The following is a 127,265-nucleotide window of genomic DNA, read 5'->3' on the forward strand; positions in this document are numbered from 1 at the left end:
AGACAGCTGCTTTCAGAGGACGTAATGCATGCTCTTTCATGGTTCTCTTGGTGATAAAGCATAATCTCAGATTGTATACCCTGATAAAGTTCCTCCTGCACACCCCAGTGGAAACACTGGGGGGATGTTTGAAGTGAAGACACCGGGGATATAGCAGTCCCCTGTTACTCTGGGCATCAGAGAGACAGAGAAAAATCTAGTCTGGTCCCAACTCTCCTGAACATTCATAAATAAAATATCAAGGAACTGAGACCCTAAGACAATCCCCACAATGCCACAGTAGCAAGAGCAACAAGCATGGCTGGTCCTAGAGAGGGCAGGCAGGGGAGGTTTCAAATCCAGCGGTGTTAGATGGGTACTCTAAATGAATTGGGAGCAAGAGCAGTTTTGGTGAATCCCTGCGTCCCAGGTTGGCCCCCACTCGACCAGACCCAGGCTTCAGAGAAAGGTGCTCCGTCTAATCTGGCCTCATTTTATGCCTCTTTAACCATGACCAATGTATTTAAATGGCTGTTTCTTTGACAGATGCTCAGTTCAAATTATTCCTAACTGGAAATTTGTAGGAGTGATATTAAATATCCTTCAGGCCAGGCTGCCTAAAGAGAATGTTGGAACATCAAAAGGCCAAACACTTCAAAAACTAAAACTAATGATCCTAGCCCACCTCCAGGGAGCAAAGGGGGGCTCCAACTTTGTCCAACATCCCCCTGGCCACAAGAAACATCACTCCTTTAAATGGAGATTTGACCATTCCTACAACCCCACTACTGCATTTAAAAATGATTTAACATGAGATACATAATGTACATCGCCCCATCACTGAATCCACAGGGGAACACTTTGAGTGAATATGTACCGTGTTATCTGACACATCAAGCCCTATCTGCCCAAAATAAAAACCAACAATATAACCCCACAATCAAAGACGCCGCAGGATTTCCCTTCTTTGAAGTGAGCCTGTACTGCAGTGTACTGCACCTTCGTGTCTACATCTTCAAAGAGTTTAATAACCTGTTTGTTGGCTCCACATACAGTAAAGTACTCACCGAGGAAGGAGCTTCACCACCACCATGAGGCCACTGCATGTGGAGCATGTCTGACAGGTAGAGAGGGACAGAGAAACAGAGAGCGAGAGAGTGAGAAATAAAGAGAGCAGAGAAAGAACAGCTGGCAACATTCATCCTGAGCTCTGATGGGATCCGACGGCAGCGATTAAGTCATAAAACTATCCAACCTCCAGTCTTGAGTGGGGTTAGTGAACAGGCACACCTGGTCAGAGGGGGCAAAGGTGAGACGGGTGAAACGGGTAAGAGGCAAAGAGGGCAATTGTGACACATGCCTCCTGTCCTATATGCGGGACTGGGCATTGTAACTAATATAAGGTGAAGGGTAGACACCTAAATTATACATGTAAGCGCTTTAGATTAGGCACCTATGAACCTGAAAATCTTTTTTTTTTTTTATTAATTTTCTTGCCTTTTAATAAACTGAAATCTAAATTGTTCATGGAGGATGGCACATTCAGTAAACATAAATACTGAAAAGAAAAAGGGAAATACATATGAATGGCATCAGCTCTGTTCAGTTGGTTTAACTCTATTGAGTGCTACAGTAGCCTGTTCCAGTGAGACTATATGGCAAAAATAAAAAATAAAAAAATAAAAAATGTTATTTAATAAGATTTTTAAAACGATGTATATTTTTCTGTCTATTCTACTCCATTCACATTCAATCAGAATCCATTCATTTTTGTGCTTTAAGAACTATAAAAACATGGCACTGATAAAAGCAATTTCACAAATACTACCAAAAAAGTATAAACACTGCATTTTTCATTGGTCCCAGGCAGTCTATGGTTTCCCTCATCTCTGTTCACTTTTGACTGCCTTGAAAATGAGACCAAGAGGCTGTGCTAACATGTATAGATTATTTTCTGTGATGGGTTCCAAGAACATGCCATATAGTGCTCAGACAGGAAAACTCAAGCAATGCTGTAAAGAACAACCTATGGACATTAGTGACATTTTGAAATATTAACAGTGAAATGAATGGGCACCGTATGGTAGGCTGACCTTTTTTTTCTAATGAAGTGCTTTCTCTCTGTAACAGTGAAAAGCAGTATTTTGTTTCTGCAGGCTGTGGGGTTAAACAAAAAGCAAATGTTAAACTTCATTTCTCTGAAGTTGTGCCTGCCTTTGAAAAACAAAACCTACACTCTCCGGGCTAGAATCACCCACTGCTTCATGAGTCAGAATGAATAACTACACAGATTAGTGCAAATAATTTATAACACGGCTATTTTAAATACTACTGGTATGTTTTTGTTGCAGCAGCCAAGGAGCAGGGAGAAGCAGAGGGTCTGACACTAAAATTTCAGGCAGCTATTTGGAATAAACAGAATACGGTTGTTTCAAGGCAGGCTGGTGAAAGAACCAGCTCACTCAGGCTGCCCAGCCAGTGTGCTAATATTTAGTTTAGAGATGCCATAGACAGGCAGACTTAACACAATGCATTCCACCGGATAACATCCACCCATTCCATTTCTTACACATACCTTATTGTGGTACTTCCAAAGGCTACATATGTGAATAAACTAGAGGATGTATAGTTGCATGACATTTCATGCTCTTACACCATACAAAGGAAGAATCTATTGGAGCTCTTGCGACAATGTAAAATAACACTGGAAAATCGCACACAGATTTCAAAACACAATAGTTATATTGCCAATGAATGAGGTTCTTGGCTATTTCAAATTCTTTCTTTTCCACTAAGAATCCGCATAATGTCCGCAGGGTATGAGAAAGTATGGGTTTTACAGTGAAATATTACAGCGCTATTAATTATAGAGGAACAACTCAGAATGTATCTGCCTTATGATACATTCCTCAAAGCCGACCTCTTTAAGACCGTGCTGTGGTATTTTAGACCTCACAGGACAGAGAAAATCTACCTGGCGCTGGCATTGTGTGTGACTAAAAACTTACCAAGACCCAGCTGAGGGCACATACAAAGCCACAAGAGAACAAGGTCCTGCTGCCAATCATCTTCAAGAATTTTCAGCAATTTAAAGTACTCAGATTTGGCACTCAGGGGCTAAAATATTTCAGGGCCATGACTGAAAGAGTTTGAGCTCTCTGGGGCCACAGGTCTACAAGAGTTTGGTTTCAGCCAGCTATTTAAAGCCAATCAATTCAATAGCCAATTGTATTGTGTTGCAGACTTTTGACTCCTGGCTAATTTCAAGGAATTAGACTTGATATGTGTACTGCTGCACGCAACAGTAGCAGGCCATAGATACACACCAAAACTAAAGTCAGTTTCCCCTGAAGGAAATGCATAAAAAAAATCTCAGTAATGCTTGGCTGGATGTAAACCTGTAAGTATTAACCCGGAACAGCTGTCCTCTGGCCCTCGAGAACTCTGGGGTCCACCATCAGAAGAATAAGCCCACAGTCCTGTTAGCCACATGCCGCATGTATTTAATTTTCACCATCTGCTGGCTTCATGCTTCTACGCTTTCCATTCCCACTGCACATTCTTCACAAATTCAGTAGCTTCCTTCTTCTACATTTGTAAATGTTGTTGATCGTGGAAAGCGTCCATGTTTACTTTGAATCCCTGGCCATTCCTGGACCCATTCTAATTACATACAGCTGTTCACTTTGCTGCTTTCTTTGGCCATACCCTTCAAACACAGGGTTACTATTTTCAATGTAAATTCTAGATTTGTAACAGACTAAATAAAAAAGTCTGATTGTTAAAGGCACTCAGCAATGAGCAACATGGTTCACCATAGTCATGATATTCTGATTATTTTTCATGACAATTATCACCTCTCTTGGCACTCATCCACAAATATAAAAACCATTTGGTAAGTGAAAGATTTCTATGGTTTTATTTTTGCACACAGTTGAAGACGCTCTTTTGACCTCTCTCTCAGTCTGAAATCAGTATAATGAGTGATTGAGTTAACACAGTGTCAGATTCAGTGTACACATACTCTCACTGTCTGCCAACAACATCACTGCTTTATACAGCGTACTGTATACTGATATCTACCCTCGAGACACCACCTTCACAAAACCCCATTCTGTATTTATCTGTGATTGTAGGACACTTGAATAACGTGTTTATTTACCCTCTCATGTCGGAGGCTCGGTGTCTGACTGCAAAGAGGGGAGAGAGAGAAAGAAAGAGCGAGAGAGGGAGAAAGTGAGACTCTTAAACAGCAGTCAGCTGCTCTTTGCCTGAGGACCTTGTCTGCTCTCACCTGCTCTGTTTGGCAGCAGTGTAACAGCAAATTTTACACCGTCTGGGACACAAATTGGCATTCTGAACTCTGGATATTCCTCCAGTATAATCTAATTAAAGGACAGTGCCAGTGGGGTAGAAATCAGAGCATTATAAAGTTTGATAGACATAGACACATAAAAGTGTCTGCAATCTCACAACATACTGGGCAGCAGTTTAAAACTTCAGAGCCTTGGCTGGAAGAGGTTTGGACTAACTGAATTAGCCCAACTACACGCTTTGTGGTGACTATAAGCACACAATGTTAGGAACTGCAATATGAATTATTGTGTTTGCTTTGAAGTCTAGTCATATGACGCTATAGAAGAACAAGTGAACTGGGTGTCCTAGGATGTTTTCATTTTATTTATAGTTAAGTAAGAGGTGTTTTGGTCAGTTCCCAATGAGGTTAGGCGTTAAATTGATCACTTCAGATTTATGTTATGTTATACATAAAAGCAGTGTCCCACTAAAATTCCCATCAGTTAGTAGTTGTAGTTAGTGAAAAACAAGAAAAATCTAGATTAAGATTGTAAATCATGGAAGGTTTGAAAAAAAAAAATCAAGATATTATTTTTTGCACAAATGAAAATAAATGCAGAAATGCATGAACATGAAAACATCACACTGAAGCTAAGAAAACTTCAATCAGGACAGAGAAATTGCAACAGTCCCTTCAAATTTGCTTTAGGTGATACAAACTTTTATTAATTTGAAAGTATTTTCCCGATACACATTTATTCATTCATTCACTGCAGTTATCTGCACACTCCTATTCAGGGTTGCAGGCAGCTGGGGCCTATCCCAACATGCACTGAGCAAAAAGCAGGGGGACAACCTAGGCAGGATGCCCGACTGTGAGAGGCATACAGAGATACACAGACACATACACATATGGATGTTTAGAATAGCCAATCCACCTTGACCAGTAGGGTAGTAAAAGTAGTAAGGAACCGGGGCACCCAGAGGAAACCTACACAAACACAGGGAGAACATGCAATCTGCACACAGGAATTAAAGGTCAGGAATTAAACTTGGGCCCTTCTTGCTGTAAAGCAACACTGTTAAGCCCTGAGCCACAGTGACGCCCAACACAAGACAATATATGGCAATTTATTAGCATTTCTACATACATAATACAACTATCAGTTCTAAATGGGAAAATACACTTTTATAAACTCAAAAATTCACTCTGATGACTATTACTCCTGTTCACTCTCTGTTAAATTGTACAGGGGGATAAATATGGGACAAACTGTCTTGTTTGTGGTCTAGGAGGAATGTTCTCTAACATACACTGCACTTTCCTATGAGACAGAACAATATACCCAGTGCAGAATTTTAGCGTGTTCCTCTTTTACACAAATCCTCTGGAAAAAAGATTGATTTCAGCAATGCAGCAAACAAACTCTCAAACTGTTAAGCCTACTTGTTTCCTGCCTGTGCAAACCCTGTATTCAATCCCATCTTATTCCACTCACATGTATGTCCATTCACTCAGTGAATGACTGAGTGAATCTGAGTTGAATTAGGATCAACCTCAAATGTGGCAGGCTGGCAGCTCTGCGGTGTCCAATCACAACCATGAGGAGTCCGCCGGCAAAAAGTAAAGCATCCACTGACCACAATAAAATTTTCATCAAGCAGGATCATAAATGTGTCTATAACTCTCCAGCAGGCATAGCTCAACTTTATTAGTAGTCATTATTATTAAATTAAAAGAATTTTGAAGAGTAGCTTATAAATCTACTTCAGAAACTTCAGTTCACAAATGATTTTTGGGATGGCAGATGAAGGCTGAGACACAAATTTGTCATACCAATCAACAAGCTCAGTGCTTAAAATATTTCATTTTTCCTCATATTGATTCAGCAATACATTAAACCTTAAGCTGTGTTGCAGATACTGGCCTTATACAGACCACATATTAAGATACCAGAGAACAAGCACTTTAGCAGACAAAAATATTTAAAAGCCCCTCCATACTTCAGACTCAGCTCTACAAAAAATAAACAAAGGTTAGAGTTTTTTGTTTCATTTCTTATTTATTTTTTTATTTTGTAACCAGGCAACCTTCACATTTAAACAAAACAATCACTTTCAAGACACCAAACAGAAACACTTGTACGTTCTGATGACAATCAATGGAATCAGTGTTTTAATTATAGTTATACTATGTGACACATGGTTGTGCACAGAAATCTATGAAATGTGTTTGTAAGACTGCCCTCTGTCTTTTCCCTTGCCCTCTGAAAACCACTAACCTTCAAAAACATGAGTGATTAATAACTTGTCTGACTGGAGGATATAAATATGTCTTTCAAGGACAGATAGTTTGATAGGGCCTTCATCCTGTTTTTTTCCCCTTCTTTTCTGCATCCCAGCAGGGTGCTTTCATTCAACCGCTGTATACTAATTCAAACAAGACTCCAGCTCTGCCACAGTTTCAACCAAGCCACCCCAGAGACACTCCTGGCCCAGCACCCCTTATTTGGCTCACATTTCTCCTATCACTCACATTGTGGATTGAAATATAATGCTGGATTTCCAATCTGAATAACTGTTTCTCCATCCAACGCGGCGTCCGTAGTTGTGCCAAGATCAATTTGGGGGTAGTTGTGAAACCATGGTAACAACAAAAGGCCTACAGACTCTTACCCAGTCAGCTCTGATCAACAGGGAAATAGTTAAACGTTTCTAGTGTTGGAGATGGGCACCACTAAGCTGTCCTACTGAGATATCACAAGCACCTCAAAGCCACCCAAATCTCCACCCAATATAACCAAGCAGCTACATGACCACCGCCCATCAAACAAAGTGCCTCTGAGACAGAGGCGTGTCAAACAGAGGTTCCTCTATTGGAGGTATTCATGGCCAGTGCAAATCAGAGTAATATGTAGAGAGGGTTACCATGGTACATATTCACTTTCAAGACAGCTGAATGGGATATCTACCCTGAAAAACCACAGGGGATTTTTTTTTTCCTTAAGCTGCTGCCTATCAGTTAAATCTCAGAATTAAGTTAAAAACACATGGCTACACGGCAGCCCTCCAAATGAGACAACAGAAGGGACACTGCAACAATAGCCCACTGCACAATGTTGGACCTTTTAAGAGACTATAAATAACCATAAGACTCTCCAAAATGTCAAGGACAGCTTTGTGAAATGTTAAAGGCAATATTAAAACAAGGCATATAGGCTGCAGACATTTCCTTCTAGTGGAGAAACACAAAACAACCAAGTAAGGGAGATGCTTCACAGGATATAATAAATCCCTCTTCAGGGGAAAACATGAGACAAAATCTGTCAACATAAAGGGGAAATACCCATCTCATATTCTGCCACAGAAGACAAACACGACCCCTGTGAATCCCCCAACAATGGCAATATATCATTGCTCCAATTAGTCATATCACATGCTGAATTAAGCCTTTCACATGTAATAAGAACACCAAAAACCACTGAGGCCATTTCCCACTCACTCTAAGGAACTTTCTGTCACATTACAAGCAATACAACACATTTCTAAAATGCTTTCAGATACAACTCCCTGAATTAGAATTTGACATGTATTCAATAACAAGGCGTTAAGCTGCTATTGCCAGCGTTGCAGGATAATCACACTTGACCTGCATGCTCAGCACAGCTATTCCCTTAGGCCTGGTTAAAGACGGGGAAACCTGTCCGTGTTGGTGCAGGGTAAAGCATGACCAAAATGAAGAGGGATGGTGGCTTTGCACTGGCAACTTTTCTTATAATTTATTTGATCAATTATCTCATAGAATTGAATTTTTTTAATCACTTGAGGGACGTGCTAACTCTGTCTTATTTGCAAAAAAAAAAAAAAAAAAAAATTAAAAGATGGCTTTTGGATAATTAAGAATGTTCTCACAACTTCACATAAAAATATCTCCTTGGTCATAATCGACTGTATGTATTATGGTTGTGTGATTATTTGAATATCTGATGGCTACATGCACAAGTCTGGTTGTCTACTGTGAACTAACTTCAATTTTCCTTATGATACGTATATATTTCAGAATGTGCTTTAACATAGCTACATGAAGCTTACTTATCAGTGTCGTGTATCTTAATATTATCTCCAGCTGTATTACGAGTTTCAACAGTTTTCAAAACCGTGCCATGGACTTTTACATAAACCTACCAAGGGGCTACAGATAAAAATGAGCCCATAGGCAAAATATGGCACATTTAAATGGATTTGAAATATTTGTTAGTATGCATCATCTAAATTAACTTGACAAATCACACATCTCAGTCTCAATTACTGTGCTACAAGAAAGCAATTCTGAATGACCACCTCCACGCAAAGACATGTTTCTAGCCCAATACAATACCCCAATGACACTCCTATACACAAGATATCACGGTAGTCAGCTCTAAGAAGAGCATGTTAATGATACTGACAAGTCAATGACTTCACTATAATCAGATAAAATCCCACTGGAGTATTTCAGAGAAATTATGGATTGATGTCTGGGGAATGCAGATGATTACTGATGGACTGGACAGTTATACAGGACGGTGGATCCAGACTAATGTAGAACACAGTCTGGTGGCATCTCTTCACAACACCAGACCAACACATCATTTCAAGAGAGATATCTTGCATATCATTTGACTACCAAATCTGGGGTGTTTTTGATCACAATGCACCGAGATAATGCAAAGCATGCTCCAGTCCCTCTTTAAAAGAGTTACCCCAAAGATGGATTGAGAGCTGAAAGCTGGTTTCTTTTGTGATGGACAACAAATGAATTTCAAGATTGAAACGCAGAGGAAACCTCTGTTACATAAGGTATGCTTTTTTGCATACCTTGTCTTTTAAATTGTTGCATGTGCTTAATGGTGTGGTAAAGGTAGGGTCAAAAAGTTAGTCAGTCGAAACAATTAATCAAATCATGGTTTATAAAATCGAATAGTCAAAAAAAAAATAAAATTCTTGCATCGAATCGCCCTCTTGTGAATTATGAATCGAATCGTTGTCTAGCGAAAGATTCACACACCTGGTACCAACACATGTCAAGATCTGGCCACTATGACTGCTTTCATGCCCAATGGGCAAGATGGACCCTCTTCTGCCAAGCTACTTCCCTAATCCATTACACTGCTTCCATTTCTCCTTCTTCTACCATGTGTCAGCCACTTCAGTGCAAGAGGACAGACACAATGATAAAAGCTTTACCCTGTTTTCCCATTTGCCTATCTTCTACATCATTATTTCTTTTATTTTAGTTGCTTGTTACAGGTGTATTGATGCCCTGCTGTGATTTGAGTCTTCTGATGTTTAGACATCCTCATGTGAAGTTATGTTGCCTACTGCACTTTGATGCAATGTGCCTATGGATAATGGATGCAATAGTGAATTACAGTCACCAGTTCTATGCACTCTTTTCTTACTGGAAAAGAAAATGTTCTTGCTATTGGCAAAATTATATTCTATTGTACTGTAATTTGCTTTCCGTTTTATTTTTATTTTTTGTAAAAGTAGGCCAGTCACACACAAAAAAAGCCTATCCCTAAAACCTGCCACTGTTGTCCAGGTGTGAGTGCTGAAGAGCAAGAAAGTAATTGAAACTCTCAGACCATTTGAGTTTGGCTGCAGGATCCACCCTAATGTGATCAGATCTCCTATGGCATGGCAGCCATAGTACAGTAGGGATGTTTTAATTTCCAGATTCTATGTATACTGTACATGAATATAACTGAGGAAAATTGAATGTAACTGTGTTTCCTTTTTATGATATAGCAATATCTTGAAGAAATTCTGTTCCATTCCTCTCTTTATACTTCTGCGTGGTAAATTTACTGAGACCTTAATGAGAAAGAATGAAACTAGAGCCAAGCATGAAAATGGCCGCTGGGTTTCTCTTCTTCCTATTCTCCTCAGCCAGAGTTAGCTGAGGGTTTTTATTAATTTTATTTAATTATCCAACAAAGCTCTTTTTACACTGGGCCATCTTTGCCTGTGTCCTACTCCCACTGTGTGAGCTTTGTAATTTAATAAAGCCTCATTTAAGAGAGAAGTTGATTAAAAAATTAAGCTCCAGTGATCACCCCAGCCTCTGCCCTCCCCATCTCATGACAAGATCCAATATTTCATATTATGAACATGTCGGGCAGAAATTATCACCGCAGGACAAATTAATGCTTTCCATACAATCACGACAATGACAGCAAACCCCACTATGGAGACTGATATATGTGTTTCAAAACCACAGCTAAGAAGGAGAATTAGAGGACTCAAAACACCTTTGCTCCTAATAGGTCACTTTTCTTTTTTTGCCATTTTTTCCCTGCTGTCTGCCTATCATCCATGTCTTCTTTTTCACTCATAACTCATATTTTCTTACCTTTTCTGACAGTAGCTGGGTGGCCACACTTGGTTAAAACGGTTGTGATGACAATTTTTGATATTTCCACCTCTTTAGGGTAAATGATGACACTGTGCAGCAAGCTTGAATGAACTGCCCGCTGTTTGGTTTCACTGGGGAAAAAAATGTACCAATGGTCTAATTATTTACACACAGCATAGTGACTCTTTGAAATAAAAATCTCCCCGAGTCATCCTATCTATGCAGCAAACTGTACATAGGTACACAAACTCACTGATACTGAAAATGTGCAAGATGTCAATTCCTATTTTGTAAAAGAAAAAAAAAATCAGTAGTAAAAGCAATATCTGCACTGCAGCTTAAAGTTAAATACCTTCTCACTGCAGGAGAAACATAATCCACACAATTAATGCTTGAAAATTATAGCCTGGATCTAGTGGCAGTTTTGAACCATAAGTTATTGATTTGGAAATGAAAACCTGTACTCTTCAAGGTTAAATCCAGTCCACCCTCATTACTGCTCTGTCCTTGAGAGGCCCGCATTAGGGCTGCTGCAAGGAGTAGAGAGGACTGCTTTAATGAAGGTGAATTTAATGGGATTTAATGTAGCTGGGGGCAATGGAGCAGCAGAGATATGATTTTAACAAAGAGCAAGGGACCAAGGGTACAGCCCAGAGAGCAGCCATTTTCCTTTCTTTTTATTTATTTCACATTTGGTCGACCAGAGTAAAAGCACACCACCTTTTAGTTGTGAGTGAGCCTCATGAGTCAGTGGTTACACTTATGCACTCAGGACGGAGCAGGGCCTCTAGCATTTTACCTTACTATTCTCACTGATATTGTATGGCATGGCATTTTGAAAAGGACAGAAAAAAATCTACCCCATTTTTTAACTTGTTTGAGTACTGTTGGAGTTGCATCTCTTGCTTTCAGCAGCATTATAATACACACAAAAACTACTGAAGAAAATCTAATTATGGCAAAATGATATTATACATTATGCTTAAAACATCTTGACTGACGCTCACTGTAAAAACTGTAGATATTCACTAATGACGAAAACCGTGTTGGGCCTCTCTCCCTATTACAGTAGCACATTACTGACACAGTGGATGAGTCAGGTCTATTCTTTCTGGGCTCTAACTGAGCAGTGAATGGATGGACCAGTCTATTGCATCATATCACAGCTCTCCAGTTGGGGTTTGTGCGGGTGCCTTGGGCTGCTTCACACAAAGCTTCAGGACAAGCACTGTTCCACATTTTTATGTTTGTAACCTGGTTCCATTATTAATTTTGTGGAGCTCTCACAAACGCTGAACCCAATTTGCTTTGTGCAGCTTGGCCCTGTAGCTGCAAGGTCACGGCTCACATGGCTGTGCCTTCAGCTTTTGTAAGCCTGATGCGAACAATGTGTGCTTTCTGCAAATAACATTAAACAGCCCACTCCTACAGTAATGCCCCATAAATATGCCGAAATCTTGAAAAGCAAAAAAATTACTTTCATACCTGGTTTTGAACTCCTTTACGCAGAGTCATTTCTCTTCTTTCTTTTTTCTCCTCTCTCTTCCCTCTGTGCAAATCTGCAGGGGAACTGACAGGCTCCTAATTCACAAACAGAGAGAGAAGGGGAAAGGCAAAGATATGATTACAAATGCCAATGTTGGGATACACTTCACACACTGTGTGTTATCAGTGGCAATTCTTAATAATCACACTGGGCCAGCAACCAAACTCATTAGTGATTGTTGCTTTTCCTTCCTCAAACGCTGGATACAGTATAAAAACAAACTGCTGTTCGATTCTTCACTTCTTCCACTCTTTTTTGAAGGAAGCACTAAAGAATAATGTTTTACCCCCTGCTTTTGTTGAATAATACACTTCACTGCATTTTAAAGGCCAAATCTCACTGCTGATGCATCACTTTGTGTATTTATATGAATCTCAGTATGACTTACATATATATATATATATACACACACACACACACACACACACATATATATATATATACACTTCAGAAAAGAAACATCTCCAAAAGGTCAAACATCGGACACATAATTAAAGACATATACCTAAGGTAGCACTGGGCCTGTGCACCACCTAATTAATGTACGGGCATGCCTTTCAAATTCACTGATCCTTTGCCAAGTCCAGCATGTGTGGATATGATGTTTCAGATGAGGGCACAAGGAAATGGAGGGAGGGGTAGAGGCAATCCAGTCTGCCCTCACGTCTGTCCTGAGACATTTGGGGAAGAATCCAGGAGGCCTGCGTGACAAGGATAATAACCCTGGGCCAAGGGTCACTCACAATTCACAATGCATATAGACAGGCCACAGTATGTTAAACCCGATAGCAGGACCGTCGGAAGCATGCATGCAGACCATATGAAAGTTATTCACTGCCCATATGATGCAATTAAAGCACTGCTTAGCACTTCTGCCTTTTATGTGCCTGCGCCTGTTGACTTGAATTAAGGCAAAATTGTAAACATCCCGGTACATAAGCGTTTTCAGCACGGGCACATTCAGCAAAGATCAGCTTTAAGAGCATGATCATGGTGTTTCTTCATAAAAAGTGACATTTTGTATACATTCTGTTTCCACTTACACTGTTTCATAATCAGTGGTCACAAGTGTGGCTAGATGGAAAACAATGTCATGCTTCATTATGCCTGAAGTTCCCACAAAATCACACTGGAACGACACTGATCAGTTAATAGCGCAACATGGAGAAGGTGGACCTTTTTAAGACATCTTTTTAGAACTCTTCCAGCTCACCTGTTGAGGTGCAAACATGGCAACTTCTGCAACAAATTTTGTTTTTTGTTTTTTTTTTCCTCTAAGAAATGCAATCTTTATATGAAAGTGGAATTTGGAGAATTTGTCAGTGCAGGTAAATTTCCCATAATTTCTAAACAGCTGTGATGGCAATAAAATGAGACACAGTCTTCACACATCTGCATTTTCCATTTAATCTTTGACTTTCATTGGTACTGTCTGTAATCCCTCAAACATGACTAATGGGAAACATTAAGAACAAGTTTGGGAACAAGTGGTTTTAATTAAAATGCTGGTTCACAGAGGACCTTGGACAGGGGGAGTTTTTTCTTCTTTTTTTTTAAATCATTCCTCAGATTACCCTGCATGTGTTTTCCCTTTTATTAGTAATTGTGCAGACACTCAGATCTCAAAAAGGTGTACATTTTCACAAGCAAGAGGAAAACAAGAACAATGAGTGCAGAGTACAGTATTCAAATTACATTTTTTCCACTGACCCATTAGAGACAGGAAAAATGCTACAGTAACATTTCAAAATGAGAGCTATTATCCCATGATAATGAAGCTGAAACACTAAACTTTCAAAGTGCTTAGGTTGGGTTTCTTGTTGACACAACAAAAGAATTACTTAAAACAGATGAGCAATATATGAAAAAGTATCTTCAAAAGGCTACATAAGACATAATTTAACAAGTGTGACAGGGAAAAAGCTGGAAGGGGATCTCCACATAAGTTGTTAATGACAGCTGGCAGCTGGCCATTGCACCTCCATGCAATGAGCTCAACTTTTTAAGACTAAACAGCAGTTGAAGACATTTTAGCATGTCTGTGACACAATGACCCTGCAGGAATATTATATAAGAGCCTAAACACCAGAACAGATCTGGCCACAGACTCTGAGCCACTATGTGTGTGTGAGGGTGGGAGGGGTGAAAGTTGTAATCCTTCACATTCAGTATTTTCCACATTTTGGACTGATAATCATGTTGGCAAGAATATCTATTCTACATGCTTAAATCACTTATTTTGGTGAATTTCCAGTAGTGTGCAGGAGTGCACAGACAATAAGACAACAAAATGGTCACACTATCCATAATTTTTTACCCAGCTCACCAAAATGACTGAGATAGTAGCTGTTTACCATCACATACAAGGAAGGAATCACTATGCTATGCTCAAAACAGGTAGTGCAAAGTTAAATGACCCTTATATTAAGGTGCATCAGTTTTGTTTGCAATGAGCTTCAGTCGCACCCATTATTTGTAATATTATGATTTTTTAAATGTACTCATTTATTTTTGTCTTTTTTGTCGTTACATTAACTATACTGTCACTAGTGAAATTCTTCTGGAAATACTCTTTAAGTCACATTTTAGGAAGGACAATGGAAATCCACCATAAACCCTATAACATCCAAAATTTACTGGCAAACAATGTTGCCGGTCAGTTCAACGTTGACATAAGCCTTGTATGTATAAACATGCTGAGAGTGACAAAGACACCCAGCACTGAAATGTTAATTACGTCGGAGTCACTGCGACAAACGAAATTTAGAAAATAAATGAATAAATAAAAAGTAGGGGCGGTGCTGTGGACTGTGGCACCGCCTGCCTGTATGACAGTTTGAGCTAACTTCAGTGGCTCGGAGGGCAGAGAGCTGTACTTTCTCACAAATGAAGGTTAAATAATATCACTGTTGACTTGTTGTCCACACAGCACTTAGAAACTACAACAGATACATGCTGCACTCATGTCTCCTGTGAAAATTATTACTGACAGGACTACTTGAACTTGGCACTGGAAACTAACAAGAAGCTAGCTAACTGACTTAGCTAGCTCAAAGCTCAAATAAGTTGATACTGCTGAATAAATGGACTATTTATCCATTACACTGTCGTACAACTTTAACTGAACAACATATAATATCATATAAAGAATACCTGTGTGTAAAATGGTAAGTGCCATAAGCAGAGGTAGTTTTCAACACAGCAATATAACTGTGCTCTGTGTCATCTTACCAACAGAAGACTACGTGGAGCCATATTTCCAGAGAGGGGAGGCGCCATTTTTCTTTAATCAAGCTGCCCCTGACCTGTGAGAGTAGTTTCCTGTTCTCAGTGTTATAAGAGAAGTGGTATGACTCACTGACAGTCGGAGCAGCACTGGTAACTGAAACTGATGTGAGAACTAAATTTTAAATTCAAAATATTGTTACTGTCCAAGTGTGCAACTTGTATAGGGATATAAATCAGAGCACCTATTTTGACAAGCTATTAGTAACACCTGTGTTTACCCTGCTATTTCATCTCAAAATGGCTGCCATGAAGAGTCTTTTGTGATAGTTTTAGTGCAATTACTGTAAACAAATAAGAGTAGAGGTGGGTAGGACAATTGATTGCCTCTGACTCACACCATTGGTATGAATAGTGTTGGTGTTTTTCAAAGTAAAGGCCCATCTTCCCATAAAAACTTTACTGTATGAAAGAGCATGTTTTTCTGAAACTTCTTCATTCCTCCCACCATCCTTGGTTGTGAGGAAAGCTTTACTGTAGCAAATTAACTTTATGTGGCAAAGCAGTCCAGCAGATTTTGAATCCAACCCACAGGCACATAGGGTAAAATGCAGTGTAAAGGCTGTTGATCCTCTTCGTGATGGTTTCATTAATTCTCAGCAATTATATGAAGTCTCAAAATTAACCCTTTGGCGCATAGCGATCACTACAGTGGACAGCTGTTTTAAAGTCATTTCTCCTAAATGCAATGGTTTTTATGGTGGAATTGCATATCAGCTGTTAGAATGCTCTCTGCTGCTCCACCCCCACTGCCCCCCCCACCCAAATGGGGTTTATGCAGAGACTGTCAATTCTTGTTGCTGAAAACATATTAATACTAGTATCATGACATGGTAATACCAGTCCTGCATCCTTAAAGAAGTATGTAGACTCACAAAAGTGTTCATGCCCTAAGAAGAGTAAAAACACATAAGAAAAAAAATCTTGACTCAGGCTTTCATATTTCATGCATCAAAGGGTTAATGAACTGGTAATAACTGATGTTAATTTATGTTGCTGCAAATGCAATATATGGAATAACCACTTATTAAAAGCAGCAGTCACTCTTGATATGTGTATCTATGGTGTAGGGCACCATAGACAGTACAACATAAGTTGTACTACATGAACTGGCGAATGTTCACTCTGGCTGCAATTAGACTTTAATAACTTTTTAGGAAATCAAATGCACTTTTCATGACCTTTCTTTCCTCTTCATATGTTTTATTTTGTTTTGTTTTGTTTTGTTTTTATGTTTCTTCCCCCAGTGTGGATGCTGCTGTCACACAGATTTCTCTTCAGGCATAATAAAGACAAACCTGACATGATTTGACTTTTTTTTGTTCATGTAAACAAATATTCACAAGAGAGACAGTTATTCTTTCTTTCTCTAGAAGGCTCACAGACACAAAAAAAATGTTAAGGCTAAAGCAACATCTTCCAGGTCATCTGTCTCCGAGTCTTCAACCTGCATCATACTGTCATCATCATAAAACCTTTTTTTTGTTTGTTTGTTTAATGAAATATTAGGCTTGTTTAGCTCGTCAATCCTATAATTTTCTAGCATATGGAATTCATGTGGAAGCTTGATAACCTGCACATCAGATCTGGACATGCCTCTTTCTTTATCAGAGATGAATAACTCTGGAAAAAAAAAAAATCCATCATCCTAAATGTTCTTGAAAAATATTGTGGATGTGATTTTTCCTACTGTTGTTGCATGCAATATTTTTTGTACTTGAAAGGTTTTTAACAGTTATTTCAAGGCAATAGACCTTTTTCACAGCAGTTATTTTGCCATGAAATAGCAGGGAAACACAGGTGTTACTGTAATGACATTAATTAATGTTCTGTTCCATTTAGCTCTGACAGAGTCTGGGTCCTGCTGTTGTTCATGTGGGTGCACTGGAAAGACTCTGGGACGCTTAGATGGGACTGAACCTTAATTAATGCCATTAGTAACACCTGTATTTACCTGCTTTTTCGTGTCAAAATGGCTGCTGTGAAAAAGGTCCATTGTTTATCAAATACAGTGCAGGTGGTATTTATTCTGTGTTTTACAAGAGCACTTTGACTAATAATTGGCTGAAGATACGATTTGGCGTAACTACCCCAATTACCCTTGTTTATGCTTTTATGTCTCTCTTTCTCTCTCCCTCTCTCTCTCTTTCAAACTTATTTATTGGTTATTAATTATGTTGCCTAGACTGGCATTACTAATATACAGTATAAAGAGTACTGAGTTTATCCCATAAAACAATAGTTAACTTTTCCCAAGTAAAACTGTAGGTAATGTACATTGTGGGGATGATTCTGTTGAAGCCTACATGCTTCCTCAGTATCTTGTTGTCTAGCACAATGGATTGTGACTGTGATGGAAGACAAATGTGGGTCCTGATGCAAAACCTTTAGCAAGTCACTGTTGAGAGTTTCCATCACATTCCCTCATATTGGTGCAGTGTAATCTAGAATTACTAGAAGAAGGCTTTATAATTATGTAAATATATATATACATATATATATATATATATATATATATATATATATATATATATATATATATATATGTATATATGTATATGTATATGTATATGTATATATATATATGTATATGTATATATATGTATATGTATATATAGCCCTCACTAGGGAGCCTTGCTCAGTGTGCAGTTTGCTTTACAGTTAACAGCATGCAACTCTCAGTATCTCCGTGACAGTGGACTTCCACGGCTAAAGACAAAGCTCTCCTCACCAGTGCACGGTCTGTCTGTGTCCATCTGGAAAAGGCATTGCACCAAACAGGTTCTGGGGGCAACTGGAGGCTCTCTTGGAGCCTGCCTTCGAAATGCCTCCCAGACCTGGTGGTGTCTGTGACAGGCCCTCTCCCGGTGAGCTAGCCTCTATGATGAATGGCCACCTTTCCACTCTTTATCGCTCTACTAAATCATACGCTTACCATGCTTTTATGACCGATTTTTGCTGCTTTGTTTTACTTTTACCCCCTATTTTTGAATAAAGCTCCGAAGGCTGTGCTTTTGGTTATTTTTTTCCCACTGTACAACATGCTAATGCCGGAGGTTATATCATTGCACTGGTATTCAGATGGAGAAAGCCACATTAATCAGATGCACTGAGACAAATGTCTGAGACTTTGTTTGGACCTGAGAAATGCTCTTTATTGAAAGATGAAATATGTCCAGAATATTTCATTCATGTAGTCTCTCCATTTAAACCAAAATTTGTTTTAACTAGAGGCAGGAATGTGTCCATTGTAATTCCAGAATAACATTAATTATTAATGTGAGCGATGGGTCAGGCTTGGTGCTGGTCAGAGCACAGAGATTGACAGGCAGACAGCGTGGCATGTCAGAGTGATAAGGTAGGGGGAGAAGGTCTGAGAAGAGACGGGAGTATTTTTCTCCCAAGGTGTAATAAATGACTAGAGAATGGAGTGGCTCAGTGTTTATGAATGCCAGAGTCTTCATGTGCACCTGCTCCCATCTCTCTCAGTAGCCGGGAACTCCTGCTAACACAGATGGATTTTAGTACACGTCTTTTGTGTGCTTCTGTACACATCAAAGCAATATTATACTTTGGGTGACATATTTTCTTTCTTTCTTTTTTTTTCTTTTTTTTTTTTTTTTTTTACCATGCAATATATCCCCATATGAGTTAATGAACAGTCACGATTCTTCCAAATATCCCATATCCACTTGTTTGTGTTTTGAAAATCCATGACTACCTATGCTTTTTTTTTTTCAAGAATGCGCTCTTAGAAAAAAAAAAAAAAAAAAAAAAACATTCTACCAAGGTGAAAAATTATTTTAAGCTGTTGAATGTTAATACCCACTGAGTATCAAACAAAAGTGAGACTACATTATATAACATCTCTTCAGCCTCCAGTTCTGGCAGTGAATTATTTTATATTTGTCAGTTTTGGCACTAATATCTCCCGCCGCTCTTCAAAAATGACTTGCCTTGTGCTGAGCAGGGCCAGCCAAGTCTGACCAGCAGGACAAAAACAAATTCATTAAACTTTTTCTTGGGTGGGTTATCAAAACTGACCATGTCTCACCCATTTTACTAGAATTTAAGGTTGTTTTTTTTTTACTCTTAAGTCTTGTGATCTGCAATTCCTTTGAATGTTACGGTGTATGTGCATTTTACATACAGAAATAAATCTAATTTGACCACTCCTGGTGCACTCTTCACTATCCTCCAAAATCACAGCATTTTTCCAAATCACAAAATACTTACAATGCTGAAATACTTAAGATTAGTCCTCATCCATCAGAGCTTTCTCCAGACAGGCAGGAAAAAGTACTGCACCTCTACAATACAGAACAAACAGGAGCCCAACAGGACACTTGGAACAAGGAAGTTTCAAACCATAAGCCTTGACAATGTGCAATTCACTCTAAATGACCTTTTAAAAATTTCCCAGAAAAAAGTAATTGGCCAGAAAAAGGTCTTATATTGTATTTATACAGTTAGCGTGCTACTGTGGCAAGCTGTTAATGTTTCATAGTGCCTCTCAGGCTCTTGTTTAGTCTGTCCTAGACACCGTTTCGCTTGATATGGTGTACTCTGTCTCTCCCTAGTGGGCAGAAAAAAATTCTGAGTTGTTCATTATTGTCTGAAATTGTGTTCATCAACAGAACTGTTTTCCTCATCTCATGTAAATTTATTAATACTTATTGACTTTTGGACAGCTCTGGATGCACTAATTTTTATTAGTATTATTATTTTATTAGTAGTAGTAGTAGAAGTAGTAGTTGTTGTGGGCATTATTCATGTTAAATTCACTTGTGTATAGAGTGCATGTGTATAGACATGTAATACCAGTAAGAGACCTTTCTCAGTTTATAGCCTCAATTTATTTTTCATGTTGAAGGCACTGCTTTTAGATGCACAGGCACGACAATCAAAATTCATAGGTCATTTTTAATCCTTCTCTGATATAATCTCACGGGGCAGAGGAGCCCGTTCTGCAGGCCTGGTATGACTTACAGGTTTTCATGATCTATCAATCACCTAAACAAAGCTTGAGTGTGAGAGCCACTGCCAGGGGAGGTCTGACCTGCGGCCTAGCGTGACATTCAAGGAAGGAGTGCTACTCACCCAGGAAATCCCATTACACCAAAGTATGATGGATATCAGTTCTGGGAAAGCTCATATGTGGTCTGACATATAATTTGTTATAATTTGTAAAAAATGGTATGGCCACATTCACCTTTATCCCTGTCTTTCAGTTTTTCAGAACTCCTGTCCCTGTACACACAATGACTCACATACGTGACCCAAGATCTACCACACTGTGTTCATCGGTCCACTCCTAGAGCTGTGGAAAAATAGCCTCTGTGCAATATGTTTGTATAGGACATGTCAAGTGCCTTATAGCCCGCTGAGTTTGGGAACTTACCATCATTACAGAATAAAATATTAAAATTTTTGATTGCACAGCTGACAGTGCTGAATGCTTGGAATCACAAATTTGACATACAATATTTTTTTCTGCCTAAACTTTTATGGATGCCATGTAATTCTGCTTCTTTGAGATGAAGAACTTTAATATAAGTTAAATGTCAATTCTTCCTCAAATAAATGATGGTCTTTAAGAGAAGAGAAGAGAATCATTCTGGTTTTCTGAAGGATCCTTTTTTCACTATATTCTTACACCAGCCACATCGCTTTTTGAAGCTATATAATGATATTCATGAAGCTTTAACAGTGAATGTAAATTTCAACAGGCGGTGAAGCTACATTGCATGCCTGTGCTATCTGCATCAAAGGGGCCTAAATAGACTATAATTTACAAACACACACTGTTACTCCATTGCTAATCAATAACACCAAACAGTTGATGGCGTACTTGGAGAGGACAAAGGTGAACAATGGAGTGAAGCTCCTCCCCATTATGAAAGATTATCAAGATTGTGCAGATGAGAACAGCCGTACAATTTAATCAGATGCCACCTTTGCCTCATGTGATGAGGAGCTGTACTGTAAAATAAAAAAAAAACATTTTTCTTTAAGCCCATAACCAATGTTAATCGGCCACAGTAGTCATCACACAAATCTATCTGTGCTTGTTTTGTGTTTTGGTTTGTGTAACTCCCACTTCTGCCATATTGATTATCTACAGCCCTGAAACACCATGCAATTTTTCATCCAACATATCATAAATACCAGGAGACTTCAGGCTTTATAGTGACCTTTGTACTTATCTTATATGTCACTGACTTTTTTTTTTTTTTTTTTTACTTTATTTCCTTAAAAAAATAAATCATGGATATATCACAGCACATTAGTCTCCAGTCTTTCTCACTGACTGTGTGAGTTGTTTTTGTTCCTTGTAGTGAGTCATGTTTATTTGTCACCCGGCCCTCCCCTTTATTATGTGTCACCCTGATAAGAAACTAGCAAACAGACGGCCGGCCAAATTTCAGCTGCTCTCCCCTTCTTTCACTCCATCACAGTCCTCTGGGGGATAGTTTAGGCTTGTGTGTGTCTAGACAATAAGTCACATGAGTGGACCAAAGGATCCTCTATCAATCCAACACTGTAGCGACACAGAGATGATGGGATGGAGAACATAAGATTTTGACACCAAGAGCTGATCAAGAGGATTAAAAAAAAAAAGAAGAACAAAAGCTGTCAAAAACAGTGTGAAGAAGAAGACGAAGCAGGGTTATGCCCCAGACTTCGAGGTGTGTGACAAAGAGGAAGTGAACTGAATGTACGATGTGGAAGTCACTGTGAATGTCATCAGAGTTTGGCGTATATCAACCAGTCTCTAAACTCTGGTTGTTGAAGGCTAAAAAGCATTCAGCAGAGCCAAAGTTAACTGGAGCAATGCTACAGGTGGAGTCAAACTGTTACAGGACCACTGCTGACCCCTCCTGCACCATGGCAGAGCTGGACAATGTGAGGACAGTACCAGTGGAAACAAATGCAACAGGTATGATCATAACTACTGTTCACTGTGATGCATCTGACTCTGCACCAACACAATCAAGTGAAGTTTGATAATAAAGTTCACTTCACAAATCATGTCTGAATGTCTGACTGTAACAAATAAAATGCAAATTGCAGCAGGAAAAAAGAAAAAAGTCCCCATCGATTGTTGTGCCCCAGGAGTAACTGTGGCACCTGTGATTTACACTAAAATTCTCAGCTATATGCAAATAAAAAAATGTCAATACTCTTTAACTACTTTAGTTAATTGCGTATACATGTGACTTTTCTATACAGAGGTCAAAGGTCAAAACATGAACTGTTCCAGCACTCCAGAATGTGCATTTCAGCACTCATTCTGTATTTTCCTTTCCTTCATTATTTTATCAATTTAACTGATTCATCACAGATCAAATACTGACATGCAGATAGATTACTCTAATGTGTTTTTATTTTTACTTATTTTTTTTAACATGCATGCTGAAACACTGTAATGCAAGAGGGAAACCTTCAAAATGCAAGCAAAACAATGCTTAAATGATTACACATCTCCTGTGTGTTTGAAAAGGCTTGGTGTTCTCTCAGGTCCTGTGCAGCCAAACAGTGTTTGCATATGACTCTCCCAGACACAGTCATTTATTAGGGCATATTTGATATTGTAATGACATGTGCAATTGCAAAGACTTCAGCCCTCACCTCATAAATACACTGAGGAAGTAGCAGTCATTACTTTCGGTGCTTGGAATACCTTGCTTTCGCGCCTGATCTACTTCCCTTCATAATCTTATTTTCAGCTATTGTTATAATTATGCCTCTGTTGTGCTGAATCAGGGCTTCTCCTTGGCACTTTTAAGGGAGATGCTGCACCAGGAGCCTGCTTTTTTCAAATGATATCTGTGAGGCAGATATTGTAATCTCTTAATTCAATCTAACCGATCTTTGACCACAAAAAAGCATTCTCCTTGTTAAATTGTAATCCCTGGCTGCTCCATGTCCCAAAACTGAGTATGCAATTTGCATACATTATAGCCCAGGCCCATGTCCGTGCAAGCGTCTGTGCAGGAACACTACACCCACAGAGTGTGTTTGACGGTCAGCGGTTTCAAGAGAGACAGTCCTGCAGCAATCAAACACTGACAGGATGCAATTTAGAGCAACACGGAGGGAGATTGAATTTAAACAGAGCTCCCAATGTAAAATTAGTCAGAAGACGGGTTGTGGACTTTGGCTTGCCACTGACCTCTAACTGCTTTAATTAAATGGGGAGTTTCCGCTTCCTCTGAGTAATAAGTAGCGGTGCTCCTCAGAGGCCTATGACTCTGGCAGTCACAGAGAGCGGTGATATCTCTACCTATAACCCTGCTTTTATTATCACCAGCAGTACTGTTCTTGCCTGACAATGTGAAATGGTACCCTGGTGATTCCTGTAAAGCATAAGTTCACAATCAACACATTCCTGGAGAGGTTTTGCACCTGTGCAAGGTTATTTCTCTTCACAGAGGTGGACCATGATTTGTTATTCACCTCATTTGATGACGGGGGTCATAAATGATTGTCTCTGTCAAGGTGCCTATATGCTGTTACACAACGCTGATATTCTCCCAGCTAAGTGATCTGTCTCACATACTTGTGGGGCTTGTTAGTTCAGCCTCAGAGATGTTTATTTATTCATTGGCAGCCAAACAAAAGGGGGCCCGTGTCTTTAAAGTCACACGGTGTCCCATCCAAGTACAATATTTCTGTATATTTCTTGTCTCCAATTCAAAGTTGTCTAATGTTTTCCTCGGGCGATGAACACTGTGTACACAGCACTGGATTTTATTATACCTCTGGAGTTTTGATATGCCTATTATCTTTTAATTGACAGAGTCAATAGTGTCTGAGCCCACCTCTCCACTCTCACAGCCTGATGGGAGAAGGAGTTTGTGTTCCATATGTGCAGACAGGGCCACAGGTAAACATTATGGGGCATCTAGCTGTGACAGCTGCAAGGGCTTTTTCAGAAGGAGTGTCCGCAGCAGCTACGCCTACACCTGCAGGTGAGATGCGGCATCTGACCACAAGACCTGGCAGCACCACAGGTCGCTTATTAGACTCTCATTCATTTTATATCCTATCAGCATATTACAATAACACCATGGTGATAGAAAACTGTGACCAAGGGCATTGACAGTTGAGTTTCAAAAGGGCCCTGCTCGAGTTAAAGTGAACGATAACTCCATGGCAGTAAAGCTATCACCTATTATAGGGTGAGATATGGAAGAAGCTTTACCTAGAAAAGAAAAAACAATAGAAAAGCTACAGGGATCTGTCCAGGCATGGGAGCAATAACCTCTTAGCAATGGTGAGATATAGCTGTGGAGTCTTACATTCCTATGTCAGAAGTTGATATAGCCATGGTCTGCGGATTATAGTGTTGAAAAGGGCGTCAGAGTGTAATGCAAGGTGATTAGAAATCTTGTCTATACATGTAAATGCTCAAGAACAACACATCTGACTATACATCGTGAACCTGAGAATGTTCAACATGTTGTGCGAATGTGTCTTCATCCTTCAAGTAGCAAATTCTTATCTGACAGCATCTATAAAGGGATTTATGTGTGTCTGTACTTATGTGCATTTTTCTGTCAGGTTCGGCCGGCGGTGTGTTGTGGACAAAAACAAAAGGAACCAGTGTCGTCACTGCAGGCTACAAAAGTGTTTCAGAGCTGGAATGAGAAAAAAAGGTGAGATGCATGATGCTGTTTTTCATCAACCATACTGTACATGTAGATTTTTTTTCATTGCATACCGTACACTTAAAATGTAATTGCACCACAAAACCTGCTTAAATATCACTGGTGTATGTAGAAAATAGGGCAGGCTGGTGTGTCTAGGAAGCTTTCTACAGTACAGGGAAAAGCTCATTTTGTTTCTTTTTCTTCAGTGAGTGAGTGAGTGAGCTAGTGTGTGCGCTCATGCATATGTGCACCCTGTATCGTTGGTCTTATCTTCCAGTGACTGCCACAGATAACCAGGGAGAAGAAATGGGATTAGAAGATCCATGAATAGTCTCTTCACATGAATAATTAACATGGCTGAGTGTGGGCAAATATTTGCTCTTCAGTTTTCAGGAGGGATGAGCTGTCCTGCGGAATGTTACATAAAATAGAAAATCTGAAGCTGTCACTCGCTAAAGTGAAGGTCAAGACCCCTAATTCCAATGATTACCTTACTAATTTGTCTGGTGTCTTACATAACATGCAGCAGTTTCTCTTGAATTATGTTTGAAGCGCAATGGAACACAAAAGCAAACAGTTAAACAAACTGCCTCAGGCAGCCAGTCCCTTCATACTGTTCCCTGTGAGCGGTCTCCCTCTGACTGTCTGCAGTCACACGGCTCCAATCTATCACTTAACTGATGTTCCATAGAAGACTCATTTGTGACATTGTCACACAGGGCCATGTCAGTGAAGCAGGGAGAGAGAGAGAGCCTCTCGCTCTTTCTCCTCCTCTAGTTTGATTAATAGGCTGCTGATTGGTTGCTGAGAGGACAGCGCTGATGACTGATTGCTCCGAGACTCTGTCTTGTTGTCTGACTTTGTGAGTGCATATTAGAATCAGGCCGAGGCCATCCAGATTGCCCTGTTTCTAATGACTCTCGCGTAGGGGTCATCAACATGTGATTGTCTCCCCAGCTGAACATAATCCATATCATCACGATACCACCAACACGCGCACCCACATCTTATTTTCACTGGTACGGTTAAGAAGCTGTCATCACCATCAGAATATCAAATCGAGATACAGCTCATGGTAACTTTTGATGTAGCTGTACACAAGAGGATTACAGTACTCCCCCTCGAAAAAATATTGTGTTCTTTGATATTACATACTTTGATATAGCCTTTTCGGTTTCTTTCATGTATGGTGAAGCATGGAGCAGCAGAGAACAAGAGGGTGTATTCCAAAAGTTCTTCCCCTCCTTCACTGGTGTTCATCTCTAATCAGGGAGAAACATTGTCAAGATGTATGAAAGAAAAGATAGAGGAGGAGAAAAGTAAATGGAAGGGAAAATTATTACAGATTCTGGGTATCAGCACTGTAAATGAGACATCACTTGATGATGACCTCACATTGACAGATATCCATTAAACACAGCTTTTCGGTCACAACTTATTTGGCTTCATGCTAAAAGCAATATGCCATGTAAAATATGAGACATGTTTAGATATTTCTATTGAAACAATAAACAGAATGAGACTTCAGGATTGTTTTAAGCATCTTATCTCATTTGTTGGACAGTTGGGAGGTGGGCGACATGGTGCCGTTAAAAGCAAAGTAATCAAAGAGAATAAAAAGACCTGGTGGAAGAGAAAAATCCTTTTTTGGGGGGAGAGGGAAGGGAGGGGGGTTCATCCTCAAGGAGACAGAGGAAAGAAAGGGAGGGGGGGCTGTGATACTTGGAGTTTTGCAGGACACCAAGAATATTTCCTGATGGTTCTCTCCTCTCTTTTATCCCCAGCTGTTCAGAGTGAGCGATGCCACAGCAACCACAGAGTCGAGGGACAGGGGGCGGGCACTCTATCCATCAGTGTGCTGCTACAGGCAGAAGCCACTGTGCATCGGGTACCAGATTGCTGCTTAGAAATGATTGCCTGCCTATTCACAGACACAAAGTCATGTGCTGGAAATGTAGATTTCCATTTCCCACACAGCCCAGGCAGGACAGCCCTTATCTGTTTCTGAGAATCATGCAGATAAAGGCCAGAGATGGAGAGGATATAGGCTGCAGTTCAGACAGGCAGCCATTAAATTCCATGGAGACTCGCTGAAGGCTGGATTCAGTTACTTCTTAGAAAAGACAAAATTGCCCAGGGACCCCCATCTAATCATGGACTATTTAATTGCACCACTAGATCTGGGATTGTGTGTCAATGTTCAATTACCTTCAAATGCATATAACAACCAGATATCCAATTTTGCATGTGGAGGGAATGCACAGAAATGGGTGGGCTTTTTTCCATCTTGATCATCATGTGTGTCTCCTGATGTGATCACCATCCAGCAGTGTTTACCTTTAGTTCACACAAAATGTACCCAATAAGGCTGTGCAATAATTGAAATATCATCAAAACTGCACTATGGCCAAGTGCAACATCCAAATCTTAGGAGCTGCAATTTTTGATTAAAGGTAAAATGTGGGACAAAAACATTGCAAATAAAATGCCCTGGCCTACAAATTGTACTCTCCAGATATAAGAAAACATGTTTGCTTCAGATAGACTCCAGCAAAAATCACATCATCACTAATTTAATAGTTTTTTTTTTTTTTAGGTGAAAATGATGCAAAAATTATTGTTCTTGGTAATTCTCAGTTGCAATAGCTGTCAGAATAATTGCAATATCATTTTGTTCCATATTGTTCAGCCCTGCTACTCTACTTGCCTTATCTTGCACTATCCTCACAAACCTAGAAACATAATTACTATCACCTTCCACATGCACATCATGACCCCCTCCCCCGCACACACACTCACATCCTATACACTTCATTCCCACATTACAGTATCACCTAAACCTGACTGTGAACTCCCATTATCCTTTGCCACTCTCAGTTCCCAACCCCAGTCTCGCCTGTGAGCTGTGACATCAGCACCAAGAAGACGGCCTGTGTGGGAGACGTGTTCGAGTCCATGAAGCAGCAGCTCCTCCTGCTGGTGGAATGGGCAAAGCTCATCCCCGAGTTTTGCAGCCTTCCACTAGATGACAGGGTATGAGGGGGACTGACAAGCCAGCAGCTGACTTACACCTGTCCACGCAGACTACAGTGGCAGCAGCTGCCTTTATGTTCTGGCTCACTGGGTGTTTTCATTTTTCAGCTGTAGCTGTCATTAAGCCCGTCTCTGGCTGTGTGCAGGTAGCCCTGTTACGAGCACATTCTGCAGAACACCTGATCCTTGGGGCGGCGAGACGCTCTCTAGCTTACAACAATCTCATTCTTTAAAACAGATGAAGCTTGCTGGTTAATAGTTAGTATGGTTAGTATGATGCTTACACAGCCAAATATCTCTGAAATGAATGGCCTTATTTATGATTGTGGACCAGGCAATGACTTTGTGATCCCACTGAGAGGTGCAGAGATCGAGATGTCCAGAGTAGCTTTCCAAATCCAGGACGAGCTGGTCAAACCTCTTAGGGAGATGGACATCACAAACAAAGAGTTTGTCTGCCTCAGAGCCATTGTCTTCTTCGCTCCAGGTCAGGCAGTCTGTAAGAGCGTCACCTTTAATAAGCTTTTATTTTTGTTTTCCCCCTGTTCTTCATCCATGATCCCAGACAAAAACAGAACCTCGCCAGGATTTTTTAATTTCATGTTTCTCTCTTGGGCCTCTCTCTTTGTTCTCCTTGGCACCTGTATGTTAGTCTGGGTGGTCTGGTGAAGCTTCACCATATTTCAATGAAGCCCCCTAATAATATCATGGTGTGGTACAATCCTGGCAGCCAGAGAGAAGTGTCCACCTGCTGAACTTCATGGCCAGTTCACCTGTTGCTTTAGCAGAAGAGCTGGGCTGGAGGGCCAAAGGACCTGAGGACTCAACAACAGAGTCCCAGAGCCAGACAAAGACAGACTCCATGTAGAAATAAACATGTATCCAGGTCCTTTACTCAAGCATTTATGTCCCCTCACTGAATAGTTACACCATGTTTTTGTTGCAATTTGAGAAGACAATACTAAATAATGTTTACTCTACTATTAAACCTTTTCTCTGCATTTCATTACCCTCTCTGAGAGGTGTGTAATACTTTTATCAACATTGATCCTGCCTTTCTTTTAACCTTTGTTAATGATAATTTACTAAAACAGGCTAACCTTCAGCACCCTTCCGTACAGTTCACCCTCTCTTCCTCAGTACACATCTCTTTGTCTTACGTGTCTCAGACTATCCAGGACTGGGGAATCCTCAGATGGTGAGGCACCTGCGTTTCCAGGCCCAGGTGTTGCTAGATGAGGCAACCTGTGAGCAGCGGGGGCGGTTTGGGGAGCACCTGCTGAGGCTGTCACCTCTTCAGCGGGTGGCCTGGCAGATGGTGGAGACTTCGCACCTGGCTCAGCTGCTAGGGGAAGCCAGGGTGGACAGCCTGCTGCAGGAGATGCTGCTGGGGGAGGACACCAAAGCAGGACAAGCACCATGCATGGGTAAGAGTGACTGCTAGCTGTTGTACGACAGCCTACACTTCCCTCAACAGCAAATGCTACTGAATTCTGCATTGTCTGAAGACTACTAACAAGCCTGAATTGGTGTGAAAATTGAAAAAAGAAACTACAAATTGTCTGAGTATGTCTATTTACCCTGACTCTAATTAGGATCTGTCCCAGATTTCCTCCTTCAGACAATAGCCTGACTGGAGACCAGCTAGGTGAACGTGGAGGTTTGCCTAGCAACATCACCTCTGTTGACCTTCCTGTTCCCACATGTGAACACCCCTCAGATCAAAGTCATATAGAAATAATTCATTCATTCTCACCATGACCGAAAAGTTGACCCTTACCTCAACAAAACTCTTTTAGTTTTCTATAATGTTTGTTAGCCAAACTCGTTCATTTTCCTGACTTAACCTGAACCTGAACCTGAACCTTAATCGTAAACAACATTACAGAAAGTGTAACTGTGTGAAAGGAGATTGAATCGAAACCATTTAGACTGAGTCAAAACTGATCTGTGCTGAAACGTTTGACTTGTGTGTGTGCAATGCAACATACTGAATCCTCATGTGTGAAATGCCAATGCTGTCTGTCTGTCTGTCTGTCTGTCTGTCTCACACAGCTCTTCCAAGTGACTCTGTGCCCACACAGACTGACACTGAGGTGTACAGACATGGTGAGGGTGCCAGTGCACCCACAGCATCTGCCCACAGCATACCGGTGGCACCTGTCCATCCCTGCCTCCGAGAAACACCTGAACAAGCGGCGACCATTTAACCAGAGTGGAGGAGTTCTATGAGCCGAAGACAGAGCAAACACACACACAAACACACACACACACACAAATATAGCACCGGTGCCATTCAAAAAGATTATTATTATTTGTGAATATCTCTTCAGGGTTATTTGGTTAGCCCATATAGTTTCAAGTTTCAAGATGATGATGTGGCATGAGGTTGCATAGAATGTATATTCTGAAAGCAAAAATTTTGTGTTATATTGGAAAAATACTATGCCACTGACATGCAAGAGCTGACAAATGAAAATAAGTAAATATCGCTATTCTTTGTGTGCTGTGTGTATGAATGAAGGACAAAAGAGAAAGAGAGAAAAGTTGTATATAAGGCAGTTAGGAAGATGGACAGAAGGAGTAGAGGGATGAAGCATGGGAATATGCAAAGCATAATGCATGCAACAATTCAGTTTCATGTTCACTGTTATGTCTATGTCATGTCTAGCTTGTACATAGAATTGATGTATTTTCCTGTAAAACTGTAACATCTATGCCCAAGATTTGTCAGCAGAGGGCGTACAAAGCCTGTTTATAAACTCCATTCTTGCCCCATGGAGGTGAGCTTTTCTTTGTAAATGGCAACTCAACCTACAACATGTAGGTTGAGTTGAGAAATTACACAGCATGGCCACATGAGCAAGGGTCAGCTTTTAATATTTATATAATTGAATTTTTTTATGAAACAGAGGGGAATTAAATATAAGTAAGCTTTACACACACTTGTCTGCACCTGTTGTTGAATCCATGCTAATAAAGACCATCAGTAGCACCTGCCAAGCACTCTTTACCCTGATACAAGAGATGAATATGGTGTCTGCTTTAATTCCTATTCTGTGCACTCTAGAGTGGGTCTGAATGGCAGAGGGCAGTCAAAATTTACAAGTCCTCATGTGAGGGGGGTATACAGGAGAGAGACTCTGAGGGGTCACTACAGCTCACCAGGACTCGGCGGGACAAGGAGGGCTCTGCATAATAAAAAGGCTTCTGTCCACCCCATGTGTTTATTTTCACACCCAAAATACCGAATCCATACAAAAACAGAGAAACCAATTCATCCTTTATTCCCCCCCGACGGTGATGGCAACTATATCCACAGCAGCCGACATAATCTAAACAATACATTGGGTTGTTAATCCCTCTGTTCTGAGGACTGAGCCCTCACACTTTGTTAAAAAATGCTCTTACATACGGGAGTTCAGGTTAACTACGTAGTGATGTGCTCTCCTCCCATCAGAGACTGGAGAAGGGTGAGTAACATCAGCCATTAGTCTGTACCCAGTCACCGAGGGAATCACTGACATTGTCAGAGGTTATATAACATTATATAATCACTTCAAGTTAAGTGGCACAGTTTAATGGGAAACAAAAGAGCTGTGACCTCACAGAGGATGGCGGTCCTCACAGAGTTTACATGTCCCTGACAGCATATAGTGTATGTGCTTGGTTTGCTCTCTTGTCAGCCATATACATGAGAACAAAGAGATGTAGCCTGAGTCCTTGTTCTAAACAGTCACAGAGGACATTGTGTTATCACAGCATGGAGTACAATGGGGAAAGATGCTTCGTGAAACTGTTTGTCAACAGTTTATATGGCTGCATAATAAGGTTGCATTAAGTTTTGTAAAGAAGTGCAGTAACTCAGTGGTTAGCGTTGTTTCAAAGCAAGAAGATCCTGGGTCTGATTCACATCCTTACTCTCTCTGAGTGGAATTTGCATGTTCTCCCCATCCGTTCATGGGTGCGTAGATGCCCTCTGTGTTATACAGTTTGCTCCTACAGGGGTGAACCTTATTCCACCTACAACTTGTTATGGTTAGACCAGTCACTAAATAATTAACCGACACCTTATTCCCACAGCATCTTTTTTTTTTATTATTTTATGTTTAAATTGTTTAAAGGTTCTTTTTTTAAACATCAAACTTAAAATTAAAAGGAAAAGGAAATAAAGTGAATTTTGTGAAGACGGTGAAATCACTTTCAAAATTAAGACCTGCCCACAGGCTCCTGGGTTTCAAAGGGTTAACATACACAATAACAATGACTCAAAGCTGTTGTTTGTTTTTATGTAAAAAGAATTTTGGAATGATGGCTGCACCCCTGAATGTTACCAGTCTCTGTCTACTGTGTCACTGAATCACTGAATGACACATTTGCAGAAATGTGAATGTATCAGCCTTACAGAAATAGTTTGTCAGTCAAAAGAATATATTCTTTTTTAACTTAACTGATATTGAAGGAAATGGCCATATTTTCCATCATGGTTGAATGCTGAGAAGACTATTATTACCTTTCATTAGTAACTTTTATTTTCCAATATAGTGAGAGAGTGCACTCTCCGCTACTAATTACCTTAGCCTATTTCAAGCACTGTAACCTCCCTGCTCAGTGTACCACAGCTGGGCCTTGCCACGTCATGTCACCTTTGTCCTTTCCATGACTGGTAAAATCAAAGGGAATTTGCATCAAAACGTGTGGCCCTCATAGCAGAAAACTCAATCCTCCAGCTTGCCTGTCACTCTCTGTGATGCCCAGCCAGCTTTTGCGGTTGTGCCGTAGCCCTGTCTGCACCTTCAGACAGCGCCACACTTGGCCCTGGGCTCTGTCTGAGATTTAGGTTAAGAGATTTGTGTTGACCTGCAGGAGGGAGGATTGACAAGTGAAATCGCCTCAGTATTTCCTCCTGCAGAAGGAAACTTGGAAACAGCAGCATGACTGGTGGGAGGCGTGCATTATGGGCATTCCAGCTGTAAACAAATTTATGCTCCATGTAATCCCTCTTTTTCACAGAGGACGACAAAACACAGCATGATATGTAATATAAAGTCATGCATCCAAGTTAGCTGAATTATTTGACAGGACAGTGCCCTTTGAAATAGGTACCAATGTCAGTGGTACTCCCTAGATAGATAGATAGATAGATAGATAGATAGATAGATAGATAGATAGATAGATAGATAGATAGATAGATAGATAAATAGATTTAGACCAGTGTTGGAGATAATTAGATTACTTTTACTCAGTGTACTATAATTAGATTACTTTTCCCAGTAATACGGTAATGACAGAGATCACATTTTAATTTTTAGTAATCACATTATAGTTACTGTTCGGATAAAATTCTCATTATGTCTGTTACCTGAGCATGGGATTTCATGAAGGATACTGATCCTCAGTGGGGAGAAAACAGGCCTAATATGACGTGAGCTGAGATGCTGGCCTAAGCCTTCTCTTTCTGATAAGAGATGGGCTTCAAGTAACACAAAAGTAAACTAATTGGTAATCGAATTACTTGTTAGAGAGCATAATTAGTAAAGTAAATTACAATGTGTAGACGGTTGAATAACTTGCCCAACACTGATTTGGACCATACTTTACTGTCAATGTAGTATCAAGGTTGCTACGTGAGAATACTTTCTTCAAGAACATGAGGGAAATTTTACCAACTCTCCCCCCACTCACTCACCCAGTCTCTTACTCAAACTATTAAGAGGGCTTTTAAAGTGGGAACATGAGATAGTTGATAATGGGCTCCTTCACATTCTTAGGTTTCATTGTTTGTCAGAGTTAAAAGGTTTGACGGTGACATTGCTGCTGTGATGGCTGCTTTCCTTCCCAGGGGCCTGTTGTGCTGGCAGTCTATTGATCTGTCAAGCCCAGTAGAGAGCACTGTGATCTGTGTGGAAAAAGTGAACGCTCAATCTCGGCTGTCGTCCTCCACATCTTAAGTGAGAGGAGACCAGAGCCAGGGGCCTCTATCTGTTGCAGGGGCTATGGCGGCCTCATTCTTTTGCACTTCACTCTACAACCTCTTCATATTTTTTCCTCTTTCCACAGCGCAGACCAGCTGTCTGTTGTGAGTGTTTGGCCCAGGGGACTGCCAAACATTTTGAAGCTACTTGGCCATCTACGGGTGCATAAACATACCATTGCATAATCTTTAAATGCTGAACAGTCAGACCTACTTGTCTTGGATTGCTCTGCTGAAGGACATGATGTATCCAAATCTGCTATGCTGCAGTATCATGTGATAATGTTAGCGTGGAAAAGGCAGCGGGAAAATACGAGCCACGTCACCAAGGCTGAATGATTTCTACTTACCATAAAACACTGACATCATCACATCAGAGGTGGTTAAAATCAAACACAAAATGCTCAAAGTTATAAAGTCATTGTCTAGCTACTTTTCATCACAGGAGCAAGACGCTCTGATCGTCGTGTTTTACCACTAAATCAACCTGAAATATCAAGTAATTAGCATACAGTGCAGATTATTTGAAATCCATTTTGAGAATGAAAAACTTATATTATGGTTAGTCTCATTTTCCAATTGGCAGGGTATTACAGCACACAATAACAAGAGTAAACATTTCACAGACAGCAATATTGCGTAATTGTTATCCAACTATATAGCTCTGGCAAGAGAAAAGAAAGAGTCGGAGATGTTGATGACGCCAGGAAGAAAAGAGAAATGATGTGTCAGCTATTTGCATCCAGAGGACTGGAAACCCCTGGAGCCAAGATGAAGTTCAGTGAGATAACTTGCTGTCACTGCTCCTCTCTAGTGCTTTTAAAGGCAGGAAACATGGATTACAGGATCTTCAGCTGGAGAATGGGACGTAACGTTGCTGACTCCAGATCAGCAATTCCACACAGCTCCTGTCTCGTATAACCAGGGATTTTCCACAGTGGCCCCCACACTAATCCTTGCACTGCCCGGACTGCATCTGACTATTAAAACTGTGAGAAAATGACTCAAGATGATGATACAACTGCTGAACATAAACTGACTGATATATGCATGTCTAGCTCGTTGTTGCAATACCACAACTACTATTACACTAATAATTTAGCAGCATTACTGTGGCACCATTGGTTTCTGGATGGAATTTGCCATCATCACCGGTATCTTTTCATATCATCCCATGATAGGAAGAGAGGAAGTAAACTTTTGTTAAACATGGATATTAATCGCATAAGAAACACCTTTGTCAGCCAGCAAAGATAGACAGTACATGTCTTTCTCTCCGGCCAGGCCAGTGCAGCCCATCATCCAGATGTTTTCACTACTCTCTCAGGTAGCTGGGACCGACAGCAGTCTTCTTTGTGTTATGGATTTATGACAGGAAACCACTCTACCTAAATATAGCCGTGCAGAGAGCTGCTTTCTCCGTGGCCTGAATTTCAATCAGGGACCCTGTAAAGAGAGGCAACCACAGGTAACACTTGAAGGTTGAACAGGCAGTTTAACCTTGGACAAATTGGTTTAATTATTTCAGGCAGAAAGAAAAATTAAAAAGGTTAATGCGACTTTTTTGAAGCAGTTGCTTCAATTTTGATTAGGTAGTAGAAAGGATAGATTCCACAAATTTTTGAGAGTGTGGTTTTGTATCCCTCTGACAGTGAAGAAGAACCAAGGAAAGGGCCATTCAACCATAAAATCGGTTCAAACTGTGCAGACTTGCAGACATATTCAGGAACAAGAAGAATGTCTGGTTCTAGTCCTCAGAAAAGAAAAAAAAATCAAGTGTTCTGTCCTGTACTTTCCAGTAACTTTACACTATTTAAGTGACAGAGACAGACAGAGACTAAAAAGCGGGATGCTCGAGCAAATCTTGGCTACAATAGCCACTCCTTACTTCGGTCAGTGAACTGTAAACTACAGCTTCGTGATCCAAATGCAATTTATAAAATGGCCTCAAAGACCCTGTTATCTAAGAACGCTTTTATGGACCCTTTTATGAGTGGTCCAGGTCTCTAATTTGGGCATATAAAGTTACACGAGTCTGTTATAATCCTAAAGGTCTTGACAGGTCAGTTTGTACAAAAAAAGGTTCCTCAAGTTTCAGTGACGTTGAACACCAAAATACACAAGCTCACTTGAGCTCTTTGGGAGGCAAAGGATCTCAGGTATCTAACCAGACTGTGCCATGGACTTTGTGGTCCACAGCATGGATTTAAAAAACAAAATACGGAATACCCCAAAACATCTTCCACCCATGCCAACAAGTTTATAAAAAATGATATAAGATTTCAAGATGACTCATTTGAGCTGTGATTTATGTGGCTGTGATGCCCCGAGACTGATAACACCAGCTCTTGTTATGGTCTTGTGGTTCCTGACCTGTAACCTCTTAGATTATCCTTCAAGGCTAGATCACGTTGAGACTGTCACAATCTCCTGTTCCCAACTGAGAAAATAAAACAGCTGCCTGTGTTCATGGTTATTAAAATGCTATTAACAAAGGTAAACTAAATGTCTCTATGATTCATATGATCATCGACACCATCCAGTGATGGAGCTGGAATAAATGATGGTGACATTTTGCATTTGGAATCTGGGTTTCCATGCTTAGTCAAACATAATTTTCCAGAATTGCACATCATCCTTGTGCAGCTGCGGATCGTGATTCACTTTCTCAGTGTTTAGAAAATAGACATAAGCAACTGAAAATGACTTTTGCAGCATTAAAAAATCTGAAGGTGTTTTCTTTTTTTCATAATCTTTATTAAAACTGGGCCAACAGTAGATGTCTGTGGCCCATTTTCATATTGCTTATGTCACACAGCACTATCATACCATGCACATATTGGCAAAAATTGGGGGAAAAAAATAATTATTATATTTTCAAGTAAAAATGTCATTATATTTACTTTGTGAAAAATAAAACATCTTTCCTTAACTGTGTACAAGAAGTCCTTGTCCTTCCTGTCAAATTAAATCGAGTTTCTCTCCAATACCGATATCCCATTGGCTGGTTGAGCCCTCCCTGCATTAGGCCCTGCCCCAATATCCTGTTTCAACAGGAAATACATAACATTAAGCAAGCGAGATGCTCTCAAAATACTATTTTAATGGCAGTAAATCCTTCTCTGTACAGATCTAATCCCTGCCAGAAGCATATTTGGGGAAGACATCAATCATCAGAGCTGCCTCTGAACTCTAAACTCGCAGAATCAACTGAGCACTTTTGTTATGCTGACCTGTATGATTTGTTTGGTCAGGGGAATTCTGAGGAAAAGTAGCATAGTGAGGTTGAGACAGAGAGAGGTGATTTAGGGACACAGGAGCAGCTGTGTTTGCTAGAACAAGGCAGAGACGGGTGTTGAGCCTCTTCCTTATTTACTTTTCAGCAAGTCCACAATGGACAGTTTTAGCCAGGCCAGTTACTCCACTCGTGAATGAGTTGCACATCCAAAAGAGAGTGGACAATCTCTCTCTCTCTCTCTCTCTCTCTCTCTCTCTCTCTCTCTCTCTCTCTCTCTCTCTATTTATCTATTTATCTCCCTCTCTGACACACACACACACACACACACACACACACACACACACCTGTGGATAACCCCTGGGGTTGTGCGATGCATTAAGAGGGTGGACGAGAGGAAACAGACTTGTGCAAAAGTTGTTTCCTTGCGTATGTAGTAAAGCAGTCCTCAGAGCAGCTGCTTACACAGACACAGAGACACTCCAGTGGGACAAAACCTCAGCAAAATCCCTCACAGCACGGCTTTTTCCACTGCAGGAACACACACTGTGAAAAGCACCTGTAAGGAGCACCTGTAGAAAGCACTTTTTGCACCATAAATTGAGAAATTACAGACAGGATATATCCTTATTTTTTTCATGGGATATACTGTTGTGTGCCTTTTCGTGCGTAAAGTCTTCCAATATGAGCATTATTTTCCCTAAATCAATGCAACATGTAAATTTATATCATGGTTTCAGAGGCATTCCAGTTTTGGTCACTGGCGCTGGGTTTCTTGAATGTCTAATACGACGGAGTTAGCATTAAAATGCTGTGGTCTGGGCTCAGTGGGAGTGCAGCTGTAGAGCAGACATGGAGTCTCCCGAGTGGAGAGGTCGGTCTTTTCCTCACACTCTGAAACTGTGAATTGAAAAATCTCCGGAGAGTCAAATAAAGTATGAATGGTTTTCTCTGTGTGCCATTTGGAGGTCAGTGCTCCTCAGTCCTTCTTTGGTAGTGAAGTTAAAGAAGATCATGTATGAATATCAGATTTACAGTCCACGTTCAACAACAAACAGCTGTGTGGCAATTTTAATTGATTTAAATTTTGAACTCTGGTTTTCCTTAAAAGATGGTAAACCCGGATAAAAACGGGGATTTTCTTATTAAGTGCTAGTCTTGAGTACAGTCTTTATAATTTACCAAACTTTGACACTTTCTTAAAGTCAATAACTGTTATAAAATATTATAAAAGTTTTTGGGGCTGCATTTTCTTCAGTAATACCAGAGATAGTGAACAGTGGTCAATGGGACTTTTCCATAAAATCAGCTCTCTAAATTATTATTATTATTTTTAACTTTGCATTGGTGAAAATGACCAGACGTGACATTTTTATGTGCTTAGATGAATGATATCTTGAAGTCAGCACCACATAGCCTAAAATGACATGTGGTGGCTTCATGCTCAATTTTCTGAAATTGCCACAATGTCATGTCAGCTTATAATTCTGTCTTCATTTTAAAAATTGTGTGACAATGACGGTAATGGTGGTGCCCTGGTGGCTTTTTGGTGGATAAGAGTGCGTGCCACTTGTTAAGGCTGAGTCCTTACCGCAGTGGTCTTGGTTTGAGTCTGACCTCAGGCCATTTGCTGCATGTCATCCCCTCTCTCTCCCCTGCCTTTCTTGTGTCTCTCCACTGTGACTGTCACATGAGGCAGAAATGCCAAGAAAAAACCTTTAAAAACAATGGCAATAATAGTCTGGTAAATAAGCTGGTAAATAATTGGAAACAAATGTAGTGATCATTTTCTAGCCTTTATTCCCATTGACCTCCATATATTCCACCCTGCTTGGCAAGTGTTCAGCACTGCCCCCGATGGACAAAAAACTGTACTGCACTCCTTTTCTCTGTCTCTCAGCAGTCAATGGCTGTGGTTTGGCTCCATAGGCTTTGGCAACACATTACCAGCAGGACTGGGTGGGCTGTAGTTCCCCTTGAGAGGTAAAGATGTTGTCACTACCCTGGTTAGACAGACCAACTGTAGTTAAATATCCCGTTCACTGGAACTTAAATAGCTGTATGTCTTACTAGTGCCACAATGCCACAAAAACGTACATTTTCGAGGCTATTAGTTGTAAAGCTGATGTGAGAAAATCCACATTGGATGCCATCAACAGCTAAAACTGAAGAACATACTGAAGCACTTTGTTAGGTAGAGTAGGGGTGGGTCTTCCCAGCCAGCACATCGGGTATGCAGGGCCAGCAAGTCGATTTAGTGTCTTCCTTCTTCTGATACATTATATTGGTAATGTAATCCTCTGTAAAATGGTAGTTTTTTTTTTTTTTTTTAAACCACAAAATTGTGTGCTGTGCTAATGAGCGTAAAGTTTGTTTTACTCATGCTTGTTTAGGTGTAGGTGCAGTTGAAAAGTCAAGAAGGAATCCGTGGTGTGTTTGTTGGCAACACGTGCACCACCGTCTCATTGCTTTTGTCTTTCCTTGTGGTTCAATGCCAAGCAAGGGATCTGTGAGTTCTCCAAGTCTGTCAGTTTTGACAGAGAAAATGCAAGCCTCTTGTTTTTTTTTTCCTCTCCTCTCTTTACAGTTCATTTTATTACAAGTTTGGGACTCAGTAAGCTTATTACCTCCACCACCAAAGGCAGATGGAGGTTATGTGTTAAGCTCTGTTTGTTTGTCTGTCTGTAAACAATATATCTCAAAAACTAATGGAGAGATTTGGATGAAACTTTGTGAATGGACTGGAATGTGTCAATAAGTTGATTATGTTTTGGAGCATCTACGTCTAAGGTCAAGATTAAGATCTCCCAAAGGTCAAAATTCACATTTGGGGCAAGATCTCTAGAACGAAGCATTGCAAAAAGTACATCATGTTGATGTTGGGGATGTTGGGGATTGTGCCGGGTGGCTGAATGCTCTTGTTTCGTTGGTATCCACATTAGCTTGTATGTTTGCGATGAAGTCGAGCAACCAGCAATACAAAAACAACAGTGAGGATGCATGAATGAGACGTATAAGGTGGATTAAAAACTGAGGTTGTATTCTCAGCAAAATTGTTTGACTCACACACAATCAACTAAGCAGCCTCTCTCTGCATAGAAAGCTCTGCAGATACTCTCAGTTTCATGTTTTCTACTCTGAGTGATGACAATAACAACGCAATGAAGCTGCAACGCATCATTGAAGTTATATAACGCTTATATTGGGTGGAATATTCAAAGCCAAGAAGCGTTTTTCCATGGCTGCACCATTACATCAATTAATATAAAAAATATATAGACGTCTTGTACATCGTTTGACATACAACTCTGGGTGATTCAGCAGGACATATCTGGCACCTGTGGAAACCTTGGAATATCTGCTAGAATTTAAAATGAAGCTCTGTGGGTCTGAACAAAGCACAGCCTTGCAGCATGCATTTCTAATGATGAGCCCATCGATCAGCAGAGTTGAGGAGGTTACAGATAATTTTAGATTTCACAGCCAGCAGTCTCAAAGGTAAAGGAAAACTCATTCAGTGTCAGGACTTGGCTTATCACATGGAACTCCATTCCTCTTTATGAATAAAGATGATTAAGCTATAGCACAGGACAAATTAAATCCTCTTGCATTTTTTTTTTTTTTTTTGAAAGTTGGAGCTAAAAAGAGAAAAAGAGTCTTATCATATTTACAAGAGCTAATATACTGTAAGACTGTCATTGGGGACAATGTTAAGATCTACAGGATCAAATGGATGATATTGTGATACTGTGTTTAGACTGCTTTCATAAAACGAGGAAAATGTCTTTTCTGTGCATCATCTGTCTTTCTTTTTTGAGATGTCTCAAAGAGAAAGAGGGGCACATTTTATTTGAATGACAAACTTTGACTTGTCATTCGGTCTCCAGTGTAAAGCAAATCTTTCCATGAAGTTAATCAGGGATTTTGCCATCTGGGCCTCAAAGCAACCAGAACGTCCAGGATCTTAGGCTGTCAAAGTTAAAGTCATCTTGTGTGTCACATATTCAACACATTTTCTAAACATGTTTTTGTGTGGTTGGTTTCAATTTTGTCTGTTTGATTTCTGGTTGACTCCTTTCTAATTTTGTTTTCATTCATGTCAGTCTTTTACTGTCAGTTTGTCAGATTGTCCTTGAATTTGTCATTGCTTTTATTTTCTTAAGTTCCCTCTAAGTTTCCACAGTAGTAGTCATGGTAATAGTAGAAGTAGTAGTATCGGAGGTATAGTAATAGTAGTAGATACATAGTAGTAGCACGAATGCCACCGCAAGACAACACAACACAACACACAAACAGGCATTATCACTCAATTTATTCCTGGCAGAAAATGAAAGAAATTTCTGGAGGAAGATTAGGCAATATGTTAGCTGGATGGAATACAGACACTAAGCCGTCTGCTGCCTTCGCTGCCTGTTACACAATCACTTCAGAGACTCATTAATTCAGAGGAGGGAATGATAGACGATGCAAGGATAGAACATATCCAGGACAGCAAAATCCACAAAAGCACTGAAGCTGCCAATGCTAAATAAAAATTATGTTATTTTTCCTTGGAAGGGCGCATGGCTTTGGAGCAGTGGAAAGAAGAAAATAGCGAGAGGATAACAGACATTAAAAAACAGAGACATAGTAGGATGACATGAGGATAATAGAAAGATGTGGTTATCAAGCCAGCACACGTGGCAAGTAATTGCTTGCTAAAATTTAAGAACTTGTACATTACTTTTCCATTTTAGGGGAATTTATATTTTTATACCACTATATTTCAAAAGAAACGACTTTAGTTATTATTTGTGGATTAAGACACAAACTCTCCAAGATGTGTGGACATGATGGATGTTTTGATAACGTACAGAGCAGACTGATCCGGGAGACTCGCCTTTTACATTCTAAACACAGGCAAGTTGAATTCTGCAGATCAGCTAAGTACAATAATATCATAAAGACTGTTTGCTTATTTTTTGTATGCACATTGATTTTTTATAGTGTTATACTTGTGTTATAATGCAGTCAGAAGTGCACCTCAGATGAACCGTCTTGGAGTATTTTTCCAGCCATAAAATATAATTGCAACTCTAGTGTGTACTGATGAATTCAAAAAATTTGAGTCAGCCTAATTGAAAATCTTGCACTGAGTGAATCAATCGTGGAACTGCTGATTGCTTTCAGCCTTATTGATCTCACTAAATGCATCTGACACTTCAATTAAACAAGTATAAGATGAGTAATTGACGTTGACTTTTTTTTTTAACAAGTGCGAGAGAGCGCGGTGAGAGGACTAAACCACCACACCACTGCTGGTGACTGGACACATTCTGTTCTGTCTATCTGATCAATGTTCCTGTCTGTGGTTGAGCCTCAGTCCAAATCCAGTTGCCTGCCAAGACACTGTCAAAAGTCTCCAAAAAGAGAGAGCACAGATCTGTCCACAACTGATGTATAAGATTTGTATCTGAAATTCAGAGGTCACATGTGTAATATGAGACTTGTAATTCAATATGTAATTCATTATTTTTTTTATCAGCAATAAAAGCAATATTTGCAATGCAGATTGCATCTGTGTGGAGATATGTTATATATCAGCGAAAGATGTTGAAAAGATGTTGTAAAAACATTTGGAGCTTTAGAGCGACCGCAATACACATTTGTAGTACATAGGAATTCTTCATGTTTTATTTTTTTTTTTATTTATCATGCTTTAAAACACCCAGGTTGGTGGTAAGTTGTCCCAAATGTGTGTACAGCATTCTGGCTCTTTGAAATTATTAGTATTTTATTTCCCAATCTCCAGGGGCAGAGTGGCTCAGAAGGCAGAGGGGTCATCTGGTGGTCGGAGGGTCCTGGTTTGATCCCCGGCTCCTCCAGTGTGTCCAAGTGTCCTTGAGCAAGACACTGAACCCCTAACTGCTCCGGATGGGCAGCTTGGCACCTCGCATGGTAGCCTCTGCCATCAGTGTGCCAATGTGTGTGTGAACGGGTGAATGTTGGAGGAAATGAGGAAAACATTGTAAAGCGCTTCAAGTGGTCAGTAGACTAGAGAAGCACTATAGAAATGCAGTCTATTCACTGTTCCCACACTGGCTGTGTTGTAAAGAGGTGCTCATGCTGACTGGAAGTTGGCGTGTTCAGAACTGAAGCAGAATGAAAAAAAAAATCCAAGGCACCCTGTCTCACAGGAATTAGGACTACGAAATGTAATCTACAGACTCGAGTCCATGGACATGAATTTTTTTTTTTTTTTTTTTTGCATATGGACACAAATTTAATTTGTATCCAAGAACATGAATTTTCTTTTACTGGAAGTAGCTAAAATCACTTCTTGTAGGTATGTCCAGGTGGGGAAAGGTTAGGTTTAGGCATAAAAACCACTTGGTTAATGTTGGGTGAAAGTTAAATTTAGGGCATAAAAAACACCATATGTAGCGTCTGCAACAAACAACCACCACTGTCATGTTTCCTTGGATGAAAGTCAGTTGTTGAAAAGATGTTGTTGTTTGAGCCATCCACCACCCCACCTAACCCTGACTCTAACCATAGCATGGACTTCAGACTAAGGGATTGCAAACACCCATGTGATATGTTATAAACCACCTAGAAAATACGTGACCGAGAATGCAGTTTAGTGGTATGAAAATGTACATTTTAGGAGACAGGGCTCACCCACCAGGGACAGCAGAGGCTTGAGGTCTGCTTGTCAGTCACACAGACAGAAGTCATCAGTTCCAGGAAAGCAGATTCTTGGCTCCAGTGGCAGCCATGGGTCCTTGTTGATGTGCGTCAGCAGGCCTGCCGGGATGGCTCAGTCAGTGCTCGTGTCAGCAGTCTTGCGTCCTCTTGCTGGTGACTACTCGCTGCTGAGAGACTATGCCACAACCTGTGACTAAGTTGGTTAGCTCAGACGTCAAAGTCCAACCACCAGTCCCAAAACATAATTTATGGTTCTTGGAGAGACAAGAACATGAAACTTCTTCAGCTCCCCCTCAGACTGGTTGTACAGTTGTCCTGATTTGAAATAATAAATATGTATAACTAGCCTACGTACATTTAAAACAAATAAAGCCATCCACCCACTATTATAATTAGTGACTACAATAGAATGGAAAAAAGAAAAACCTCTGGTTTGTGTTTTACACCATGATAACATAGTGAGTGGCTCTTTTAACAAGGAACAGTGCATGTCAAATAAAATCCAGACACAGCAGGGAAACATTCCTTCAGAATGAAAGCTGTTCATACAAAATCATGCATGATTGCACAGACAAAGGTAAACATCACAAACATCCATCAACATTGTGTGACCGCGATGGGTAAACCAACATGTAAGTCAATATGAGCCTTAAATACCGAACCAGTGATTTTGAATGTTTGGCTCATTTACTACAACTGACCCACATTCTACATTGCAACAAACCATTTTGCAAATCACGAAGGGATACTAAAGACTTCACAACATATAATCAGAGTATTTCAATTTTCAAATATGAATTTACGGTTGAAATGGCCACCTTACAATGCTCTGCTTCTGTGGCTAACAAAGTCATCCACATTCATAAACCATACACTGTGTAAAGCAAATATTTCTCCAGGGACTATTTTCTGACAGAGAGACCGTTTCACTCCACCCGATTTGAGGTCATCAAAACACAGCAGTGCTGCTGCTTTTAGGAAAGCAAATGTGGACAACGTCCTGCCTAATTTGGCAAGAATTTCCTATTTTCAAGAATTTCCCAATTTGGGATCAATAAAGTACATCTCTTTATCTATGTGTCTATCGATTATGGTGATGGAATACTGTTGTCAAGAAAGTTTGAAGTCTCTGAAAGTTCATTTTCACATCATAGCAGAATGAATGGAAACCAACAGTTGGATAAAAGGTAAGAAAAGGTAAGAAAATACAACTGCTGGCTTTGAGAAAAGATTAGCAGAAATGTGTAGTGTGTGTTTGAACAAGTCTGGGGTGCTTGTGAAGAAAGAAAGAATTATCCACCGAAGCATCATTTGTTGGTGCGGGTTCCTCACAGCACCTACCGATCAGCTGTTCCAAACCCCAGAGACAAGGCCACCAACAAGCCTGGAAAACCCGTCTCATATCCAGCTTTGCATTTTCTGTCTGGGAACCAAACCTTTCCCAGAGCCCCTACCACTGTGCAACAGGGACTTTACCAGGCCAGAGTGCAAGGGATTTTCAAAGTCTAGTATAACAAATCCACCACCGGCTGGGACAGAATGCCACAGGGGGAGTGGGGCCCAGACTGAGTGACATTTGTCTTGGCATGAGCGCTTAGTGCCAACACTGTGCAGGCAGCATAGTGATGACGGTGAGTAACATGGGAAAAGCGGCCTGGGGGCATCAATTCAGATGCTGAGCCCAATTGTCTCTTGTAAGCCAAGGCTGATAAGACATCCCTTTCTGTGAGAGCCCACAATATGACACGCCAATGGCAAAGAGCTTGATTTGCAGTGCTGCAGCTGGGGAGGCTTTGTGTAAGATGACAGCATTTAACATGATTGACTGGCTGCATTTCTAAATGTTGCTCACAGCCATACACAGCATACTGGGTAACATAATTTTTAAGAGCTCTTGATGACATGTTTCAAGGGGAAATATGTTGACCTTAAAGGAAAATTCCAGCCTAAAGCACAATAAAGGTTGATGGATGTGATGTGGAGTGTGAAATATGTGATATATTGTTGTAAATGTGAAATAAAACTTTTTTGGGTGGTGGGACAATTTCTAGATATATTTGAGTATTCTGTGTCTCTTCCATTTTCAAAAAGGACATTTACAGTGTTTTTTGACACTATTTCAATTTTTAAATTGGCAAGTTCCATCGCATCGGTAGTATTTTCAGAGTTTGATTTGTTTTTAAACAGTGATGATGTGTTTTATAGTGGAATTTCCTTTTGATTCATTTTGTTAATCCTGAAAAATACAACATCACTACAAAAACATAAAACACTGACAACCTGGGCCCTGTTTTCCACCTTTTGGGGTCCAAATGACTGACAGGAACAACAAATTTTTGAATTGGTCCGGTATTGAGCTAGATAGCTTCAGCTGGCAGTCTGCAATGTAATCATCCTTTCCATAATATTGTCAGGAACAATCCGGAATCCATCAATGGCAAAAACGAGCACTTTTAGTGGGCGTAATTTGACGGATGTAATTATATTGCAGCCCATTCTACAAGCTGAAGCGATCTCACTCAATACTGTACCAATCCCGAAAGTTTATTGGATCTCAAAAGTTGCAAAGATACAACCCAGTTTGAAATATACTGAAATAGCCCTTTAATTTGAAGGTCATAGCCTGCAGATCATTATTTGAGAATGGGCAAATGAGAAATCTGTTTTCTCAGTTGGCATGAGATGAACTTTCAGTCATTCTGCAGAGTATTAACCACGGTGGCCTCGCAGGACCCCACACATAATAGATCCACAAAGAGCCCAGACCAGTCCCAAATATTTTGAACCTCGGCAATAAAAGACAGTGTGATGGAGGTCTCACAGCTCACTCACCCCACCCCACTTTAAGCCATATCTGGAGTGGAAACTTGGTCTGAATTTACAACCAGATTTAAGATAATAACATGGTCATCCATGCCCATTTCAAGAGATTAGAGCATTATATTGCTTGCACAGCACATCTTAACTTACTGTCTGTTACATAACCTATGCAAACTTTATCATTTAGAGCCTGTCCTCTGCAAGTGTGATGGATGCATCACATCTGTGCTGTGTGATTTACTGAGTACCCCATAATTAATTGACATTGCACAAAGCTGAGGTTAACAGTTAGAGGTGGAGAAAATATTTTTCTCGGAATGGGGAAAGGTCAAATGAGTAGGGGCAAATTTTCCATACCTGTTGGAATTGCAGCTAACGCAGGCCTTCATTTCAAAAGCGTTTGTCTTTGATTCTTGGAAAGAGCCTGACAAAGACAATGGGTGCCAGAAGGGTGTTTTATGGCCAATCCTCCATGATCCAACTCATATTGTACTCTTCAGTATGTGACATACTGCCTTGGAGACAGTGGTGTTACATAACACAAAGGGGAATGACACCAATTTATTTACTCACTTATAACATAAGAGCACCACAGTATTAGAGAACTAATCCAGCATTTGCATGTGTCACAAATACTGTCACATTCAACAACAACAAAAAATCTATAACAATGTCTTCTGTCTCTCTCCATGATTCTTTTATTTCTGTTTCCAGCAGTTCATGATCATTCTATAGTCGCAGGACTTTTTTCAGGGGCCAATGACTTGTTACTACCACTTGCTTTTAATTTTAATGAGCAAAATATCTTTTTTCCACCACTGTACTCGTGCATTTCAGTAACAGTATCAGTTAAAGGCATACAATGTTAGTGGAGTCCTTAAAGGGATAGTTTTAGATTCTTGCCGCAAGATTGCATGTGATCCTGTTGTATGGACATCAGGCAGGCAGTCCTCAGGTTGGAGATCTGCTGGCCAGCCCCAGCTTCGAGGGACAACAGCAACAGCAGCAAACAATCTTTTAAACCACAACAAGCACATCAAAAAAGAAAGAAACAAAACAGTATTTACAAGTGAATTCACCATATTTTATGCATTTTTGCTGCTTTCCAACTATGTTGTTTTTTTGAAGAACTCCAGTATTACTCAGTAGTGCTAAGGCAGATTTTTGCCTTAAATGTTGTCGTTGTGGTCAGTTTATACTTGGACATCAAAATGTTGCTGTTGCTATGCAGATGGTGTGTGTGGCTCCTGCGTACTCCACAGGGGCTGCAGTTGTAGCTTATGTGCACCTCCCCACAAATGTAACTGCACATAGGCTGACGCAAGACTACAACAACTGTGCTTGGTCTGCCAGAGTGTGTGAGTTGATTTCCACTGAGTGAGGACAACATGCTGGATGTCGACTGTCTTCAACCGGCTTGAAATGAGGTTTGCAAATATGTTCTGACGTTGCCAGCTCAGCACCAGATTCTACAGGCTGCAAGATGTCACAAATTTCATGGTGAGAAAGATCTCCAAACCTCTCTTTGGAGCCACCAGTGAGTCCACTCTGGGGCTCTAAAAATCCTATCCTCTAAGTTACATATGATGTGACCCCCCCTTCGTCTTTCATGTGTTGCAAATAGGGTTAGGCTTAGGTTTAGGAAGTACTTGACACGAGACACAAACTCTGGTCGGCAGACTCAAAGTCCTGTTGATGGTGCCATCTGCCACCCCCGGTGTGACATGTTTTCGATCGCTTTATACTTTGTCACGAAACTTGAAAACATTGCATTTCAATGTATCCTTGGTTTGCAGAAACCTTTTTCGTGGCGTGGGCTGTATATTTGTTGTGCACCAAGACAATCAACCCAGTCATCTCTCAGACATCTCATTTGGCCTGAGGTGAATACCCCAAAAGTACCACATCAGAAGCTCCTCGTCCTCAAACTAAGATGTATGAGCATGTGTCAGCATTTCTTTTCACAATAGAAACATCATTTCACTGTTGAGACTGGTTCAGTCTAAGTCACACACTGATTGTGCTCCACTGTTTTCCACCATGCCTCACTTCTATAATCAGTGAGAGTACTGTAAATGTTTATGCGTTGTTTTGATCATTCCTGTCAGGCCATCAGACTGATTGGAGAAGCTAAGACTCCATACAAGGCCAGGGTCAGTTTCATCCAAACTCTCAGATCCTCCATCAGAACGAAAACTTCAACAAACTAAAGGTTCAGCCCAGCAGCTTCTCGCTCTCGTCTGCTTCCCCGGTTGTGTACTGGCCCAAACCCTCTGAGGATAGAGCTATTTAAACAGACAATAACACTGGCCCTCTAGCCGTGTTTATTTCAGCTTAACTTTCCACTTTTCTTTCGGCTCCTCTCAGAACAAAGCAGCAACTAACCCTCCTGCCGCAGATTGGATTCATATGTTCTTTTAAGCGGGGCAAAAACCAGCAGAGAAATTACACAACAAAGCGGCCAACCATTATCATAGCAACACGTGATCGCGAGTCGGCTTCCATGTGTGAAGTTGGAGAACAAAACTGGGTTATGAGTGCACTCTTTGTTTTGCTCTCTGAAACGAGGTTCCCTGCGTGCCTTTATATTTAGACCACTTTATTGTGAGTAGGTTTATGTAACCAGTATACATGGGCCCATCATTAGGCAAATATTCCACTGATGGGAATCCTTTGAGGAAAGCCATGTGACGGAGAGAATGAGGTCTTTCAAACAGACTCCAACACTAAGAAACTTCATCACTAGGAAAAGCAATGCTGAAAAAAAGTTTCATCCAGAAAATTTTTTGTGTGCATGAGCTACTACAAAAGTCCCCCCAAAATACGCCGCATATATGCATCATCTTGTGAGGGTCATTCCCACTATGCAGAGCTTGTTCTGTCCTCAGTCAATGTCAAAAGGCTTCTGCTGTATAAACTCACAAGTGTGACCTTGACGGGATTTTTATGCATTGCGACCTTTTCCAGTAGACTGCAGGGTTTTTGGCATGTTCTTCAAGGGCTAATTACAATGTTTACAAGAAATATTAGCCGTGTGACAATACAATGTTTCAGATATTTCCTCATTAATTTATGGTTCACATTCAAATCTCTTAATCCCGTAATGCTACATCTGAAACTTGTCACTCTTTTGAAGAATATTGAAAACATGAAAAAATCTGGATTTATTTGCCACAAAGCACAGAGGTCCAAAAGGCACTGGTTGGTAGGAATGACTCACATAACAACAACACAAAACAATATGGCATGTGATATTCCCTATGAGAGCCAACGCAATTTGTTGCTCAAGAGTAATATTCAAAGCATCACTAGCCCCAGAAATCTAAGTAAATCAATAATCTATCACATCCTTCTCCCAAATTCATGTTTGTAAAAACAAGAAGCTCAAAGGTTTTTTTTTTTACTATAACAGTTTTGGAAAGATTTGTATTATTATCATATTTCTATGCTGAAATGGCGCAGAAAACGACCTAACTCTCCACCACAAAAACACTGCATGCTGAAATGGAACGATTAAGTTTTGTTGTTGTTGTTGTTGTTGTTGTTGTTGTTGCTTTTCCTGATGCCAACCTTGAACCCTAACCCTAACCGAATCATGCAAACCAGATCATTCCTAATTAAATGGGGTTGAGACACCAGGGTGAGCCAGCTGTTTGTGTCACTTATTAATCACACAAACAAACAAATTTGATTTGATGACAATTTGTTAATCACCAAATATATGTATATTCATCACTGTGTGGGAAGAAGAGTCAAAACAGCCTGGATGCCTGCTCTATGCTCCAAACTCTGGATGGAATCATTAATACCACAAAAGGGCTGTCTGCTGAATGAAGCGCATGCCCACAGACTGTCATGTTTGATCAGTTGCCTGTGAGCTTTCAACACGCTCTTCCCAGAATGGAGGTGCATCACGAGGGCAAAAGAAAAACTGGCTGTGTCACTGTCAACATGGAGATCACTGAGAGTTCATTGTTTCATACTTAGGCACGGAGCTTGTAGACCCGAGACAAGGCAGCATGGGGTCGGTTGAGCTGCTCTATTCAAGACTGGCTGACTGAGCACCGTCCCCACAGATTCCTCATCACCTCTCTGACGAGAAGTCTGCGACACTTCGCTCGGGGGTGGTTTCATCAGGGGCTAGGATTCAAACCAACACCCTAGGGAACCCAGGGAAGCCAGGCGGTGGGGGTGGGAGGTTAATGCCGAGAAATAATAATAATAAAAAAAAACTAAATCCAAACAGCATTGGGAACACATTAGCAGCAGCCTCAGATGGATTGAGTGATGATGAGTGGTTTGGAGGCGTCACTGTAAGATGTTGTCACTTAACATGTTTAGTGAACTTAGAGGAAATTCTCTTTTTATTCTGCTTTAACAGACAAAAGTCTGTATCATTAAATTTATAGAACATGTAGGTTCCTATCAGTAGCTTCTCTACTTTTAATATAATGTAGCTTTTCCTGTAATGACCGACTTTTTCTGCCAAGTAGCGGCATAGCGTGATCGAATGCCACGTCAGTGTCAGTGCATGAGAAAGATGGATTCTGACAAGGAAGACTCAACTCCTGGCTTTCCAGCTCATGGTACTTTTTTGCCTTGAAATTTGTCTGTAATGCAATGTTTACCAAGCCTCCCCCTAACCATAGCCCTAACCATAAACATAGCCTAGGAGGCAGCAGTGCCTTACAGTTGACAATGGGGGCAAAAAATGCAGCAACACGTGTGTCTCAGCAAATTTTGAATAGGAAATACAGAACATTAACATCATCACAGCACGCAGGCAGAGTTACAAACAACGTCTGGTTGCCTTCCCGTCGTGCTGCTGCCCAGGGGGAGCGGCCACTTTGTACATGATGGCTTGTTCCAAAGCATCTGTTTAACTAAAGGTAAGATACTTAACAAAAACACCCAACTTTCCTCCAAGTAAAAAAACATACACTGGAACAAATAAGACCTTAGATGGTTTTACTTGTTCCATATCAGAGCATTCAAATTTGCATTTAATGGAACTAGAATTCATGTCTAAACATATAAACCATCCCACCGTGCACTGTGAGTCAAACATGTAACCTGCATGCAAACCTGCAAGCAAACACACCAACATGTTAAGATTTAAACAACAACAACAGCATCAACAACAACAACGCACTAACATGTCTTGGCACATGCAGGATTCCTGTCTGTGTCACTTTGTGTCTCCACAGCTTGAGGAAGGGTGTGAAGACATGATGGAGGCACCGCTTGTAGCTTGTCCATCTGCACTTTCAAAGTAGCTTCCCCAACACTGTTACTGCTGCTTTTAATCGCTGCTGTGTTCCTCATATCAGCAGTTCAAATCTGTGGGCCATGACAGGCTAAGGAGACTAGAGGTAGGTTAATGAATATGAATTATATTTAGTAGAGAAAGGCTTAAGGGTATAGTCAGTAGCTAACATTTTCAATGGCAGTTTCCAAAATAAATAAGTAATTGCATCATGACAAAAAAACAAAAAAAAAAACCAAAACATGTCACATTATAAAAAATAAAAAACAAATTGAAAATGCAAAGGGGGTGGTACATAACTATGGTATATGTGTGCGTTCGCTAGTGCACACAGGCCTATATATTCATAGATATAGTTTATTTGCAGAGTTAGCCAATGTGAATGCAGAATTTATAGTTTGCACATTTTTTTTAAAGGAGAAACTGATAAATATGTTTTTGTTGTTTTTGTAATTTTTGTTAGAAAATTTATCAGAGCAGATTTTCTGTGCTCATTTAACCCTCGATCACAAAACCTGAGCAAATTCAATGGATTTCTTTCAAAAACATTATATATTTAAAATGATAATAAATCAGAAATGAGTAAAAATCACATGGAATTGACCCGAAAATTGTGTCAAAAAAATTGAAAAAAATTATTTTATATAATTTTATGTTTAATGATTATATCATTAAACATATAAAGCTCATTATTAAAATGCGAGAGAAATAAAGTGAATTTTGTCCGGAGGTGAAATAAAACCTTTTTAAAATAAAAGCCCACCCAAGGGTTCCTGGCTTTCAAAGAGTACATAGCATTGTCAACTTAAGCTGCCAAACAATATCTCTTGCACAGATACTTGTCAGTAAAGAGCAGCTGCCTCTCAGACAAAGAACAGTTTGTATGAAAAAAAAACAACAAAAAACCAAAAAAAAACAAGAGCCACATCCATACAGTGTTTAAAAAACACCATATTTTTGGTAGATGTTTGTCAAATTATTGCATTCCCATTCTGTCATGAGCAAAACCTTCTGTGTTTTCTGCAAAGGTGCTAAGTAAAACATTCCATTTACTGAGAAAGCTGAAGCTGGGAAGCAGCACTTAATTCTGTCTGAGCAGGTTGCTGCCACACCCTCTCCCAGTGCAGTAAAAACAGATGTACCACACATGTTCTGCAATAAACAAAACAGTAAGCACGGAAATCCTGCCCTGACATTTTCTGTTGCAGTGCTCACAAAATAGTTCCTGGAATTGATAGGCAACAGAGAGGGGGCTTCTTAGAAAATGTAGCCTGGAAATAAACCGTTCAACTAGACTGATGACATTCAGAACCTGTCTGGCTGGCGGTGTAGTTTATTGAGTTCTTCAGTCATGTCAGAGGCATTTTTATGTTTCTGATGTCATTCATCTTCATACTTGCCATTGTAACTCAAAGAGTGCACTTAGTGCTCAGTGCAGATCTCCGCCAGGCGTATCTCCCCTTTTCTGGACTACAGGCTACCCTATGTGCTGAGCAAAACGTGGGAGAGACTCGGCAGCCAATTGTATTGTCAAACACTTCTCGGATTACAAAATAAACTACTGTATGATTCAAATGTAATGTAGTACAGTATGGAAAATCCGCTGTAAAACTCCCAAAGCCTCTCAAGTTTAGTTGTTTCTTGTTCTCTCTGGTTTCAGTTTATTAAACACACTACACCAGTGACTGGGAACCTCTGGACTGGGAGCTATTTGTGGCTCTTTGCTATAAGGCAGATGCTTTCACCAGAAGTCACATTTCAAGAAGAGCATGGATTAAAAATTAAAATTCAAAATGACTACAAAGGTCTCTCTCTCTCTCTCTTTCTCTTACTCTCTCTCTCTCTCTCTTTGCCCTGCACTTCTCTCCGTCTCTGTCCTTGTGTGTATCTGCTCTGTGTTTTGTTCACTTTCTTCATCAACCCAAAAGATGCAATGCATATCCTGGATTTTTTACACTTGCAATTCGAGCAAGCACATCCACAATAGAATAAAAAAATATTAGGCTGATAGGCCCAGTAGTATACGAATGGCGCGCGAGAGAGAGTAGCAGCAGTCAGTCGAGCTAGACAGCGAATGAAGAGAGGGAGCGGAAGTAGCAAAAACAAACATTTTCCAAAGGTTTTCAATCACCACAACCACGAGCAGTTCTTTATCATACAGTCCTAAGTGTGCACACCAATTTTTAGGCTGATAGGCCAAGCAGTATGTGAAACTAAGTATGGACAGACACACAGACAAACACAAATACTCAATCAAACACGTTTCCCTCTAGGCTGCCACCCGGTGAAGACAGTTATGATCTTTTCTATTCAATTCTAATTCTTACTCAGAACTATTCTATTCTAATGGCTTGCAAATTGCTATTATTTGTTAAAGACATGCAGCAGTAGGATAGGGTGTTACAGTCAGGGTGACTGTAGCCATTGCTATGGCTTGATATTTTTTGTAATATGGAGATGAGATGAGTAGCATAGTTCTTTGAAATGTGTAATGCAGTTCTTTGGAATAGCTGCTAACGTTGCTGCCAGACATGGACATAAGCACTAATAAATCAAGCAAGTAAGGCTAACAGTTTGGAGCCTAGCGGTTGGTGAGGTCATCCTCTAACTGCCAGGGTTCAACTGCCAGGCCCCAGCTTCATCCCCCAGTGTCCTCCAGTTGCCAGGGTTCAATCACCGGTGAGTTCAGTACTGGCACATGTGCAGTGTGATTAGTCCCTTCTTGTTCCAGTGGTGCTGCCCTGGCTGGCTGCCCCTGTAACCCAACCTCCACCTTTAGCAATTCATAAAGTACACAAAAACACGCAAAGTTCACAGTATGGGTATTCCTCTAAAGAATCCATCAACAGCTGATGATGAAAGAAGACATTCAGGAAAAAAAAAAAAAAGAAAAAAAAGAAACTGCATTAAAAATTTTCCTCCAAAACAGGCCACGTTCCATACATGCATTAGGCAGGGCCTAGCTCACTATGCAGCAAAATAATTAAAGCATAATTAGACCTGACAACACATGGAGACAATGTTCCTCGCCAGTGTACTGGTGTGAAGATGAGAATGTATGTCCCTGAGCATATGGTTTGCACTTTGGCTAAACAATGTCTTAGTTGTTGTGGCAAAGGATGTTTTGCGCCTCTCAAAATGCATGACAGTGTGGACAGAAACCAGACACATGGCACACATGTACCTCATCTGCAGCAGCTTAGTCACTCAACAAGCCACTTACAGCCCAGAATTCAGTTGGGCTGGCTTGAAAATGTGTCTTTTGGTGACTAGATAGAGTCAAAATCAGTCAAAAACAGTATGATGATAAGCAACCATTCAAATGTCAGTTTACATATTCAAATGTGATAAATGGGTGGTGAACATAACCTTTGACTGATCTCTAACTATAAGCTCACGTTGACAAATATTGTGATAAATGATTTTTGAAGATGCAACACTTTTCACTTTGTGGTAGGGCCAGAGGAGGTAGACCTACTGATTCCAGCTGCACGGCTCTTCTAGATAGATAGTTCTGCTAAAGACCTCATCCTCCTCTCTATCTACAAATCTTACCGCATTGTAGTGATGGAGCAGCGGGCTGGAGACACCCTTGTCATAACAACATCAGCCACATCTCCACTTCATCTATTTTGTGAGAAATTCTCTCTAATTCCAACTTCTCTAAATCTAAAATTCCCCCGCACAAGACAATCCCAACTGGCTTTGTTGAAACCACATTCTGTACTGTATGTCCTCCCGACTTGAAAAATATCATCGCAATTTGCCAGACCTGTCAAATAAGTTTTTTATCTGGAATCCGCTAATTGCTTCCGTCCGTTCTGTAATCAACATCGTGGTCCTCCTCAGACCATGCACAGTATGTAAACAATACTGCGCTAACCTCATTTAACACCTTTTGAACTCCCCAAATCACTATTTCCAAAATACATGTCTAGTAGTAGCGGAGTTTCTACAACCACGCACATGGCTTTCCCGTTATATAACCAAAGGACATCCCTTTTGCGCAAGAGCAGAACAGGCGTCTCAGTGGCTCAAACTAGAGCCGTCCAATTTCAATATTTCTTTAGAAGTGCCCTCTGCCCTATCCAAAATCTGCATATCTAGTCTTAGTTTGAGTTCAACCAGATGTAATCTCAAAAGATTTTAAGGATGTCATCGCTCTTTGATTAAATACTCTACATGTTACGTTGCATCATGGTGTTATTCAGTGATCATCTTTTAATTTCAGTGCTGTTTTGGTTTTCAGTTGCAATTATCAGTGTCATAGGTAAGCGACATATTGTCGCTGTCGGGTAAAAACTTTGTCACTCAAGGTTTGATGATCTTCATATTTTAACTTTAATTCAATCAATCAATCAAAATGTGTCTATAGAACCCCTTTTTCATACAAAAAGTGCAGGGCAAGGTGCTTAATATTGAGAAAGTTGTGGCAAATAATAAAAATGGCAATTGATAAAATTCTGACAATACTAAAAGAGGAGCAGTAAGGAAATAAGAAATAAAGACTAAAGCACACATGACAAGAGCAGTCAGAAACATCAGCCTCCACCACGCTGCACAACCCAGCTCAAGACACACCTTGCTGCATCTTTCTATGATGCTTAATTTCAGAGGTATTGGCCAAAATGTGAATTTTGACCTTTGAGTGACCTTGACCTTTGACCTAGATACTCCTGAATTTAATCAGCTTACCCTTTACTCATTACCAGTCCCTTTATAAAGTTTCATCCAAATCTGTCCATTAGACTTTGGGTTATATTGCAACAGGCAAAGAAACAAATAGAGGTGAAAACATGTAAATAATGTATGTGTATACACAGAAATGCATTTGAATAAAATAAAACACAAATAGTTTCAAGTAGAAGCAAAATTAAAAAGTGAAAGAAAACAATGGTATAGCAAAAGAAATAATAGTAGTGAAAGAAGATAATGAAATTACTAAGGAAAATCAAATAAAATAATGAGATCACTAAGGAAAAGCTCTGCTGAAAAGACATGCTTGGAGCCTACATTTAAAAATATCTCAATTTTCAGCTGCCCTCACAACTTCTGGGAGGCTGTTCTAACAGCTCAGGGCAAAGACACTGAGTGCTGGCTCACCAAAGGTTTTCATGCTGCACTTTGGAGCATTTAAAAGGAAACACCCAGAGGACCAGAGGGGCCTTACTGGCTCATAAATTAAAACCATCTCTGACATGTAGCTGGTCCAAGGCCATGCAGTATTTTAAAAACTAATAAAACAATTTTAAAATAATATGACAGCTAACTGGTAACCAGTGTAAGGAGCTTAACTGAAGGGTTACACACGCCTCTATAGGCTCAGGAAGTTCAGGCTTATGAAAACATTTCAAAGCCTATTGATAATGAAAGTCGGCAATTCATAATTGATATCAAGATATAAGATTCAAGAGACTCACATAAGCACATGTACATTAGAATGCTTACATGGCTACTTTAATCAAGTTTTAAACATGTAAACACACACACAAACAGACGAAACAACAAATTAAAAATGTGGTAGGTTAACAATGACAATGTGGAAAGCTGAGTCCCAGTGCATTCTCTGGCTCTGCATGCTCACACTATGCCTGAAATGAAATTGTGTAAATAGTCTGCAATTGTAGCTCCCTATACTCCTGCCAGGCACCATGCTGTTAACATCCGTGTCTTTGAACTGTAGGCTCTTTACAGGCAGCAGCTGGTCGATAAAGCTGCGGCGCTGCAGAACTTGTGGTGCTGCAGACATGCTGAGGCAGCGTTTTCTTCTCTAAAGGCCGTGCGGTGGAGCCTCAGTGGCTGGCTCATAAGACACAAGAGAGGGCTACTGGTTTCCCGTCTCCTACTGACTTCCCAGACCATGAGAACTTACAGTTTAGAGTCTGTTGCCCCTCTGCTAAGCACTGCAGAGCACAACTCACACAAACACACACACACACACACAAAAGTAATACTACCAACACACAGCTGTGGAGGCAAGTGTGATGCATGTGTTGTCCAACCAATATGCTGAGGGGCGCAAAGCACACAAAGGACAGGGCAGGCAAACTCAAAACTGGACATGGGGTCATCATAGTTCTTCTCTCAAAGGTTTGGGGATTTAAAGGGTGAGTCCAAATTTATCTCCATTGACAACAGGAGTAAAACAGTCATCACGCAGGCCAGTTTTCAGCTGTTTATCAGTAAGGTGGCTAGGACCCCGTCCAACCAGGGCTTAACTGATACTCAACATCTGCCTCTGATAAAAGCCCTGGAGGCATGCAGAATGAGTTAGTGCTTACAACATTACTCCAGTCCACTCTCTCACTCTCTCTCTCTCCCTCTCTCTCTCTCTCTCTCTCTATCTATCTATCTATTTCACTTCACAAGTTAGTAGAAAATGCGATTTTTAACTTGGAGCGAGTGCTGGAACATCACAAGATCCAGAATAAAATGCTCAAGCTGAAACATCAACCCCTTATCAGTTCACCCCATGCTGTGTACATCTTACTGTAATCCATCCAATCACAACCTAACAGCAGTTTTGGCAAATCATGGCTTTAATATTTGAATAAAAATGATCGCTTCAATTCAGCGAGAATGTGCTCAGCGCCGTCCCAGCCCGTGTGTATGTATAGGAACGCAGGCTGAAGTTTAGGAACTCGTTCATGGTCAGTGAACTCCCTCCAAAGATAATGAACAAATCCTGGGTGGCCTGGCTCTCCGTTTCATTTGTGATGGTAATGCTGGAGATTTTTTAGCATGCTGCCAGTCGAATAGCATTGAATCAGCTTGTGGGGTCATATCAATGAGGCTCTGTGTGCAGCCTTTCCTTTTGTGGCGCACTGCACACTCAGTGCTCTAAAGATAAGGTCATCTCCAGAAGCTGTTTGACAGTGACACAGTGTTGATGTTTTAAAGTTCCATGTTTGTTCCTGTAGAGATGTGGGGTTTGTTTGTTGTGCCATTCACATGCCATTTAGGGCTGCCAGTTCCCTGTCGATATGTGTTTCCTTAACCTGCACCCAACCTTACCCCTAACCTTAACTAGCTGTGTCGAAGTCTGTTCCCTCTCAAATAATGTTCCCCTTCTGTTAGAACTGTATTTCCTATGGTGCCACCTCAGCAGCTGGGGCTAGGAATAAGTCCGGCTTTGTCCCCCAGGCTGTACCTCAGACATCTCTGACTTAGGCTTTGGTTATTGTTAGGTGTAGCAGAGATACCTAGTTGGGGTCAGGTTAAGTGTCTCAGAGGACGACTGGTTGGGGCCAGGGATAAATGGGGTACAGGTTAAAGTAAGGGAAGACATATAGATGGGGAAACAGATTCAATACAACACTGGCAGGACAGAACCCAAAGCTTATTCCCTGGGGGAGGGTCTAAGCTTTGGTAAATGCTTTGGTCAGTTTGATTTGTAAACTGTTGCCATTAGCTGTGGTCAGTGAACTGTTCAGCAGCAGTGTGCCCATGTTAGTAGCCTCTGCAGCGGGAATACTGTAGTTGCCTGCCTTTTCCCAGGACTGTGTATTAGCAATCACCTTTTGCTTGCCTGCCTTTCAGGGATTCTTGATTTGTAGTGGTAAACTGGTGGGCCTGTTTGCATGGTGTGGTTTGATGCTGCGCCAGTTCAGGCCCTTATACTGTATTTGCTAATTTGTTGTGTTCTCCTGGGTGATCGGTCTGCTGGTGGGCGGGGTTGCCAGGGATTGCACTGCTGGTCCAGTCCATGTGCTGTGCTTATTAAGTGTGCTCAATAAACACAACTCTGACTTGATTCCAGACCAGACATGTTAAAAAAAAACGGTGGCAGCTTCATACATCTTGATGTTCCAGTAGTCTTACTCCAGGTTGGGAGAATATTTATATTAGACTACTATAACATCAGGCTATTTTCAGTTACCTTGAGTAAACAATCAAAGAAGTTTTTAGTCCGCTTACTTCAGGATACCAAATGAACAGATACAAGTTACACTGAAAATGTAGTTAATGTTATGGTCTTGTTCAGTTGTAACTGAGTTGATATGAATAGTTACAGTATATATAGTAAAAGAAAGTCACTATCATGGCCCACATAGAAGCAGAGGATGCAAATATTCTGTTTAACAGTAACATCACTTTCACTGAAGATGTACTCATTGCACACAAAATGAAATATGAACACGTTTTTAAATTTGTAATTCATACTTTATTTTCAAATTGTGAAAAACATAGTAAAACCATCCTTTGCCTGTATAAAAACAACATGACACAACAAATGAACACATTTTTAATTATAATCTCGACATAAAGGAAGATTCAGAAATATATAGTATTTACAGTTTCCATAACTGTACAAATTAAACCTCTAGCATCTCCCTTACGAAGTTCCATACAGAACAGACCTACATAACTAGCATAGCGATAGGATTGAGGTAGCATAAAAAGAGATAAAGAAGAAGTTTGCTTAAAGGGATAGATTTTAGTCTGTTATTTTTCTTGGCCAGACATTTGTCACATTTTGGTGGACATGTCTCGACACTGAAAACACTTTGTTAGCACTGAAAGTATCCTCAAAGAAACCAACACAGGCCACTTAATGGAAGGTAACAAGCCTGCTTTTGGATAATGGTAATATAATGTTTGCACCACCCCAACCCTCCAGCAGAATACTGACTTTACAGTACCATTTGCTGTTAAGACGGATATTAACCATGCTAATATTACATGCAGTTTCAGAAAATTACATTAAGACAAATGTATACTGAAGAAACATAACAAACTAAAGTTCAGAATTTAAAATGGCTTCAAGCAAAGTATTAAAAGGAGGGCTGTACCAATGGCAACAGTGCCTCAATCCAGTATAGTGATAGACAACACAGGTCTCCTGCATGCACTGTTATGAATTGATCCAAAGTGCATCGCTTTGCAACTGCAAACTGCAACTTAAGCTCGCTGATGTGAATCCTTGTCACATTCATATGGACTTCAAAACAGGACCTACTCCCTGTAGGAAAAAAAAACTTTCAACACATTCATCTGTCTTAGGTGGGGACAAATTTTCTATTTCCATCTCAAACAACCAAACACAGAGACGCAAGAAATTAGTAAATTAAAGGAAACTATAACATGACATGACTGCTCATCATTTTCAACATCTGTTTTCGGTGATTATCATTGCATAGATCCACAACTGCCACCACTTTGAAGGTCTGTCTGCATCCAGTAATTTGAAATCCACAGTGTACTATGGATCTGGCGCTGGAAGCAATACCAGCCGTTTTAAGGGAAAACATCTCATCATTGTCCCTGCAATAGTGCCTGCCACCTGTTTACTTCCATTTACCACCCTATTTCCTACCAGTGGGCCCTTCCAGCCAGCAAAACAGCCCTACTCATGCACTGAAATACCATGGGCTATCCTCTACAAATACAATTTAGACTTAGATTTAGTTTCACAGTCTAAATCTTTAAGAAGGGAGAAGCATAGAATAGCAAAATAAGCAGAGGAAGACTAAACAATATTATTAGACTAGAACATAGAAGTGTTAATAAATGAAACTCCATTTTAAAAACAAACAAAATATATATATTATGTACAACATGATTAAATACAGTGTGATCAGTATACATTCCTGTGTATTAAGACCAATAATTTGATTTTGTAATAAGAGCATCAATGTAAACATAATGATATCTATAACACATGTCCAATTTGAAACCGAGCAACACACAAATGCAGCACCAGCTGTTCAACGCATCATAATATATCAAAACATTCTGTATTCACATATAAAGTATGTCTAAAAATATCCACATCTGGAGTTAAGGCTGAGAGAAACATGAAAGTCCATTATGAGTTGGGACACCAACGTTTACTGGATAGCGACCGTTCATTAACTAAGAGGAAGAAAGTGTCCATTGGTCCTCTGGGAAGCTGTGCGGCTCCTCAGGGTGCAGACGGCACAGAGATAGAAACTGATGCATAACCATGGTATCCAACCGGTGGGCACTTCCTGCTCCTCAGGAGGAGATGTGGGGACCCTGTTAGTCTTCATACTCGTGAGCTGGAGTGTCACCCCCTCACAGCAAAGACACGGAAAGAGGCTCCCTCTGTGTTGCTCTTGCTGCAAGAGAGATAATACAGAAAAATTATACTGACTATCAATATTGTGATATCGAATTAGATATCTTATTTTGGATATCGTGATATGACTTAAGTGTTGACATAAGGCTGCGTTAATGGATGCAGTTTTCTGATTGGTCTAGCCATTCCAATATTTGCCTCTACTTGCTTGATCACCATATGAGTACTTATCAAAAATCCTTATATTGATATGGAGGTCTTCGGTCCAAAATATTGTGATATTTAATTTTGTCCAGCCCTACCACAGTTAAATGAAGTAACATCTTTCTTTTGTACAGTTACGTCTTCTCTGTCATTTCATCTCATCTTTCTTGTGTTGCACAGTGTTCACAAGAACTTTGCACAAAAGCAACCATGAAGTGGCACATTAAGGGTGTAGCCTGCCTACAGGCCCCACAGCAGGGAAGGAGGACTGGGTATATTGAGAAGCATGACTCAAACACTGGCTCATTGTTGCCTTATTGCTGTCTCTGACCTTTCCAGCAACCACTACTTACTTTCGTGTTAAATTTGATGACTTATGTTATTAGTTCATTAGTGGAGAGACCTTGAAGCTGTGCCATGATCAGTAATCATGATAGGCCTGTCCTATTGGTATCAGATCACAGATAATTATCTAAATAGGGAAACAATGACTAAGTGGCTGACAGCATTTCCATCCTCGAGTAATTGGATAGGCTGTGATTACTTCCCCAGTATCGAGGCCAGTCCAAACTGCCCACCCTGCTACTTCCACTTGATGCTGGCATATGCCAAAGAGCTCTCCCTCAACTGTCACTACTGACCTCCAGTCCGAAGGCCCAGAGCAGGCCTCGGGAGCTCTGCATTGGATTTCACAGCGCTCAAACTCAAGATTATTCTGGCCATTCAGCACTTTGCACACTCCATTGAAATGCCTGGGTAAAGTAAGCAAAGATCCCATGTGTGGCCCATCCACAGACCAAACCACACCATTACTCTTACAACCCTACATGCCAATGGCCTTGCCCACAAGGGCTTCCTTGCCTAAGCGAGACTACTAGACCAGGCCACAGATATGAGAATGATGTGAGAAACATGGTGTGTATGGCAGGAACCCACTACATGGAGTATTATAGGAGAAATAAATCAAGTGAGGGCATGGCGACCCAAAGCGCCTTTCCCAGTCATGCTAGGTTTCCTTGTCCCTTTCACTTTCACCATTTTAACATGAGCTGCATCACTGAGTTGAGCATTTTGAGACATCAGTTAATGAATGTTTTCTGAGTAATCTTTAAAAATCTTTTGTCCACTTGTCGTACATGTTTTGAAGGCAAATACAACACAGTAGTAGATTTTTTTTTTTTAATTGTACAACCAATAATAAAAAGCATAGGTTTTAAAATGGATTTTGAGTGGTACCTTTCAGACTGGATGCCATTTTTCAGGACTCCAACATAATTCTTCTTCTTGTCCAGGGCAAGAACGTCAACAAAGCCCCCATCAGCTTTGATCACCCCTGCATGGATGGCTGCTCTGCAAATACTGGAGTTCTGTGAGAGAGGGGGCACCAAAGTGGGAGATGAGGAACACTATCAAAATATGGCAAACATTTCCTGTATTACATTTAACTTGTATTTGTAATACTTCTACTATCAAGTACAGTACAAAATGTACTGCAAATACACACACACACACACACACAGACAAGCAGTTGTTCCACAGTCTCAGCCAGAAGCCTGGCTCCAGCACAACAGACTATAAGCTCTTATCAACAGTCTGGAGCAGCATCATTCATTTTTCTAGTCTAAACACAGATCACACTGCCCATGCACTCCACCACCCAACCAACAACGTTATCCAGACTGCTTATCTTTGCTGTCTGACCAACATCCAACTTCCACAAAGTTGTAGTAGAACATCTGCGAGCCTGAAATTGCCGCACATTTCCTATGAGTCAAATTGCTGCTTGACAAAAATGGAGACTGTGAATACGTAAGTGCTGAGGCTCATGACGGACTTGCTGGAGATATCCGGGAAACTCAGATCTGTAGCCAGATGGACATCTACTGTGAGCAGTTTCACCCATGGTAAAACCCCGTTAAAGGTCAGCCTCGTGTGACCGTGCCATTTGGCAGCTCCAAACAGACCGCAGCTAGTCCAAGTAAATACACATGCAGCTGGAGTAGGGATGTTACAAGAATTGATATCAAAACTTTGACACAAAATTTGGATGAAATTGGGGAGCTGCCAGCACAAGACTGGTTGGTGTAACAGCTGCCCAGCCTGCACTAAAATTCACTGACAAGAGAAGTGGAAAAGCCACGTCTGGAAATACTTTGCCTTTGAGGCAGATGATAGTGACATCATTGTTAATCAATGAATCAATACGCCAAGGATGACAGACACACAACAGGAGGAAATGCAACTAGCAAAGCACATAATAGCCCGACATCCTGATTAATTCAAAGATTTTAAACATGTAGGTTTCTGTTCATGTTAAAGTGGCACAGGCAAGGTGTTCTTTTTAACAAGAAACCCAACTACTGCCATTAATTTTGTTTGATAGAATTCCGAGAACTGCGGAAATTCACTCATAGTGGTATCCGCTAACAAAAGTCCGGTGTTATAACATCCCTAGTCTGGAAGATACTTTAAATTGACTAATCCATTTTGAACGCAGCATAGGAGACACTGGAGAAATGATGCAAACACCAGTCATCTTGAAATCCTCCCTCTGTCTCCTCAAGCTCTGGGTCACAGGCACCCTGGTCTGAAGACAGGGAGGAGGGGAGCAGCTGTGAGCGGTCAGTCCAGTACAGGAGGACACACCGCAAACCATGGGTTTGTTTAGCCTGGTCTCATGGAACTTTGTTATATAGCGACGAAATGTAATGTATAGATTTTTTTGTGACAGTGCAAGTTTCAAATGAACATATTTCACTTGGCAGTATGTTTTGTGGCAGATGGATCAATGAGCATGATCAGATGAGATCAGAGTTTGATTCTCAAGTCCACTCTTCATTTCCTGTTACATAGAGTTAATGTTTTATAATGTTAACCATGACCTTTTCCTAACCTTAACCATTACGTTCCTTTTCCTAACCTTAACCATTATTTTTTCCTAAACTTAACCATTACCTCTTTCTAACTTTAACCAAGTAGGTTTGCGGGCTAAAGGAAAAATCATGCTTATGGAAACAAATTACGCAGGAAAGGGAAAATCCGTGTTCATTTAAATTTCACGACTATTCCATGAACCACCATGAGACAGGGCTGCGTCATTACTTCCATTCTCCATAAGCCATGTTCACATTGTAGTTCAAGGCTAGCTGTGGCTGGCTCCCATCTCAAAGCCCAAACGGTCTTTTAAGACTCCCACAGGGCACAGGCCACACTAATCCCCAACATATATCACGTCAGATCCAGACATCACTCACTGGAAAGCTGATACACTGAGGTGTTTCTGTCCGAGAAGTGGACTGTCTCTATCAAGATAACCTCTGACCACAGGAGTTGTGCTCAGTGATCAGCGCCACACAAAGGTTCATTCTCAACATATTTAGAGAGAGAGAGACAGCAAGGGCTTACATCTGTGTAGACACTGTTCCCAATCACAGGAGCCCAGTAAGAAGGCTGATTCTTGCAATTGGCTGGACAGGAGACTCTGCAGAAAAAAAATTGAACATAGGTATGAATTTGCAGTAATAATTAGGTCATATTAATGGTAATATTAATTATGTGTTTCATGGCTGTTTTCTTTTACTATCTGCTGACTTGCAAGAATTGTGGATCATGTGGTTTTACAGCAGTGAAAATGCTTTAGAAAGGAATCTACCACTAATATGACAATTTTACAAAGCAAAGCTACTTGGCTAATTATGACATGCTTTGGAGAATGACTGCATGGTGGATGGGAAATGGTACCTTGGACAGTTGCTGTTTGGTTTTTTGAAAGGGCAGATTTCAGCCACTGTGGTATAGCAGTCAATAGACATTTCTGCCACAAAGGAGAGAAACAATCAATTTTGAAGGAAGGCTATGAAGATGAATCCAAATACAGATGAAATGTCCGCGCACTGCTTCGTTTTGGGCAAACTGCTTCACTTACCTTCCACTTTGGCGACCACAAATGCATTGCTTGCTTTAAATTTACTGTAAAAGATATCACAATAATGAATAATCAGGACCCCGGTGGGTTTCAGGAAAAACAAACATTTACACAGACCATGAATGATGTCAAAACATGAATGATGTGAGATCTACCTGAAAGCTTCAACGCCATTTTTCGTGGATTTGACAAAGAATGGGAACTTGTCCATCCTTGTGATGTCGACCAAACCTCCGTTGTTATCAATCACACCAAAATGGATTGCAGCACGGCAAATACTTGATTGCTGAAAAAAATAATCAAACTTATAGAAGTGTATTTATTAAAAAAATGTATGGTGTATGATGTTTGATTCGCATTAGACACTCACCACATCGTAAAACAGAGTTCCCCACACCTTCCCTTTCTTATTCAGGCAGTTAGCAGGGCAGTTATATCTGCAGAGTTGGAGAAAGAGTTGGAGGCATGAGTGATGGTGGAACAATATATTGATAATGCAATATATCGTGATACCTCCTCTTGTGATACTTCATCAATCGACCTATGCCAAATAGTGATATTGGAGTCTTCAACTTAATTTGCACAGATGCATATTTGAGTACTATGAGGTGTGTTTTAGGTATCTTAACTGGAACCGTTCTGTCACGTTCATGTTGCTGTATGTGCACATTAAAACTTTATTTATCCTTTTCCAGGGTGTTTTTTTCTTCTTCAGTTACAAATATTGTGATGTATCAAAGCAGATCATCTTATAACATACTGCATATTGCAGAACAATTGTTGTCATGGGTAAAATATCCTGACTGCATCACCAGTCGCCCAGTGATCCCCACCACTACAAGTTAATGAGCTGACACTGGACAGGAAGTGTGTGTGGACACTGGACTTAATGGACAAAAACATGATGTACAAACCGAATAAAGAATCTGTTAAAATACACTTACCTATTGCAGGTCGCTCCTCTGCACTTATCTCGCACTCTTGTCTCACACTTAACGTTCTGAGCTGTAAGACAATCAGAGCAGGAGTGTCAAACATCAAGAAAGAACAGAGACTGGTAAAAAAATAAAGAAGTTTGGGGTTATTTTTTGATCATTCCTGTGGCTACAGTACCAAGGAAGGTGTTGCTGGGCGTCTTGGGGGAAGAGGTTCTGGGAGTGGCGGGCTTCGGAGTGGAGGGCTTGGACGCCGGCTTCTTCGGGGCGGAGGGCTTGGGTTTCGGGGCTGGCTTGGTCGTAGTGCGAGGTGGCAGAGGAACCTGAGGCTTCTCCACCTCGTTCATATCCTCTGTCTCTGACCGAGAGTCTACAGAGGGGGAAACAGGAGTGATACGTGAGATGTGATATGATCAGCTACACGCATTAAAATACCCTTTGTTATATCTCATAATGACATGTGCAGGCGTTTGCTCACCCTTGTAGCAGAGGTTATTCCTGCATCCTCCACCATAGCTTGGAGGGCACTGGGAGCAAGGGTGGCCATGCTGGTAGGGCGCCTCACCGATCCAGTTGCCCCTGCAGAGTTTCAGGGTGGAAATAAATCATCATTCAAGCATCACAGGGCTCATGGCTTTCCAATTACCCCAGACCCCACTCCATACGATCAACACTCGTAATAGCCATTATCCCCACAAACTAATAAAAACACTCCCAGTTGTCTCTCCGGCAATTAAAATCTGAGGGCTTGTCTGGGAAACAAGCGCCCGCTCTGCTCTTATTTTTCTTTCCCCTTCCTTCATTATTTTTCTATTCTGACTTCTTGTGGAATTTTAATGGCCCCAATATGTCATACAAACTTCTTAGATAAACACTTGAGCGGGAACACTGGACAGGCAAAAATCACATATCTCCACTACAGCTTTATTAGGTACACACACACACTGTGGCATATGTCAATACTGCGAGAATGTAAACAACAATCAAGAGAGCAGAAATGTGCGATGAACGGTGGAATGTGGGAGGGAATATCGATCTTACTTTGGGGAATAGTTGCACACGAGGTAAATGGCATTCTCCCATACGTCCCCCCACACATTCATCCTTGGACACACGTGCACGGCACAGCCCACGCGGTTAGTGGTCGCCCAGACCATCTGTAAAAGGGAAAATTTCAGAAATGTCCAGTGTTAGCATAAAAAATATTGCTGAATGGGGCGGTTCTGCATAGCTGTGAGAAAAGCTCGCAGACAGACACGAACAGGAAGCACCATAAACTATAGACCCTTTAACCCTCGTCCTCTTGCCTCACCTCTTCCAGCCCCTAAAGATCTATCAGTCTTTCCAGAGGAAACATCTCCTAAACTGGAATGGCAGTCAGATTAATGAGGCCACAGAGGCTTCTGGTGGTGTCTGGTCTTTCATTCCGCCCGAGTCCGAGATGTAAACCATGTGTGGACGCAGTTTGCTTTTTGTGGCACCATAATGATCACTGTCATCTTCCATTTACACGTGCAAGTCGCAAAAAAACCCGGCAGTTTTTAAGCTCTTAGATCACAGAAAGGCATGTCAAAGTAAGCTTGGCCGCGTCCTCATTCAAATAAAACGCCTTATTAAATGGAAAGTTGCTCCAGTGATGATACAAATGAATGATGTGCGATTAAATGCTGAATACAACACTGTGTTCCAAAACTCCCCCTCAATTTTCTCTCCCGACTCTCAAACATTCATTTTCTCCCCTCTCAGGAATGTTCAACCCTTTCCTGGGACAGTGAGAGGCCACTGGAAGCAATGAGTCAGCACGGGCAGTACTCTGGTGTGTGTCGAAGGGCTGGTAGTAAAGCTCAATGTAATCTCTCGCTCCAAGAGGTCTTGCCTATCCCTGTAAGGTAGTTAATGGAGTATGACTGCCTGCACCACAGATAGATTAGGATTTCCAGGAAATGAAAGACAGAAACAAGGTGATGATGCTTGGCTTTGGCACTGTCCCCGTCTTTGCAGCATCTTCAAAGGAATCCAGGTCAAACAGCGAGATGTCTGGTGTATCTGGAAATGACTACCAGATGCCAGTGATCAAGTTTCAGGGTGAAGGCAGAGGGAGGAGTTGAGTTGTTTTCATAAACTCATCCCAGCTCCAAGTAAAGTCTACGGGAGGAAGAGGCCAGTTCTTCCAATCTGTCCCTATTTCTTCTTGACGTGTTTCTCCATTTCCCCCGCCGTTCCTCTACTCCCCTCGCTGTTCCTCCCGTCCTTCTGTTTCCATTACTCTCCTCTCACTCTGTTTATCCTGCTCTGTCCATCTCTCGCTTGTCATCTTTGTTTTCACTTTGTCTCCTTCAGCGCTTGTCATTTTTTAACCTAACGCAGCCCAATCCAGCGTCTGCTCACTGCCTCATGATATCATCGGCTGCACTGCACATGTTGCTTTCAAATGGTACTGAGCGGTACCTGTGCGTGTGCTCTGTATTACAGGTGAAGAGAAAACACATGACCTGATACTGCACATATACTCCATTATAAATATGGCAGAAGCCGTTTGGTTCAAAGCGAGCTTGAAAAATACAAGTCAGGTTCAAATAAGATCCACATGGAGGGCCAGACTCACTCTTTCCTTTCACCGACAGACAGTGAGATAACTGGTTAGCTCATGAGTCGATCACAAGCGGCGCTTTGACCTGTTTTCTCATTGTAAAACTTCCACTCCGCCTTATTTTCCCCTGACCTCCTTCTCTAGTTTGGTCTCACCTGGGTATAATGGGTGCACATGGGCCCTGAGCAGCGGTCTGGACACCAGGGGTTGCACTCATGAGCATAGGGATAGGTGTAGTCTTTCACCTCATCATACCAAGCCTGGACATGGTAGGCAGGGGAGCGGTATCTGTGGGGTGCACACACACACACACACACACACACACACACACAGACAAACAGTAGACTCAGTCTCAGGCCATCCAGGTACTAGGGGCAAAAGGGAAATATATGAGGGAGCTGCCAGGTGCTTTGGCTGGACTTAAGACGCGCTGCACAAGCCTCCCTGCTCCTCCCCTTCCCTCAGGCCTCAAATGATAAGTCTGCTTTTGACCTGGCACACAAAACGGCAGCCTGTTCCCCTCCATAACAGGGGGAAATCAAATCAGGCTGAAAAAAAAAAAGACACACAGCAGACCTAAACATGGCTCCACAACCCGACAAATCAATTCTAGCCCTTATTATAAACATCTCTTTTTACGGTATTGCAAAGTGCTGAGCTTATAAATGGATGGTGGAGGGAAGAGTGAGGGGGAAAAAAAAAAAAAAAAACAGACTCCATGTCAGGGCCGCTGGCTCGAGAACAGAGAGGGAGAGAGGGAGGGAGTAATGAGGCTGTGAGAATGAGGGCAGATTCCTGGAAGGGCACCTGCTGAGGTAGCTGCACGCTGTCATGCACCGCGTCCTCCAGTCACACAGCGGTGTCCAGTATCCACTCCACCACACGTACACACACACACACACACACACACCACAAATGGAACTAGGGCTGGGAATATTTTTCAATTTTGAAGAATCGAAATACTGGGACAAAATCATTGATATTTTAAGAATAATTTCTACTGCACTGTCAAAGTCGTCAAAAGATAAACTGACAGTTTTTATTTTCGCCACGATGAGGCGCCAAAGCATCCGTCTTGAACTCAGATGAACTTTATTTTTTTTCTGGCACATACTAATTCTTAAATGGCTCTTTCAACGGCTCGTCCACTACAACATCCACAGTCTTACTCGTGACTTCATTAACCCAGCAGAGGTTTAATTTTTCACTCACCGAGTAAGAGAGCACTTGTTGCTGTGTAACGTTAGCAGAGTAAACAGATGAAGAAGAATACAGGGTGTTGAGGGGTACTTTCCTTTTGCAATCATGATAGAGGCAAGTGACTTTATGCGCTGTCTTGCTTTTCAAAATACGGTCGCAAATCGTGGCGTCTTTTGCACCGGTGCCCTGCTCCGACACCAGAGCGGCTGTGCAATGCTGAGGCTCTCTCAGCAGCCAATCACAGCAAAGTGCATCAACAGTTACTAGGAAAGACCAAGACAGGGACGTTTGGAAAACCCACTGGTGTTTACAATTGCAAAATAATTAATAAACAATATGTTTTACTTATTGATGAAAATTCTTTTTTGCTGCTGATTTCTTTGATCTGCCGTGTGCCCAGGGATCATGGCCACAGCATTTATCACCCACAATGCACTTCATACTGTATTCATGCTTTATGCATTATGTTTTATTTTCAATTCAATTCAATTCAAAAAACATTGCAAAATGGTGTCAGTGTATATTAGTAATGATTTCAGCACATTTTAACAACACCACGATAATTTTGGTCACAGTTATTGTTGTTTGAATTATCATATCATCCCATCTCACACATACACATACACACAAATACACATACAAACACACTTTTTCACATGCATACCAGTTCTGATAGGCTCGCACAGACTAGAACCGCCCACCGCATGCAGCTCACATGTGACTTGGTAATAACTGTGTGTCCTCACCTGCCCCAGTGGACTGCCAGGTTCTGTCCAATGGACATGAGCAGATCCTGAGGTCCATGGTCCCACTGACACTGCTCTGCCCACTGGGTGGCCGACAGCTCCAACTCCTCATCCCATATCTGGACACATACAAACAACACATTGTCAGGAAAACTAATGTGGACAATTTTATCACTGTGATGAAATACTGGTGTGAAGAAGGTTTGAAGTCTCTGCAAGTTTTTTTCATTTTCAGTGGAATAAATGGAAACAATGGCTGGATAAAAGTATTGAGGATCTAAAATACAACTGCTTGCTTTGGGAAAAGATTAGCAGACACATGAATTTTGTAGACATTATGCTAAACATGCAAAATCACTGGTATGACACCGCAGCATTCACCTGCCATTGTTTTGATATTATCCACAGCCATATGCAGTTTTATAATCCACAACTTGTTCAGAATCAGTAGCTACCTAACCACAGTCTGTTCAAGGCCTCTGCCCCTTGCGCTTCCTTCCCAAGCAGCTGAAACTGAGCTGGATACAAGTGCAACATTAACTTCAGACGGCGACATTTGAGTGGAGCAGCTGGCGCCTGGCCCTGGTCCACTACAAATCTCCAGCAATCACAGCTGAATTATCCACATTTCCTGAGTGGGTTTCTTTACAGTGGTGAAGAGGAAGGTGGAAAGAGGAGATGACACCTGACTCTCAACACGTGGGGATTAAAAAAAAAAAAAAAAAGGAGGGGGGCGCTATGGAGGGAGGATTCCATAAAGCATAGTACGTCAAAGAGCATCTCCTCAGTAAATTTCCAGCTCTTTGGTGGTCACAAACATGCACGCAGACACCGCTGCAACCTCTAACACACACACACACACACACACACACACAGTTCGCTCCCTATTTGAAAAAGCACAAGGCAGAGCAAAACTTCAGACAGTTTCCTCCCCAAGTCTGACAACTGCAGAGACGCAGGCCACCACTGCACCTCTTCTTTTTTTTCTTTTTTTTTTTTTTTTTACCAGGTGGTTTTCAATGCCCATCTGTGTCTCTACGATAATCCCTTCCCTACTTTACCCATTAACGTGCCACGTAGCCCTATAATTTTCCTTCTCCAGCCTTATTCTTTCTGTCCTCCTCTGACCCAACTCCCTCCTCGCTCCCTCCCCTGCTCTCTTCCCCAGTGTTGTGCCGTTTGCAGGTAGGACAGAGTCAGCGTTAATATCCTCCTTTTAAAAGAGCAGCACAGCAGGTTGGCAACAGCTCACCATCATGAGATCATGTTTCCAGCAGAGAGAAAGGGCTGTTTTATTAGAGCCACAACCCTCATTTAGGTAGAATACTAACCTCAATAACCTCATTTTAATGGCTCGGTGTTGCTGACACATTAAAATGAGCAATGAGCATTAAGTGAGGTGTGGCAGAAGACTAATGCTGATGCATCCTAATTATCACTGTCCACTCTGGATGATAGCCAGCTGCTAAGGTAACAGGGGTTGAGGGGCATGTCTCACCATGTACTCCATGTTGGAGGAGGTGGGGTAGACTTCTCCCCTCAGTTTATTGTGCAGCTGGATGATCTCCTCGCGGTCCGACCAACGGATGGCTCGACGGGTCCTGCTGCCGGCTATTGTGTTGCCGGCTGTTTCGTTGCTGTTCTGACCCGCCTCCCTCTCGTAGCGGCTGAGAAGCTGCCTGAGCTCCTCGGAGTCTGGCAGGAAGAGGGCAGCTGAGTCTCTGGCACCCAGCAGCAACAGGGACAGGGAGAGAGAGAGGACAGAGAGCCAGGACATGGCAGCGGCGACCATCCCAACACGTTGGCTGTCTGGATCTCTGGGTAGGAATTTTCTCCTCAGAATGTTGTTGACAGGAGTGTGAATGCTGCTCCTGAAACAACCTGCAGTGAGAAAACAGTCAGTGAGCCTAGGAGTTTTCCCAATCTGTGTGGGCCAACAAGGCAGAGCGCAGATTCGTGCACACATGGCCAAAAAAGCCACACAGTTAAAATATAGGAAGCATTTTCTCAACACACAGACAGACTCATACTCGATTTTAGTGCACAATCTGTGTGCACAGATATGAAAAACAATAGCAAAACTTTCCATCACTGGCTGTCACCTGCCTCTCTCATCTGTATTACTGGGAGTGAGAATCATAACAAGTGTATTCTCTGCAGGCACCACATAGAAGCCCACTGTAAAGTATTTTCTACAGATAAAGAGAATACAATAAATCTAACAGCATGCCATTATCATAACATACATAACAAGACTGTGCAACCTTTAATGAGCCATTATCTAATTTGAACTCAAATGAGATTAGCTTCACAGCCCTGCCAGTCAACATCACAGTGAAATCAATGGCAGCACCATGTTTTAGTCCATATCTAAACATTAAACTTGGTCTCAATGGATTTTGGAAGTCACTCTTTAGCCTCTGGTTGTCATCACTTTAGTAAAAGCCCTTTCTGCTTAGTAACAACAGAGCTGTTTCTGTGGGACCATGAGGATCCCAGAGAATAATTAATTAATGTCTGACATTATTAATGACTATAGCTTCTGGCTCGCAAAGAAAAAGACACTTCATTAATGCATTCTGTATGCCTTTAAATGCAGCAATGACTTTGCTTGGGACTTGTTGCACCTTAGTCAAGATATACTGTGAAATACTTTGTCTTTTTCTGGTCCTCACCTTCATCTTCAGCTGTATCTATATACACATCAACATATCTGATTATGTTCAAAGCAAATTCGGCAGCAAGGGTGGAGGGCTGTGAGGAGGATGTGTGTTCACGCCCTCGTGTCAGCTACTGTTCACCCTGCTGAAGTGTCTTTAAGCAAGACACTGCTGTCCTACTGCAGCCAAGGGAACTGGGAATAGACCAGCCTATAGAGGGTGGGGCAATTAAGCAAAATGGGAATCTCTCTACCGAGCAGAAATCAATAAAATATGACCTTACTCATAAAAATCATCATCATCAAAGTTAATAAGAGCAGAGACTGAAAGATAAGTCAGTGAGATCAGAAGAGAGAAAAACTCAAGTCAGAGAGACTGCTCGCTCTATCCTTGAATGCTTTCACCTCTTTCCCCCTGGCTGAAAAGGCGGCTTGAGGTCTGGCTCCGGCTCTGTGTCAACACGCCGTGCCAGCTCTGGGCACCGCGAGCCAGCCGGCAGCTGAGGCACCACACCCTGCTCCCTCTGCCCCTTTTCACACTGAACCTCTACCAGCTTTTCAGCCTGGGCCCTTCTCATTGCTCTCACGAATTTTATACCCGAGTGACAGACGGAGCACAAGGCGCGGAGACGCACATGCATATGCACATGCACATATCGGCCTGCCTGTGAGAACAGAATCCCTGTAGCCACTGGTGGACTCTGATCTGATTGGGCGGCTAAAGGGGGACTGACCTGCAGTAGTCCCACAGCAGGAGGTGGTATGTAAACACAACTCCTGTCACAAAATATGTTCTCTGGTTTTAGCATTTATACACACACACTTCATCATCAAGGTTTGCAAACTATTTCAAGCTTATGAGCTCTTTAAAGCACTGTCATTAACCCAGGGATCCCAATCTGAAAAGATTTTGCCCCAAACACCCTCAAATGTGTATTTTTTTTTTTTTTTTTTTTAAATATACCCACATAAATATGCACATACAGTATAATTACAATTCAGCATGTAAAAATAACAGAAATACTTACCTGCTTGGCTGATAGCTTATTAGTCTATGTGTATATTTTCCATTATGGTAACCCAGACTTTTCCTCAATAATAACTCTTTTACATTGCCAGCTAATGTCTGTAACCCGTATAAAGTTTTTGAAATATTCATATCATAATTGAGCACATGCTTGTAAATAAAAGAAGGCAGGTTTAGCCTCATTATTGTCTTTCCCAAAAGGTGTGATGTGCATGATAGATAGATAGATAGATAGATACATGCATAGATAAAAACACCTTATATTCCCATTTCTACACAATAAAATACAACCGTATGGGTACAAGTGGAAAATTGTTATTATGTCTTATCTTTCTTACCTGTGACTGTGCCCTGCAAGTGTCCAGCTGCTGGGGTATTTCGGGGAGCAAGCGTTCCTCTGCGGAGGTATATTCCCTTGTGAGCGGCTCTGGCTGCTGCTGAGCTGGTTTTGCTGCTTGGCGGTGGTTCCTGAGGCGCATAGGAACTTTGTAACTTGTGAGCGCCTTAAGAGTGCCTTATATAGAGAAGGAGACCCCCTTTAGAAGCGAAAAAAAAAATTACTCATTCTCCTCACTCCTCCACTGCGCTCGCCAGCCTCCCTCAAGTAGGCTATGTTCTTGGCAGCCAGCAGGCAGCGCGCTGACGAGCACCGCGCGCCTGTCGGGAGGAAAACACAAATAATGTAAATCAGCGGGCTGTGTCACACGAGTCAGCGGCGTGCACTTACTTCTGCTCTGAATCATTTTTTTTTTGGGTAACATTTATTACTCAAGCGTTTATGAGAAAAGCCACATAGACACACACAGATAATAATAACCGGCTGATGAGGGGAAACCACCCAACAACGGGAGAACCAGGGTTCAAGGCACCCGCTCCGCTCCGGTGTCCTGGAGCAAACCCCCTGCAGCCTCCAGGGGCGATGCTGGGTGGTGGACCCCCAGACCCCGACCCCCATCCCCAACCCGCTCTGAAGGGGGGGCCTGAGATTTTCTCCATAGGGATCAATAAGCACCAAACATTAAAGCATAGTACATATACCACCGCTTTAGTGGTATTGCTGCGGGGGGAGTTCTCCTGATTCCATTGGCTGTGATAAAACATCTGGAATGATGGGAATAAGTTGCACAATAATTCAATAAAACATGACTAGGCTATAAATTGTTGAAAATGGATTGTATGTTTTATTCAAACTATCTACTGTTGATTTAGTGGCTTTTTTTTTGCATTTGCAGTACCTGGGGCCAGCGGTGGAGTGCTACAAATTGCTTCTCCGGTAGAGGTATTGCTCCTTTGCTGATTTTTTTACTTCTGTAAAAGCCTACTCCAAATAGAAGTATAAAGAAGCTCATTTAAAATGTGCTCAGAGTAAAAGTTATTGAAATACTTTAGAAACAGTGACATTATTAGAAGGTAGATCTAAAAGGGCAAACACACAAACATTGAATATTTATTTAACTTGACAGTTGGAAATGACAATAAAGCGCACCAACACAGTAAAGCCAAATCATCTCTGCTGACTGACTGTTTACTGTAAAAGGTTCCAGTTTATGTTGGGTCAGCTTCTGATGCTTACAGAGAGCTGGCAAAATCTGTGGATGTGATTTAAAATCTACAAGCACTTCAGCAAAAATGTACTGAAGTAAAAGTGAAATTACTTACTTAAAAATGTACTCAAAAAGCACAAGTACAACAAATGAGCTACTGTATTACAGTAACATGAGTAAATGTAATGACGTTACTTCCATCCCTGCCTGGGATCTCTGACGTGCTTACACAGGTTATCACACGGTGCGCAAAGCAATACAAGGTGCTATTTGTTTTCATAGGGATTTCATTTGTTTCCCATCAGATAGGGAATGCATTAAAAGGGATGTTTTGATCAGACTGACTCTTCCCACTGTTATTACACCACTGTACACCAGAGCGTCAAACCATGTGTCACAGAAACTGGAGTCTGCAGATGTTCATTCCAAACAAACAACAGGCGATTTCATTGATTATTCAATGAACTCACCTGCATGAAAACCTGCATACTCTAGGCCCTCCATGGCACATGACAAACACTGGATCTTAGATGTGGGTTGAATGGGAAATCTTTTATCGAATGAGGGTCTGCAGTCTAAACTGGATGTTTTGGAGTCCTGACATGAAAGAGTTTGAGAACCCCTGTAAAAAATAAATAAATAAATAAACTGCACTTCAGTTATCTGCAGACACACTGCTGTACATATCTTAAATGGGAATTCCTAAATGCGTTATTGATGGCGAGACTGCCATCAGAGGGTGAATCAGAGGTGGAATTCTGCAGGTGCACACAGGTCCACAGACCACATCAGACTGGCTGTGCTGACATTCCAGTGCTGTGATGCTGTCAAACACACTGCCAGCACTAACGCTGTATTATAATACTGCTGTCTGATGAAATCTTCATAACTTCAGCTGAACCTCATCTGGACGATTACATCTCCATGCATGGCTGGACATTTTGGAGAAATACAAAGTTACAGTGACTATAAATTAATGTAGCTCAGCCAAGTGGCATACCTTAAATACAGTATTTAATTATAGATATCTTACAAACACTAACAAAAAGCATGCGTTAGTGTGTCAGATCTTGTGGACTGAGTCTTTTATCAGGACAAGACAATGTAAACACATAAGCATAGAGGAGCCAATAAGTTTGCTTGTGCCAGCTAGATATTGAGAACAGACCTTGATTTGTATCTGCACCCCATGACAGCCTCATCAATGCTGTGAAAAAACAATAGAAATGAAATGGATCCATACAGCCTATTCAGTGTCTATGGTAAAAACACTTTGACAAGAAGTTATGACAGTGGTTACAAGCGAGCTGGTGAGGGGAAATCAGGGTGCATCATCTTATCATGGTCATGTCTCATTACTTTGGAGTAGGAAAACGGTGCTGTGACTCAAATACTTACATTTCTATCCATCACAAGCTCTATCTCTCGATATCTCTCTGCAACATCTCACACATAAAAGAATGCATCTTCTCCAAAGGAATCTCCACTGAACCCTCACACGTATAAACTTTTTTTTCCACGTGGCCTGCGCCACTTTAGGATCTGCAGTCAGTCAAAATACATGTTTAACAGGAAGTCTGCCCAATGTTACACCCATCTGCTTTCTTTCTTGAATTTCCTTCAGATGTTAGCAAGTGCAACCACGGCCTACTGACAGATGTTCATGAGAAAATAACGGCGTCTGTGAGGAAAGACTGACCCTATCTTCGAGACAAGAAAATGAGTATGTCTTTGATCCCTGTGATCTTTGTGCCTTAGTGCAAAGCTAGGATGCTTGGCCTCTCATTTCTGGCTTAGGATAACCTCACGTGGTCAGGCTATACACTGCTGTGTAAGAAGCCTTAAAATAATATGTTCATGTCTTGGTCTCCTGCAGCTACACAGGGCAGACAAAATAATGGGAGCACCTTACAATATGAAGATCAAGTGCTTAGCTTCCAACATAACTTTGTCTGGATGTAGGAAAAGCATGAGCAAGAGGGGGACAGATGACTCATTAGAGTTTTGTCATTTCACACGCCATCAATAAATACCAGTTTCATGATTTTGTACTTTTTTCTGTTATGAAATGCAGAGGTGTTGATTCAGTTCTGTGGCTTTTTGTGTTTGGCAACCATCCTGTTAATATTTCATTGTCAGCAAGTTTGCGACTTTCAAAATTGCTCAGGTTGTCTCAATGAATTTGGAGTTCCTGTGACTGATGCACTTTGCAAGTCGGGTGCCAACTTTTGGAATCCATATTGCTTTGAAAACTCCAAAATGCTGATTGATATTTTCGAAGCTGAAACATCCTCCCTCCTGGCATTCAGGCTAATATAACTCACCCGTGTAGCCTTTGTAACAAATTTAAGTCCTTCCATTTCCACCCATTTAAGTAAATGTGTTTTTTTCTTACTCCTAGGGTACTGTTGCCTTGGTGCCCAGTCACAACAGCGTGTATGCCCATAAAAATGAGAAACATGAGTAAATCTGTATCTTGCCTTGTACTTGTTGACTGTGACTTTAGACTAAAGATGCCAGGATGGTGTGGATAAGTGGGTTTTTCAGGGCTGTAATTTTTGCTGTTGACCGAATGCTTTGACAAACCACCGTTAAACCAACAACCCTCATTTCTTGGACCTAAACAGTCCCTCAGACACCATGACAAATGTTAACAAGTCAAGTGAATATTTTCCACTGCGTTCACTGTGAACATGCTGGATGGTTGTACTTAATATGTCCAGAAGAGGGTGTTGTTCCCTGAAGAAGAAAAAAAAAAACATGCATCACTCATCTACACCAACCTTGAAACATAATTCAGACCAGAACTTCTGGAAACTGGAGTCTCACGTATCTGCAATTAACGTGTGTTGACATTCAAGACAAGAGAAGATGCATTACACAACTTGAACATCCTTTTTCACTTATTTTTTTTTTCTTATTATGCAACCAAGAGCCTGATTTTCTTCTCCTAAAGTTCAAACCAGAGGGCACAAGCATGACACACTTAAGTTTTAGTTGCCCTTCCTACGCCACACATTTCCCCGTGTGTGTCAGCGTGTGCAGGGGAGTGTGTCATCGAGGGCTGCTCCCCATACAACGCTGAGCGGTGGTTTATTTGGATAGGGGCTATAGTGGTCCTTGAATCTCTGGCTGCTATAATGTTTACTTCCCTTAGTAACTGGAGTGCTGCTGAGCTGCTAAGCAAAAAACACAAAAATTAGGCAGCACTTTGAGAGAAAATGAGAGGCAGAAGAGGAGATGGAGGGAAAAAAATTGTGTAGCAGGCTGATTATAAAGAAAATCAGCACGTGGGTTGTTATGACGCAGAAGGTGTACTCTTACCCTTCTAGGAATATCAAGAGTTCATGGAAAGCTAGCTTTGCCAGTTATTAGACACACAATCTTTAGCGGTGAGAAGGTGCAGTGTGGAGAGACCAACAGTTTGAAGGCTCTGGTACCAGCTTGAATGGTGGAGTGGCACAAGTTGAGTGCATGCCTGGCATTCCAGCGTCAAGGCCAGTTGTTTGGCTAAGATATTCTTGTGCCAACAATCTCGCCAGTCAACATATATTGCTGGAAAGTATTCACTACGTATCAGTGACATGTTTTTAAAAGGAGACCAAATGCCTTCCTTTGTGTTTCAGTGACTTAGCACCCTGAATAACAACCCGACTGGATATTAAAGGGTGAACATGGACGCCTCCGTGTCTAACGTGCAAGTCATAAAAATAAGGTGGATTGCCTAAGAAGTGACATGCCTGGAGGAGCCTGCAAGTGTGACAGTGCACCATTGTTCTCCTGTCTGCTGCATGTGTCAGGCATGTGTGATGACTTTGCTACCCCGGGGCTGCACTCAAACTCAATCTTGGGATGGTCATCTCCTTTCTGAGAAGTTCCTTTGATCGCTGGAGCTTTAATCAGATAAACGGAACAATAATGGGCTTGTACAAAGGCACAATAGCGTGTATCCTCAGCTCCATTATGTGAGAATTTGGTGAAAATAACAATAATATGGTCATTAGAAAGTCTTGATTTGGAAAAATTTGTACTGAGTAACTGCAAGGGCCTCTATAAGCCTTGAAAAGGCAAAATAGGCGAGCAGGCAACCGTTACAGTCATTCTTGGTTGGTTGAAAGAGGCACCTCTGAGTATAGGTGGTCTATGAGTGGGTGCCCAGGGTGTAATTTTCCCTCAATGCTTGGAGCCTATAAAAAGGCGAGCTTTTAGTTGTGACATTAGCAAGAAAAATACACTTGATATGTTGAAGTTTGACAGCAAAACCATACAGCATCTCAGCGCGTGGCCAAAGAATAGTTTGGTAAGGAATGTAAAAGAGGAGAAAGACCTTACTTGGCAGATTTTTCAATGATGGGCCTGCTTCCCATAAACCAAACAGAGGCAAGCTCACCCACTGAACCCAAAAGGCCGGCTCTCAGGGCACCAAGGCAGCCAGCTAGACCACAAGGGGAGATACAAGATACTGCAAACACTACACAAACTAGACAGACAAAAGGAGCAATGTGGGTTAGACTGCAGATCAGTTTTTTGTTTTGGTTTATTGTGCACATCGTTCTGTAGGCCAGTCCAAGGTGTAGAGACTGCAGATGTTTTGAGTAGTATAAGAAAGCCAAGTAGTCCTCGGACTACGCTTCATTAGCAAACTGCTTTTTGCACAATCCTTTATTTGAACAATAAACAAAATAGAACGCTGGAGGCTTAAAATTAAAAGACAGTATAGATTGTTTTAAGGTCAATATCCCAACAAGTCCCAGCAGACAATAGTGTTAGGAGCACATACTGAAAAGAAAGTTATTATTGAAGCATTTCACTGGCACATTTCCTGACCAGTCATAAGAAAAGACTGAGATAAAAATGTGTACAACAGAAAGCCAGACTGCTTAACGTGTCCGTTTCAAAAGTCCCAACTTCCAAACATTCGGCAAAAGGAAAAAAAAAAAAATATGCAAACCAACAATGTCACAATGAGTGTAGAAATGACTACAAAGCCAGTAGCACAATTGAACTAACATTTAAGTCGTAAGGAGTATCAATCATCTAAACAGATTCCTGTATCGGATGAGCCATTTAGTTGTGTGATGAGGCATGGCAACAAAACCTTGGAAGGAGAGGGCAAAATAAATGTTTGAATATTAATTGCAGGAGAGGCAGCAAGGCCAGTATGTTGTCCTTTGGTTTACCTGGGAAAGGTCTATAACTTTACAAACCCACAAGAAATAAACTATGTTGACAAAACTAAATCTGTACCAAGTTTATATATATCTTTAAAAAAAAAAAAATCATGTCATATGGGAGATAAAAAATAACTCCTTTCAAATTAGAAATTTAAGAAACCACTAGTACTGAATTAAATTACTTAACTAATTTTAGGTTTTAACAGATGGGAGTGAACTATATCTGTCATTGAATGTCATCAAGTGAAGGAAATGGTTACATTATTTCACCATCATCTTAAATGAATGTGCTTCTATTGAAATATGGGAAAAAAATACATCACAATCTACCATCTTCAAGTGGGACCTGTTCCCAGCTACTGTGTACCTCGTTTTAATTGGCCAAGTATGTGTAAGAGGGGGAACATGTTCAGAAAGAACAACAGTTTGAGACAGCGGAGAATGATTTTCTTTGGAAAACGGTCCATAAACAGACCAAGCATACAAGCTTAAATCTGGATAACCTACTCTTGAACTGATTACTTTCTGTGTTAATACTGATGGATTCAGACACTGGTTGGAATGAAATGGCTCTTAAGCAAGAATCAAACAATTATGAAACGAGAAAATGTCAAAAAAAAGGAAATAAATATCAAGCAAAGAACTTGTTCAATTTTATTCATTGTTGTGCTTTAGCCTGGGTAATTTCTTTCAAACACCAATTCAAATGCAAGTATATTTCTGAAGGAAGAGAGCATGGGGACATCCAACAAATAATCAATGACCAAAAAACAAAAACAAAACAAAACAAAAAACCCAGAAAAACATCTTTTAGTAACTCAAACAAAAATCATCACAATCAATGAATGATGCAAAATCAAAGTCTTGAACAAAAGCAAACAACTTTCTTTTGTGCGCATTTTGGGGGCCTTATTTAGAGCTTAGCACAGGTGTAGTCCCACTTCCCCTCAACAGGCAGTTCACCTCGTCTGGGAGGAACTGCTGTGCCACAAAAGAGTAAATACAGAGGTCAGGTACATTCCCCTAACACTTTACAGACATTAGACTTACAGTTGCCGCCCGATCAGGGTTAGACTCGTACACTGAGTGGAGAAACATCACATATTGAACCTAAGGCAGCCCCCGCTTTCTGCTGAGTTGGGGGTAAAGGGGTGATGTGGCTCAAAACTACATTGATAAGCCACCTATACACAGGTGGAACCTTTAGACCAGTACAGAAAAAAGGACAAATGAAAAAATGGGGAGAGAAGGAAACGTACAAAGTAACTAAGGGCAGGGTTTTGCAATGGAATCCATCTTAACTGGTTGCCATCTCTCCAGTGCAAGAACTCAAAGTTTGAAAACTAGCACAGCCTTCTGGGACCCAAACAACTTGTCAAGTCACCTAGATTTATTTCTTTATTTTTATTTTTATTTTTTTTTAACATTTTAGTCTAAATATTTGCAAAAATATGCATTTGCTTTTAATCATCAATCAGTTATACTTTGTGCACAGAAGCTTTTTTTTTGTTGTTATCACTTAAATTCTAAAGCGCATTAATATTTTTAGATAGTCGTTCTAATTCTAAACCCAGATACCGTACGAGGTTCTCTCAAACAAGGAAGCTGCTATGACCCAATACAATGTAGCACCTCCCGTCTTTCTTCCGCTTTTCGATGGCTCAAGTATCACCTAGATTTAAAAGCATCACAAAAGTGAGGAGATGGAGGAGGAGGTGGCGGCGGAGAGGAGAATTTTGCCTTGGGAGTAGAGACTCATGATAATGCTGTGTAGTTTGCTGGTGCTGGGCCTTTTCAATGCACTAGGGCAAATTCAAACAGGCTTTTTCACGGCTGCAAATTCATTCGGCCAACAGTTCTCTTTACTGAAAGGCAAAACACTGATATTTCTATGCCGTTTCCTTAAAAAAAGGTAATCAAAACGAGAGAAATTACCCCAGCAGTCCAACAGTCCATCTGCAGCCTGAAGTGGTAGATAGTTCTTCCTGTGTGTAAATCCACTGTTCCCTATCTGAGCCAAGCTGTGGGCTCAGTCAGAGGTGAGTCTCAGGTCCCGACCTGTAACCCCACCCCCACCCGTCAATTCAACAGTCCTTCCTTGCAGCATTAAAAACAAAACAAAAAAAGAAAAAAGAAAAAAAAAAAAAAAACAAAGGAAAAAAAAAACAGCAGTGGTGCACAGAGAGGAGAAAGCAGTCACAGGGAATTCTTTGTGAACACAGCTTGTTTCTCTTCTTCCAAAAAGATACAGGGAAAAAGGTGTTGGAAAAGCTGGTTCTCTGGAAAGCGGGGACAAAGGGCAGGGAGAGGAAATCTTGCAAGAGAAGAAGTTGGGCAGTGTTCCTGTTCATTAGTTTGGTGTGTGTGTGTGTGTGTGTGTGTGTGTGTGTGTGTGTTTCTGTGTCTGTGTCATGTGTAAAATGCATGTCTGTGCCTGTACTGTCAATGAGTGCTTTTTGAGCATGTATGTTTTTGTGTCTGTGTATAAATGTGAACATATTCATGTATGCTTGTGTATACATCGGTTTGTGTGAGGGGGGTCTACAGCAGGTCGACGCGGCGGTAGTAGAGCAGGTAGGCAGTGCGCTCCGCAGTCTGCTTGACCACGTGGTACTGGTTGATGACCCTCACTGTCTGGTCGTCGATGCGCAGCCAGCCGTTCAGACCGATGTGGAAGACATCCGTGGTGTAATGACCGCCTGTCGCACTGTTCCCGTGGTGATAGACAACTGGGCAGGGTTGAGTGACAAAATGAGAGTTACACAAATGCGGGGGAGAAATACCCAGTATTTTTCATCCTAACTCACATCCTAACTCACTTATGACTAACTTGGCACAGCCATACTCGACTGCATTTCCATTCACTAAACTGTCTGGGCACTGTTTGATTCAAGCAGTTTGGAAAAGAGTTGTCAGAAACAAGTGTTTACAGAAATACACAGCAGACAATGGGATCAATCACCATCTATCATTAGCTAAGTCATATAATCAAATAGTGGACAATTAGTTGATTATTTGATCAAAGACAATTAACAACTTCCACAAACCCAAGTCGCCTTTATGCAGATGCGTAGGAATAAAACCAAACTAAATGTATAGAGGCGGGACTTTGGCCATGCAGATCAGCTGTCTGACATCCAGTGTGATCTGTGTTAAATGACTTGCTGTCGTGTGAGTTCATGATTTTTTGATTAGGGGTGCTATGTTTTATATTTTACTGTGTCAGTCTTATTTCATGTTTGCCTGACAAAAGTCGCGGACCAAAAAGTTGCAATTCTTTTGTGAGTAAAATCGAGAAGTTTTGCAAGTTACAGCAGTGTGCAGCAATTTGAAGGAATCCCCTTAAGGCTTGATTTTCCCTAAAGGATGCTGTAGTGATTCTTAAACAGAAAATCTTTTTGCTTGCCCCACTCCAAAGATGCATCAGCATAAGTTCAACAAGAGAGTAGCACTTCTGCAGCTGGCAGGAATTCAGCATCCCGTTGGTGGTAATCTTGCCAAGACACTTGGCATGATTACCATCAGAAACATGTGGTCGTGAGATCAGAGTGTCAATTATTACACTCCGCAGTGTGTGACAGTGCTCCGTGATGCTGTTTGCAGGAGCTGCCACTCATCTGCTTGAATACTTCGGCTTTGTCGCTTCAACACAGAAGTCGTAAGAAATCAGTTATAACTGAATCACTCAATGTGCACGACTTAGTCGGGATGAGGCACACAATGATACCAATTAGTAACTTTAGTTAATCAATAATATCCAATCAAGAATATCCGTATTTGGCATAGGTTGCTTTTATTCTTTAAATGCTACCCTTAAGTCCCTGGTGATGCTCATCTGTAATTTTAAGGACAAGAGGAAAATAGAGACTGATTGGTTGCAACTGGCTTTTTCACCACATGGGACGAGACGTGGCTTGGAAAATTTTGTGAGGTACACCAAAGAGGGTTTCTCATATTTATTATGTTGCAGTCATTCTTGTATTTCCTGATGTCTACACTTGGCAGCGTCATTATTTCGGAGGGTGAAATATTTGCATATGAAATATTTAGAGCTTGCTGTATTAGTATCTGTCACAATGACAACATGCTGGAAACAAGAACCACTACTTAATGTTATGACTTAAGTAGAAAATACTATCACACCTGCAAAGAGCCGATAAGTTCTTTGGCCTTTCACAACTTTGCTCCGCACTCCAGAGGACAGGAGATCTGAAAGGAAATCACAATTCAGCAAATCCATTGATGAAACCAGCAAGTATTACTGAAAATTACAACTACATGTAGAAGCTGGTGAGGCATTTTCTGCTCTTTATCTTTGTCATTGGCTACACTGAATTAAAAAAATCATCATGCACCATCTGGCAGCACCATGTCCTGCCAGCTGTGGGAAGGACAATGGGATGGGACATGATGGCAAGATGGAGAGTGAGCATGTGACCTGCCATCATCTGTACTCTGATAACAATGAAATGTGTGTGTGTGTCATGAGTAAGCGTGGTGGGGTCCATACCTTTGCTGATTTCCAGGTCAACAGGGTAATCAATGTTCTTGACCAGTTTCTGGCAGCCTCCAGTCTTTTCAAAAACAAACCTCTTGAGATGGAGCACCAGCACAGGAGGCAGCTCTTCCAGAGTCACCCTCCGACTGATCTCGATCTACAGGGTACAAAAACAGGACAAAGAGAAAGAAAAACATGGAGAGAACTTATAACAGAAAACAGATAGTGATAGATATAATTTAGAAAAAGCTCCAAAACATTTTCAAAGGCCACAAAGACCCAATGAGGCGCCAAAATTCAAAACTAAGCAGAACAAGAGAGAACAGAACAAGAACAGCACAAGACCAGAACACAAGAACAGAAGAGCTTGTTGAGTTCTTTGATTCAATGATTCATGTATCACTTTATGGGCTTTTATAAAGTGCCAGAGACAGAGTCAGCCTGTGGCCCGAACTTTACTGCCTCACAAACAAAAGTAACAGTACACCAGAAAGATTGGTCCATGTGCAAAACAATGCACTGCAACAACGCTCACTGTACAGTTGCAGTAGATTTTTCTTCGACCACAGCAGGAGCTTAGTGAAAATTAACACTGAGCTTTTCAAAAAATAAATAAATAAATAAAACGTAGTCTTCAGAAAAGGTAAAAGTAAATGTTGTTCTGGTTCCCAGAGACCCAACAAAGCAACCAACACAGCAATCCTTCACTCATTCAGAAAATTTTCAGTTTTACAATTTTACAATGACGATGCATGCCCCTTGCCCTGTCTAGCCAATCTTAGTTGTTGTACGGTTACAAAATCATATAAATACCCATGCTACGAACTGAGAAGGTTCTGTGAAACAAAAGGACAAATGCACGCCACAATTTGATAAATACTATGATGTTCACAAAAGTTTGCAACTTGTGGCTACATGTCAACATTTGTGGATGTCTAAAAAACTTGCAAATGAATGCAAACCTGTAAAATAAGGATTTGCAAATGTTGTGCAATTTGTAGCCGAACCACTCCCACAAGGCTTTTTAATGTATGAAATGCAAATCTAATTATACGAAACCTGAATTATATTTGGATTTGTTAAAATCTCTTACACATTAAATGTTGATACATAACTACAAATTCCAAATAATTGTGCAACTTATTTTATGGATTTGTATTTATTTGTACAAAAGCTTTACAGACGTTCACAAGTACTGATGTGCAACTATAAGCTGCTAAACATTTGTGAAAATCACAGTACATGTACACAAAACATTTGGTATCCATTTGAGCCAATAACCTGATACTTAGCACTTCAATCAAATATCAAGTCTTAATTTTTGCGGCCACTGTGCATTTTGGTAGTTTCCCAAATACAATTAGGCAAATAAAATGCTACAATATTTAATATAACAAATCTTAAAAAATGAAAAAAAGTAATAGACTCTAAAACTCAATACTGTCAACATTTTGGGAATTTCGAGACTCCAAAAATAATAACTACACAAACTAGACCAGATGGACTCTACGGGTGTGCAAGCAATACACGAGCTATGTAGTATGTGCCTTCATGCCAGTGTTTCAGAGTATGACAGAGATTTTATTTGAAAAAGATCTTGTCTTAAAATTCTCTTCATACCTCCTGCTTCGTTTTAGAAGTGTAGCCCTGGACCGACTCCCGTGCCACCAAGGTTTCCAGAGCCTCCTGGACAGTGCGGATCTTCTCAGACTGGATGTCCAGCTGCAGGGTAAAGAAGGGCTGTAAGGTGGCCGACTCCTTTGAGTTTTGTTGGTACACAACCGATCTGAAAGGAAGCAAAACACACAAAACACAAAGTTAGATATCTTGAAGTAACACTGGTTAGACATAATGGACTTTAAGCACCATCTAATATAGACTGTGCCTTTAATTTTATAGAAAGCCAAACTTAGGGATTTTTTTCCCTTCATTTTGAATGTTAAAGGTAAATAAAATTCTATATACACTGAGTGTACGGCTGGGCAACAAACACAAAATTTAATATCACAATACCGAAAGTCTCTATCAGTATTGTGCCAGTATTGTGGGGATGACTACTGGTGCTCTTGTGACATATTTTTGATAATCAATTATCAGTAATGATTGTTCATTGATCACAATATTTGGACATCTAAAGTTCTGTCTAGTCTCATATCATGATATTGATATACTGTGAGCCTAACTGAGCGTAAAAAACATATGCATTCCTTTTTCACAATCCTTTCCCCAGATGAGTTTAGGAGCTTTTGCCAAAGTAGCTTTTGTGACCTCTAGAGCGTTCACAAGAACTGTATCTGTGGGAATACAGTTTTCAGCACAAAAATGCACCCTATTCAGGCAATACTGCTGCCATTGCAAAGAAAATCGCTAAATGTTGTGGCCTTACCACAACCCATGTCCACACCAAATATTGAAAGAATTAGAACTGGTCAATAACTGTAGCCTCAAGAGTGCTCAGAAGACAATCTCTGTGGAAGCGTGACCATCCCAAGTCCACGGTATCCGCTGGATATGTCCAGGAAATACAATTAATACCTTTCACTTGGATTCAGGTAAGTTATATAGTTTAGTTGTCTTGCTGTCTGAATTGTGCCCCTTAAATGTCTGTCAGTTATGCCCACATTTTCAAATTAATTTAGGCAATTCAGGATTCCAGAACTGCCGTCCAAGATAAGAACTCAGGCGTTAGTCAGAGGACTGTCGGTACTTCTGTGGCAGGTAAGACAAAACCCGATGACTAATGTAAATAACCAATTACTCAAATTCATTCAGCATTGCTAACCTTGACTCCTCATTAACCATGCTAACTCCCAAACTCAGTTCTTCATATGAAGACATTTTCGTGTGAAGAACTGACAGTAGTATAAAATCAAGCTTGACTGGGTCTGACAGCTGAAACATTAAGTGGAACGTCAATATCAAAATCCCCATGTGTGAATACCATGTACCATGTGTTAAGTTACTCCTGATGATATTCCCCTTAAATTATTTTCAGTGTGTTGATATAATCAATTTTTTAGTCCTTCAAGATATGATCAAAGGTTGACACTGGAATCACAAGCTGACGAGGCCTTTATTAATCATTCCGAGCAAGTCCTGATTGCAACATTTGATCCAGAAGGTTTCAAAGGGAAAAAATACCCGATGTCCTGGCTGCTCCTGAGCAGAATGGTCACACTCAGTGACTTTAAATTAGGGAAAATGGTTTTTAAATTGTTGCACTGATTCCTCAAGTCAAACCAATTAATTTCACTAGTGGCTGAAAACATCTATGGATAGCCAAGCTAAGTTGGTGTATGCTGCTCCACACTCTGTAAATGTACACCCCTATATTCCTTTTCCTTATGGTTTCAACCATTTCTGAGAAAATAATCTGAAGCGGTAAGACTGGGAAATGCCAAACCAGAATCTCATAGAGCATGTTATTTAGGCAGGCTACACCCCCACAGGTTCTTAACTTTAAACTTATTTTGTGATTCTTTATTTGTGAATGTATGCCGCACGCCTTGCTGTCAAGGCTTCTGACCACAAGTGACCCACAAAAGCTGTTATTCTGAAGAGCTGTGGTGTTGGATAGAGTGACGCTACACGCTAAAGACTGTTTGTGATGGCACCATGAACAGAAATTGAAAGCATGGAACCACAAACTGTGTAGCCAGATGGAGCGATTGGTCTCACCCCTCTTGCACAGTACTGGGCAATGAAGCCAAAGGCAATGACAGTATTGAAAGGAACTGAAATAAATACTTTGTGGCAAACAACTGCTTTGAAATTAGAACAAACAGGTCAGGTGTCTACAAGTCATCTGCATTTCTTCATATACAGCTACTATATTCTGTCATCTTACCTGATGTGCCCACCAAATATATCAGTGATAGGTGTGCGGACAAAGTCAGCTTGGCGAGTAATGGAGGTCTTGTTTCGGGGACCAACTTGCTCCCACTCATCCTCACTACCTTCTTCCTCTTTATCAGCAGCATCTTCCTCTACACCAGGCTGGGCCTCTGGGCCATTGGGTGTGGGAGCTTCTGTTTGATAAAAGTGGGAGAAAACCACTTTAGAAATCAAGAGACTAAAAGTACTACAAATTGGCCCAGAAAGATGGGGAAAAAACACTTTGAAAGTTATATGTGCCCTTAGCTTTCAGTGGTAATTTAACCATTAGTAAAGTTATGTCTTTATTTTCTTTAACCCATGTCAGTTAAAATTCGAGGGAAGTTGGGATGATCACCAAACACACACCAAGTTAGTGGCTGCAGTGCAACCACACTGTGCACTCAATGCAATTTCAACTGACATGGATGTGATTAGATAATGACAGTAATTAAATTTTTTAGGAGAACTGTTCCCTAAAACAGACAACGAAAACCACTGATGTGCAGAAATATTAATTCAATTATATATCCAAAATGATCTATTCTGTCATTATACTATATCCCACTGAGTGCTGGAAATCAAAATGCTTACTCTCTTCCTGAGGCGAAATTAGTTTTTTCAAAGCCAGCATCTCCTCATGCAATCCGTTGAGCGTAAAGCCAAGGTACTCCTCCGCATCCTCTTGTCGACCCTGAGAGCAGAGTGCAAGGTCATCAGCATTAATTAAAGCCTGCTGCTAACCAAGAGTGCCTTCTCTTGAGTACAACACTAATGACTCAGCAGGTAAAAGCATATACGGACGTGCATGAACAAGAACACGCCTGAGTAAGCACCGACAGGGAAGCATATTTCACAGATGATAAAAGATGCCACATGAGAAATGCCAGATATCAAAAGATAGTCTCATTCAGGTTTCATTAATTTCACCTGATGAATCAAGAATTACTCAGCAAGGGTCATGAATAGACTCTCTTCAGGTGTTCTGTAAAATTCGGGATTGGCAAATTTGTAGCGTCTTGAAAACCAAGAACATTCCCTTCACTGACTGTCTGTACCAGAACTTTTACAAGACTGTGATAAAAAAAAAAAAAAAAAAAAAAAGCAAATGTAAGGCAATCCCTTGACACTACTGCACAGTTTGGAGTGATTCTTCAGCCTATTAAATGCTAAGACAGCAGAGCCTTACCTTCTCAGAGAGACTTGATTTGATTAGAGTGAGGAGTCTATAAATGTAAGTCGGTTCAAAAGGTACACCAGGCCGAATGTCTTTCATGATCTTATCACCAGCAGCTGTGGACACAGTTATAACACGTACTGCATTAGTGTCACTGACAGAAAATGAAATCGAATGACTGCAGGAATGCTGTCTCACATCTTACCTTGCTGTTTGGCTTTTGATGGCACAGGCATGTTATTGAACTCATTCACGAGCCGTACACTGTTATGGACAGACAAATGAAAAGGGTGATGTCAGTGGTCAAAACATATCTTGCACTAACCGCATTCAGCGCGGCATCTTGTTATTGGCTCACACAAGCATTACTTACAAGTTGTCTATCATGGGTGTGGAGGTACATGGTCTCTGCGTTTCGTTATGCAGAGGAATGGACTTCATCAGGTGATACATGGGGGGGCATGCAATCAGGGCCTGCAAGGTCTGAGGGCTCAGAGTCAGTGAGGAAAACAGTTTCAAAAGTAGCACAATGGGCCTGCCATAATATTAAGCAGTGTCATCTACATGGCTGAATTGAATCATTCAAACTAGTGATCATCTTGGAGGAAAAGCTGCACAGGTTGCGAGGTTAAGAAAACTATCTGCTGTATCTAATTATCTACTGTAGTTCAAGGCCAAACACATTCTTAGTCTGATTCCACAGCTTCAATGGGCTCCAATTTTCTGAAACCTTTTGAAGTGATTTTGTTATCACAGTAGCCTTATACCACCACCGAAATTTGGATATCTTCAGCAGATAGCTTGACATTTTGAATTTAAGTTGGTTACTTTTTCCTTCAGACACAGGAGGTGTCTACACTTGTTTGTCATTTTCCACAATATAACAAGGTTACATTAGTCATTGATACCATGCTTTCAGCTAGGCATGTCCCTTGGTTTCAAAGAAGAATGCTATTTTCCTGGCTTTCCAGAATTTTTCCTGGCATACCCCCATCTAACCCCTAGATGAGTGTCTAGTGACAAAAGAAGTACGACAAAGTATTTGTTTAAGGCCCCTATCAGCTTGCACGGGACTTGGTACCATTTACCATATACAAAATTTGATGCAGCTATCTCTTGTGCTATTTGCGTTACGCTAGTCTCATCAAATACCTTAATGTGCAAATTTATAAACACAACTTAAAAGTTTAAAAATAATTTAGTTGGAAAGAAAGGAAAGCCATTTGGTTGGCTGACTTTTTAAAAGAAACCTAAGTACAGGAGTTGGTGTGCAGCTTTCCTTTGTTGCCAACTAAACTGTGTTTGCTCAGCAGTCTGCACCTCCAGTTTAAGTGTGTGTCCTTTCCCTTTAAGGTTTAAAAATACGCCAGTGTAGACAAACTCAGCAACAACAAAAAAAGCTGAATAGAAGGATACAGCGTTGATATAGCACCAGTTTCCCTTGTTGATCAGTCCTCTTGGTTGCAAAGACACTGGTTTATGTATCAACTTCACATTCTCAATAAGTTCTGGGAATTCAAACAGACAGACAGTTTTCTTTAGAACATATCTCCATATTACCATAGCAACCACAGGAAGGCTGAGTAAAAGGTATCATTTGTGAGGACATATACTTTTCAGTCATCAACTCTGCACAGGCGCTGTGGTGAACATAGTGCAGTCATCCTGCATCACACAGAATTTACATTTTCATTTTAATGACACAAATGTCCCTTCTTCCACTCCTGCCTCAAATGATAACGGCACAAGAGACCAGCTGAATCAGAGTAAGGACATGTTGTACCACGCCTAGGAAGGGAGGCTGTCACTCAAACACACAGCTCCCATGGTAACGTGGACATAATTTCACGCAGTTGCTGAGATAAAAATCAGCAAAACTAAAGGCATAAAAGTAGTTTCAAAAGATAGGATAATTAAATTTGCCAATGTAATATGTAGGTCAGCGTCAGATGGAATTTTTGTAAACTCAGACTCATCACTTAGAACAGTCTCTACAAATGTATCAAAATACATCATCGGTCATTTCAAGCTTGTATTTGGCGAGTATCTTTTCTAAACTAAGTTATAGTGCAGATAGTGCTTTTTTTACTTTGACCTGTACTGTGCACTGAAAGGATGAGATCTGGCATTGAGGTAACAGGATTCAACATGAATCTCTTGTATAACATGGAATGGTAAACTGGTCACAGAGGTGATTTAAAATGACTATTTGATGTGGATCAATGGACACTCAAGGTAAGGATACCATACTAGGCAGCTAACATATAATACATTTCTGGGTAACACATGTGCAAAAAGTCATCTTTAAGTGAAATACTCATTTCAAAAAAGAATTGTTGCACTTTGGCAAAAAACCTTGTATCTCCAAGTTTCCGCGAACTCAGGGGGAGAAATATGTTTTTACTTTATTAATGCGTTTTTACAGGGCTTCATAGACCCAAAAGGAGAAATGTCATTCAGGCTAAAAACATCAGTATTACTAAAACTGGAGTTAAAGAATTTCATCCAACAAAGTAGTATGCGGAGCCCTGATAGATGTATGTTAAGAGTAGGAATCAACGCGACAAGCTGGGGCAGAGCCCTGTTCAGGCTCTGGTTTCCAGTTAAATGTATGTGTGCAAAGCACTCTAGTGTGAAAATAACTGTGCAACAAACAGTTTATGTGCTGAAACATGAGACTCCTGTTAAACTGTTTACACGTATGGACAATAATCATCTTTGAGTAACTTAGTTTAGTAGTAGAGGGTACTATTCTGAACAGATAAAACTTGCAAAACTTTGGTTCAGAAGTCAGCCTCTTCACTACAACTAGACTTTCAGATCATCAGGCCTAAAAACAACATCTGGAGATTGGCAGTGTGGAAATTACAAACTGAACAGGAAGTGAGTAATTGTCAAGTTGTTTTAGTACTCAACACTATGACTGTGATGGTGTCTGCAACAAACCAGAACACTCACCGGTTCATCCACTGGATGATGGATTCTTAAATTTAGCCACTTAACACATTTTACAAGACAAACATATGATATGATCTATAAATCACAGCTGCCACCTGCAACGTAGCTGATAGGTTGGTGTAACACCCTGGTGTGCATTCCTGCCTAACATGGTCAATGGAATGCTTTACAAAATCTTTTTACAAAACTGAGATGGCTGAATTTACCTGGCTGCACTTTACTTAGTCAGCTTTAACAATGGCAAGCAATAGTGGCGTAATTCCCATTGCTTTCTATGGTTTGTGAGTGGTATGTTTGATCATGCAAGCGTTGTGCAGCAGAGCTGAGCAACACGTTGGCTTTGTGATGCTTGACCTTGGTTCGAGTGAAAGCTGAAACACTACACTTCATTTCAGCATAACATCACCAAGAAAAATCATCATAATCTAAAGAGAACTTAAGAGTGGGACTTATTAACTCATCAGCAATGTTAAGTTACTTGTTACCTTGTAATCACATGGAGCTGTGTCCATTGAAATTGACAGTCCAAGCATAGAGCTAAGCTTTTCCACACATGCATTTTTCATATTTGCAATGTGACCACCGCCTTAACTCTTGTTCTGTAATGGCAGATTCTTATAAATACCAAATGTACAAGTTTCCCTATGATATGTGTCAGGCATTCATCCATCTATTTTCCATAACTGTATTTTTCTATTCAGAGTCATGGTGGGCTGGAGCCCATCCCACCATGCACTGGGTGGAGAGCAGGGTAACACCCTGAACAGACTACCAGTCCATCACAGGGGCTGTCAGGCTACCATGCCCCCCACAAAGTCACCCTATGTATTTGCAATTTTCTTTCTTTTTTTTTTTTTTTTTTTATGGAGTTCTACCTCTGCATGAAAAATTTCTCTCCAAATTCTGGCTAAAAGGGCAGTCATGACTATTCATTTATGCAGAGTGAAACGTCATGTGCCATGGTATATACAGTGACCCTGAAATAACTAGTCGGCAAAATGGTCAAACAACCTCCATCATTGTCCTGAATACAACTTATGACAGTGTAACTCTAATAGCATTTCAGCAATATACAGCCGTTCCCTTAGATCCAACTCTGCTATGTGACTATCCCCTGGCTCACAAGGTTTGAGCCTAGTAAGGCATTCCCCAGCTGACTCACACTAATGTCAGTGGTAGAAATAGGTTGATGAGCTTAAGTGGTTTCAAAAAATGTGTCATGACTCAGTATTTAACAGCTACTCTATATGGGCTGCTACCACCACCTAGTGTTCATTTGACATCCTGTAAAATGAGGGTAACATGCATACATGATGTTTCAGGAAAAGCAATTTTGAGCAGACTGAACCTTTTTGCAGCAATCACCATCAACCTCAGAATTTACTCACAAATTACATCCCTTTTACTCCTCTCAAAGCTTACATATTCTGGCACTCAAAAGATGAAGTAAGCAAAACACAGTTGTGTCAATATTGCCACCAAGTGGATGGTGAATGAATTTAACAGCAATTCACTGATGTACTTGCCTGGCTGCTTGCCTACAAAACACTTCCTAAATTATGCAAGTTGACACAATAAAAACAGAAGGATACTTTGTTAAAGTGATGCTGTGAGCATCTTTCCATACTACCTGCAAGTTTAGGGGCCATAGGATCCTCTGAAACATGGACAGGACTTTCTTTGACCTCCCCACTTTTCTCAGGCTGCTCTGGCAATGCAGGGGTGGGAGCCACAACTTCCACAACATTTTTCACCTCCACAAAGGCCTGAGGGCCCCCAGGCAGAGGCTTGGAGTTGTGGAAGAGGCTAGCCCACGATTTGGGGAGGTTGGCAGTAGGTGCAGCGGGAAGTGCAGGCGAGTGAACCTGCTCTGTCACCGCCGGCTGGGCAGCAGAGTCTGGTGAGATCTGCTGAGCCTGTTCACCAGTCTCACAGTCTTCTTTGTGTCCCTCTGCACTGACAGCAGCATCAGGCTCTGCTAGCCCATTGGCCACCACTCTGTCTCCATCCTCCCTCTCCTCCAGTTCAGTAGTAGCAGTAGCAGTGGTGGCAGGGGGGCTGGCCACAGCAGCCGAAGGAGGAAGAGGGGATTTGGAGCAGGGGCTGTGTGCTCCGCTATCCAAAAGTTCAGGGCTCTGTGGAGCCAAATGATCTGGCTGCTGATCTGCAGTCCTGGGTCCCTCTGTCATCCCACTGCTTTGAGAGGAGGATGAAGAGGAGGAAGTTGCATTGTTACCATCTGATAAAGAGGCAGCTCCACTTGTTAAGTCCAAAGAAGAGTCATCAGGGCTAACACAAGTCCTCTGATTGACAGTGGATGAGGGGGCAAATTTAGCTGCTGCCACTGCAGCCGTTGATGTTGCCATGGAGACAGGACTGGGGGTGGAAAGTTCAGCCCCTGACAAAGCCTTACCAACTACATCCTCAGCACTGTGGTGGGGGGTATTGAGTGCATGTCCATTCACCAGTGCCGTCACAGGCGTCCCATCTGCGACCGCTCCGCTGCTGCTATTGTTGCTGCCAGCTGACCCTTCCAGGTAGTTGTAATATCCTGGCGGTCGCTTTTTCTTTTTCTTCCTCTCCCGTTGTCCCAGGCTGCCGGGGACTCCGTCCATGTCCTGGCAAGCCTGGTGATTGTCCGCGGCTGAGGCCTCCGAGTCAGGGCAATCCAGCGAGTTGAAATGGGATCCATCAGGGACATCAGCTGCTGGAGGAGCTGTCTGCTGGGCCTTCTGGGTCTGACAGCCTAGAATGAATTCTGGAGCCTGGGGGTTGAGGGTGCTGGACACCTTGTATAGGGGATCCTTCACCCCAACAGGCTCGGAATCCATCACCTCGTCCACACCAAACTCAATGCGCTGATAGTCTTCTGCTGCAGATAACATTTCAATCAGTAAGAGGCAAAAACATGACATTCTCAAACGCAACTTGTGAATTATGTGGCAATGTATCAAAAACAGTGTTGTGTTTTATACAAAATATGCTGCTGAGTCTGGTAGAAATGAACATGTCTGAACCAGCAAGCCATCACCCAAGAGGGGTCGTGGGAGCATTCTGACAAGGTCAGCCATGCCCATAAAAAAATCCTGTTGGACTTTTGGCACTGACAGCTACGGTTGTTGTATCTATTCTTAGCTAAACCACATTCCTTCTGGGCTTACGTGAATGCCAGGAATATTGCCACTAAATTCAAAAGTAAAGTAAACTGACATCTCTAATGCTTCCAATCAGAAAGAGGGGTACAATGGAGTCTGATTCTGGAAATCAGATGACCAGACTTTGAATGATTCACATTATCCTCAATACTAATGTTTTTTTCTCCAGAAGAATCATTTAGTTATGGTCCCGAATCTCTTGACTGATAATATGGGTCAAGGCTTTGTGAAAGGTCAAGTCCTCATGCAAAAATAGTTGCAAATCACTTATCAACATTAATCATGTAAAGAATGGTAGAATTTCTAGCCAATAACATGACATTTTATGAGCATGAATTCCATCATTGTTATCTAAAAAAAAAAATGTACTGAAGAGTTACTTAAATCTGTATGTGTGTTGCCTTGAAAAATTGTTGAGACCCCTTGGTTTTTGGCACATTTTGTGTTAAGTTATTTCAAAATGCATTTATTTCTGGTTTTTAGTCAGACATGAATGGAAAGCACCTTATGAGGGGAAAATAGAAATAGAAATCTATTTCATATGAGTATGGGCCACATGAGCAAGGTGCTAGACACAGATAAAGAAAAAAAAAACAAACACAAAAACAACGGATCAACATTTCTTATCATCTGTGAGATGCAATTTAAATATGACATCTGACTAACAGACGATAAAAAATGTTGAGCAATTTTTGCTAGTGTGACATTTTAACCAAAAATTAACAAAAGGGGTGTGTAATTACACAAATCAAATTTCTGTGATGTTCACATTTTCAAATAAATTTATCTGATAGAATTTGACAGAATTTATTTCATCTTTGATAGAGAAAAGTGCTTTGCATAGATCAAGCTGAAAATCCTGAATGAATGCACTATGAAATACCTCATTGGATAACAATGTGCAAGTCAAAGGGTCTTAATACTTCACTAAGCACTGTATGGCAAACACTGAAATCTGAGTTTGTTTTTGTTTGTTTGTTTTAATAAATTAGCTATCATGGACACAAACAGCTTCACCAATGTAAAGCAAACAATATTTTGCACTAGCACATCAAATGTACTCCATCATTTCATCACATTGTGCAGCATGGCATCTCAGACAGGAAATAATGCAGTAGTGAGTGTTGCCAAGTGAGAAGTGAACAAAAAGGAAGACATTAGTAAGTGCAAATCAGATCAAAATCATCCAAGTGCCCTTCAATAAGACACTGCTGACTGGTCACCCAAACTGCAAACCCTGAGGTGTTGCATGGTTAAGAGGGTATGGAGACAGCACAATTATTTCCCCTATTTGGATTAGAAGGTTGTCTGTTAGTGTTAACGAAATAACAATTCATGGCTGTAAAATGCATTTGGAGATAAAACCTTAACAATTAAAGGCTGAATAGGTACACAGATGTTAGCAACCACATAAAACCATTACTATGCCTTTGTAAGTCTAGTAAAGAGGGATGGTTAAATGCAGACAAAAAAATCTGAACACAACCTGGAGCCCTGCTGTGGTGCAAATGCATTATATGCAAGAGAGGATAAGATACTTAACATTATTTGAGCATGCAAAGCTCTACAGATTGTACCAACAGGCAAGAGAAAGAATACAAGGGCAAGGTTTAGAAAGCCACCAGTTTTTGAAACCTGGATTTGACTTTTACAGCAAAAGTAAAACAACTAGTCAAGCCACAGAGTGTCAGACCCCCCAACTCACCGCAAACCTGCAGTCCCACAGACTCCATAATGTAAGGTACAGCAGGAGTGCAGTAACTTCCTAAATAATCAATACAAATCAAGGCAAGGATTAAGTGTCATGAGCAAATGGGTATGATCTCAAAGAAAGGTGGCCGATATTACATTTTTATTTGGTGGCTTGGAATAATTAAGGAATAAGGTTTGATGCAGCCTTACAAATTATACAAAAAGTCCTCATCTAAAAGGAATCTGTATCTCAGAATAAATTTAAAAAATAAATAATCAAAGCAATAAGGTGGAAAGTATTTCCATGTCAGGCAGGCCAGATAAGGTATGCCTGTATTCACTTCCAACTCTTAAAGATCTGCTTTCAGAAAGGACTGTGCTAACTCATCAGAGCATGACTTTAACCAGCTCCTGACACATAGCAGGGTAGTTTGACGCTTATGACTTTCAATGTGAGAAATCAATCTAGTAATTTAGTGCATGTGCAACGTACTTACCAGAAGACTGACTGATGCAGGAGACTTTGTCATTGAATGGAGGAAGCTGTGAGGAGATGGACATAAAAATTAGAAACAGGCAAAAAAAGAAACATTAGCATGGTCTTTGGTATGCCATTCTCAAGAAGATGAGATTAACAAAATTGCTCTCTTTTCAATTTTCATGTATTTTTTAAAAAAATTTTCCCTCAAATTGGTGATTAGAGAGAAAACAGAGAAGCGAGTGACAGTGGAGAAAGTCCAACTAAGTCCAACGTGGGTTTATGTGTGGCTCCAGAGTTGGCAGCTTCAACCACCCTGACTACATCTGGGTACAGTACTCCATACAATCATGTCTTTAATGTGGCTTTTATAGACTTCTTTTTGCTATGATTGCCATTTATGCTTGTTATCATTCAGTTCTTTTCTTTACAATAATGCTATTATTGTTCAATATTTATAATGTATTTACTTGTTACTTTCACAGGGGACACAAAAGATAGTAAATCAATGGCCATGGCTTTGAGGCATTTGACCAAGCATCATAAAGATGTCAAGCTCTAGAGGGGTGGTAGAATTGTGAGTTGTGATGGTTTTTAATGCCAGAGAGCATGGGCAAAATGATGCATTATGAATAGTCAAGGCAGATAAACTATATAAATAAAACAAATGGTGAAATGGAAAAGATCATATCACATGGCAAGAACATAAGCTTGTGTAACTTGTGTAACATTTTTTCTTTATAATTTTGACAAATGACTATTACACACTATTTTAACTTAAAAACAGCACAACCTGAGTTTCAGTACTTCATCCAAGTCGCTCCCACCCACATGCATGTGCGAGCGTGTGGCTCTAATGCCAACTGGAATGAAGAAGTGGGAACTGGCACGCTGTAGTGAGCTAAGAAAATTACTATGGCTAAGGTAGACTGGGAGGAGTTTTTGGGGGGAAGGGGAAGAGAGCACGCACTGCAACGGTGCACATGCGTGTGCACAACACGTGGCGGGACTGAGATTACAACACTTCCTTGATTGTTTGATTAGTCGCAAGTGGATTAAAAAGATAATAATATAGATTATAGCCCCAGGTACAACCCTGAAGACTGGATTTTGTTTCCTCAGTGCACAATAAAAAGTTACATACAAAAGCTTGAAATGTCATTATGCAACAACATTGCCCGTGAATGCAGAGCACTTTTTAAAGAGCACTTTGAAAGCATGAGACGCAGCATTTTTCACCATTAGCAATTTATAGTGATACATTTGGGCAAATAATGTAAACGAAATACTACAGACAACTGCCAGTGGCATTGTTGCCAGTGTCACGGCAGAGGTACTGTTAGTGCTAGTACGTCTCAAAATTAGGATTCATTTTTCCATGAACACCGATGCTTCCTGTCAAAGAGTATATTGCTGACATAAAGTTAAAAATGGCAAAGGATGATCATAGACCCTTTGAATAACAGTTAACTTGGTGATAATCCAAGTGTTCATGATAATTATACTGACATAAAATCAATGCATGACTGATTAATGACACAGTACTGTTAACATGCCGGTTTCCTCACATTTCAAAGTGCTGGATATTGAAATTTATGATGCAGCTTCTTACCTCAACATAACATCGTGGAGTCACAAAAAACTGATTGATCTCATCAGGGCTGAATTCCCCAAAGATGTACTAGATGAAGAAAAGAACACAGCAATTAGTCCAAAAAGAAAGGCATCTCCAAAAATCATTTCACAAAAATGTGTAACAACATATTCCATAACTTTATTTTTGTATAATGCTGTATAAGTTCAAAATTGATATACTGATCCAAACAGCCTGTGATACTAGGAGAAAAGGCCAGTGAAAACTGAGTTACAAAACTTGAGATCCTCAATTCAGATAAAATAAAAAAAACAAATTGTGTGGGCAGCCAGAGAAGAACCTTCCTCATCATATCTGGAACTGATCTGGAGGAAAGCATCATCCAAACTCAGTTCAAGGCCTCTAATGAGTCAGTCAAGCGATTTGCGTTAACGTAAAGGACAACACAGAGAAGTGATGATTCGTGTAGTAATAGGTATTATGTCTCCTTACAGTCCACCTCTGAGTCAAATAATGCAGCTGGGCTGTACCTAAAATATGAAACTGCAGGGGAAAACACAGAGCCATGAACACAAAAGGCTCAAATTGAACGCTCAGTTGAGTTTAGTGGAGACAGTTTTTGAAAACAGCAGAAAACCTCATCCACACAAGCCAATGCAGGTGTCCACATTGATGCTTCTTCAGTTTTATGTGTATGCTTTAACCTGTAATTTCATGGGCGTCCTGACAGAATGCAGAATTCCCTGTTAATATTTCCCTTGAAAACAAACAAAACATAATGACAGCAATGTAACATATCTATATCTATAAATATACCACTCCTCCCTTCTTTACACAGACCTGTCACAATGGACCATCCATGTGTAGTAGAGCTGCTCAATCATGGCAAAAATCATCTGAGATGACAATTATTCAACATAATTACTCACTGACTTTGAACTCACCATTTATTAACTGAACTTTAAAAAAAATCCTTCAAAGTGAATTTCCTCTACGTATAAACATGCTGTAGCCTGGCTGAAAGCAAGTTTGGGCTTTTAGGGGTGAAAGTGCACCGATGCAAAGGAAAGGGGTGCACTAGATTTACAACACAAGACAAGACAAAACAAGAGCATCATTGTGAAATGGAATGCAACACAGTAATTGATTTATCTCGATTATCTAACTTTCGTAACTGTCGCAAGCCAAAATCGTAACTGAAAATAACATTTGATTAATCGCACAGCCTAACGTGTAGATTCTAAAATTGATCTTGATCGATCTCTCCCATTTGTGCACTGATGTTATGTTCTATCAAAGACTAATGTGTGCTCAGTCATAAAAATGAACATGAAACTTAAAATTACCTAGTTTGGAGTGATGGCACACCTGATAGTGTACATAGCATGTACAATAAGGTTAAAACAGGGATTAGCCATGCTAGCTGCACAAAGTTCTCCACCTTTTCACATCCGTTGGAAAGTTGCAGCAGAATTTGGTCAACAACTGCACGATTAATCAGTAACTTAAGATAACTGTTTTGGTGACTGCTGGCTTATCGCACTCAACATTGCTACATTTCTCCCAAGTAAAAAGGATACCAAGGGTGATCACATTAAAACAATATCATGTTAATAAGGCTGATTTAATACCCAAAGGACAGGTGAAGTTAAAACTTCCATTCAGAACCCTCGCAGTGGGACATTTCTCCTGTCCAGCTCAGGAGCTCAACAGGTATTGCTTTGTGAAGATAACCTGCTTTCCCTTGCTGGCTATAATTAACTTAATCCCAGTTACACTGTAACTGAACAGCTCCAGGACTCACTACTCTCAGCGAAAGAGACAGTTCAGATTTCTCTCTAACTTAGACCACATTATTGGCTGGTTTAAATTTAAAAACAGAACAAAAACCTTAATATCTGTGATGCCAGGTGAATAACTGAACAAACTATCATGCCTTAATTTGTGTTTGTAAAAAAGAAAAAACAACAACAATACACAAACGTTTATTTCAGCGGTATATTTTAGTGGTTTGTAGTAGTAGTTGTCCACATCAACTGAGAAAAGGTGAAATGAACTCACTAGCCACGCCGTTAATCCTCCCAGCGCATTAAACAGTGGAACGTGAAAGGGGAGGCACAGAGAAAAGAAAGTGCAGCTCAAGCATATGTAACTCTTTGCAAACGAGGCCCCACACGAGGGTTCACATTGCTGAAATGGCACTACAAGCGACAAACAGCCAGCTATAATCCAACGGCCTCAGGATGGCTAATACAATCACAACAGAAAGAATGTCCCTTTGCCTCTTTCTGCAGGCATGCCACACGTACCACACTAAGCTTCCCTTGCTGTTCGTTTGGGCTGAGGATTACAACAAATTAGCCATCTGTATGATTTCAACGCACTTTAGTGACGACATCTCTCTCACTCACACACAACAGGACTACAAAGAGGGGCTAGCATTAGCAGCCCTGGAGCAATTTTTGAAGGTGATACCATAAATATTTAAGGAGATTAGTTACTCATTTCTAAGTTTTAGTGATGTCCCATCTCACATAAATTTAGCTTTCATGAAACCATGAGGAACAAGATGTTCCAATGGTTTGTTAACATCACTGATACTTCTTTAAAGACTTCATACACTGTCTATATTCTGTAATATCTGCAGATGTGAGCCAGTGAAGATATCAGTCAATCACACAGTCAACACCATCAATTAAGCAAATATTTGCTGCTAATTGTGGCCCAATTTATCTGTCAGGACTTAGGGCCATAGACAGAGGGTCATATAGAAAAGAGACTACGCACTGAAAGGAGAGAAAATGTGAAAAATTTTAAATTTAATTTAGAAAACAAAGAGTACACTAGCCAATCAGTAAGTGCACTGAAAGAAGCTGATTTGCAACCTTATGTGTTTTTCCCCTTATTTTTTGTGACTGATTGACAATAATGTAGCCCTTTATCACAAGATAACTAAATAAATGAACTTGCTTAAAAATAGCAGACTTCCAAATAAAGTCTAATAATTTCGCTGATGGTTAGAGCTGAGCGCAAGAGTACAACAAGAGAGTAAATCTCTTACACTGTAATACAATATTTCATGTCTGAAAAACTTTACTCAGACTGCTTTACTCAGACAGCTACTTCCCTGGTACAGTTACACTGCTGCTGTCACCTGATGCATAAAGTAACAGTCTGGTCACCTGCATTCCTTAACATTACCCAAAACACACAAAATCAAACACCTGCCAACAGATTTGTGTTAAATTGTAGACCATGTGCTCTCGCCATAATAGGGGACACAGCCAGCCCTGCATGCTTGTTCTCTCAAAATGGTATGCAAAGAATTATTAATGGACAACTTGGCTGAGCATGAAAATGCTGCAGCACCACTACAAATAAGGTCAGACATATTTTCAATAAAGCCTGGGAGCGTGCCTGTGCCTGCATACTAGTGTGATGTGGTAACAGTGACACACACACACACAAAAAGACAGGTTTGACAGCAGGAGCAAGGAGCCTGATTATTTGCTGAAAGACAGATGACAAGCATCTATCAGATAACATTAACCCATTTATGACGGGAGTAACGTAGGCGTTGTTAATAGCGAAGAAATTCTTTTTGAGGCTGTACTGATGAACCACCACTCAGCAATTTAATGTATTGAGGTGTGTGTGATACACTGTTTGATAGTATCCATATTAACCTGCCTCCACAAAATACCATGTAATTTTCAGGTATGATGCATGACCACATGAACACGAACACGAACACAGTGAAACCAGCACAGTGAAATGTTACTTAACGAAACTTTCCAGAATGGCCAAAACCCATCAATCAATATAAGGTGAATGATGCCACTGAGGACATGAAAACAACTTGCCACATAAGAATGAACTCCTTCAAGTGTTTTTTCTTTACTCACTAGGATGTGGTCTGGATTTAAACAAACTGATGCTAAAGAGAAGGTGCTTGGCAAACAGCACTGAGATTAGCTGCAGTGTAATAAAGTTCACCTGCAAATCTGTTTCATTTATTATGGAGTCTCTTGAATCATCAATCAAAATCAAAAAATGCAAACTAACTATAAAAGTTTTAACTCAAGCTTAGGTGAGTATATCATCTACTGTTAACATGGTTTAATTCTAATATTGTGATAAATTGCATGTAATACATTTCATTAACTGTAAAATTATACTTATCTGGTGTCGATTTTAGCTATTTATTAATACATTCTTACTCTAAAAATAGGTAAAAAAGAAAGAAAGAATAAAGACATGCATATGCCAATCCTTAATGAGAGGTCCAACAGAATCCAAAAGTCTGCACACCCATCTGCTTCCAAGGATATATAAATTCATTCATTTAAAATAGCCTGGCGTGTGACACATCACTTATATATGGGTGTTAATAAACTGACAAACCTTGGGAACACATAACCTTAAGCCAACTCTGATACCAACATGTATTATCTGTACAGCATTAGTATTACAACAGGAGGTCTTACAGCAGGAAATGATTCAGCAATTTCAATATCCATCTGAGTGGTTCGTCACCAGACCACACATCAACCCCAGTTTGAGCGTCTCTCCACCTACCCAACATTTTTCAAGCAGTAAGTCTAGTTTAGATTTTCTTGGGAGAATATGAGCTTCATTTGTAAGTTGTTTAAGTAATATGTACTGCACATAACTAAACATCTAACGTGTTATGCAGTTCTCTCTCAGGATTTATTCAATTTTTTCTAGTGCCCAGTGTAATAACTTTTGGGGGAGAAAAAAAAAAAACAGTACATTCATTGTTCGCTCACAACAGTTTACTACAGTACAACTGAAAAGTATTTCTGCATCACATCCAATTTTTCTATTCTTGGCTAAGCAAGCAAGAACAACTTAAAAAAATCACTTCACAAAACACTGTTAAGTAATCAAAATAATGCCATGTTAACATCTTTTACAGAATGTCACTGTCAAACAGCCTATATTATTGTTTATGATGTCAACATCACCAGTAATATCAAAGTGATGATCAAAGCTATACAAAAGAGCCAAATATCTGTATTTCTGTTTGTTAGTGTCGGCTAGAGAACATGAACAACACAGGTGTCAACATCACCTCACAGCTCAGCTGGATGAGCCACACCTATAGACACTGTGGACCCCAGCTGGCAAATGTGCATTTCAAAATATTCAGCTTGTTGAGCTTGTTCACCGTGTTTAACATACAACAAACCAACTTCTTAAGTCAGTTGCCAGCTGCGGCTCTGCCACCTGCTGGCCCTGCCATAATGTAATAATAGTCTGGTAAGTTGTCTTTCACACTAAAATCACTGGATGCCTTCAGTGTTTGTTGCCAGCTGTGTGACATAAAGGTAGCTCTGTGAAGGCATGAACAGTCATCTCATGGGAGTCATTAAGATCCAATGATATGGTCCTATATGGGTGATGCATTAAAAAATGCTCCATGTGAAGTTTGAAGAGTATTGAGTTTAGGGCAATATGGCTTTGCATTCCAATTGTTTCAACAAGGCACAAAACTTTCACTATCTTGCAAATTTTACTATAATTACAAAGTGATTATCCAGATCACTTTATTGACCTGCTTCACTCACTGCTAAATAATTCAATCAAGGTTGCTGTTTTACCAAAAGAGGATGAAGCCAAATGCCTTCCATAGCATTCCTAATCATGACATCTAAACATGACTGAGCCTTTATGAGAGGTTCTGGAGAACGAGCATTTCCACCTCCTCGATCCCTCTAAGAACTGGAGGATCTTCTTCATGAAGAATGGTCCACCACTATTATTTCCCATGAGGGTTTCACCAATTTTGTCGATGGAATGTATCAGCTGATATTGGCCTTGTTGACTGCCACTGGCCTATCAGCCAAAAACATGAAATTCATTGATATTTATCCGTCCATTTTTGTCCAGGGCTCAAGACTAATTGTGCCTTGTCAACAAAAAAATATGTTTGGGATGGACCAAAATTCTTTTGCGGGACACCTCCAGAATAAAAGCGGATTTTTAGGGATTTATTATTGTTATGATTGTTAGGGATGTCACTTAGAAAACTAGTTCGACTGCACATCTACATCAGCTATAAGCAGTGTCCACTCCAGAGTAGTGACTAGAACTGAACATCTCTTCTCTTGCTGTCACTGGTGGTAATCACTGGCTGTCCCCTTAGTTGACTGATGCACGAGAGCCATGAAAAATAAAATGATTCTGAAATGTCCCAAGGTACTGACCATTCCCCCCATCAAGCAAAAAAAAACATTTTGCACTATTTAGAGAGAGTAAAGAGAGGCACTTTTGTAAATGAAAGTGACCCACAAACTGAACGCCAGCACCAGGAAACTGCATCTTCCAGATCCCAGCAGGCCTACGAGTCAGGACTGAACAGGGATGAGGATCAATATCCGAGTCTGAGTTGGAACATGGTCCCAATTTCTAAAGACTCCATCACTGAACTGCGTTCTGATCCACGTGGCTGATGACTCCACATTATCAGTAGCAACTGCATCCAGTTACATTAAGATGCATTCAAGCTCAATTCAGCGAAAATACACATCAGGCAAAGATATATTATTTGTTATCATGACGCGTTAAAATGCACTCTTACAAAATTTTGTTTTTGGAGAGAAACTAGAATTACATAGGCCACATTTGTTTGAAGATTAAATTTGTGGGAGTAGTTAGTTGTCTAATGGGCTAAAAATGCATCTGAAACAATTATTTTTCACAAAAAGAATCTGTCATGTGACATTACAGATTGTTTCATAAATTTGTATGATTGAGTTTGTACTCTTTCAAAGATAGTATAATAAAGCCCTAAAAGACTTTAAAAGAAATCAGTTTTAAAAATTTTGGTAATCGGCCAAATTGTTATTTTAAACCCAGTATCACCAGACCAGACTTTCACAATCGGTGCATCCCTATTTTCTATGCATGTTCTCCTGTGACCCTGAAGAAGGGCACTGCAGCCTAACACTTTGGTTTTAAATAACACAGCTTTGTCTGCTGTTCTCCAAGAATGGTTGAATTCATTTCACCCCATGTAATCTCTCACAGGTGTCAGGTGTTCCTGTTCTCAGAGAAAATCGGAACCTCGACTGGGACAATGTTGTAGCTGGACCAGACAATCAGTATTACTCTATTTTGTGCTATAAATACATATATCTTTAACCAGACTTATTCAAACCAAGATTTAAAAAATGCATGTAGAATGAGCCAGAACTGAAACGTTGACCTGTGTTAATCTAAGGTACACGTGCCCTATCATGCTAGTGCAATTCAGAATCAATGCCACACAATGGCACGGGAAGTTCAACAGCACATGACCAAAGGGCAAAAAGAGGCTCCTTCGAATGAGTCAGAGACCCTGACAAGCTAACCTAAGTGTGATCAGTAGTGGTTAATGTTTAGCCCTGTCTGAGACCGAACACATATGGTTTCACATTTGCACAGGCTACCCAGGCCACTGTACAGTCAAACCACTCCAAGGACAGCACCATTTCAAATGGAACGCTCAATGAAACTTGGTGAAGTCATACAATCAGCCCAACTCTATCACCTCAAAAACAGCTGGCAATCTCAGTTCTCACACAAATGCACGCAAGTTAATGAAAGAGATGATCGAATTGGCAATACTATTTTACAAATATGCTGCAATAAAGGGCAAGAGATTGGCAAAGACTGTTATGCTGAGCCCACAAGACCAGTTTTAGCTCATCAAGATTGTGAACTTCAACTGTTAAGGGGCTCTGTTATAATTGTATTACACTTTCTTTCTGTTGATGGCAGACAAAACACTTGGGCCTATTTTCCACATGGTGGAAACAACCTCAAGCCCCAATGAAGTGACCTCACATGACTTCTACTTCCTCAAATACATAATAAATTTAATGGTGACCTCATGCTTCATTTGAGGGCATAACTAAAAATTTTCAATCAATGAAAACTTCAAATTTTTCAACACTTGCTCTTCCACCTACTCCCTCAAATAAAAATGTGTTTCTCTCTTCAACAAATATCCCAGTGGTTTACACTTGTGAAAGAAAGCTCCCTGCATTATGTCCCTCACCAACATCCTCTTTCAACAGGAAAAGCAGAAAATAAAGGAAGTAAAAGTGCCAATTCATGGGGTCCACAATGATTATTATAGCAGTTCTGTTCAGAGAGTAAAATAGAGATGGACAGGACAGGTGGGAGAAAACAGGCTAACCCATAGGACCCTGGCTGGATTTGAGGCGAGGATGGTGTGGTCACACGATATGTGCCTCTTCCAACATGGCCACTGGCTTACCCCAGAGATGACTAAGGGTGCTTTCAGACCTGTCCCGTTTGGAGCCGTTGTTCCGAAACAGGGAGCGTTTCCCCCTAAAGATCGGTTCGTTTGGACATATGTGAACACAGCAATCGCGCTTGGATGTGGGACAAAACAAGCGGGCCGAGATCGCCTAGAAGAGGTGGTCTCGGCTCGATTCCATTCGAACCCTGGAGCGGTTCGTTTGCAGTGAGAACAGAATCGACACAGCAACCGACACAACTCACTCATAACTGTGGATCAACCAGCGTCAGACCCCATCTTCGTCGGCACGTCTTCTTCTCAGTAGATGCAGTATGATATTATTTTCCCTGCACAGTCTTGATTCCCGGTAGAACGGGATGTTTTCCTCCGTTACAGAACACCGGTACATTCAGTAGCGGTTTTAGGCATGGGCGAAGCGGGCATTTTTTTCACGTCATGTGGGGGGGCGGCACAAGCTCGAAAAAAAAGAAAAAAAAATCATCCGCGCCGCTCACCTGTCAGATCCGGCAGACCTGACCAGGTGGGTAAGATCGGAAGAGGAAACTTCTTTTTTCGGGGTAATTTCTGACCAATGAGAGAACAGTTGGTTCGCGCATGGCATTTGTTTACAGCTTTGAACCGCTACAGACGGTTGCCCTGTGAACACAAACGCCCCAAACGAAAAACGAAACAACTGGATCGGTTTAGCCCCTGAATCGGAACAAAGCAAACGAGCCACATGTCTGAAAGCACCCTAACTCTGTTCTGTTCTAAACCTCCTTCAAAGTATTCAATGAAATGAATCGCAAGGCAAAGGAGGAACTAGCTATGCATCCCAATATTGATTCATAATAAAAATTGAAAAACACACACACAACTACTCTGCTGAAAAGTGCATTAAAAAGGTAGACTTGCTCACTTAACATAATGCAGGGAAAAAACTTTTTTTGGACACTGCTTTAATCTGCCTCACTAATTCCTACTTGCGTCACAAAAATGATAACTGGCATAGCTGTTATATGAGCCCTAACTACGTATCCTTAGGAAGGCACAGTTTTGCAAACCATGTACTTCTGAACTACAAATAAATTAAAAATTCCATGGGCCTGCTTTCCATCTTTCCTATTTAAATACTAGCTACTACTAAGGTGGAGAAAATAACAGGAATTTGACTGTCACATACTGAGTGATGAATAACACTGACTCCTTCAGGACCATCAAATATGGGAATCTTCCGGGCATTTATGGTTCTGGTTCTTTAATCTTATCACCATAGCTAAACCATAGTTGTAAAACCATTTGCATGGTCAAACAAAATGTTACAACCAAAATGCAAGACAATTCAGGTTGTGTTTTTTTCCCCCATAGTAACTACTAATGATGACAAAAAATATCAATAATAATAATAATTTAAATTCTCTGAAACACCATGGTAAAATTAGGTTATATTTGGTGGTATTTCTCACCACATTCTTAATGACATTTGGCAAAATTTGATAATTTTGAAATGAGATCATACTGATGGCTAATCTGTCTTTGATGAGGTCTAAATTGTCGTCTTCACCACAAGGGGAAACCACTAGGAAAGACACTGAATGAAATGCAATGCTGCCGAGCAGACCCGTCCCAGTTCGTGACGGCCTGCGTTGCCTGTGGGCAGTTGCAGTTTTTGGAGCAGTACAAGTGAGCTGTGGTGGCAGACTCTGCAGGCTATACCACACCACAGGCACCTGTGGTATTGCTGGAGCAGCATTTTGTTGCAGGACCATAAACTGGCATTTACATGTAACGAGTTTGCATGACAAAATTTGATTGACTGATTGAACTGACACATTTTACATAAAAAGACCAACACCATCACTGATCTTTCACATCACAATACTACAAATATCAATATGGTAATTAGGTCTAGTATCTACATAAGTTGCATAAAATCTCCAAATTCATTGATATTAGTCTGCATCACTGTGTCACATGGTAAAAAGGTCAACACATGTTGGCAAATATTATAGAAGCCTTACCATTCTGAAAGGAAAAACTCTATTCAGTCAACCACTCAAACAATCACATGGGTCTAAGTATGATAAACAGGTAGATAATTTATTGATTATGGGGGAAAGTTATGTTTCTGTGTTCCAGATTTGCACTAACAGCATCAGATCTTTAAACCAAAATTGCAACAGAAGCCTTTTCACTCCAAGCAGAGTTAAGTTATCCAAGTAGCTATAACTATATCAAAGTTGAGCAGCATGCCTTTGGAGAATCAGTATATTATTGACATAACGGTCATTGATGTAACAAGTCATTTGATAATGTGGTCTTCTTTAACAGTGAAACATGTGAGCATGAAAAGATAACGACAGTGTTTGACAAGTTGAGGATGGTTTCCCTCTTTAGTGCTCCAGATGGGACTTTGTTGGCCAAATAAACCAGTGGAAACACTCCCCAACTTGAGGAGGCGATGTAACAGCATGCAGAGGCTCACCTCCACGAGGTTTTCCCTGACAATGGTCGCTACAGTAATTCTGCTCTCCTTTTTTTATTCGTCACCCTGCGCTCAAACCCGCTGCGAGCCCGTATCCTTGCAGCATGTGACCAGGCTCTCCCACAAACTACACACATAACTTAATTCAAGTATAACGTGTCTGTGATTAAACCTGATCCGGCAATATCACTTTATTAAACCTCTGCAAACTTCTGAGCTTGCATGTCTCTGCATGCATGGACCTCAAAATGGGCCTGATCCACATGATGGCCAACTTCCTTAGAAATAACAGCCAACTTGCTAGCTGGCTAAGTTGGCTCAGTGAGCTCAGGCGCTGCAGAGAGCCTGGTGCTAGCACAGCTGACTCGCACACACAGCAGCTCTCAAGAAACCGTCCTGTGAATTGTTTGGAGATCAGATACATACCCCCTTACCCACCAAGGCCAACACTGTCGCATTTTTATTTAGCTAACTGGCTAACGTTATCTGACTGGCTGCTAACTGGTAGCCACACCACCTGTCCAAAGCTGCTAGCTCGGTGGCTACATGCTAGGATAACAGGATCAGATTAATACATCCTAGCAAAGAGTTACTTAAATTTCTAACCACGATGAAATTCAAAATAGTTAACCAATCCGATGCAGTGTCCCTTCACTATCCACACTAGCGTCCATTTGCACTTGGGTACAGCATTACCAGTTATGAAAATGTGCATTTAGACAAGGCCTGTCGCAGCACTGAGCAGGTGGGCCATGCTCACACACGCAGCAGATATCTGGACCAACTCACATTACTCAGGGGGAAATCTAATGACACTCGCAGGATCTCATACCAAAGTGCCTCTTTCTTTAAATAAAGACCGCATGTACTCAATCTGTCTCCATGCAGCTGTTATTTCCTAATTAACTGCAGCATATACTAATGTTACCCCCTGGCTAATTTGTATGGCTGAACTTAGGGCCTGTTGCCATGCTGGTGGTGTTTCAATGGGGAAATAGGCTTTCGCTGCTTAGGGCAGCATTAGCAAGCACTTTTCAGTACATTTTCAATGACACGACTAACCTGATGTTTGAGACACAAAATGCGCACCTCGTCAAAATGCCGCTACCTTTCGCACCATTACACGTCAAAATACTATACAAATGGGCAGCAGTTGGAAGTACACACATACACACGTATACAAATAAAAAAAATAAATAAATATTTATGTGTCTACAGCGTGCAGAGTTCTTTAGCAGGCTAACGTTAGCCTGCTAGCTAACTACCTGGTTGCTGTACGAAGCCATGCTCCCGGTGAGATTTTCTCTCCTCCACTGACAAGATGAAAACTCTCCCGGGAAGGTGTTGTAGGTTTGTAATAACAATTACAAAACACGTCCTACTTCGACATCGTTGTCATTTTCCCAACAATGTCCTGACAGTCGTGTTTTTAGGTCCCGTATAATGCATCAGCACATCATGCTGCTTCCCTTGCCGTCACCGCCATTTCTGTCTAGCATCTTCCTCGCTTGCTAGCCAGCGCGCGGTAGGTTGTGGTGGAGGCGTGAGTCCAAAGAATAACCGCGACTTCCGCCGAGGGTTGCCCCCAGACTTCAAAATAAAAGTCTTCATCCCTTTCCTCAGAGAAGCCTCGTTTAAATGTAGGATTCTGTCCACACGTCGTGGTTATGTTCCGGTCTGCCACTATCAGTGTTAAAATGCATGACTTTGAAAACCATACATCTTGAAATCAGATGTGGATTTCATTAGGAGGAGACTCAGATGATGTTGATGTCAAATTAGATACAATTAAAGTGTTGTATCTCGAGATTCTGTGAGATACAATATGGATGTAACCTCCACAGACCATATTTTTCCTTAACCTGGGACTTGTCAGAACCCATGAAGCTCAGGAGCTGCCTTTTATTTCCTTTTCCACTGCATCCAGGCTTAATATTTTTTGTAGTTTTACTTATTTGTTCTCCAGACTTTGGTTGTGCACTGAATGCCCTGCTCTCCCAGATACAGTGATTTTTTTTTTTTTTTTTTTTTTTTTTTTTAAACACTTTTCCAACCACTGCTCCAATATTTCATTGTAGGTTTAAATTATAGGTCAGTGTTTATAAGAGCTGAATTGAACACTATAAAGTCAATTAAAAGCCAAGTCAGCTGCATCAAAACAGTTGTGAAGCATCGGGGCATTTAAATGACCTATTTTAACCCCACTTGTTGTCAGCCTCTGATACTTTTGTTTTTCTCCCTTCTTTCCTGGTAGTGCTTTGACATTATTAGTATGTTGTTTGTTAAACGGTGCATAGGAGTCATTCAGAGTAGTCACTCAAATACTGTTCAGGGCCTGCACCTGTTTGTGCAACTTGCAGTTTATATTGTTTTGCTGTTTTGTGGTGCAGTTTGGTTTTCGCTGGCCTTGTCACTTCCCAAGCTGGGACTAAATCAGGTTCCAGGATTTTAACATGTAACCATGTCCTTGCAAGTGGAAATTATTTCAGAATCCATAAAATAGCCTTCACAGCACAACACGCCTCAGTATTCTCCTGCGCTGGAAAAGGGCCACTAATCGCAACAATAGGGATAAGAGAAACTACAAGTACCACACCAGGACAGAGCGATAGTGTTTTACAACCAGCACGTTAAATGACATTTATTTTGAAAGGTGCACTAAACTCGGCAGTAAAACCGGAAACAAAATGGTATACCATTGTCGGGAACTTCACAATAAAGCATGATCTCGTGTGTTTACGTCCGGGTTGGAGGATGAATCGCGAATTTGGTTTCTCAAAGTTGAGCCCCGCATGAACCACACAGTCACACTTACTTTTTTTTTTTTTTTTTTTTTTTTGCATTTTTTATTTGTAACTATTCGCCTTATGTTTTAGCTATTTCAATCATACTGAGAAGCACCTTTAAAATATTCGCAACCAGTGAGATCAAAATGAGCTTTTTTGTAAATGCTGGTCTGCACTAGTTTTCGATTCAGCCGTCCAATAAAAGCAGAATGCGACGATACTTGCACGATCGCAACAAAAAATTTTTTTAAATAATTTATAATCTTGAAAAATGATTTTCACTCTAGTTTTCCCAGATATAGTAAAAAGCGACGCCAGGAGTGGGTGTGGCACAGGTCAGGTACATGGGAGGAGGAGTCTTGGGGAACCTGAATCCAAACACAGGAAGCTCGAAAATGGTGTTTTTCGCCGAGTAAAATAAAACAAACAAATCCTTTTTTGTGAGCAGAAGCTAAAGGTAGGCAATGATAAAGTCATATGTTATACTCTGTTGGAAGTTTCCTACCCCAAAAAATGCCTGGAAAAAGTCTAGGATCTAAATGAGGCCAACATGGGAATCAAAAGAGAGAAAATGAAAACCTGAATAACTTCCTACCTATGAGGGGGGGAAATGATGTTTTAGATCATTCACCCAACCCAGGTTTTATCCTTTGAATTATTCATCATGTCAACACAGTGATTGCTGTGTTGACATGATGTGGAGATGCAAGATAACTACACACATTGGTTATGGGATTGATGTGCATGATCTGTTTGTAGGTACAGGAAGATGCCAGAGAGGGGTGGACATGAGAGGACTGACAGGTATGCAGAGCACAAGAGCAGAGAGAGGGACACTTCACACACTGCACACCGCCACCCGATGGATAGTGGCAGGGACAGAGAGGAGAGGAGCACTGCTGGTGACAGGAGAGGAAAACAAAAAGACTTCTCCAGCAGACAGAGGGACATGACAAGCCCCTCTCACAGGGACGCACCTGCTTACAGAGATCATCAAGGGCCCTCGAGACTGTAAGACACCATATACTTTCTATACATCAGCTCCAACACTTACTGTCATGCACAGGTATTATGGCATCAACCCTCTGTGGCACATGTATGCCGGTTAATTACCTCTGTTTTTGTGTAAAATGATGTGTGTATGTTTTGCATAGGAGCAAATTTTCTGCATCTCACAGCAGAAATTATATTGTGCTTGTAGGTCCAGAGAGACATCAGTGTATCCCTCTGAGCTGGAGTATTATGAGCAGCAGCACAGACAAGCCCTTTACAACCTCAAATACATCTTAACAAGTAGAGGCAAGTCATTTTTATGTTATTTTGTCACTGTCAGGTTAACGGGAAGTTTGGAACACGATGTGCAGGCTCTGAAGTGCTGAAAAAATGGCCCTAACAGTTGAGATTACAGTATCGCTCTATGGTTTTGCCTTTAGGAAGCATTTGGGCAAAGTTAATTACCTGCCAGGAGTTTGCAGGTTTGCAGGGTTATGCTGTTTTCTCACCTTTCCACATCACGACATCGTCATTTATCTCCAGTCATATTCATCGATGCAGTGTATTGTGTGTGCCAGGGTTAAGTATTACTCAGTGCTTTTTGGTAGTTGACCAACAAAGTTCCATCAGTGCTACCAAGTGTTAGGAAATGTAAAGGCAAAAACAATTTGTTCGAGAGATAAATGTATCATGCTGTTTTGATGCTTTTCTCTCAGGTAATTGCAATCATTAAAAATTTTAAGAATCACATTCATTAGGAATAATACACTGATACTGTAGGGGATGAAAAAAAACACAAAGAAGTTGCGAGAGACTTTCTATTCAGTAGACCTACAATAGACATGCTGTATATACACTACTCACAAAAAGTTAGGGATATTTGGCTTTTGGGTGAAATTTACGGAAAATGTAAAAAGTTCACGCTGCAGTGATATTATATCATGAAAGTAGGGCATTTAAGTAGAAGCATGCACTGGTGATTTCCTCATCTCAAACAATTTCTTGAAACAAAAGCCAACAACAGTGGTGGATATACCACAACAAAAAATGTCAGTGTCTCAATTACTTGTCATGTGCCCTTGAGCATCAATTACAGCTTGACAACGACGTCTCATGCTGTTCACAAGTCGACTTATTGTCTGCTGAGGCATGGCATCCCACTCTTCTTGAAGGGCGGCCCTCAGGACATTGAGGTTCTGGGGTACAGAGCTCCGAGCCTCTACACGGTGACTCAGCTGATCCCATAGATTTTCTATGGGATTCAGGTCTGGAGAAAGTGCAGGCCACTCCATTTGAGGTACCCCAGTCTCCAGCAGCCGTTCCCTAATGATGCGACCTCGATGAGCTGGAGCATTGTCGTCCATGAAGATGAAATTAGGCCTGTGTTGTTCATGCAGGGGCACAATGACTGGATTAATGATGTTATTCAGGTAGTATGGGCTTGTCACAAAGTGTAGGGCAGTTCTGTACTGACTAGACACACCTGCCCACACAGTAACACCACCACCACCAAAGGCTCGTCTGGTGACAACAGTGGCTGATGCATAGTGCTCTCCTTGACGTCTCCAACATCGTTGGCGGCCATCATTTCTGCTCAACATGAATCGGCTTTCATCAGAGAACAGCACTGAGGCCCACTGGTCCCTCGTCCAGCGTAAATGCTGCCTGGCCCATGCAAGACAATGACACCTGTGCCTGGTGGTGTGGTCAGGTACCCTTGCAGGTCGTCTAGCACACAGACCATGATGATGTAAACAGTTTCGAATGGTCTGACGTGACACTGGGGTGCCTCTCACCTCCCTTAAACGTGCCTGGAGTTGAGTGGCATTCATCATTCGGTTCCGCAGGGCACTGTTCATAATGAAGCGGTCATCAATGTGGGATGTGGCCAAAGGACGTCCACTTCTATGCCTTTCTGTGACTCTTCCAGTCTCTCTGTATCTCTGTTGCAACCTGCTGATGACACTCTGTGACACTCTAAGCTCAGTGGCCACTTCTGTCTGAGGACATCCTGTTTGAAGCCTCGCAATGGCGAGGTGCTGCTGATCAATTGTTAGGTGTCGTCTTGGTCTCATGATGTCAAAATGTGAACAGCATGATGAGGAGGACTGTTTAAATACCAATTCTAATTGAACCAGGAAATTTATTGGTCGATTCATGGATCAAACACCTGTTGTGAATTTTGCCGTTAAGCTCCTTGTTAGAGAACAGCAACTTGTGCAAAAAGTACTGAAACACTGAACAGTTGGACATGTGCATTCAAAAGTTTACAGAAGGTCACATTAAGTTCACCTGTAAAGGTTATAATGCATTTTAGGTTCATCCTGAAATTTCACCCGAAAGCCGAATATCCCTAACTTTTTGTGAGTAGTGTAGATGCACGTCTCTGTGTATTTATTCCTGGTACAACTCATAAAACACTTGCACAGTGGGCATTTTGGCTCAGAAAGGCTCCTCCACTGCCGAAAGGGAAGATTCAGTAACACTGTTTCAGAAAAACAAAAAACAGAGTGATGCAGTGCACTGCCACTGCTGCCTGCTCGCGCTCATAAACCTGACAGCAGTGTAAAAGATGCGCTGACATCAGCAGTGCTCACTTATCTTTCGACTATTGTTGCCTTCAAGTACCATTGGAAATATGAGTTAAGTGCACATGAATGACCCAGCAACTTAGTATATATGTCTGGAAAAGTGGTACTTCACTATGATATGAGTGATGTTTATGAGTCAGTTATACTGTTGATTATTTCTTTCCTTTAAGAAACAATACCTGATGGTGTGAAGAGTGTTTTATTTATTATTTTGTGATGTTGTTTGACATATATTGGTTATAAGTGGTGTTATGTTTCTATTTTCACACTGAGTTTTTACATTTCACATGTTTTTGTTTTCATTAAATTAATGAAGAAACGTTTTAGAAAAAGTTATATGCCCAGTGTGTGTCTTCTCCTCTCTTTTTGCTGCTGCAATACAAAGAAGCTGTTTGATTTATGGAATAAAATAACAACCGTCAAAAACCTGCTTCCATTGCAGGGTCATTTTATCATTATAAAGACAGCAACAGGTCATTTTTATGAATTCCAATCCAATTCCAAGTAACATCAAAGTGTTAAGAAGAGCTCAGTCCTGGAGAACTATAGCTCCTCCCACAGTTGATCCACTTGCTTTGGCCTTGGCAGAGGTGACAGACGGGAGGGAAACAGTTTTATGTGTTTCAGTGATGAGCTCATTATGAGCTCATATGAGAGCAGGGACTTTGCCCTAAACTTAAGCATTGGTGGGTGTGAAGTACAAGGAGTCATCAGCAACAAGAATAGCAGCCAGTTCAGTTGTAAAAGTGAGTCTCATTGTTAGCCAGTGAAAACGTTAACCGGGCATCCTGTAATCTAAGTTTATGCTTATTCCTTTAGTTGCTACCTTCAAGAGGGCACAGCCTCAAACCAGTGAATTGGCCCTAAGTGTTTTAACACAGGGGTTTTCAAACTTTTCATGTTCTGGAGCCCCAAGTTGAATTTCATTAAGCCACAAACCCTCATTTTAAGTCATTTTACCCCAGGGACCCTGATATGAAAAGATATTTTGTGCTGAACATTAATGTTAAAATTCTCACACACTTTTGTTTCCGTATTATAACTAGTTCTAGTGAAATAAATTATTGTGAAATTCAGTTATTCACCTATTTTGCTGAAGACCCCATAGAGACCTCTCATAGACCCCTGGACTCCACTTTGACTAATCACTCTATTTAAAGGGATAGTTTGTCAATTTTGAAAAATGTGATACTGTTTCACTCCCCTCTGGAGTGGATTAAGGTGGTTAATTTTTATAATGTTAGCTGGGGGGAAGTCCCGCTCAATGACAGGAGGCAGAGGTTTTTTTTTTTCACTGTTCTGCTTCACTGCTTTGTACCATTTTTAATTTTTTTCTTTACAAATTCATCACTTCTGTGTTGATCCTCTGTCCCAGGTCTCTGCCAGGTTATGGAGGTCTTTGTCAATCTGCTAATAGTCATCTGTGCAGGGGTGACCTACAGCAACTCCGGGGGCTACCGTGACCTAGCCAGCCTTGGAGGACTCTACCATTATTATTATGGTGGAGCGCAAGCCTTCACCGGGGCCGATGCAGACAGGGTGAAGGAGCTGGACCAACTTTTTCACCAGCTCAAGCGGCCTCCGTACATCTTCACCATGGCTTGCGCCGGTGTCCTGATGGCCTACGCCTGTGCGATGCTGGTCCTGGGGGTTTTCAGAGTGCCTTACCGCTGGCCCCCTGTGCTGCTGGGGGAGGCTCTGCTTAACCTCCTGATCGGCCTGGGCTACATCCCCGCTCTGGCCTTCTACTTCATCAAGCTGAAGGAAACCTACGACAGTGCCATCTGCAAGGAGAGGGAGCAGCTCTACAAGAGTAAAGCATACCAGGGCTTCGAGTGCCAGTATCACGGGGCAGATATTGCAGGAGGCCTCTTCGGGGTCCTGGGAGTCTTTGTTTTCCTCTTGGGTGCAGTGTTGGCTTTCAGAGCTTTCAGGTCAGTGCGGGAGTTAAAGAAGCAGAGGACAAGAGAGGACGGCAACTTGTAAAAGCCCTTTTTCTTCTCGCCTCATTTGAACAAAAGAGGGGATTGAGTTGAAATGTGTCTGCTGAACAAAAAGCATGGACTTTTTATTCCCTCATATTTGTTACTGTACATCAACTCATCTTAAATGTGAATCCTCTTTTTGTCCATTTTAAGAAATACACTTTATTAATGTTTTTATTAATGATTTGTATTTCTCTTTATATTTTTACCACTTTTATAATTAGCACAATGGTGTAGGATCTTTTATACTTGTTACGTTTAGTCATAATAAACTACTGAAGAGCTATATGCATACTTTACTTTTTTCCAATTTGCATGGTAATGAAGAAGTAGAAAACCTAAGACACACATATTTGAAGAGAATAAAAGCAGAAATTTGCAAACAAAGTTGTGACACATTATTTAGACTTCCAATGTGGTTGTCCATTTTATTTTTCTAAAACATTTTGAAAAAGTTAGTGGCCACCTTGTTTGTACAGCACAGTACAGGACAGTAATTTTTCCATATGGATTTTAACAGGCCTTGTTTAATTCTCGGAGTAAATATTAGTTTTCTCCCAGAGAGGATCCATCCCATCTTAGAGGGATTTTCAAACTTTTTCCTGTTCCGGCCTTTTATTGAGCCACAGACCTCCGTCTTCAATGATTTTGCCTCAGAGACCCTGATAAGAAAAATATTATTGTTTCTTTGAAACATTAAATTATTTAGATGCCAGTCTTGAACACTGATTCAAAAAGGTGAGATTAACATCATGTTAAAATAATCACTCGTACTTTTCTTGCACCATGACAATTTAATTTCCAGTGGCATTGTTTATAGAGTAAATTTAATTTTTTTTTAAAGCTGATCTGGTTTATTCTGTCACGTCAAATCAGATGTGAGCAGATTCTCTTGATTTCTTACAAAAACATGATTTAGCAAATTAGAGAAATAAATAAATAAATAAATAAATAAAATGACTGGAACATTAGTAAAAACATAGCAAAAAATGAATATTACCAGAATGTTTTAAAAAAGTAAAAAAATTACCAATTACAAAAATTACCTGAAAATTTGAGGATTTTTTTTTTTAAATACAATAAAACTATTATTAAAAGGTCAAATCAGTGATGCTGGATTGACGTCAGATCTCCTGCATCTAAATTTTTATGATCCCCTGAGTATCTGGACCTGACTTTGAAAACTGCTGGTCTAGTGGATTTGGTTTTGTTCCAGTTCCTTTTAGTGCTTTCTTTGCATAAGTGGGCCACACCTACCTTCAAGATGTAGACGCCTCCTTTCATTATCAAGAGCCACTCCCAGAAGAGTTTGGCCATCACTCAGGATAAAAATATGAAGGTAATGAATGGAATGCACTGTGATAAATGGAATGGTGCGGCCCTGATAAGATGGAAAGAGAAAAAATGAAAACACCAAAACAGCTCCAGCGTCAGGCTTTGTTCAGACAGAGGGAAGATATCAGCCCAGGAAACAAAGACACAATTACACCACTAACTCTGGAGATGAAATGGTCAAACAATACAAATGAGAAACACAGATCCAAGTCCAGATCCAAAATTCAAACCAAGGACAAATGATGTTAGATGTAAACAGTGGCTGAGAGCCTTGTGTAGACTGAAGGCAGAAAGTTGAAGAGTGTTGAGTTTTAAAGGCTGATATGGTCTTGAATGGCAAGATTTCTCTATATATCTTTAAATGAAGAATTACTATGAAAAGGATATTTAAAAAAACTGGGCTATAGTAAGAGGAACACCATCATACATGCCAGAATAAAAGCAAATAAATAAGAATTTGTACTGACTCGTTGACTTAAATAAAAGTGAAGAACCAGAAAAACTTAACAGTCATTTCAAAATCGTGGATGCATTCTTGTCATTGTCATATACTGATCTTGATTTGAATCTGCTCCTGCCTTTTTCTCTCCTTATTAAGGCCTGAACTTGAGGTTAGGGTGTCGTTCTGGGCCTTACCAACAGATGGCAGCTGTGATGTACTCAGAAATTCTCTCAACCTGTCTCCTAACAGCTGGTGGCTGTGTGTACAGATTTCTATAATGGTACCCACACCCCCTCTGTGGTCCCTCTGGTTCACCCAGCAGCTGGTCACAGGGTCTCTAATCTTGTAGCCCTATAATACATCTGCAGTTTTGTTGTTTCAGTAAATGTAAGGCTATAAGTATTGTTTGCCTTTAGGCCTGACTCATAGTGTGTTTCAGTTACCTCATCTTTATTCAGTTTCACTCTAGAGAATATCATCAATCTTTTTTTTTTTTTTTTAAATCTCTTTTGTTTGCTGCAATATCCTCTTGTCTTTGGTACTCTTATATAGCCAATCCAAATCCCTTAATTGGTAACCACAATCTGACTGATCTGAATTGGACTCCAGATAAACACATACTGTGCCATGTGGAAAACAGCTTGCCTCATTTCACTAGTTTATTCCTTTTCTGCATAGGCTTACATATGTTCATCTCCTATCTGCAGAGGGGGGGAACAAGTAAGAAGTCATCTTTGCCACAGTGATGGAAAACACTACCACTAATGGACTCTAGGGGTCGCCAAATCCATCAAATCTCAAATTCAGCTGGTAGCAGCTTTAACGGTTTCAGAATGATAGAAAATAGTACCAGCTGATTCCACTCCATTTCAAGCATTGTCCCTTTATTGAAGGGTCAGGCGGCGGTTTAATCAGGTACTTACAGGGTGCTGAAACTGAATAATTACACAAGCCACAACTGTTTTCATTCATCTTTTTTGATGAGAAGTCATAAGAACCATTTTCACTTTCATTGGTTTGAAATAGCTCAACTAACAACAGAGCCTTGCTGGTTTGAATATCTCAGAAATTACTTTGGACACAATAAACAAAACACTGTTATTCTAAGTTATCCAATATGTCTAATGTGACTTGAGTACAAAATGTCTGCTTGAAATATGGGTTAAAATCTCTTTTCTTTGGCATCTCAAATACATTTCCACAAAGAGGCATATTTCAACTTCTTTCTATTTTTTTGGTTGCTAAATCCCAGATGGGAAACTGTACTTGAAGGGAAATGAACTCATTTTCATTGCCTAAATGGCACGTTTATGTATGTTTTCTTTATTATACAGTATCACCATGGTGCTTTAATTGAATGGAAGACATTTCCAATGGAGAGCAACATAAATGTACAAGAAAACTCAAAGCATACTGTTGGGTGACAATATATCTCACAACATACCGAAGAAAAGAGTCTTTTGGATGACATTTATTGGCATGGAGTCATCAAATGAAGCGTATGCAAAAATGAAGAACAAAACCATTTTTTTCACAGTATAAAGTTTTATTGCTACTTGGCTTAAAGTTAATTAAAAAACAGCTTTTCTGCTCAAAATTAATGATAGCAGCATTTCAAATAAAATAATAACCACCTTCCACTTTCAAAGTTCAAGGGAGTACAATTCTGGCTGACAAACAGCAAAAGTGCTCATTGTTAGTCCTATTCCTAAATAATAAAACATCTCTAATTATTAAACAAAATTTTAGCAGGATTCTGCATGCTAGAATAAAAACTTAAAAATATTAGAGATATGCTCCATTTTTATACAAAGAAATCACATTTTTGTATGTACTCTATGTATTTTATACTGATTTATATAGGGCATGCTTTCAACATTAAATACAGTTATAATTAGTACCTTAAATTAAAGTACCATAATGAGTGACAGTTTACTGTTGAATCCCTATCACTTTAAATTCTGTAGTGGAGAGGGAAATAGAAATTTGCATGAAACAATGAAGTACAAAAATAAACATCAGCTTCTTGGCATTGAGAAAAAATATTCAAGCATTTCTAGAAAATAATGTACAGAAAGGAACTGTGAGATTGAACAATGGCTACTTTGGTCACATGTTAAACAACTGGAGCGTCCCCGATCAGTTTCTTTCGCCATATTCACACGGAAACGGGTCAGTCCGTTACTCACGAGAGCATGCATACATACTGTACGTGTGTATTTTAACTTCCATTTTACACGCACACAAACACGCACGCACGCACATTTCGGAACATACATGTACAGGCAGCATGTTAACCTGTGCAAAGGATCGTTTACAGTTAATAAATGAATTAGCAATTTGAACAACACTGACACTGTAGCCTACTCAAACACCTCTTTTTTTCTTTTTCTTTTTTTTTTTTTTTTTTTTTTTGAGCACCCAGGACATTATGAGTGTTACACTGGACCCCCTCCACTAAAGAATTAAAGGGAACGCTGTGAGCCAATGCAGTGTACTTCACTGTACCCTGCCTCCCTCTTGCTGTATCTACACATACAGTAGGCATATGTACATGCACATTGATTCCTCTATTAATGAGTGATGATTATTTCAATATACTCCATGTTGAAAACAGGTTGTGTATAGGTGTGGATAGTGGGTAAACATTTTGGTTACATACACCAGGAGAGAGACACAGACAATGAATGTAGTCTCAGAACAAAAGAGAGAGGGGAGAAAAAAAAAACTTGGCTAGGGGTCTGAAGATGCGATGTTCTGACCTACATAATGCCTTTTGGCTGTACATGACAAGGGTGCATTCGAAGAGCAAAATGTTGCAGCGCACTGTTACGCAATTCTGACAGCGATGGAGCCGAAAATGTGCCAAAAAAAACAGACAAACCCACAAAACGATGATAGAGCAATGTACCTCGGCTTTACACACACATTCACACTGTCAAAAGAACCGAACAAACCCACAAAACAATGACAGAGCAATGTACCTCATGTTCACAAACACGCACGCACATTCACACTGTATATACCAATCAGTTAATATTCATTTTCACTGATCTTGAGAAATAGGGTTCTTGTAGTTTTAGATTATGAAGAATGAAGCTCTGAAATACATATATACAGATGGGATTTTGCATATTTTGTATGAGGGAATTCACAACTTGTGTTGTGAATACTACCTTTTTCTTTTAATAATAAACCACACAAAAAAGTCCATTTCTCTTTTCCGAAGATACCAAAGAGAAACCTTTACAGTTTTCGCAGGCTCACAACGCATCAATACAGAATGAAAACGTCAAATGTGTACCAAAGTTCTTCACGATTGGCATCTGTCCAGTGGCTTCTCTAGTGACTACTGTAGAAGGCACAGAGCATGCCCACACCTGCAGTGCCTCTCAGTGCTCCTGTGCCATCAGGCGAGATGCCTGACGCGGTCAGTGTCTCCTGGTAGCAAAGTTCAGGGAAGCTTTCATCTCACCACCAGCTGTTTGGCATCTCAGACTCAACACAAACGGCAGATCCTTAAAACAATTAGAGACCAACTGTCAGCCCTATCAAAGGAGGGGGTTCGCTGCCAGACATAGGCAGAGATTTACAAAAAACCATGAGTGGGCACCAAATTGTTTTCCGTGTTTAAAGTCCACGTGAAGACTCGGTATCGGTGCAAGACAATCCTCTTGACCAATCGGGGGTTATGCCACTGGTATTGCACACGCTAAATGTTTTTGCTCATAATAAAGGCTTGAGTAAATGTGGGCCATAATGTAAAAATGAATCCTGAAATGTTCTTGAAATCAGACACTGATTTTGGAATAAGCAGTTTGGACAACACAATTTTTGTGTGCACAGTTTTTGTGTGCCTTGACAGACGTTGCCATCTCAGACCACTGTTTTCATCAAATGCCATTGTATTAGTGGGATTTCAAGTTACTTAAGGTACACTTTCAAATATATTAGAAGGGACCAGTTAGCACTACATGGCTATCAAATACAGTACATGATGGAAAACATGCACAACAGCTTCAGGTACTACTTAATTCCAGCCAGGAGGGGGCCCCATAATATCCAAAGAAGTATTTGAATACTAAATGTTTTTAAGTATTGAATTTTCAGTAACTGGGAGGGGTCTGCAGACACTCTGCACTCGTGATTACACAGGCATGGCAAATTTGGCAGAAGGTGTTAGATCCAACAGAGTAGTCAAGAAAACCAATTATGCTCTTTTTGCTGCTCATGTTGAGAGTTTGCAATCAGAGTGTATGGAGGATAGAAGGAAATACTTCAGGCAGCTTTTAAAACAGACCCCCAAATCCCCAAATTATATAACTTGCCTGTTGAGAGATTCATTAAAATTAAAATGAAGCCCAAAGAGGAAGAAGAGGAAAAAAAGAACTTAAATGAGAAATGCATGCCATGTCATATTAAATAACACATTAACACACCAAGTGTGAATGTAGTAAATTAATTGTCACTTTGTCACTTGATCATCATTTCTGTTGGCTGTGTTCTCTTACATAAGAGATGATATGTTGGGCTGAAGGAGGCCACAATAATCACAGCCCACCTTATATGAGTCTGTGTTGATCAACTTAAATATATATAACTCTGAATATAATCATTTTCTATGTACAAAGTGCTTTTTTAACAGTGTGTAATCCTTTCAAGAGACTAATATTTGCAAATAAGGAGAAACTGACTCATAAATCACTTAAGGCTTCACATCTGACATATATG

The 127,265-nt window shown here is 40.7% G+C and overlaps 4 protein-coding genes across 7 annotated transcripts; 2 read left to right on the top strand and 2 right to left on the bottom strand.

The window, feature by feature from the left end:
• Nucleotides 1–21,345: 21,345 nt before the first annotated feature.
• Nucleotides 21,346–30,402, top strand: hnf4b (hepatic nuclear factor 4, beta). The gene is made up of 11 exons (XM_030081928.1): nucleotides 21,346–21,369; nucleotides 22,299–22,436; nucleotides 24,309–24,478; nucleotides 25,071–25,165; nucleotides 26,944–27,047; nucleotides 28,037–28,192; nucleotides 28,339–28,423; nucleotides 28,524–28,679; nucleotides 29,362–29,619; nucleotides 29,814–29,897; nucleotides 30,248–30,402. The coding sequence occupies exons 1-11, from the start codon at nucleotides 21,346–21,348 to the stop codon at nucleotides 30,400–30,402; spliced, it is 1,425 nt and encodes a 474-aa protein (XP_029937788.1).
• Nucleotides 30,403–60,375: 29,973 nt separating this feature from the next.
• On the bottom strand, nucleotides 60,376–76,115 carry crispld2 (cysteine-rich secretory protein LCCL domain containing 2). The gene is made up of 15 exons (XM_030079239.1): nucleotides 75,841–76,115; nucleotides 73,315–73,697; nucleotides 71,817–71,935; nucleotides 70,026–70,158; nucleotides 68,322–68,437; nucleotides 67,759–67,859; nucleotides 67,459–67,650; nucleotides 67,290–67,350; nucleotides 66,716–66,782; nucleotides 66,501–66,631; nucleotides 66,346–66,389; nucleotides 66,162–66,234; nucleotides 65,826–65,901; nucleotides 63,657–63,787; nucleotides 60,376–62,256 (listed from the first exon to the last, which is right to left on the bottom strand). The coding sequence occupies exons 2-15, from the start codon at nucleotides 73,606–73,608 to the stop codon at nucleotides 62,205–62,207; spliced, it is 1,590 nt and encodes a 529-aa protein (XP_029935099.1). The 5' UTR covers nucleotides 73,609–73,697; nucleotides 75,841–76,115; the 3' UTR covers nucleotides 60,376–62,204.
• A 5,575-nt stretch (nucleotides 76,116–81,690) lies between these two features.
• On the bottom strand, nucleotides 81,691–113,913 carry usp10 (ubiquitin specific peptidase 10). Of its 4 annotated transcripts, none has more exons than XM_030079209.1 (15): nucleotides 113,668–113,913; nucleotides 101,664–101,732; nucleotides 100,071–100,116; nucleotides 99,587–99,646; nucleotides 96,357–97,595; nucleotides 93,185–93,276; nucleotides 92,142–92,251; nucleotides 91,974–92,032; nucleotides 91,781–91,884; nucleotides 91,186–91,285; nucleotides 90,566–90,746; nucleotides 88,339–88,504; nucleotides 86,731–86,875; nucleotides 86,364–86,429; nucleotides 81,691–84,949 (listed from the first exon to the last, which is right to left on the bottom strand). In XM_030079209.1, exons 1-15 carry the CDS (start codon nucleotides 113,686–113,688, stop codon nucleotides 84,762–84,764), a joined length of 2,646 nt encoding a protein of 881 aa, XP_029935069.1. In that variant the 5' UTR covers nucleotides 113,689–113,913; the 3' UTR covers nucleotides 81,691–84,761. The 4 variants fall into 4 exon arrangements, with proteins under 4 accessions (XP_029935069.1, XP_029935061.1, XP_029935084.1 ...); XM_030079201.1 differs by having other exon boundaries at nucleotides 96,357–97,598; XM_030079224.1 differs by lacking the exon at nucleotides 99,587–99,646.
• A 1,605-nt stretch (nucleotides 113,914–115,518) lies between these two features.
• Nucleotides 115,519–121,043, top strand: marveld3 (MARVEL domain containing 3). The gene is made up of 4 exons (XM_030079252.1): nucleotides 115,519–115,645; nucleotides 115,948–116,199; nucleotides 116,390–116,487; nucleotides 120,148–121,043. Exons 2-4 carry the CDS (start codon nucleotides 115,958–115,960, stop codon nucleotides 120,756–120,758), a joined length of 951 nt encoding a protein of 316 aa, XP_029935112.1. The 5' UTR covers nucleotides 115,519–115,645; nucleotides 115,948–115,957; the 3' UTR covers nucleotides 120,759–121,043.
• Nucleotides 121,044–127,265: the final 6,222 nt, after the last annotated feature.

Source organism: Myripristis murdjan, chromosome 3 (assembly GCF_902150065.1).
Source record: "Myripristis murdjan chromosome 3, fMyrMur1.1, whole genome shotgun sequence".
Taxonomy (NCBI): domain Eukaryota; kingdom Metazoa; phylum Chordata; class Actinopteri; order Holocentriformes; family Holocentridae; genus Myripristis; species Myripristis murdjan.

Coding starts and splice junctions, on each gene's coding strand:
- marveld3 (XM_030079252.1), top strand. CDS start 115,958: ATGCCAGAGAGGGGTGGACATGAGAGGACTGACAGGTATGCAGAGCAC. Junction 116,200..116,389: donor CATCAAGGGCCCTCGAGACT/GTAAGACACCAT, acceptor TTGTGCTTGTAG/GTCCAGAGAGACATCAGTGT. Junction 116,488..120,147: donor ATACATCTTAACAAGTAGAG/GCAAGTCATTTT, acceptor CCTCTGTCCCAG/GTCTCTGCCAGGTTATGGAG.
- hnf4b (XM_030081928.1), top strand. CDS start 21,346: ATGGCGTACTTGGAGAGGACAAAG. Junction 27,048..28,036: donor CAGAAGCCACTGTGCATCGG/GTACCAGATTGC, acceptor TGCCACTCTCAG/TTCCCAACCCCAGTCTCGCC. Junction 29,898..30,247: donor TGACCTTCCTGTTCCCACAT/GTGAACACCCCT, acceptor TGTCTCACACAG/CTCTTCCAAGTGACTCTGTG.
- usp10 (XM_030079201.1), bottom strand. CDS start 113,688: ATGGCTTCGTACAGCAACCAG. Junction 88,505..90,565: donor ATATTTGGTGGGCACATCAG/GTAAGATGACAG, acceptor GCTTCCTTTCAG/ATCGGTTGTGTACCAACAAA. Junction 84,950..86,363: donor AACTTATCGGCTCTTTGCAG/GTGTGATAGTAT, acceptor AACCCTGCCCAG/TTGTCTATCACCACGGGAAC.
- crispld2 (XM_030079239.1), bottom strand. CDS start 73,608: ATGGTCGCCGCTGCCATGTCCTGGCTCTCTGTCCTCTCTCTCTCCCTG. Junction 67,860..68,321: donor GTGTGCAACTATTCCCCAAA/GTAAGATCGATA, acceptor GAAACTCTGCAG/GGGCAACTGGATCGGTGAGG. Junction 67,651..67,758: donor GAATAACCTCTGCTACAAGG/GTGAGCAAACGC, acceptor CCCCCTCTGTAG/ACTCTCGGTCAGAGACAGAG.